Here is a 143,501-nt window from a genome sequence, read left to right as displayed (position 1 = left end):
CTCTAAAAAAAAAAAAAAAAAAACAAGATCCAGATAGTAAATATTTTAGGCTTTATTGGCCAGATAGTCTCTGCCCTTGTAGCATGGAGCCATAAGCCATAAACAATACATATACGCGTGTGGCTGTATTTAACACAACCTTACCAAAATAAAAGGACTAGATGATTCTGTGGGTCATATAACAGAGTCCAAAGAGTGTACCACTCACTGCATGACATCTAATAAGTCAAGAGACGAGGGGTTGAGGCAAGGAAAGTGACTTTTATTCAGAGAGCCAGCAAACCAAGAAAATGGAAGAGTAGTGTCCTGAAGAACCATTTTTAAGTCAATACAAATTTCAGGCTCATTTTATGTGAGAGGAAGGGGGGAAGAGGGAGGAAGTTGAGGTCAAGAAGTGGCCAGTGATCACATCTGGGTGGCAGCAAGGGTCCAAGGAGGTGGTGAAACTTTGTCCTTGGTCAGGTCACAATGCTCTTATAAATCTTTAACATAACATTATTACTTGCATACATCCTCCTTATCTCCTCAGGGGTTAGTTTTGGGGGAGGCACTATTACCATCCTTGCTCTAAACTATAAACTAAATTCCTTCTATAGTTAGCTTGGCCTATGTGCAGAGATAAGCAAAAGCAGTTAACCTAAAAGATACAGGTTATCGCTGCAGGGGGGTTAGGAGCAAAATGGAGTTAGTCACGCTAGGCCTCCTTGTCACTGTTATAGCCATAGCTTGTGGATCTCTGGTTTAGACTATTTATAATGTTTGGTACTATAAATAATGCAGCTAATGAACATCTTTGTGAAGAAGTCCTTGAATATGTCAGATTATCTCTTAGGAAACAATCCTACAAAATGAGTTACTACAACAAAAAAAAAGTATGGCTATTTTTAAGGTCCTTGATCCATAATATGGGATACAAGTTGAAGTAGCTCTCTGAACAGCCACCTAACCTTAACTCAGCATCATTCTTGGACCCTGCCCATGTCCCTGGGAATCCCTGGAACTAACATTTCTTTGGTTCTTTTTTTTTTTTTTTAAGAGTCGGGGTCTCACTCTGCTGCCCAGGCTGGAGAACAGTGGCACAATCATGGCTCACTGCAACCTTGAATTCCTGGCCTCAAATTATACTCCCTCTCACCCTCCCAAAGTGCTGGGATTATAGGTATGAGCATCTGTGCCCGGCCACTTTTCATTACTTCTAAGCACAACCACCAAGTTCAGTTTTCCTGAGTTGCCTCCATTTCTCCAGATCATTCAGCCCCTTTATAATGGAGAATTATGCTAATCTATTTCTGCTTAAATCATCTATCAATATCTATGTGCTACCTTTTCCTTCCCAACCCATTTGTTTAAAGATGACAGACTAGGCCAGGCACCACGGCTCATGCCTGTAATCCCAGCACTTTGGGAGGCAGAGGCAGGAGGCTCTCGAGCCCAGGAGTTTGAGACCAGCCTGGGCAATATAAGGAGACTCTGTCTTTACAAAAATAAAATTAGCCACACACGCTGGCACACACCTACAGTCCTAGCTACTTGGAGGCTGAGGTAGGAGGATTGCTTGAGCCCAGGAGGCAGAGGTTGCAATGAGTCATGATCAGGCCACTGCACTCCAGCCTGGCAACAGAGGGAGACCTGTTTCAAAACAAAAAAAAAAAAAGGAAGAAAAAAAGACAGACTAAGCATGTGTACCTAGTTAGGCTCCTTCTGGAAACCCCACAAAAATGACAGCAAAAGGATATTTTTATCACATAAACCCCACACAATTGATTAAATTTGGGAGAACATTAGAAACAAGGAAATTCTATCATTTGCAACAACATGGGTGAACCTGGAAGACATTATGCTAAGTGAAATAAGCCAGATTCAGAAAGACAAATATCACATGATTTCACTTATATGTGAAATTTTAAAAAGTTGAACCATAGAAGCAGAAAGTAGAATGGTGGTTACCAGAGGCTGGGGGAGGAGAGGAGTAGGGGAGATGTTGACCAAAGGGCACATATTTCAGTTAGCCAGGAAGAATACGTTTTTGAGATCTATTGTACATGGTGACCATAGTCAATAATAATGTATACTTTGAAGGAGCATCCGGAATTTTACCCCCAAATATGGCTCCCTGGTATAATGAGTATTTTGAATTAAATGTCCTTGGCGATCAACAGATGCTAGAAGAAACCTTTTCCCTATCTACATAAAGACCTAAGGGATCCACCAAGGAAAACAATTACTAAGTTTTTATTCCATTTCTCCCATTAATCTGCATTTGGTGAGTGATTTTTTTAGTTGTTCTTCAGAGGGCAAAGGGGAACTTTGTTACTGGCCCCTACAGTTTCAAAATTGTAAAAATAATAACAATAATACATTTTTTAAATTAAATATTTATTTTTACTTTTTTGTTTTTATTAGAGACAGGGTATTGCTATGTTGCCCAGGCTGGTGTCTGGAACCCCTGAATTCCTGGGCTCAAGCAATCTTCCTGCCTTGGCCTCTCAAAGTGTTAGAATTACAGGTGTGAGCCACCATGCTTGGCCAAGAATAGATTTTAAATGTTCTCAATACAAAGAAAAAGAAGTACGTGAGGAGTGGGATATGTTAATTAGTTTCATATAATCATTCCACAATGTATACATCTATTACTATCAAAACATCATATTTATCCCATATATATAATTATTATTTGTCAATTAAAAATACAAATTTTCATTTAAAATTTTGAAGGGCTAGAAAACAGGATAAATAGCAACTGACTTAGCAGGCTTGTGAAGCTGAGTCTTAAGCCAGCAGGGATGAAAGTCAAGAAGCAACTCAACCTGCACTGAGACTCCCATAGAGTTTTGTGACCAGGCTTTGGTAGTACCAGCTACGTCTAGTATAAGTGGGGGTGTGTATAAAACCAAATACAGGAGGATTGGTTGGAAGTCAGTAAGAAGCAGTTAGAACCCTAAATCTCTCCTGCAAGTCCACACAGCCAGACTGTACATCCCCCACCCCAGAATAAGACTGTAAGTTGAGAACAAAAGGTCTCTGGATAAAGGGATACCAGGCAAAATTGGGGTTGAGGTACTATACTGAAAACAATATCATACTGGAAGATTATTTTCTGTGGTTCATATAATACAAAAGCACAGCCAGATATCCTACAAAGAAGCCCAGGTTCCAGACTTTTGTTTGAGACCTGAAAAAGAAACAAAAAAGAGATAAAAGAAAACAAAATAAGTAAAAATAAATAAATAAAATGAAGCCCATGTTGACAACTCCACCTCATGTGCTCAGAGCTTCCAAGCAGCTTTTAAGCTCTGCATTAAAAAAAAAAATGAATGGAAAACCAAAGGTCACCACACATCTGAGAAAAGCTCCTAATAAAGATAGAGACCAAAACAGGAAATAAAGAAAAAAATAGAGGAAACGAGACTATGAAGAGAGAAATTAAATATTAATGGACAAGAAGTTGGGTGCAGTTGCTCACACCTGTAATTTCAGCACTTTGGGGGGCCGAGGCAGGAGGATCGCTTTAGGCCAGGAGTTCAGGACCAGCCTGGGCAACACAGCGAGACCATCTCTCTATAAGAAAAAAAAAATTAGCTGGGTGTGATGGCACACACCTGTAGTTTCAGCTACTTGGGAGACTGAGGTAGGAGGATCACTTGAGCCCAGGAGTTCCAGGCTGAGGTGAGCTGTGATCACGCCACCGCACTCCAGCCCAGGCAAAGACACTTCAACTCTAGAAAAATGAATATGATTTTGTTGGATAGGGTTGAGTTTTTGAAGGCCACAGATCACTGTTATATAAAACATTCTCTTGTCAATCCCAAAAGAACCAATTTTTGCCCCCTTGGGGGACAATTACTGCCCCTCTTAGAGACCCCTTCTCTACTGAAATGCATGCTTTAGAGAAATAACACATTGCATCTGTGAAATAATGGGTTACTATTTTTAAAATGAACACTGAAGTGAGAAAGAGAAGTAGCTCAGAGAAGTCTGAAAAATGTGTGGTATGCAAAATTTATCAGGTCCAGAGAGACAGAATCTTCAGAGAATGAATCTTCAGTCATGCCCACCTCTCCCCAGAGAGTCATGCCTAGGAACAATTGTTTAAAGGCATTTTGTTCTTTCTTTCCTTCCATGTAGTTTCCAGACTGGCTGATAAATTACCCAAAATGCTATCACAAGTTGCACAATATGACCCTCACCCATTATCTTCATGTTCCTGGAATTTGTGACACAAAGAACAATATATGCCAATTAGTAGCTTATGTTCAATTTAGGAACTGCCCCTTCTTTTTTCCTTTAAAAACCCACTTGTTGGCCGGGTGCAGTGGCTCACACCTGTAATCTCAGCACTTTGGGAGGCCGAGGTGGGCGGATCATCTGAGGTCAGGAGTTCGAGACCAGCCTGGCCAACATGGGGAAACCCTGTCTCTACTAAAAATATAAAACATAGCTGGGCGTGGTGGTGCACACCTGTAATTCCAGCTACTAGGGAGGCTGAGGCAGGAGAATTGCTTGAACTCGGGAGGCAGAGGTTGCAGTGAGCCAAGATTGTGCCACTGCACTCCATCCTGGGTGACAGAGCAAGATTCCATCTAAAACAAACAAACAAACAAAAACAAAAACAAAAAAACCCACTTGTTGATTGCTTGAAGCCAAGAGTTCAAGACCAGCCTGGTCAACATAACAAGACCCTGTCTCCAAAAAAACAAAAACAAAAAAATCCACTTGTAAGTGCTGCTAATCACAGCACATATTCAGGGCAACTTAACTTGAATCTGTGTCTCCTGGGCTGTAGCCCTCAAATTTGGCCCAAATAAACTCTCTGCTTATATTAATTTTGCCTCAGTTTATTCCTGTAGGTGAACCAATAAAAAAGAGCTCTTAGAATTGTAGTGTTACCAGAAAGGGATCCCAATCCAGACCCCAAGAGAGGGTTCTTGGACCTTGCACGAGAAAAGAATTTGAGGCAAGTCTGCAAAGTGAAAGCAAGTTTATTCGAGAAGAAAAGAAACAAAAGAATGGCTCCTCCATAGGCAAAGCAGAGGCATGGGCTGCTCTATGAGTACATTTATGGTTATTTCTTGCTTATATGCTACATATGGAGTCGATTATTTGTGAGTTTTCTGGGAAAGGTTGGGCAATTTCCAGAACTGAGGGTTCCTCCCCTTTTTAGAATATGTAGGGTAACTTCCAGGCACTCCCATGGCATTTGTAAGTTGTCATGGTGCTGGTGGGAGTGTCTTTTAGCATGCTAATGCATTATAACTAGCATATAATTGTTACCAGCAGCAAAGCCATATGGGGCTGCAGCAACTAGATGCTTGCTTCCTCGGAGGACAGAATTCAGCCAAGGGGCAGAAGTAGGTTTAAGGCAGAAGGAGAGATTAAGACAACTTTTAGAGCAGGAATGACAGTTTATTAAAAAGTTTTAGAGCAGGAATGAAAGGAAGCAAAGTCCATTTGGAAGAGGGCCAAGTGGGTGACTTGAGAGATCCAAGTGCCCTGTTCAGCCTTTGACCTGAGGTTTTATACATGGGCATGGTTCCAGGGTTTCCGCTTCTCTTCCCTTAATTGTCCGCTTGGGGTGGGCTGTCTGTATGTGCAGTATGTTTACTGAAGTTGTACACATGCTCAGTTGAGGTGTGTTTCCACTACCAGTCAAGTGTTCCCAAAGGAAGGTCATACACCCATTAAACTCTGCTGTTTTGCCTCTTAGTGAACATGCCTTAGTCCACTTGCCCAGCTCCAAAGATCTTACCAGAAAGCTGCTGATTACCAGTTTTCGGTGTTTCCTTTTTTTTTTTTTTGAGGCAAAGTTTCACTCTTTTCACCCAGGCTGGAGTGCAATGGTGCAATCTCAGCTCACTGAAACCTCTGCCTCCCAGGTTCAAGCGGTTCTCCAGCCTTGCCTCCTGAGTAGCTGGGATTACAGGCATGCACCACTACGCCCGGCTAATTTTGTATTTTTAGTAGAGATGGGGGTGGTTCTCACCATGTTGCCCAGGCTGGTCTTGAACTCCTGACCTCAGGTGATCCACCTGCCTCAGCCTCCCAAAGTGCTGGGATTACAGGCATGAGCCATGGTGCCCAGTTAGTTTCAGGTGTTTTCTATCTATTGGGAGATTGTCTTTCTCTGGCACTGGCTACAACCAATTATTATTTTAGAGAGACAGTTTAACAACTGCCTGACCATCATCTGATGATCACCTGACATTCCTGGAGAGGGGGCCCTCCCCTGCCCTGCTCATGTCTGCCTAACTACCGACTCTAACCTAATGAACAGTGAGGATGGCCAGAGGTCACTTTCATTACCATCTTGGATTTGGCAGGTTTTGGCCAGCTTCTTTACTGTATCCTGTTTTATCAGTAAGGTCTTTGTGACCTGTATCTTGTGCCAACCTCCTATCTCATCCTGTGACTAAGAATGCCTAACTGCCTAGGAATGCAGCCCAGTAGGTCTCAGCTTTATTTTACCCAGTTTCTATTCACTTTGGTTCAAATGCCTCTGACAGTAGGGGCCAAGGGAAAAACTTCCCCTTTGTCCTCTGAAGGTTTACTGAAAAATCAACTCACAAAATGCAGATTGGTAGGAAAAAGGCATCAAAACTTATTAATGTGTACACAGGAGAGAATCAGAGTGATCACTCAATATCCCAATGGGGCCCAAATACTTACATGGCCTTATTTGAGACGGGAGTGAGGAGATGGGGAATATAGATAATTCTGTTGAGGTACAATAAACGATTGCTAGGGAGAATGAATGGATCAGGGAACAGAGATTAGCTTGTAAATCGTTCTCTTTGAAAAAAAGATTTTTTTTTTTTTTTTTTTTTTTTTTTTTGAGACAGGATCTTGCTCTGTCCCAAAGGCTGGAGTGCAATGGTGTGGTCACAGCTCACTGCAGCCTTGACCTACTGGGCTCATCTGATCCTCTTGTAACCACCCATGGGTTCACCTTGCCTGCTGCCTAGACAGAGCCAATTTATCAAGACAGGGGAACTGCAGTAGGCGAAGAGTAATTCACACAGACCAGCTGTGCAGGAGACCAGAGTTTTATGATTACTCAAAAAAGTCTCCCTGAGTATTTGGAAATAAGAGTTTTGTTGTTGTTGTTGTTTTTGAGATGGAGTTTCACTCGTCACCCAGGCTGGAGTGCAATGGCGCAATCTCCACTCACTGCAACCTCCGCCTCCTGGGTTCACAAGTGATTCTCCTGCCTCAGCCTACCGAGTAGCTGGGATTACAGGCACACACCGCCATGACCAGCAAATTTTTCTATTTTTAGCAGAGACGGGATTTTGCCATGTTGTCCAGGCTGGTCTCAAATTCCTGGCCTCAAGTGATTCGCCCGCCTCAGCCTCCCAAAGTGCTAGGATTACAAGTGTGAGCCACTGCACCTGGCCAGGAAATGAGAGTTTTTAAGGACAACTTGGTGAGTAGGGGAAAGCCAGTGAACCAGGAGTGCTGATTGATCAGGTCAGAGATAAAATCATAAGAAGCTGAAGCTGTCTTCTTGCACTAAGTCAGTTCCTGGGTGGGAGCCACAAGATCAGATGAGCCAGTTTATCCATCTGGGTGGTGCCAGTTGATCCATCAAGTGCAGGGTCTGCAAAACATCCGAGCACTGATCTTAGGAGCAGTTTAAGGAGAGCCAAAATCTTGTAGCATCCAGCTGTATGACTCCTAAACCATAATTTCTAATCTTGTGGCTAGTTTCTTAGTCCTACAAAGGCTGTCTAGTCCCCAGGCAAGAAGGGCGTTTGTTTTGGGAAAGGGCTGTTGCCATCTTTGTTTTAAGCTATAAACTAAGTTTTAAATTATAAACTACTTTTCTCCCAAAGTTAGTTCAGCCTACGCCGAGGAATGAACAAATACAGCTCGGAGGTTAGAAGGAAGATAGAGTTGGTTCAGTCAGATCTCTTTCACTGTCTCAGTTATAATTTTGCAACGGTGGTTTCACTCCTGCCTCAGCCTCCTAAGTAGCTGTGACTATAGGCACATGCCACCATGCCCAGCTCTTTTTTTTTTTTTTTAATAGAGATGGAGTCTCACTGTGTTGCCCAGGCTTGTCTCAAACGCTTGGGCTCAAACAATCCTCCCTGCTCAGCCTCCCAAAGTGCTGGGATTACATGCATGAGGCACCACACCTGGCCTTTTTTTTTTTTTCTAAGTTTTTTGTTGTAGGTTGTGCTACGTTTCCCAGGCTGGTCTCGAACTCCTGTCCTCAAGCAATCCTCCCACTTTGGCTCCCCAAAGTGCTCTTTGGAAATTGAGCCTGAGAGAAGAATATTATCTTGTGAATAAGTCTGTTTAGGTGTGGTTAATTCCTTGCTCTTCTTTTCTGCAATAGATGAGAAAGCAGGAAGCAGAAGGAAAAACGATTGTTTTCCTTGGTGGGTCCTTCAGCTCTTTATGTAGATAGAGAAAAAGTCTCTTCTGGCAGCTATTGATCTTTAAGGACCTTTAATTCAAAATACTCATTATACCAGGGAGCCATATATTGGGGTGAGGTTGCCTTGCCTGTACTCCTCCAGAATTTATTTTTTAATTTTAATTTTTTTTTGAGACGGAATTTCACTCTTATTGCCCAGGCTGGAGTGCAATGGCGCAATCTCAGCTCACCACAACCTCCACCTCCTGGGTTCAAGAGATTCTCCTGCCTCAGCCTCCTGAGTAGCTGGGATTACAGGCATGTGCCACCACGCCCTGCTAATTTTGTATTTTTAGTAGAGATGGGGTTTCTCCATGTTGGTCAGGCTGGTCTCAAACTCCCGACCTCAGTGGTCCACCCACCTCAGCCTCCCAAAGTGCTGGGATTACAGGCATATGCCACCGCACCCGGCCAATTTTTTTTTTTTTTTTTTTTTTTAAAGAGAAAGAATCTTACTCTGTCACCCAGGCTAGAGAGTGGTAAAATTATAGCTCACTGCATCCTTGAACTCTTGGGCTCAAGGGATCCTCCCAGCTCAGCCTCCTGAGTAGCTGGGACTATAGGTATACATCACTATGCCTGGCTAATTTTATTTTTTTTGGTAGATATGGGGTCTCACTATGGCTGCTCTTGAACACTTGGCCTCAGGTCATCTTCCCGCCTTGACCTCCCAAAGTGCTGGGATTACTGATGTGAGCCACCGCGCCTGGCCTCCTTCAGAATTCAGAAATATGAAAGCAGAAGTTAGGAACTCAATGAAAAGATTGTAAGTTGGACTGAGTGCTGTGGCTCATACCTGTAATCCCAGAACTTTGGGAGGCCGAGGCAGGCAGATCACTTGAGGTCAGGAGTTTGAGACCAGCCTGGCCAACATGGTGAAATCCTGTCTCTACTAAAAATACAAAAATTTGGCAGGTATGGTGGCACGCACCTGTAATCCTAGCTACTCGGGAGGCTGAGGGAGGAAAATCGCTTGAACCCAGGAGGTAGAGGTTGCAGTGAGCAGAGATCGCACCACTACACTACAGCCTGGGTGACAGAGTAAGACTCCATCTCAAGGAAAAAGAAAAAGATTGTAAGTTAAATCTCCTAGAAAGCCAAACACTTGTCAGATAGTGAAAAAAGAAGAGAACAGATTGTAAATTTATAGCATCAGTTCAGTAGTTTCAACATTTTAATAAGGAGGCTGGGGGACACAGTGGGTCACACCTGTAATCCCAGCACTTCAGGAGGCCGAGGTGGGTGGATCACTTGAGGCCAGGAGTTTGAGACCAGCCTCGCCAACATGGTGAAACCCCATCTCTACTAAAAATAGAAAAGTTAGCTGGGCATGTTGGTACGCACCTGTAGTCCCAGCTACTTGAGAGGCTGAGGCAGGAGAATCGCTTGAACCTGGGAAGCAGAGGTTGCAGTGAGCCAAGATCGTGCCACTGCACTCCAGCCTGGGTGACAGAGCAAGACTCTGTCTCAAAAAAGAAGAATAATAATAATGAAACCACCTTTGCAAAAATTATAACAAAATTATGAGACAGGATAATTCCCTTGACCCCCTTGCAGTACTTGCAACTGGGGTGTGGCTTGTTTACTCGGCCACCTCGCGCTCAAACCCCTCGTGAGAGTGAGCGAGTGCAGGAACTGGAAAAAACGAATGCTGGAATTGGCCAGTTGCTCCTCTCTGGCAGGAGCAGGCTCAGTGCAGGCCCCATAACAGCGTCCAAGCATGTTACAACCAATGCTGTTTCAGCTCTGCAGTCTGAGGACAGCCAAGTGCCAACCAGCTCAGTAGAGGGTCAGGGTGGCAGCCCCTGCCGTCTCAACACCTAGGTTCTTGTCCAGCACCCAGAAGAATCAAGTCACATGAACAGATTGAAGGGTAGTGTGTGCAGAGGATTTTATTGGGCGATGAAAGTGGCTCTCAGCAGGATGGGGAGTTGAAAAGCGGATGATGTGGGAAGAAGGTGATCTTTCCTTGAAGCCAAGCAGTCTGAGGCCAGGCTCCTCTCCAAAGCCACATCATCTGAAGTTAGCTACATCTACCCATAGTCTCCAACATTCAGTTGCTTCTCTGCTTACTGCTCAGCCACTTGTATCCTTGACAATCAGCCGTTTGTATCCCCAGTGCTCAGCTGCTGTGTTGCTCTGCCAGCTGAAATCTTTTTATGAGCACAGGATGGGGAAATGGCAGGCCAAAAATGCCACATGTGGGTGGAAAAATGGGGCTCCTGTTTTCACTTAGAGCTGAGGTTCCAGGCTTAAGGGTGGGGTTTACCCAGGAGCCCAGCCCTTCGGTATCAATGGCAGTGGAAGAGATGTAATCTAGCCAATCTCCATCTTGCTTTTAGCCTTCTTTTTTTTTAATCCTCCATGCACCATTTTTGAGCTCCACTCTACTAAAATTTTACATTGCAGAACAATTCCAGATCCTGTAACTTAGGTCCTGTATGTTGACAGTATTTTTTTTAATTATACTTTAAGTTTTAGGGTACATGTGCACAACGTGCAGGTTTGTTACACATATATACATGCGCCACGTTGGTGTGTTGCACCCATTGACTCATCATTTAACATTAGGTATATCTCCTAATGCTATCCCTCCCCCCTCCCCCCACCCCACAATAGGCCCCGGTGTGTGATGTTCCCCTTCTTGTGTCCATGTGTTCTCATTGTTCAATTCCCACCTATGAGTGAGAACATGCAGTGTTTGGTTTTCTGTCCTTGCGATAGTTTGCTGAGAATGATGGTTTCCAGCTTCATCCATGTCCCTACAAAGGACATGAACTCATCATTTTTTATGGCTGCATAGTATTCCATGGTGTATATGTGCCACATTTTCTTAATCCAGTCTATCATTGTTGGACATTTGGGTTGGTTCCAAGTCTTTGCTATTGTGAATAGTGTCACAATAAACATACGTGTGCATGTGTCTTTATAGCAGCATGATTTATAATCCTTTGGGTACATACCCAGTAATGGGATGGCTGGGTCAAATGGTATTTCTAGTTCTAGATCCCTGAGGAATCGCCACACTGACTTCCACAATGGTTGAACTAGTTTACAGTCCCACCAACAGTGTAAAAGTATTCCTATTTCTCCACATCCTCTCCAGCATCTGTTGTTTCCTGACTTTTTAATGACTGCCATCCTAACTGGTGTGAGATGGTATCTCACTGTGGTTTTGATTTGCATTTCTCTGATAGCCAGTGACGGTGAGCATTTTTTCATGTGTCTTGGCTGCATAAATGTCTTCTTTTGAGAAGTGTCTGTTCATATCCTTTGCCCACTTGCTGATGGGGTTGTTTTTTTCTTGTAAATTTGTTTGAGTTCATTGTAGATTCTGGATATTAGCCCTTTGTCAGATGAGTAGATTACAAAAATTTTCTCCCATTCTATAGGTTGCCTGTTCACTCTCATGGTAGTTTCTTTTCCTGTGCAGAAGCTCTTTAGTTTAATTAGATCCCATTTGTCAATTTTGGCTTTTGTTGCCATTGCTTTTGGTGTTTTAGACATGAAGTCCTTGCCCATGCCTATGTCCTGAATGGTATTGCCTAGCTTTCCTTCTAGGGTTTTTATGGTTTTAGGTCTAACATTTAAATCTTTAATCCATCTTGAATTAATTTTAGTGTAAGGTGTAAGGAAGGGATCCAGTTTCAGCTTTCTACATATGGCTAGCCAGTTTTCCCAGCACCATTTATTAAATAGGGAATCCTTACCCCATTTCTTGTTTTTGTCAGGTTTGTCAAAGATCAGACAGTGGTAGATATGTGGCATTATTTCTGAGGGCTCTGTTCTGTTCCATTGGTCTATACCTCTGTTTTGGTACCAGTACCATGCTGTTTTGCTTACTATAGCCTTGTAGTATAGTTTGAAGTCAGATAGCGTGATGCCTCCAGCTTTGTTCTTTTGGCTTAGGATTGACTTGGCAATTCGGTCTCTTTTTTGGTTCCATATGAACTTTAAAGTAGTTTTTTCCAATTCTGTGAAGACAGTCATTGGTAGCTTGAGAGGGATGGCATTGAATCTATAAATTACCTTGGGCAGTATGGCCATTTTCACAATATTGATTCTTCCCACCCATGAGCATGGAATGTTCTTCCCTTTGTTTGTATCCTCTTCTATTACATTGAGCAGTGGTTGTAGTTCTCCTTGAAGAGGTCCTTCACATCCCTTGTAAGTTGGATTCCTAGGTATTTTATTCCCTTTGAAGCAATTGTGAATGGGAGTTCACTCATGATTTGGCTCTCTGTTTGTCTGTTATTGGTGTATAAGAATGCTTGTGATTTTTGTACATTGATTTTGTATCCTGAGACTTTGCTGAAGTTGCTTATCAGCTTAAGGAGATTTTGGGCTGAGATGATGGGGTTTTCTAGGTATACAATCATGTCATCTGCAAACAGGGACAATTTGACTTCCTCTTTTCATAATTGAATACCCTTTATTTCTTTCTCCTGCCTGATTTCCCTGGCCAGAACTTCCAACACTATGTTGAATAGGAGTGGTGAGAGGGTATCCCTGTCTTGTGCCAGTTTTCAAAGGAAATGCTTCCAGTTTTTGCCCATTCAGTATGATATTGGCCGTGGGTTTGTCATAAATAGCTCTTATTATTTTGAGATACGTCCCATCAGTACCTAATTTATTGAGAGTTTTTAGCATGAAGGACTGCTGAATTTTGTCAAAGGCCTTTTCTGCATCTATTGAGATAATCATGTGGTTTTTGTCATTGGTTCTGTTTATATGCTGGATTACATTTATTGATTTGCGTATGTTGAACCAGCCTTGCATTCCAGGGATGAAGCCCACTTGATCATGGTGGATAAGCTTTTTGATGTGCTGCTGGATTCAGTTTGCCAGTATTTTATTGAGGATTTTTGTATCAATGTTCATCAGGGATATTTGTCTAAAATTCTCTTTCTTTGTTGTGTCTCTGCCAGGCTTTGGTATCAGGATGATGCTGGCCTCATAAAATGAGTTAGGGAGGATTCCCTCTTTTTCTATGAGTTAGGGAGGATTCCCTCTTTTTCTATTGATTGGAATAGTTTCAGAAGTAATGGTACCAGCTACTCCTTGTACCTCTGGTACAATTCGGCTGTGAATCCATCTGGTCCTGGACTTTTTTTGGTTGGTAAGCTATTAATTATTGCCTCAATTTCAGAGCCTGTTATTGGTCTATTCAGAGATTCAACTTCTTCCTGGTTTAGTCTTGGGAGAGTGTATGTGTCAAGGAATTTATCCATTTCTTCCAGATTTTCTAGTTTATTTGCATAGAGGTGTTTATAGTATTCTCTGATGGTAGTTTGTATTTCTGTGGGATCGGTGGTGATATCCCCTTTATCATTTTTTATTGTGTCTATTTGATTATTCTCTCTTTTCTTCTTTATTGCCCTTGCTAGGAGTCTATCAATTTTGTTGATCTTTTCAAAAAACCAGCTCCTGGATTCACTGATTTTTTGAAGGGTTTTTTGTGTCTCTATTTCCTTCAGTTCTGCTCTGATCTTAGTTATTTCTTGTCTTCTGCTAGCTTTTGAATGTGTTTGCTATTGCTTCTCTAGTTCTTTTAATTGTGATGTTAGGGTGTCAATTTTAGATCTTTCCTGCTTTCTCTTGTGGGCATTTAGTGCTATAAATTTCCCTCTACACACTGCTTTGAATGTGTCCCAGAGATTCTGGTATGTTGTGTCTTTGTTCTCATTGGTTTCAAAGAACATCTTTATTTCTGCCTTCATTATGTACCCAGTAGTCATTCAGGAGCAGGTTGTTCAGTTTCCATGTAGTTGACTGGTTTTGAGTGAGCTTCTTAATCCTGAGTTCTAGTTTGATTGCACTGTGGTCTGACACACAGTTTGTTATAATTCCTGTTCTTTTACATTTGCTGAGGAGTGCTTTACTTCCAACTATGTGGTCAATTTTGGAATGGGTGTGGTGTGGTGCTGAAAAGAATGTATATTCTGTTGATTTGGGGTGGAGAGTTCTGTAGATGTCTATTAGTTCTGCTTGGTGCAGAGCTGAGTTCAATTCCTGGATATCCTTGTTAACTTTCTGTCTCGTTGATCTGTCTAATGTGACAGTGGGGTGTTAAAGTCTCACATTATTATTGTGTGGGAGTCTAAGTCTCTTTGTAGGTCATTCAGGACTTGCTTTATGCATCTGGGTGCTCCTGTATTGGGTGCATATATATTTAGGATAGTTAGCTCTTCTTGTTGAATTGATCCATTTACCATTATGTAATGGCCTTCTTTGTCTCTTTTGATCTTTGTTGGTTTAAAGTCTGTTTTATCAGAGACTAGGATTGCAACCCCTGCCTTTTTTTGTTTTCCATTTGCTTGGTAGATCTTCCTCCATCCCTTTACTTTGAGCCTATGTGCGTCTTTGCACATGAGATGGGTTTCCTGAATACAGCACACTGGTGGGTCTTGACTCTTTATCCAATTTGCCAGTCTGTGTCTTTTAATTGGAGCATTTAGTCCATTTACATTTAAGGTTAATATTGTTACGTGTGAATTTGATTCTGTCATTATGATGTTAGCTGGTTATTTTGCTCGTTAGTTGATGCAGTTTCTTCCTAGCCTCGATGGTCTTTACAATTTGGCATGTTTTTGCAGTGGCTGGTACTGGTTGTTCCTTTCCATGTTTAGTGCTTCCTTCAGGAGCTCTTTTAGGGCAGGCCTGGTGGTGACAAAATCTCTCAGCATTTGCTTGTCTGTAAAGTATTTTATTTCTCCTTCACTTATGAAGCTTAGTTTGGCTGGATATGAAATTCTGGGTTGAAAATTCTTTTCTTTAAGAATGTTGAATATTGGCCCCCACTCTCTTCCAGCTTGTAGAGTTTCTGCCGAGAGATCAGCCATTAGTCTGATGGGCTTCCCTTTGTGAGTAACCCGATCTTTCTCTCTGGCTGCCCTTAACACTTTTTCCTTCATTTCAACTTTGGTGAATCTGACAATTATGTGTCTTGGAGTTGCTCTTCTCGAGGAGTATCTCTGTGGTGTTCTCTGTATTTCCTGAATTTGAATGTTGGCCTGCCTTGCTAGATTGGGGAAGTTCTCCTGGATAATATCCTGCAGAGTGTTTTCCAACTCGGTTCCATTCTCCCCGTCACTTTCAGGTACACCAATCAGACGTAGATTTGGTCTTTTCACATAGTCCCATATTTCTTGAAGGCTTTGTTCATTTATTTTAATTCTTTTTTCTCTAAACTTCTCTTCTCGTTTCATTTCATTCATTTGATCTTCCATCACTGATACCCTTTCTTCCAGTTGATCGAATCGGCTACTGAGGCTTGTGCATTTGTCACATAGTTCTTGTGCCGTCGTTTTCAGCTCCATCAGGTCCTTTAAGGACTTCTCTGCGTTGGTTATTCTAGTTAGCCATTCGTCTAATCTTTTTTCAAGGTTTTTAATTTCTTTGCCATAGGTTCGAACTTCCTCCTTTAGCTCAGAGTAGTTTGATTGTCTGAAGCCTTCTTCTCTCAACTCGTCAAAGTCATTCTCCATCCAGCTTTGTTCCGTTGCTGGTGAGGAGCTGCGTTCCTTTGGAGGAAGAGAGGTGCTCTGATTTTTAGAATTTTCAGTTTTTCTGCTCTGTTTTTTCCCCGTCTTTGTGGTTTTATCTACCTTTGGTCTTTGATGATGGTGATGTACAGATGGGGTTTGGGTGTGGATGTCCTTTCTGTTTGTTAGTTTTCCTTCTAACAGTCAGGACCCTCAGCTACAGGTCTGTTGGAGTTTGCCAGACGTCCACTCCAGACCCTGTTTGCCTGGGTATTAGCAGCAAAGGCTGCAGAACAGCGGATATTGGTGAACAGCAAATGTTGCTACTTGATCATTCCTCTGGAAGTTTTGTCTCAGAGAAGTACCCGGCCGTGTGAGGTGTCAGTCTGCCCCTACTCGGGGGTGCCTCCCAGTTAGGCTACTCGGGGGTCAGGGATCCACTTGAGGAAGCAGTCTGTCCATTCTCAGATCTCCAGCTGCGTGCTGGGAGAACAACTACTCTCTTCAAAGCTGTCAGACAGGGACATTTAAGTCTGCAGCGGTTTCTGCTGCCTTTTGTTTGGCTATGCCCTGCCCCCAGAGGTGGAGTCTACAGAGGCAGGCAGGCCTTCTTGAGCTGCAGTAGGCTCCACCCAGTTTGCGCTTCCTGACTGCTTTGTTTACCTACTCAAGCCTCAGCAATGGCGGGCGCCCCTCCCCCAGCCTCCCTGCTGCCTTGCAGTTCGATCTCAGACTGCTGTGCTAGCAATGAGCGAGGCTCCGTGGGTGTAGGACCCTCCGAGCCAGGCGCGGGATATAATCTCCTGGTGTGCTAAGACTGTCGGAAAAGCGCAGTATTAAGGTGGGAGTGACCCAATTTTCCAGGTGCTGTCCATCACCCCTTTCCTTAGCTAGGAAAGGGAATTCCCCGACCCTTGTGCTTCCCGGGGGAGGCGATGCCTCACCCTGCTTCGGCTCAGGCTCGATGCACTGCACCCACTGTCCTGCACCCACTGTCTGACAATCCCCAGTGAGATGCACCTGGTACCTCAGTTGGAAATGCAGAAATCATTCGTCTTCTGTGTTGCTCATGCTGGGAGCTGTAGACTGGAGCTATTTGGCCATCTTCACTTTTAGCCTTCAAGCTGCCAAGCTAACTTTAGGAGACATTTAGTTTATAGTTTAAATTATAATAGCCCTTCCCCCAAACTCAATCACCTTTGTAAAGCTAATTAGAGACCACTAGGCTAGGGGGCAGAGAGGAGCCTGAATTCTGCTAAGGTGTAGACATAAACAATTGCCAGCCATAATTCTGGAGGTCATAAGATATGCAACTTCCCCAATTACTCCTTCAGATAACATCACTACTGTAGAACCTAAGATTGACCTTTTGGGATACTTTCTCAGGTTTCTTGCATGTCTGACACCCATGCTTTACCTGGACCTACTGATGAACAGCTCCTGTGGCCTCACCCAGGAGTGATTCAGCATGCAAGAAGATCATTTCCCATATCCCTATGATTGCACCTGAACCAATTGGCAGCAAGCACCCACTGTCTAGCCACCCCCACCCTTTCCCCCAAATTACCTTTGAAAAACTCCTAATCTATAAGCCTTTGATGAGACTGATTTGAGTGATAACTCCATCTCCCACATGGCGTGGCTGGCCTGGCATCAGTTGAACTCTCCACTGCAATGCTGAGATTTTTTTTTTTTTTTGAGACAGAGTCTTGCTCTGTTGCCCAGGCTGGAGTGCAGTGAAGTGATCTTGGCTCACTGCAATCTCTGCCTCCTGGGTTCAAGTGATTCTCCCACCTCAGCCTCCCAAGTAGCTGGGATTACAGGCGCACACCACCACACTGGGCTAATTTTTGTTTATTTAGTAGAGACACGGTTTCATCATGTTGGCCAGGCTGGCCTCGAGCTCGTGACCGCAAGTGATCTGCCTGCCTCAGCCTCCCAAAGTGCTGGGATTACAGGCATGAGCCACTGCAGCTGGCCCAATGCTGAGAATTGATTTTCTTCATGCAGTGGGCAGGAAGAACCCGTCAGGCAGTTACAATACGAGTTCCAGGCCAGGCACCATGGCTCACGCCTGTAATCCCAACACTTTGAAAGGCCAAGGTGGGCTGATCACTTGAGCCCAGGAGTCGCAGACCAGCCTAAGCAACATGGTGAAACCACATCTCTATTAAAAAGTACAAAAAATTAGCCAGGCATGGTCCCATGTATCTGTAGTCCTAGCTACTCAGGAGGCTGAGGTGGGAGGATCATCTGAGCCTGGGAAGTTGAGGCTGCAGGGATCCATGATCATGTCAGAGGTGTTTGAACCACAGCAACTCCATCTTGAGTAGGCGCTGGGTAAAATAAGGCCGAGACCTACTGGGCTGCATTCCCAGAAGGTTAGGTATTCTAAGTCACAGAATGAGATAGGTCAGCACAATGTACAGTCACAAAGACCTTGCTGATAAAAGGATGTGGTAAAGAAGCTGGCCAAAACCCACCAAAACCAAGATGGTGAGGAGAGTGACCTCTGGTGGTCCTACTGCGCATTATATGCTAATTAAATACATTAGCATGCAAAAAGACATGCCCACCAGTGCCACGACAGTTTACAAATGCCATAGCAATGTTAGGAAGTTACCCTATAAGGTCTAAAAGGGGGAGGAACCCTCAGTTCCAGGAATTGCCCATCCTTTCCTTCCCCCGCCCCCCCACCCCCTCGCCCCCAAAAAACTCATGAATAATCCACCCCTTGTTTAGCATATACTCAAGAAATAACCATAAAAATAGCCAACTAGCAGCCCTCAGGGCCACTATGCCTACAGAGTAGCCATTCTTTTATTCCTTTACTTTCTTAGCTTGCTTTCACTTTACTCAAATTCTTTCCTTACCCAAATTCTTTCTTACTCGAGGTCTAAGAACCCTCTTGGGGTCTGGATTGGGACCCCTTTCCGGTAACAATTGTGCCACTGCACTCCAGCCTGGGTGACGGGAGTGAGACGGTGTCTCACAGAAAGAAAAAGAGAGAGAGTTCCAGGAGAAATCGTGTGTGTGTGTGTGTGTGTGTGTGTGTGTGTGTGTGTGTGTGTGTGTTGGAGGTTGGGGTGGGGGGCGGTTGGGGGGTAGTCCTGGAAGTGTTAGGTGTTAGGGAATCATTAAATAAATAGTTCAAGTAAGTAAATTTCCCCAAACTAAAGAATAAACATTTCCAAAATCATAGCAGCCATGGAGAGTGCAGCCCAACAGGTGAAAATATCCCCATCCAAGGTACCTCACCATGACATTCAGGGACCAGGGGACTGGAATGTTGGGGCTCAGACCACCACCCCAAAATATGACTGTGGAAGATGAGAATTAATGCCACCTCAAAATATACTTTGGCATATTTTGAGATGGCTATTCCAAGAAACTAAAGACACAGGAATAGCTCTGAAAAGATCTCCTTTTGTGAAAGAAATTTATGAAAGAATTTTGTAAAAGGAAATCTACATAGCAAATAGCAGATGCAAGCAGAGGCTTTCTCTGAGCCCCCCTTATCTGCCTAGAGATGGAACTAGGAAAAATCATATCACAGGAAGAAGAGATTGTGGGCCGACACGTCCCAGATAGAGATGACCACAGGTGGCCACCCTTCTGAAGGGTGCTACCTGAGAGACTTTATCTGCATAAGGCAACCTTTGTGGGCTGTGCATTTCCTCCCCTTTCCCTTCTAGAATTTGTGCTGTGACCTCCTCTCTCCGCACCCCCACCAAGTGCAGCACCAGGTGTACCCTCTCCACACCCTCTCTGCACCCCCACCAAGCCCCAGGTCCCCTATTCCTTTCCATGGCCTCAAGATGGTATACACACTGGCTCTTCTGGGAGTTTCATATTTTGTGAGGCCTCCATGCATATGTGCACATAATAAATTTGTGTGTCTTTCCTCTTGTTAATCTGTCTACTGTCAAGTTTATTCCAGAGACAAATTATTGAACTTTCAGAGGGTGAACGAAAAGTTCCCCTTTCCCCTACAGAAAAAAGAAAATATCCTTAAAGAACCCATTCTCTTATTTCTGGAAGGTATCATTTAGCTCATGGTGGATAGGAATCTTACAGGTTGAAACAGCATTTCTAGTAGAATTGTCACAAGGATTTTGGTTCACTTAAGAAGTTCATAAAGAAGTTCTAAGGATGCTAGACTATCTTTTTTTGGTAATGTAAAAGTAATAAAGGGTCATTACAGAAAACATGAATTTCAGAAAAGTATAAAGAAGAAAAGCAACAGCTATAATTGAACAACCCTGAAATAAATACTGTAACTGTTTTGGATTGCTTCCTTCTTGTGCGTGAAGTTTTTTTCCCCCATATAGCACCTCCATATCCTTTAATAATATTTATCATTAAACATAGCTGAAACTATACTTGTGAACAGTTTTGGAGTGCTGTAGTGCAATGGCTGGATATCAGCTCACTGCAGCCTCAACTTACCCAGGCTCAGATGATCCTTCCACCTCAGCTTCCTGAATAGCTGGGACTACAGTCATGCACCACCACACCCAGATCAGTTTTGTATTTTCTTCTTTTTTTTTTTTTTTTGAGATGGAGTCTCACTCTGTGGCCCAGGCTGGAGTGCAGTGGCGCAATCTCGGCTCACTGCAAGCTCCACCTTCTGGGTTCACGCCATTCTCCTGCCTCAGCCTCCTCAGTAGCTGGGACTACAGGCGCCCGCCACCACGCCCGGCTAATTTTTTATATTTTTAGTAGAGACAGGGTTTTACCGTGTTAGCCAGGATGGTCTCAATCTCCTGACCTTGTGATCCGCCCGCCTCGGCCTCCCAAAGTGCTGGGATTACAGGCATGAGCCACCGTGCCCAGCCCAGTTTTGTATTTTCTGTAGAAATGGGGTTTCACCATATTATCCAGGCTGGTCTCGAATTCCTGGGCTCAGCTGATCCACCAATCTCAGCCTCCCAAAGTGCTGGGAATACAGGCATGAGCCATTGTATCTGGCCCAGTTTTACAATGTTATGTACAAAGCCTCAAAGGTGAAGGATGCAGTGAGCCATGTTCACGCCAAAAAAAAGAAAAAAAAGAAACAGGTCACAAAGTCCCTGCTAATAAGACTGGTTGCGGTAAAGAAGCCAGCCAAAACCCACCAAAACCAAGATGGCAATAAAAGTGATCTCTGGTCATCCTCACTGCTCAAAATACACTAATTATAATGTATTAGCATGGTAAAACACAGGCCCACCAGTGCCATGACAGTTTACAAATGTCTGGAAGTTACCCTATATGGTCTTAAGCGGGGAGAAACCCTTAGTTCTAGAGATTGCCTGCCCCTTTTCCAGAATGTTCATGAATAATCTACCCCTTATTTAGCATATGATCAAGAAATAACTATAAGTATACTCAGTGGGGCAGCCCATGCCACTACTGTGCCTATGGAGTAGCCAGCCATTCTTTTGTTTCTTTACTTCTCTAATAAACTTGCTTTCACTTTACTCTATGAACTCGCCCCGAATTCTTTCTTGCACAAGGTCCAAGAACCCTCTCTTGGGGTCTGGATTGGAACCCCTTTCCAGTAACACAATGGGTTCATTTTGCCTGCTGCCCAGATAGAGCCAGATCGGGACCTCTTTCCAGTAACACAATGGTTCATTTTGCTTGCTGCCCAGATAGAGCCAATCTGTCAAGACAGAGAAACTGCACTGGGGAGAGACTTTCATTCACGGCTGAATGAGAGACTGGAGTTTTATTACTCAAAACACTCTCTCCAAAAATTCAGACTAGGGTTTTTCAAGGATAGTTTGGTGGGCAGCAGGGCCAGGGAATGGGGAGTGCCCATTGGTTGGGTCAGAGATGAGATCTTATCTCTGTTGAAGCTATCCTCTTGGGCTGAAGTGATTCCTGGGTGGGGACCACAGGAACAGCTGGCAGGTCTGAGTGGCAGTCGTCAGAAATGCAAAAATCTGGCCGGGCATGGTGGCTTACACCAGTAATCCCAGCACTCTGGGAGGCTGAGGTGGACAGATCACCTGAGGTCAGGAGTTTGAGATTGGCCTGGCCAACATGGTGAAACCCCATCTCCACTAAAAATACAAAAATTAGCCAGGCGTGGTTGCGCACACCTGTAATCCCAGCTACTTGGGAGTCTGAGACAGGAGAATCGCTTGAACCAAGGAGGCGGAGGTTGCAGTGAGCCGAGATGGGGTGCCACTGCACTCAAGCCTGGGCAACAGAGTGAGATTCCACCTCAAAAAAAAAAAAAAGAAGAAGAAAAAAAAAAGAAATGCAAAAACCTGAAAAGACACCTCAAAAGGCCAATCTTAGGTTCTACAATAGTGATGTTATTGCAGAAGTAACTGGGGAATTGCCAATCTTGTGGCTAATTTATTCGTCCTAAAAAGACACTCTGGCACCAGGCAAGAAGAGGGTTTATTTCAGGAAAGAGCTGTTATCATCATTTCAAAGTTAAACTATAAACTAAATTCCTCCCAAAGTTAGTTCAGCCTAAAGTTAGTTCAGGAATGAACAAGGGTAGCTTGGAGGTTAGAAGCAAGATATAGTCCATTAGGTCAGATTTATTTCACTGTTGTAATTTTCTCACTGTTATATTTTGCAAAGGTGGTTTCAGGACTTCAGGAATATGCCACCATGACTGGCTTTTAAAATTTTTTTGTAGGGGTCTCATTATGTATCCCAGGTTGGTCTCCCAACTCCTGGTCTCAAGCGATCTTCTTGTCTTCAGCCTCCCAAAGTGCTGGGATTATAGGTATGAGCCACCGTGCTGGGCCTCATTTAATTTATAATTATTTCTAATTAGGATTGACCATTTGGCGCATTTTGTCAGCAGTTTATTTCTTTCAGGAGTTGTCTCATTTTGCCAGTCCTGATATTTTTCTTATAGATCTAGACATGTTTGGCAACATGCTCCAAGGAGCTACGTGTCATGTTCTCATCTCCATGGCCATGCCCCAGACCAGAGAATATAATGCCTCCACTGTGAAAATATTCTTTCTAAAGGACAGTGACAGTTATGGCACTCACGTTTTCCACAGCGTTTCTTCCTCTTTTTCCTTCTGCTGGTTTTCTGAGTGTTTGTATTTGTTTTCCTAGTTTATCTTACTCTGGCTGAGTGAACATATGACTGGAGCTGTTTCTCTACCTTCCAGCACATGCGCATGTTACTGGGAAGGGGTCCCAATCCAGACCCCAAGAGACGGTTCTTGGATCTAGCATAATAAATAATTCAGAGTCCATAAAGTGAAAGCAAATTTATAGGAAAGTAAATGAATAAAGAATGGTCACTCAACACAGCAGCCCCAAGGGCTGCTGGTTGCCCATTTTTGTGGTTATTTCTTGATTATATGCTAAACAAGGGGTAGATTATTCATGCCTCCCCTTTTTAGATCATAAAGGGCAACTTCCTGACATTGCCATGGCATTCGTAAACTGTGATGGGGCTGGTGGACTGTAGCACTGAGGATGACCAGCGGTCACTCTCGTCGCCATCTTGGTTTTGCTGGGATTTGGCTGGCTTCTTTATTACAACCTGCTTTATAAGCATGGTTTTTATGACCTATATCTTATGCTGACCTCCTGTCTCGTCCTATGACTAAGAATGCCTTAACCTCCTGGGAATGCAGCCCAGCAGGTCTCAGCCTCATTCTACTCAGCCCCTATTCAAAATGGAGTTGCTCTGGTTCAAATGCCTCTGATACCCACTATCCCTTCACCCCTACCCTGCACTCTAGCCATAGTGATCCCAGAGTGCCCTGCACACAGCTGGTACCCACTGAACAAAATTTAATGAAATACCACACATTTGAGGAGGACACGAAGAAAAAGTGAAAAACATCTAATTTATTTTACTTATTTATTTGAGACAGAGTTTTGCTCTTGTCACACAGGCTGGAGTACAGTGATGCGATCTAGGCTCACTGGAACCTCTGCCTCCCAGGTTCAAGCAATTCATCTGCCTCAGCCTCCCGAGTACCTGGGATTACAGATGCGCACCATCATGCCCAGCCAATTTTTTTTTTTTTTTTAAGTAGAGACAGGGCCTCACCATGTTGGCTAGGCTGGTCTCGAACTCCTGACTTCAGGTGATCCGCCTGCCTCGGCCTCCCAAAGTGCTGGGATTACAGGCGTAAGCCACCTTGCCCTGCCCTTATTTTTAAATTTTTATTTATTTATTTATTTTAAAGACAGGGTCCTGCTATGTTGCTCAGGCTGGAGTGCAGTGGCTGGTTTATTCACAGGTGAGATCATAGTGCACTGTAGCCTTGAACATCTGGCCTCAAGTGATTCTCCTGCCTCAGCTTCCCAAGTAACTGGGACTACAGGCATGTGCTACTGTGCCCTACTAATTTTCTTTTTAATAGAACATTTGGTTTCAGTAGCAGAACTTACTTAAATTTGTGAGAAATGTCTGTTCCCCAATAGAGAACATGGCCCTGCAAAACAGTCTTGGTTTACTCATTTCACAATTTTCCCTTCCTCAGTTGACAACTGTGAAATAGGGAACCAAATGCTATCAAAGATAGCTACAAATAATATCTGCGTGAGGCAGACAATTATCTGTGCTGCAGACCCTTCCCTGCTTTGGCCTTAATTCCAAACAACAGTAAAAGCAAATCCACAAAACCATTTGGGGATAGGAAAGTACAAAGGGGTATTTACTCATAGGAAAAAAAAATTAGGACCCTTCATCGGTGTCCAGCACGTATTTATGCTCCCTAGTGTCCTGGGGGCCTTGCCGACGCCTTTCGAGCCCATCACAGACATTACCTTAAAATGCTTCCCAAATTTAACTGAAAGTAAACACCTTCAGTAGCGAAAGTCGACTGAACATTAGGTAAAAGCACCCTTGCTTTCTAATCTCCAGTGAGGCCAAAATTGATCTTATGAGCTCATAAGTTGATCTAGAAAACACATTTGTAATAAATATTTTCTATGGTCTTCAATGACAATTAAAAAATGGACACTATATAACTAAGATGGGATTGATTTTATGAGCTTATAAGTTGATCTAGAAAACACATTTGTAATAAATATTTTCCATGCTCTTCAGTAACAATAAAAAAAGAACACTATGTAACTAATTAAGATGGGAGTAGAAGGCCAATAAAAACATCTAGTGTCTAGCACCACCTTGTGGTACAACATTCAAATCCTGAGCCCTTGCAAGGACCCCAAGATTAAACCTTCTTGAAAAACAGTTGGTTCATGAGCTGCTCTATCATTTTGACGTAACAATATACTTTCTGGAGAAATACAAAATAATAGAAATAACTAACACTTGACTGGTATTTTATAGTAAACCAAGCACTCCCATCTGAATGATCTCACTTAATCCTGGCAGCAGCCCTGCCAGGTACTAGGTACTAAGATCTGTCTTAGACATGTGAAGTCTGAAGTTCAAAGAAGTTGGTAGTTTGTACTGGGCAAGTCCTGCACTTGAACACATTTATTCATATTCCAAATCCTGTAATAAAATTGTATTAGCACTATTGTATGGAGTATGTGTGTGTGTGTGCGCGTATATATATATATATATGCGCACACACACACACATACACACACATCATCACTATACTATATGTATTAATATATGTGAAAAGTTCAAAAGAAACATATAGTACTATATAGGATATTTTAATATAATATAGTATTTATACTATTTTTTATAGTACTGTTAGTCAGTACCACTACGTTTCTGGGGGATGTTTTCTGGCTGTGAAGACAAGGCAATATTGGTTGACTCTTTGTAGTCTATATGATTCCACAGAGTTTGCTACTAAACCAACCATGGTCTTGCTTTCCTGGTCCCTAAGCACCCAAACATGGGAGAACCTGATCCTCTGTTGTATTAATTTAGGGTGCACTGATGGAAATGTGTCCAGGGAGAATGAACACAAGGACCTAGAGGCAATGAGACTGAAGCCATTTTTATGTTTGGGCTTTAAAATGCTTGTGAACCAATCTACTGGCTCATAGTTAAAATACTGATGGACTGGGTCACCTCATTAATTTAACAAGAAGTACATTTTACAATCAATATATCTTAAAGTTGGCAGCTGCCTGGGCCCACTTCCAACCCTGGCCCAGCCATGAAAAAAAAAAAAACAACTTAGTTTTAGATATATATATATACATATATAGAGAGAGAGAGAGAGACAGAGACAGAGACAGAGAGAGATGGAGTCTCACTCTGTTACCGAGGCTACAGTGCAATGGCGCGATCTTGGCTCACTGCAACCGCCACCTCCCAGGTTCCTGCCTCAGCTTCTTGAGTAGCTGAGACTAAAGGCACCATGCCCAGCTAATTTTTTGTATTTTTAGTAGAGACAAGATTTTGCCATGTTGGCCAAGCTAGTCTCGAACTCCTGACTTCAGATGATCCACCCGCCTCAGCCTCCCAAAATGCTGGGATTACAGGCATGAGCCACCACGACCAGCCAGTTAATCTTAATGTATCTTAAATATATGAGAGGCCACTTGCTCAGTGTCAGGGGTCGGCGTGTCATTAAACCAGCTTTAAATATTGTTTTTATTGTTTATTTTTTGAGACAGAATCTTACTCTGTCACCCAGGCTGGAGTGCAGTGGCACAATCTGGGCTCACTGCAACCTCCACCTCCTGGGTTTAAGTGAGCCTCAGACTCTCAATTAGCTGGGACTACAGTGGACTACAGACATGCACCACCACGCCCAGCTAATTTTTGTATTTTTAGCAGAGACAGGGTTTCAACATGTTGGCCAGGCTGGTTTCCAACTTTTGGCCTCATGTGATCTGCCCACCCCAGCCTCCCAAAGTGCTGGGATTACAGGCATGAGCCACCACGCCCAGCTTCACCTTTAAATATTCTAAATGAAAACTTTTGCAGCCTGGCTTTATGGGATTAGAATTTGGGGCATAATTACTCCTGTGGGTAGAGACAACTCCAAGTTGTGTTTGGAGGAAACTGTTGGCCCCATTCACAGGTATATGCCCAGCCAACCACTGGCAAAAGAGGACTTCATCAACCTGTTTTGCTTTCTCTGAAGTCATTCTTACTTGTCTCTTGGCCGGACAGTCTGCCCAATAGCTACCCTTCTAAGGGACAATAACCTAGACCTCCTGGTTCCTAGATTCACATCAAACCCTCCACTGAGAACACTATTGATGGAAAACTGACCGAAGGACCAACAGCCCGTTAGTCTTCTAGGGATTCTAAAACCCATCTAGACCATCCCCTTTCAGTCCTCTTCATCCACTTATTTGACTAGTCCTTTGGGGGTTATATCTATGTTAAGCTATATTATCAGAAACAATGCTTTGATACTTGTGTTTATTATTGGTAAAGCTGTTAAGTTTGCTATGTTATAGTGTTCTCTTTATGGGAACTAGAGGGAAAGGTTCCTTAGATCTCCAGATTAGGGGTAGCTGCCTCAGGTTTATCGCATGGAGTCTGAACTTGATCTTGTTTCCTTCTTTACGCTGACCACTAGGAAGCAAAATCTGTTATTTATCCTTAAGTGTATAAGACCTGCTGTAATGCAGTTTGTGTGGATAAGATTATTTTCCTGGCCTCAACTTTTATTTTCCTTTAGCCCAATTTCCCTACTTAAAATCATGTAATTTTTGTATTTTTGTAAGTTGTCCTTAAACTCTTTTGGGGAGAATTTTAAAAATAGAAAAAAAACTACTCTCTGGTGTTAGACTTCAGAATAGAGGATATCCTTGTGGGGACAGTGACTGGAACGAGACACAGGGGTGGGGTGGGTTCTGGGGTGCCAGTCATGCTGGACGCGTCATACAGGTATGTTCACTCTGTGATATCAGTGAGCTATACCTATGATTTGTGCACTTTTCTGTATGTACGTTAAGCTTCTATGTTCAAAAAATGAGGGGAAATGATACTCATGTGCTATATGTACTTCCCTTAATCCTCTGAACACTTTTACGTTAGTAGTTATCCCCATTATAAAAACGAGGAATGTGAGGTTCAAACAGGTTAAGGAATGAGGCCAAAATTCCAAATGACTTCTGATAACAAAAGCACAGGCTTATCCTACTACACTACACTGCTCCTTGCTCTTTTTTTTTTTTTAATTGGACACGGGGTCTCGCTCTGCACCCAGGCTGTAGTGCAGTGGTGTGATAATGGCTCACTCCATCGCTACAGCCTCCAACTCCTGGGCTCATGCGATCCTTCAACCTCAGTCTCCCAAGTAGCTGGGACTACAGGCATACACCACCACACCTGGCTAATTTTCTTATTTTTTTCATAGAGATGGGGTCTTGCTACATCACCCAGGATCCCACTTTCCTACTTTAAATGGCCTGTCTTTATTCAGCTTAGCCACTAAAATCCAAGAAACATCGGTCAGACCTAGTAGAGACATAGGTGAAAGGACTTCTACGGAGGGGGCAGCGGGCAGCATCTGAGGCTGAAGCTGGCTGTGGGATTCATTTGGCAGAGGGGGCTTTGGGAGAGAGCACTGGACTGAAAGTGCGGAGCTTGAGGCTGCTTCTGGACAGGGCTGGATTCTCACTGTGAGAAGGCCCATGAGGCCCCCTATAGGTCCACCTTCTTTACAAGTTCCATCAGCCCCTCCCAAGAAGTTGAGGACAGATGGCAGAATCACAACACCCAGGAAGCACAGTCTGAGCCCTGCTGCCTGCCCCTCTTCTCTTCAGGAGCCAGGATTTATTCTGATTGTACAGAACCACTATGACTATTATCCAACCCCTTCACACTGGGACCCCTCCTCCAGATGTGGTTGGAGTTGAGGGGCCCAGGCCTGCTGCATGTGCAGTCCAGTCATGTACTCAAGACAGGGTTCTCACAGCTTTCCGCAGAAAGGCAAACAGAAAGGCTTACAGGCTTAACTCGTGAGCAGAACAAAATAACCTGGATTTTACTTCATAAAGGAAAAGTCATTAAAAGGCAATGATTGGGAAACAGGTCAGCAGACCAATTTAGGGATTTCCCCATATTCCACAACACTAGCTATGTGATTTTGGACTCATCATTTACCCCTTGCTACTGCTTCCTCATTTCCCAATAGGGAGTTGGAATGTCCATTCTAAAGCCCCTCTCAACTCTGAAATTCTAACTCTAAACTAGACACCAGTCATCTTCTCCGAGAAACAGCACTGGACAAATGGGGCAGAGGGGAGGACAGGTGATGGCCATTCCCTCTCTCTCCCCCAGGGCAAACAGTGTGGCAAGGAACTGGCCCAGTGATAAGGGGTCTCAGCAATCAGATAGGGAGCCATGGAGGGTTCTTGAGCACAGACAGAGCAAAAGTGGTATTTGTGGAACACTGGTTTTGAAGAAATACATAACTGAACTAAAGGGGAGACCAATGGGCAAATATAACTGGAAAAAGAAGAAAACAGAACAATCCTTTAGACTAGAAATATATATGAGTGTCTTATTTTAGTCTACTTGGCCTCATTTTTCCCCATGTTTGTCTGACACGTTTCCTGGAGGAACACTCACAGTCACATGAGTAATGACAAGAATCTCTTTACGTGCTACAGGGTCCTTAGGCTTTTCTTTGTGAAATTTTACAGCGAACAATATGGCTAAATTATGTTATTCTAGAAAACTTTCACTACTTTTCAGGCCTTGAAGTTTTATTTACCTGTCTCTAACACACACACATACACTTCCTATTTTTTAATACAAAAAGTACATAGTAGCCCCCCTTATCTGCGGGTGGTATGTTTCAAGACCCCCAGTGGTTGCCTGAAACCAAGATGGTACCAAACTCTAAAAAAAAGAACAACTTTAACAATATACTGTAATAAAAGTTATACGAATGTGATCTTCCAAATTTTTTTTTTTTTGAGACAGACTTTTGCTCTGTCACCCAGGCTGGAGTGCAGTAGCGTGATCTCGACTTACTGCAACCTCCACCTTCCAGGCTCAAGCTAACCTCCCACCCCAGCTGGGACTACAGGCACATGCCACCACATCTGGCTAATTTTTGTATTTTAGTAGAGATGAAGTTTCACCATGTTGCCCACACTGGTCTTGAACTCCTGGGCTCAAGGGATCTGCTGGCCTTGGCCTCCCAAAGTGCTGGGGTTATAGGCGTGAGCCTATAACCCTCAAAATATCTTAAGAAAAGTAACTGACTGCAGTTGAAAACAGGTAATTGAAATTGTGGTAAGTGAAACCATGGATAAAGCGGGACTACTGTACATGCTCATTAAAAAAAATTAAGGGCCAGGCATGGTGGCTCACACCTGTAGTCCTAGCTACTCAGGAGGCTGAGGCAGGAAGACTGCTTGAGCCCAGGGGGGGTTGAGGCTACAATGAGCTGTGATCACACGCCACTGCACTCCAGCCTGCGTACCACAAGATCCTGTCTCAAAAAATATATAAAGTAAAAAGAGTGATTTTATTTATTTATGAAACAGGGTCTCACTCTGTCGCCCAGGCTGGAGTGCAATGGCATGATCTCGGCTCACTGCAACCTCCGCCTCTTGGGTTCAAGCGACTCTCTTGCCTCAGCCTCCTAAGTAGCTGGGATTACAGGCACTCGCCACCATGCCCAGCTAACTTTTTTGTATTTTTAGTAGAGATGGGGTCTCACCATGTTGGCCAGGCTGGTCTCAAACTCCTGACCTCAGATGATCCCCCAACCTCGGCCTCCCGAAGTGCTGGGATTACAGGCATGAGCCACCGCACCCAGACGAAAGAGTGATTTTAAATTTTCCTCTTCAAGGGGAGATATGAATGCCAACCTCATGAAAGGTCAGGACTTAGGATCCAGGCCCAGGGACCACAGGAGATGGGTTCTTAGGAGGCTTTAGAAATTTGCTCTGAAGGAAAATTCTTGGCACACACAGGCCTTCTTTTTTATTCACCGTCTCTCGAAACACATACTCGTTTACCACTTCTTCATAACCTGTGTCCATAAAGAGCTGAGCCAGGAATTCTGTAAGACAAGCATCAACAATGCTCAAAAGTCTTCATAACATTACATTTGCTTTGCAGTCCTTGAGGAGGGATAGAAGGCTGAGGCTATTTTAATATTTTTTTAAATGAAAACCTCAATGCTAAAATTTAAAGGTTTTGATTTGGGAACTAATACACTCCTTCTCCTCTTCTACCCAAACAGAAACCTCCAATTAAACAATTAAATCAGAACAAGGTGAAGGACAACCTGGTGTGCGCATCTTGCCTTATTATGAATTCTCAAATACAAAAGCCCAAGTAAAAAGAAACATTTCCAAATAGGTTATATTCCTTTTTTTTTTTAATTAAAAAAAAATTTTTTTTTTGAGACACAGTGTCGCTGTGTCACCCAGGCTAGAGCAGTGGCACGATCTCGGCTCACTGCAACCTCCGCTTCCTGGGCTTAAGTGATTCTCCTGCCTCAGCCTCTTAAGTAGCTGGGACTACAGGCACACACTACCATGCCTGGTTAATTTTTTTGTATTTTTAGTAGAGACAGGGTTTCGCCATGTTGGCCAGGCTGGTCTCAAACCCCTGACCTCAAATGATCCCCCAGTCTTGGCCTCCCAAAGTGCTGAGATAACATGCATGAGCCACTGGGCCCGGCCGATTAGATTTATTTTTAAAAATCATCTTATTGTTTCCCATCTCTGAACAAAAACATAAAAATTGGCTATACTCCTACAAGGTCTACATGTGCTCAATTTGTTTACATCAAACATCTTATTCATCCTAACACGAAGAAGGAAAATTTGTGATCAGAGTGGAGAAAAACACCCAGTGGTGACCTAGCTCCAGGAAAATCTAACCCAAATAATACATCACTACACATTAAATGAAACAAATAGAATAAATGGTGAGGCAGCAAAAATAAAGACACTTACTAAGAGCATTGCTCCAGAGAACATGCTCTGAAGCACTCGGCAGATATCACTGAATCTTCTCAATATTTACAATTAGTTTAAATTTTACGAATTAAAACATCTTTTGAATTTTAATCTATTTTGATAATTTTGCATTTTTTTTGTTTTGATTTGTTTTTTTGAGATAGGCTTCTCGCTCTGTCGCCCAGGCTGGAGGGCAGTGGTATGATCATAGCTCACTGCAGCCTCTATCTTCTGGGCCAAATGATCCTCTTGCCTCAGCCTCCTAAGCAGCTGGGACCACAAGTGCATGCCACCACTCCTGGCTATTTTTTTTTTTTTTAATTTTTAGTAGAGAGAAAGTTTCACTGTTGCCCAGGCTGGTCTCGAACTCCTGAGCTCAAGTGATCCTTCTATCTCAGTCTCCCAAATAATTTTGCAGCTTTAATAGTAATCACTCAATTTTAATTCATTTTGGTATCTAAAAGAATATTTCATTTCAAGAAGAAAAATGTTAAAATAGAGGTTAAGGTAATTATCTTCCTGTCTAGATGATTAGGTAGACTATGTTCAAGACACCTAAAAGACCGAAATAATGTTCCACATTTTCTTATCAAAAATGACTTTTTAAATACCTCTTTAGGCTGGGCATGGTGGCTCACGCCTGCAGTCCCAGAATTTTGGGAGGCTGAAGTGGGCAGATCACTTGAGACCAGGAGATCGAGACCAGCCTGGTCAACATGGCAAAACCGCATCTCTACTAAAAATACAAAAATTAGTTGGGTGTGGTGGCACACACTTGTAATCCTTGCTACTTGGGAGGCTGAGGCATGAGAATCACTTGAGCCTGGGTGGTGGAGGTTGCAGTGAGCCAAGATCACACCACTGCACTCCACCCTGTAAGACTGTCTCAAAAACAAATAAACGCCTCTTTACAGCCAATTTGCATATTTATTTTAAAACAGATCTAGGACAGGCATGGTGACTAACACCTGTAATCCCACCACTTTTGGAGGCTGAGACAGATGGATCACTTGAGCTCAGGAGTTCAAGACCAGCATGGGCAACATGGTGAAACCCCGACTCTACCAAAAATACAAGAAATTAGCCAGCCATGGTAGCATGTGTCTGTGGTCCCAGCTACTCGGGAGGCTTCGGTGGATCACTTGAGTCTGGAAGGTGGAGGCTGCAGTGAGCCGAGATCACACCACTGCACTCCAGCCTGGGTGACAGAATTAGACTCTGTCTCAAAAACAACAAAAAAACCAAACCCCAAAACAGATCCAATCAATTCTACAGAAAAAGGTTTCCTGACTTCGTGCCATGGGAAAGTAATCTCAAGGCATTATACTGTCAAATTTGCTTTATTTTTAACTGGACAAGAAGTTTCTGACTTGCCCTCCCTCTTATTCCAGCACAATTCCTAGTAGGGAATCCACATGGCATGTCAGAGGCTGTTCATTAACCCAAGCTCATTAGGGGAGTCACTGACACCAGAGAAGGCTTGTGAGCTCTTCAAGGGCAGGGGCCAGGTCTGTGCCTTACAGGTGCTGGGTAAATATTGTGCAGTAGAGGGCTTGTTTCAGGGTCTCGTGCACATGTCGCAAGCCTTCTCCAAGCAGCCTTGCAGTGATAATGCAATCAAATAAACAGAAACAAAGAATAAAACATTTAAAGACTGGATTCCATTCATCTTACCATCAGTAAAAAAATATGATCTGGTCCCATCTTGTCTAACATAAAAGTTTTCTCCAAGTTTGCTGCCGGCTTTAAACCTAAGCATGGCATGATCATACAGCCCGTAGTCACGAAACAAGACACTTTTGCCTGGTTTTAATACCTATGAAACAAAAGCAGGCTGAACATGACTTTGGAGAACCCTGTCAAAATAAAACCTGATTAAGTTAGGACTTAAAATAAATTTGTGATAATTACTAAGGGGACAGACTGAAATGCCCATAATACGGAACCAAAATGGCCTACTACTTAAAAAGATAGTAAGACTGGGCAGGGCTCCATAACACTAAGACGCTTCTTTTTTTTTTTTTTTTTTTGAGATGGAGTCTTGCTCTGTCGCCCAGGCTGGAGTGCAGTGGCATAATCTCAACTCACTGCAACCTCCGTCTCCCATGTTCAAGTGATTCTCGTGTCTCAGCCTCCTGAGTAGCTGGGATTACAGGCGCCCGCCACTATGCCTGGCTAATTTTTGTATTTTAGTAGAGATGAGGTTTCACCATGTTGGCCAGGCTAGTCTCGAACTCCTGACCTCAAGTGATTTGCCCACCTCAGGCTCCCAAAGTGTTGGGATTACAGGCGTGAGCCACCTCGCTCGTCCCTGAAGACAATTCTTGAGTACCTCCAAGAGCACCCTGGAATGTCCAGTGTCACAGGATTAAAATGTTAGAGACCAACCTCGGCAATACAGTGAGACCTCATCTCTACACAAAAATTAAAAATTAGCTGGATGTGGTAGTGTGTCCTGTAGTCCCAACTACTTCAGTGGCTGAGGTGGGAGAATTGCTTGAGCCCAGGAAGTTGAGGCTGCAGTGAGCCACCTCCATGCCACTGCACTCCAGCCTGAGTGACACAGCAAGACCCTGTCTCAAAAATAAATAAATAAATAAAAGTGTTAGAGACAATAAATGAAAGTGTTATCCTCATCGAAGCACTTTCTTCAACATTTTATTCACCATCTCCTAGTACTCAAACTGTATTCAACTGTCACTTAAAAAAAAAAAAAACAGAATGTCCTTTTGGCTCTTTACTGATTCAGGCTGGTTTTCCTCATTCTGAGTCTCAGCTCTCGTTTCATTGTGCCACAATGTATAGCTCAATCACGGTGCTAATGACTGATATATGCCTAGCATTTGACAGCTTAACCATACATTTTCTCATTGTATCTTCACCCAACTGTGGGACAAAGGAATGTGATTATTATTCTCACATGAGATAAGGAAACCAATACTCAACAGGGTTAAGTGATCTGCCAATGATCATACATTAGCTTTTTTTAGAGACAAGGTCTTGCTATGTTGGCCAGGCTGGTTTCAAACTCCTGACCTCAAGTGATTCACCTGCCTTGGCATCCCAAAGTGTTGGGATTACAGGCATGAGCCACCACACCTGGCCAAACTGTGTACTCTTGACCACTAAACCATAACTGCTCTCACCTTATAGCAGGACTCCATGGATCCCAGGTAACTGCAAAATCATCCTTGTCCCGGGGCTGGCGAAGCTCTGAAGAGCAGCCATGGCACTGCACAAATCAGAATTTAGGGTGGATGTTTTATGCCAGAGGACCCCTTTCTATACACTGACTACACAGCCTACCTAGTGAGAATGGAGAGACTATGTGAATCTAGACAGTACATGAGCCTCATGAGGGAAGGTAAGTAAAAGAATCCAACCCTCAAGTGCAGGCCCCAAATCACTAACCTTGTAAATGTTTTGTAAGACAAGGTGCATCTTATCAGGATGAACAGCTGACAGCACAAATATCAACATAACAACATCCACAGACTCTGGAGGTACATGATCCAGAAGATCATCTTTGGTCAGATCACACTGGAATACCTTGCATCTTTCTGTGTCATATAAAGGATTTTGCTAGAGGGGGAAAAAATACAAATGAATTTTAATGCAACCACTATGCTGATACATATAGAAAAATACAACATCAAAAGGCAATCTGATTTCCACTTGTATACATAGAAATTTTTACTTTGTTACCAGATAAAACTGATTAATAAATCACTCACTATAAAGCATGTAATATTCACTACTGCTACAGGGGCAAGACTTCATTTTAATAAATCATTTTTAACTGAGGAGAGAATAAGCGTATCACGTATTCAAAACTGAGCATTTTAGAAGCGTATTATTTCCAGAGGGATGATGATGCAAAACTGGCCTCTGCTTCTTTCTTTTTGTTTTTTAAAGAGACAGGGTCTCACTCTGTCTGCTGGGCTAGAGTGCAGTGGCATGATCATGGCTCACTGCAGCCTTCACCTCCTGAGCCCAAGTCATCCTCCCACTTCAGCCTCCTGAGTAGCTGGAACTACAGGTGTGCACCACTGCATCTGGCTAAATTTTTATTTTTATTTTTGTAAAGATGGGATCTTGCTATGTTGTCCAGGCTAGTCTTGAACTCCTGGCCTCAAGTGATCCTCCCACTTCAGCCTTCCAAAGTGCTGGGATTACAGTCATGAGCCACTATGTCCTGCTGGCCTCTGGCTTCCTTAATCCTCCTTTGAATCATCTGCTTAAAGCCTAAACCCTATGAGAAGCCCTTCTAATTCCCCTTGTTGAGATGCTCCCACAGTTCTTCTGGGGTATATTTTCTCTTTATGCAGCAAGCTAAATAAACTTAACCTTTTTTTGACTACAAATGTGTTCCTGGTACATTTTGGTTGGTAGGCTTCAACACATGTATAGGAGTATTATGAAGAAAAACATTAAACTTCTATTTCATGTAAATGAGGACCTGAATAAATAGATATACAAAGTTACTGGATGGGAAAATTAAATGCAAAATTAAAAAGATGTCAATTCTATTCATAATTCCATTTGTAAATCCAATGCAATCTCAACTGATTCCCAATAGATTTCTAGAAACTTGACAGGGTGAATCTAATTCATCATAAAGTAAAAATCTTTAAGAATAGCCAAGTCAATTTTTAAAATGATGAACAATGAGGTAGGTATGGTGGCTCATGCCTGTAATCCCAGCAACCTGGGAGACTGAAGTGAAAGGATGGCTTGAGTTCAAAGCTGCAGTGAGCTATGATCCGTGCCACTGCAAGCTAGCCTGGACAACAGAGCAAGATCTCACCTTTAAAAAAAATAGGCCAGGTGCGGTGGCTCACACCTGTAATCCCAGCACTTTGGGAGGCCAAGGTGGGTGGATCATGAGGTCAGGAGTTTGAGACCAGCCTGGCCAATATGGTGAAACCCCATCTCTACGAAAAATACAAAAATTAGCTGGGTGTGGTGACCCGCACCTGTAGTCCCAGTTACTTGGGAGACTGAGGCAAAAGAATCACTTGAACCTGGGAGGCAGAGGTTGCAGTGAGCCGAGATCATGCCACTGCACTCCAGCCTGCGCAATAGAGACTCTGTCTCAAAAATAAATAAATAAATAAAATAGAATGAAGAATAATAAAGTAGAAGATACACTACTGGACATCAAAATATATTACAAAACATAGTAATAAAACAACACAGTTTGAGAATGGAGACAAATCTATCACTGAGACAAAACAGAGTCCCTAAACAGACCTGTATATACTGTATATATAAACAGGAATTTTGTATGTTATATGATAAAAGATAGACAAAAGTGACAATTAGATAAAAAGGTAGATAATAAAGATGACAATTATGAGTGAGGAAAAAATTTCTCATTCAATTTACTGTGTTTAGAAGAACTGGCTACCCTCGAGACAAATGACTACCCTTGAGACACAGGCCCACGGTACCAGTTCAAATTTGGAGAAGCAGAACATTAGAGAACAACCCCCTCTCCCACACCCCACCACCGAATCTCCAAGAATACCAGGAAATTGCAGCTGGGAGAGCCACAACAGACAGACTCTTTGGGAAACAGTACAAAGGGAAGACCCAAATCCAAGAGAGGAGACAAAAACAAGTTGCTAGAGGAGTTTGAAGTCTCTGGTGCCCACAGCAACAACAAACCTCACAGGCAGCAACAAAAGACTTCAAACAACAGCCCAATTCCTGACTAGATTGTTACAAATCCCTATCCCTCAGTATCTACTGGCCCTTATAATATATCTAGCTTTAACCAAAAAGTAGAAAACATCCCAGAAGGCAAAAAACATAGTGTGAAGAGAATAAGCCATCACCAGAGCCAGACTCAAATATGACAGATGCTGGATCCAAAAGCTTGGGCATTTAAAATAATTATGATTAAAATGTTAAAGACTCTAATGGAAAAGACAGACAACATGCAAAATCAGATACATAATTTCAGGGATGGAAACTATAAAAAGACTCTAAGAGAAATGCTAAAAACCAAAAATATGGTAACAGAAATGAACACTTTCAATAGGTTCCTCAACAAAACATGTACTGCCTAGGAAACAGTCAGTGAACTTGATGATAGGATAATAGAAATTACACAAACTGAAAATGCAAAAAGGAAAAAAGTGGGGGAATAAACCCTACAACAACAGCATCTAAGGGCTGTGGGGCAATAGAAAATGTTACACACATAACTGGAACCCCAGAGGGAGAAGAGAGAACAAGAGCTAAAGAAAGAATTCGAAGAAATAATGACCCTAATTTTTCCAGATTAAAAAACTAACCAAAATTATAAAATAACTATACAACCAAAAATTATTAAGAGCAATATATAGGTGATTATGTCTAAATCCTAGGAATAGCTGGGCGCAGTGGCTCACACCTGTAATCCCAGCACTTTGGGAGGCTGAGGCAGGAGGATCGCTTGAGCCCAAGAGTTCCAGAGCAGCCTGGGATAGTGAGACCTCATCTCTAAGAAAAATAAAGTAAATCCTAGGAGTAAAGGACTCCTAAACAAGACATAAAATAGAACTTCAAAAGGAAAAGATTAATACTTTGCCATGATAATTTAAATCCTGTGTAGCCTGGGCAACACAGCAGGACCTCATCTCTACAAAAAATTTTTAAAATTAGCCAGGCATGGTGGTGCATGCCCATGGTTCCAGCTCAGGATGCTGAGGATCACCTGAGTCCACAAGGTCGAGGCTGCAGTGAGCTGCAATTTGCACCACTATACTCCAGCCTAGGTGACACAGTGAGACCTTGTCCAAAAATTAAAAAAAAAAAATCCTTGTGTAAAAAAAAAGAGACACCATAAAGTGATGCTGAATAAACTGGAAGAAATGTTTGCAACATACATACCAAAATATCTAGAATCTATCCTAAAAATAAGAAAGAAAATGACAAACCAATAGAAAAATGGGCAGAGGTTATGAATGGACAACTCCTAGTACAAACTCCATGTGGGTGGGAATTTTTGCCTGTCTGTTCACTGTTTAACTCCAGTGCTTAGAACAGTGACTGGCACACATTAAGCTCTCAATAAACAAATGTGGACTAAAGAAACTCACAGCTAACTAATGCTATCAACCTTCCACAAGGCCTTCAACCTCTCTGGTAATAAGGAAAAAACAAATTAAAATATGGAGGCAGTATTTTTTGCCCAAAAGATTGGTAAATATAAAAAAGGCTGATATCAAGTGTTGAGGCAATACAGAAAAAGGTACCTTTACATTATTGGTGAAATTATAAATTAGTATGATCTTTTTGGAAGGAAACTTGGCATTGTCTATTAAAATATACATGAGCATGCTCTTCTTCCAAGGAATTCTGCTTCTTCCATTATTCATCATAGACAAATGTGTACAGACATTTTGGGAACATATATATGATGCTGATCACATTAACCCTATTTGTAAGAGCAAAAAAATAGAAACAATTCAAATAAATATAAATAGGGTAACTGTTTTTCTTTTTTCTTTTCTTTTTTTTTTTTTTGAGACAGTCTCGCTCTATCACCCAGGCTGGAGTGCAGTGGCATGATCTCAGCTTACTGCAAGCTCCGCCTCCCGGGTTCACGGCATTCTCCTGCCTCAGCCTCCCGAGTAGCTGGGACTACAGGCGCCCGCCACCATGCCCGGCTAATTTTTATATTTTTAGTAGAGATGGGGTTTCACCATATTAACCAGGATGGTCTCGATCTCCTGACCTCGTGATCTGTCCACCTCGGCCTCTCAAAGTGCTCAGATTACAGGTGTGAGCCATTGCCCCAGCCGGGTAACTGTTAAAGTATGGTATATCCATTCCACGGAATATTATAACAGGTAAATAAAATCTACATGTACTAACATGAAAAACTCTGCAAAATATAATAATGCAGAATGAGGAAAGCACGTTATGGTAAATATGATACCACCACTATTTTAAAAAATCTACTGTGTATAAAGTGGACAGACTTAAGTCCTTATTTAAAACATCGAGACTTTCTAGATGTTTAGAAGTGCACAAAGTATGTTAAAAGTAAGGTAGTAAATAACACATTTTGTAGATATCCTTTTGTTAAAATTCACTGAAATATTACCTTTTGGAAATGTAATGATCAAACCACTTCTCTAAGCAGTACATATCATTACATCTGTACTGGGTCAGGAGAAAAGGAGGAGAATAAAGTGCAAAGCGCTTTATACCAATGTGCTTACAGTGAGGCAAGATTGACCACTGTACCTTATGTCCATGCATTTTATTTTACTTTGCTATGTATATAGTGTATATGAAGGACAAATGAGTCCTAATTTACAACATCTAGTTCTAGATGTTAAAGAGGTTGACAGCGTATGACCAACGTAGTCAGTAACCTAATACACTGAGTACACTTTGTGTTCAAACTCATAGGAAAGACTGTTCTTAAAAACACTTAGGGAAGTGAAATTGTTAAAGTCCCCTCTAAGCACTACAAATGCTTACACCTATCCACTGAGTTGACAGAGGTGGGAAGGGTTCTATGCCAGAATGTTCGTTCCTATTTAGATGGCACTTTCAAATGGCAGCTTATTACGTATGTGTAACAGTTATTCACATTTTTAGTTCTTAAGAAGGACTATCCTCTGGGAGTGACCTTTGTTAATTGACCTCTTAGAACTAGACATAGTCCTGTACTTAGTCACTGGAATGACAGAAGAGGATGAAGAAGAACAGGTGGAAGGAAGGGCTCTTTGTCAGAATCTCCATATCTAGAAGATGGTTTTAGATGATAACCACAGGTCTATAGGTTCATTTTTAGTAAAGCACCTGTGTTTATTGTGGACAGGGTTTACTATTTTGCAACACCTAAGCTTCATAGATGTCTTGATGTGACAACATATAATAAAAAGCAGAGCTACCCCATAACTATATACATCTACTATGTACCCACAAAATTATTTTTAAAATAGGGCTAGTGAATTTGCCAATTTGCAAATATCTTTTTGTTATAATTGATAGAGAAGATGCATGTTGGACATGGAATTGTTAAACCACCTCTGAGTAATCCATATATGGGGACTTGTTCATTAGTTTGGCAGCAGAGGAGTAGAAGAAAGTATAAAGAGAGAGATGTATGCAGATGTATTCATATTTACATTTTGACAATAGCCACTAATGTATGTGTGTCCCTCTTGGCCGTACTATGGGAATACATTAAGTAATTCAATGGAAACATACATTCTTGGTAATATTTTAGTGGCAAAGATCCCATAATAAATTCTCTTAGAAGCATTATACTTAGTGTTGCTTTATTATAGAAACATTATAGACTACGGAAACATTATACTTAGTGTTGCATTATACTCTGTTGCTTTATGTTTCATTTTAAATTGAGCATTAAGGCAATACAGTCTTCTAAACTCTGCCAATACTTCTACCTAGAGGTCTGTTGCCATTTTTGTCTTCTGTGAAATTTTTGTCCCAAGATAGGTGGAATTATATTTTCTTCTAACAGACTGAGTTGGTGTAGGGTGTTCTTGGTTATTGAAATACTCATATAGCTTTGGGATTTTCAATTAGTAAATATCCATAATGTGTGATAAAACACGATACATACTGCATGATCTTAATCCCATAAAATTGGATACTGTTTCTATGTACACACAGGACCCAGAAGGACAAGTCAAACTGTAAACTGCTTGTGATTGTGGATGACTGTTCTTTGCTTCTTGTGTTTCTCAGTTTCCTACAGTAAACATATTAACTTTTTAAAAATAAAGGGTTGAGTTTTGTTATTTTGAGATAGGGTCCTGCTTTGTCACCCAGGCTGGAGTACAGTGGCATGATCATAGCTCATGCAGCCTCAAACTCCGGGCTCAAGTGATTTTCCCACCTCAGTCTCCCAAACAGCTGCACACGCCACCACACCTGGCTAATTAAAAAAAATTTTTTTGGCCAGGTGCGGTGGCTTATGCCTGTAATCCCAACACTTTGGGAGGCCAGTGGATCACCTGAGGTCAGGAGTTCAAGACCAGCCTGTCCAACATAGTGAAACCCTGTCTGTACTAAAAATACAAAAAAATTAGCCAGGCGTGGTGGCAAGTGCCTGTAATCCCAGCTACTTGGGAGGCTGAGGCAGGAGAACTGCTTGACCCCGGGAGGTGGAGGTTGCAGTGAGCCGAGATCGTGCCACTGCACTCCAGCCTGGGCAATAAGAGTGAAACTCCATCTCAAATTAAAAAATAAAATAAAATTTTTTTTTTGGTAGAGACAGAGTCATACTTTGTTGCCTAGGCTGGTAAGGTTACTTTTTTCAAAAGTCTAATGTGGCTGAGTGTGGTGGCTGACGCTTTTAATCCCAGCACTTTGGAAGGCAGAGGTGGGAGTTAATCCCAGCACTCTGGGAGGCAGAGATGGGAGGATCTCTTGAGCCCAGGAGTTTGAGAACAGCCTAGGCAATGTAGTGAGACCCGTCTCTACAAAAAAATAAAACAATTAGTTGGGTGTGGTGGTGTGCATCTGTAACCCCAGCTACTCAGGAGGCTGAGGTGGGAGGATCACTTGAGCCTGGGAAGTCAAGGCTGCAGTGAGTCATGACTGTGCAACTGCACTCCAGCCTGGGTGACAGAGTGAGACCCTATCTCAAAAAATAAAAAATAAAAATAGGCTGGATGCGGTGGCTGATGCCTGTAATCCCAGAACTTTGGGAGGCCAAGGCAGGCAGATCACTTGAGTTCAGAGAGACCAGGCTGGGCAACATGGAGAAACCCTGTCTCCACAAAAAAATACAAAAATTAGCCAGGGGTGGTAGTATGTGTTTGTAGACCCAGCTGCTTGAGAGGCGGAGGCAGGAGGATCACTTCAGCTCAGGAGTTTGAGGCTGCAGTGAGCTCTAATACACACCACTGCACTCCAGCCTGGGTGACAAAGCAAGACCATGTCAATTAAAAAAATAATAATAAGATTAATTTAAAAAAAAAAAAGCTTAAATTTTAAAAAGTCTAACGAATGCTAAAACTGTGAAAGGTTGATGGGGAACGAGATACTTGCAATGTCACCAAAGTGTCCCCCACATATTGGTTAATGGCAAAGGGAATTTTACAATAGAGGAATTAGGTAGTTACTATCTTAACCCTGTGATCAAAACCAGTAAGATCTCCAGATATTATTGCCTCATGACAGGATGTAATATGCAAGACACAACATTACCTATTAAAGCATTTTTGCCAAAAATATTTTACCTGATTTAAATTTAACTTCTAGTTCACAGATAATATAGAACATAGAGGAATAAATTAAACATAATGCAAATAAACAATGAGACCAATTTGGAAACTTACTATAGAAAATTGGCTTCATCTATCATCAATGTGGAAAGAGGTATGGGGTAGGGCAAGGGTATTTTAGGTCAAGGAGATTTAAAGGACATAAGTGAGCCAGGCGTGGTTGTTCACGCCTGTAATCCCAGCACTTTGGGAGGCCAAGGCGGGTGGATCACCTGAGGCCAGGAGTTTGAGACCAGCCTGGCTAACATGGCGAAATCCCATCTCTACTAAAAATACAAAAATTAGTCAGGAGTGGTGGTGGGCACTTGTAATCCCAGCTACTTGGGAGGCTGAGGCAGGAGAATCACTTGAACCCAGGAGGTGGAGGTTGCAATAAGCTGAGATTGCACCACTGCACTCCAGTCTAGGCGACAGAGCAAGACTCCATCTCAAAAAATAAAATAAAATAAAAAATAAAGGACATAAGTGTAAGAGGTAGTGCTCGACTGGATTATAAACAGCTATAGGCAGGGTGTAATCCCACACTCTGGGAGTCCGAGGAGGGAGGATTGCTTGAGCTCAGGAGTTTGAGACCAGCCTAGGCAACATAGAGAAACCTCATCTCTACAAAAATTTAAAAACCAGCCAGGGTCAGCTGCCATGGCTCGCGCCTGTAATCTCAGCACTTTGGGAGGCTGAGGTGGGAGGATTGCTTGAGCCCAGGAGTTCGAGACCAGCCTGGGCAACACAGTGAGACCTTATCTCTAAAATAAATAAATAAATAAATAAACACTAGCTGGGCACGGTGGCACATGCCTGTAGTCCCAGCTACTTGGGAGACTGAGGTGGGAGGATCTGCTTGAGCCAGGGAGGTCAAGGCTGCGGTGAGTTGTGATTGGGCCACTGCACTCCAGCCTGGGTGAGAGTGAAACCATGTCTCAAACAAAAACCAGCTATAAAAGACACCTGGAAGCCAGGTGCAGTGGCTCATACCTGTAATCCCAGCACTTTGGGAGGCCAGGGCAGGTTGATCACTTGAGCCCAGGAGTTCGAGACCATCCTGGGCAACATAGTGAGACCCCATCTCTACAAAAAATTAAAAAATTGTCTCTGCTACTTGAGAGGCTGAGGTGAAAGAATCGCTTAAGCCCAGGAGGTTGAGGCTGTGGTGAGCCATGTTCATGCCACTGCACTTCAGACTGGGTGACAAAGACCCCATCTCTAAAAAAAGTAAAAAATAAAACTAAAAGACACCAGACACTATTTGGGGAAATCTGAATTTGGAATGGATGTTAATAACATTGGGGGATTATGTTATTTTATTTATTTATTTAAAGACAGTCTTGCTCTGTCACCTAGGCTGGAGTGCAGTGCTGCAATCTTGGCTCACTGCAACCTCCACTTCCCTGACTCAAGTGATCTTCCCACCTTAGCCTCCCAATTAGCTGGGATTACAGGTAAGCACCATCATGCCCAGCTAATTTTTGTATTTTTGGTAGAGACAAGGTTTCACCATGTTGCCCAGGCTGGTCTTGAACTACTGGGTGCAAGCTATCCACCAGCCTCAGGCTCCCAAACTGTTGGGATTACAAGTGTGAACCAACATGGCAGGCCAGATTATAGTTATTTTTGTGAAACATGATAAACTTATTGTGGTTGTGTAGAAAAAGGCCTTTTTTTAGGGGATATGTATGCAAACATTTAGGGGTGAAATGTCTTGACATTTGTAATATACTTTAAAATAGTTCAGCAAAGAAAAATTGTAAAGCAAAGATGTTAATTATATGGATATTATTATGGTATTTTTTCCTGCTTTTCTTGAATAAAGCTGTGTTTCTACATGCACTGTATATGTACGTAAGCAGGAAAACTACGTGTATGGTGACTATAGCTGGTTAGCTCCAGGAAGACTAGAATTGGGCAAATGGGTAAAAAAGGCAGATCAAACAAGATCGGCAAGAAAACAGAAACACAGCAGAATACATAGACGGTGCACCAACCTTAACATATTCAACTGCTCTTGGAGAAAAATCACAGGCATAGGCAAAGATATTCGGATCTTCTTCTAAAAGTGGGAATAAACAGTTTCCAACCCCACAGCCAGCTTCAAGCATTGTTAACTTTTGATCTTCAAACTGGGGAAAGACAGCACAAAGTTATAGTATATCACTTTGCATAATGAAGAAATAAACCAAACTAAAAGGTCCATAATATGAGAGGTGGTCTCTGACCCCATGGAGCAGACGATCAACAAGTGAACTAATAAGCAAAAGCTAATACTGGTACTTCATTTGTCATCCAACATTAACAATTTGGTGTGGAGGAAAAAAACAGCACAATGGCTAACTCGGCTCTGGAGTTAAACTGCCAGCACCCAAATCTCAACTCCTCCCCTGCATTCTATCCTTGGGCAAATCACTTAAACAGCTCTGTGCCTCAATTTTACCTTAGGGACAAATGAGTACAATACTAATACTTACACTTCACAGAACTGGTATAAGGGTCAAATGATAGGCCATGTAGAAAAGAGCCATGGTAAATAGTTACTAACATTAACTATTATTACTATTATTTTGAATCTGTCACTGAAGTCACTTAGTATGAATTTATATTTTTATTTTTTAAATTTTTAATGTTTAAATTTTTTAAAATTCAGAACATAGGGTCTCACTATGCTGCCTAGGCTTGGCTAATTCATGTTGACTATTCACAGGCACAAGCCGCCTGCCTCAGCCTCTGGAGTAGCTGGCAATAGCCACCAGACCTGGCTCTTGAATTTAATATATAATGTTTACAACTATCAGATCAGCTTAAAGAAATAGAAAACGCCCACTAAAGTTCTCTCTCCTATATGTTAACCAAACCAGAAACTGCTAAAACTTTGGTGTTAAGACCAAACAGTATATTTCTCTCCTAAAACGCAAAGTATTTTGATAGGCTTCTTAAATTCTCTACTTCGCACTCTCCCTAGGAATGCAATACAGCACACCTCTTCACATTTTTTTTTTCTTTTGAGACAGAGTCTCGCTCTGTCGCCAGGCTGGAGTGCAGTGGCACGATCTCGGCTCACTGCTATCTCCGCCTCCCAGGTTCAAGCGATTCTCCTGCCTCAGCCTTCCAAGTAGCTGGGACTACAGGCGTGCACCACCACACCCAGCTAATTTTTGTATTTTTAGTAAAGACGGGCGTTTCATCACTTTGGCCAGGATGGTCTCGATCTCTTGACTTTGTGATCCGCCTGCCTCGGCCTCCCCAAGTACTGGGATTACAGGCATGAGCCACGGCACCCTCTTCACATTTTAAATGAAGAACAGCTCAGATAAGGCCTAATATTAGCTTACCTCTCTACATGATCTTAGCTCCTCAAACTCTCTGGTGGTCCAGTGTCTGTCTTTGAAGAAATTAGTGCTATTTCTTTTGTAAAAAAGATCCCAATTTTTCTGAGCCTCTTGTTCCAATTTCTGCTGTTTAAAATCAGACACCAAAGTTTGGTCTCTTTTCAGTTTCTCCTCTTCTTCAGAGGTGAGAATCCTTGCCTGCAGCCCTTTCCTTTGCAAAGAAGCCATCTCTGAAACTGACGGTAACACTTAACACAGCTGAAGATTCTCCATCACCAAATAATATGAATCCACGCTAATGGATCAGATGCATTTCCTGAGGTGAGTTTCACGCCTCAAACAGCATAAAGGGCTTCGCAGAGAAAAGAATGAGATTCTGGTTAGTGGTTACAGTTCAAGACGCCAGGTTCAATTCACCAAATGTTTATGAGATGCAGACTGTACAAAAAAAAATCCTCCCCGCTATATGAGAGGTCACAAAGAAGACAAAGACACAGTCCCTACCTTCAGAGGGCTTACATTCATTCAGTGGCCAGGACTATCTCATGCACCATACTTTTATTCAAACCAGATGAGTCAACAATTACAATAAATCGATTTAGTTTAGGAAAAAGGACGCTCTCAAGAAGTGACTGGGAAACCTTGCGAAGAAAATATTCCTCAATTTTCGGTGCCCGCGAAAGGGGTGACTTAAAAACCACAATGGCCTTAGCTGGAAGCGGGTGGGGTGGTCAATTGTCAGATACAAGTGAGGTCACCGTTTCCCAAGGGTCGGAGCTCCGTTTTTTCGGGGGAAATGAAGCTAAGCCTGGGTGGGCTCATTTCCTGATCGCACTCACAAGAGGCTGTTGTAGGAACCAGAGAGGGCGTCACTTTGCAGGGACTGAGACCCTCGCACCGCCATCACCGGGCAAAGTGGAGAAAGAGACCCAGTGACGCGTGGCTGAGGTCCCGAGGATCCATCTCAGGACCCTCAGGATAGACTAGGCCGCATGGGCCCCTAGACCCTGAGGAGGACGTCCATGATAGCTAGCCGACCCGCGTTAATCTAGTCAGCCACGCTCAGGGCTCACCGTCATCAGTTCCTAAATTCACGGGTACGGCTAGGGCCAGGCGCACTCACCCCACAGCCGGCCCCACTGGGCCTCGGAGGCAGAATATGGGAGGAACCGCGAAACAACCCTAAACCAATTCTGAGGACCACGAATTGGGATTCTCCGGGAGGAGTTATTTTGCCATGGCAGCGCCGCCGCCACTTCCGCTGGGAACCCGGAAGTTCCTCCCCGACGCCGGAAGTCCCACGGCCTTGCCTCCTCAGATTCTTCTCCCACCCCCACGCAGAGGAGAGAACTTGCTTCTGGACCCGGGTGGGTGCCGGCTCGGCTCTCCTTGCCTTCGAGAGCGGTGGCCCGGAAGCACAGTCCTCCCAGACGCCAGCGCCAGAAGCTCGGATCGCGGCTGCACCAGGAGAGCGCCGATCTGGGTGCGAGGCAGGTGCGGGGCCATGAATGGGACCGCGAACCCGCTGCTGGACCGTGAGGAGCATTGCCTCAGGCTCGGGGAGAGCTTCGAGAAGCGGCCGCGGGCCTCCTTCCACACTATTCGTTGTAAGTCAGCGCTCCCCACGGTTCCCTTCGGCCGCTCCAGCCGCCACATGTCAACCTTGACTCCTTCCTTTCTTCCCTTGGCCCTTCAGATTCCAGGGAATCCCCTGCCAGCGTCAGTTACTTTCTCTCGAACCCCAAATCCTTTGGGACCTCGATTTGTCCCTTCTTTTACCCAGATTATTTCTCCCAAATCTTCGTCACTCCCTACTATTCTTCTACCTCACAGTCTCAAACACTAGTTCCAAAGGTCTTTGGCCTCTTTCCATTTCCATCCCTCCCCGCCCCCCACCTCGTCCCTAAGGCAAACCTCCGTCCCCCAAGGCAAACCTCCCTCCTCTTATCCGGGTCCACTTCTCCCTCGAAACCCCTCCCCTCCTTTCCGATGCTCCCATCAGGGTTCTCCACATTTAAAAGACGCTTCTTGTTTGTTATGAGCCTCATCCACTGCCTTAGAACCCATTCACTTCCCTGTTTTCCTCCTCCGACTTGGTCCTGGACTCCCAAATACTGCGCTTTGTTCCCTCTACAGCCAAAGAATTGGCATCCTCTCTGCGCCTCATCAGAGTCTTCTTCCATCTCCTTTCTGTGCTTCATTTGACTTGGATGTCTTTTGAGGTCACCTATACCACCGGGGCTTTTCCTCTAGACCAAGTTCCTTGTGGGTAAAGAGTCAAATCAGAGTTCGTGAGCCTGGGATAGGTTAAAGATTGGTCTATGTTTGGAAGCAGAAGAGAGCAGGCGTAAGGAATGTCGAAATACTCATTATGCCGGACGTTTTTCTACATGATTATAGACGCTGTTGAGAGAGTGCACTTCCACCCTATGTCCTGGGTGAAGGTTTGGCAGTTAGGAATTGGCTGACAGAGCATCCCTCCGTGATTCATGAACTTCTGGTTTCCGTGGCGCTAACGCTGTTGTTAAGACTTGTTTTTGTCAGAGGACCTAATAGATGTGACTCAACACATGTGAAGAGGGCGTTTTAGATAATGAAATCCCATCTTTGTGTAGTCACTTGCCATGCCATTGCTATGCTTCCTACTGACAGCAGATCCAGCTCTTTCAGAGAGAAGAGATGGGAATAAGATAAGAACATCATTTCCTGAAGAGTTTACTAAGTTGATGTTTTCTTTTGGTGAAGGGCAATGTGGAATTTAAATCATATAGTTCATGTGTGCACCTGTCCTGCAGTTTGAGGCAGGTGTGAATGGGAATTAAGATGGCTATTATGTTGTATTCTAACTGCAGTTTAGAAACACGAGCAGGATAACTTCTGGAGATACAGTTCAGTTGTCTGCTATGAACATCTACGAAGTGTCTTGGTTAAAGCTGTGGAACTGGCTGAGAGTGGTGGTTGACACTATAATCCCAGTACTTTGGGAGGCCGAGGTCAGCAGATGGCTTGAGCCCAGGAGTTTGAGACCAGCCTGGGCAGCATAGTGAGACCCCATCACTATTTAAAAAAAAAAAAAAAAAAAGCTATGGAACTTGAGTATGGCAAATCCTAATTTTGACAGTTTCTATGCAGAATGAAATCAGCTTTTGATGATGCTGTGGCCTTTCATATTTCATATAGAGTTTACAGTCACAGAATCTGTTTCATATGCTGTTACTTTTTATCCTTACAACCCTAAAAAAGCAACTTATTATGGATGATGAGATAATTTTCATCTCTCCCTTGGGAGAAGGGAATATCTTTGTTTAATAAAATGGCCTATAAATTCTTTTTTCCCCCTAGAATAATCAAAAAGGGGGTCAGAGGAAAAGTATGTGGAGGTGTAGATGAAACAAGATTGTCCCTGAGTTGGTAATAATTGAAACTGGATAATGGTACACCAGGTCTCATTGTATGATTCTCTCTACTTTTGTGTATCTGAAGTTTTCCATAATGAAACAGTTTTTTAAGAATTCTAAATTATTTTTATTTTCCATTCATCTGAGTAATAATTTTAATTCTTAAATGGAGATGCCCAGGAAGCCCTTATTATAAGTAACCTGGTGGGTAAGTGCTTTTTTTCCTTTCCCTTTAGATGATTTTAAACCAGCATCTATAGACACTTCCTGTGAAGGAGAGCTTCAAGTTGGCAAAGGAGATGAAGTCACAATTACACTGCCACATATCCCTGTGAGTTTATTTCATTGTTTTTTTTTTAATGTAAGATCACAATGAATCTTTGTCTTTTATGTTATTGCAATTTAAACTTCCTACTTTTAAAAATGTTTAGATTTCTGAAGTGGCAACATAAGGAAAAAAGGAATTTTGGGGAGTGGGGTGGGGTGGACTTCATGCTAGGCAGGTGCTTGATTAAAAATAATTCTTGTAATCCTAGCATTTTGGGAGGTGGAAGTGGGTGGATAGCTTGAGTTCAGGAGTTAAAGACCAGCCTGGGCAACATGGTGAAACCCCGTCTGTACCAAAAATACAAAAAAATTAGCTGGGGGTGATGGCGCATGTCTGTGGTTGCAGCTGCTTGGGAGGCGGAGCTGGGAGGATCGCTTGAGCCTGGGAGGTAGAGGTTGCAATAAACCAAGATCACGCCACTGCACTCCAGCCTAGGCGACAGAGTGAGACTCCCTCTCAAAAAAAAAAAAAAAAAAAAAAAAGATTATTCGTCGTTTTCCCCAATCTTCCTTTTCCCCCATCTGCTACTGAGTAGACAAGGTTCCTGTCTGGACACCTAGATATAGCTTTTCTCCCAAGCAACTCCAGACAGAAAAGCCCTAGGTGCCCTGCTGATTATATGGCCACAAGAGCTCAGGAGTGTGAGACAACCAAGCCAGGAGTTAAGGCAGGCAGGAGCCAGAGATGTGGCACATTCAGCTGATTTAGGGATGAAGAACTAAATTGAAAGCGGGATTAAGAACCCTTACAGAGAAAGATTTTTGTGAAGCCCTGCCCAAGGCAGCACTAATGACAAAGCACCAAAGGGTCACATGATGCTCTTAGTGAACATGTGTTATTGCATGTCACACCCCTGTCCTGGAACATAAGTTCTCGGTAGCTGGTGACAGAATGAAAAGTCTCTGGACAGGGAGATCTGGAAAGCTCTGTGCTGAGGAAAAATTGCCCATTCAAACTGCTGTTTGATTACTTGTTACCTTTGGCAAGTTACGTCATCTCCCTTTGGACCTTAGTTTCCCATATGTAAAATGAAAGGTTTAGATAAATGGTCCCTAAAGTTCTTTCTAGCTCTATATTTTTACTATATAAATAAGGAGTCAAAGAGCCAAGTGGTTTTTTATTCTAAGCAAGGCATTAAATACGATATTCAACAAATATTAATCAAATGCCTCCCACATATTGGCCCATTACTAGGCATGAAGAATACAACCTTGAACAAAACAAGCACATTTCTTGCCCTTGTGGAGCTTATGGTCTGGAGTTTAAATAAATACAAGAAAATATAGCAGTTATTCTACAAAATCAGGGAAGGCTTCCTTAAGGAAGTAACCTGTGAGCAGATCTGGAGGTTGGGTCATTTAAAGAGAGGGGGCAGGATATAGCCGGCAGAAGCCTTGTTAAAGCCCGGAGGCAGGAGAGAGCTTGAGGATCTGAGGGAAGCCAGTTGCCTTCTGCTCTGAAGCACATGCGCAGGGGAGTATGCTGCAGGGTGAGGTGGAGAGCCAGGGAAGGGCCCGGTAGTGCAAGGCCAAGTGGCTAGTTTAAAGATTTTATCCTTTGGCCTGAGAGCAACTGAGGAGTGATTGAAAGGCTTAGGCAGATGAGTGACATGATTGATTTATTCTGAGCCAACCAGGATAATGACCTTCTCTTGGAAAATGCTCTGTTGGTTGCTTGACATGAGAAGGGGAAACCCTGGTCTCTCTAATGACAAAGAAATAGAGATCACTCACAGTTTTACTATACAGAGTGATAACTCTGCTTAGTATAATGAAAGTAACGGTTAATTTTTCTCTCTTGGAACGTATATAGTAATTAAAATTTTTATACTACCTTTTTGATTACTTAGAATGCATTGCACATTCACAAATTCTTGCTATATTATTTCTCCTTTATTTTTGCCTCGGAAACCAGGAGATAAAATAGAAATCAGTTCAACCTGTTCTTTTTGAATAGCTCTGATAAAAGATTTCATCAGGTAGAGTCATCTATAAATTCAGTTGATATTCATAACTGGTATGTTTAGTTTGATCATCTTATACTTTTGTGGCAAATAGGGATCCACACCACCCATGACTGTGTTCAAGGGGAACAAACGGCCTTACCAGAAAGACTGTGTGCTTATTATTAATCATGACACTGGTGAATATGTGCTGGAAAAACTCAGTAGCAGCATTCAGGTGAAGAAAACAAGGTATGTGAATAGCCAGATGCAGGTTTATATCATGTTTCCAAACCTCTGTTATCTATTCAGTTTTTATAAGGTTGTGAACATCTGCTTGCTCATAGTGTTCTATCAATAATCTTAACTCTACCTGTGTCTTCTCAGACAAAATGAGTAAAATGTCTTCCTCAAATGCAATAAAAGAAATAATGTTTTTAAGACCTAAAACATGGGAACCATTAGGGAAAGGGATATACTTTATAATTAAGCCTATTTTGTTAATCTGATGATTGCTACAGTACCACCTAAGGGATAAGATAACTTATAGACTTATAATTATGAAGGAGTAATATATACTATACTTGAGTGAAAACATTAATTTTTTTATAAGATACATTTGAGATTACTATAATACCAAAATAAAACTTTGCCTATTTTTTAATATAGTGAACTGTTTAATTCAACAGTTGCTACATGTTTAAAATGAAGCCAGTTAGAGTTTATTTGAAAATAAAAATTCATTCTATAAATAGAAATAACCTAGTGGTTCTATTTGTTACCATATAATACAGTATTTTTTTTTTTTTAAAGAGTCGAGGTCTCTTGCTCTTTCACCCAGGCTGGAGTGCAGTGGCATGATCATAGCTCACTTATAATACAGTAATTATTATAATACAGTAATTGTAAAGATTGTCACAACCTGATGTTTTTTGTGCTTCGTTAAGCCATTTTTTTTCATTCATTCATTCCACAGAAAATAAAAATAGGTACCACTTATTGAGGGGGTATCATGTCCCAGGCACTCTGCTAGATGCTTTATATGCATTGTTTTATCTAACAAGTAATTTTTAGAAAGGTGTTATTATTATTTTTTACTTCTTTTGTTAAAAATATGGAATCGTTCATGAATTTGTGTGTCATCCTTGCACAGGGGCCATGCTAATCTTCTGTGTATCGTTCCAATTTTAGTATATGTGCTGCCAAAGTGAGTACAAAAGGTGCTATTATTATCTTCAAAAAAAAAAAAAAAAAAGATACGGAGACTGAGGGTTAGAGAGCTTGACCTACCCCAGAGAGTGTGCTGCAGAGTCCTTGTTCCTGTCCTGCCACTCTTATTTATTTGTATTCATTACCTATGTGAACCAGGTGCTACTGATATTCCTCCAATATCTGATGGTTGTGGTAGATTCCCTTACTACTCAGTGTGACATGGGAACTAACAGTATCATATCACCTAGATGATATGCAGAATCTCAACACCTATTAGATCTGAATCTGCAGAGATCACCAGGTGATTTGTGCATAAGCAACAGTTTTAGAAGCACTAGGCTAGTCCATTTACAAAAGAAATTGTTAACTGATAGAATATTCTCAGGCTTGGGATGGAATTCTGCTTGTCTGAAAGCAAGAGCTGGCATGTGATGAAATGAACAAGCAATATATAGATAATGGAAAAAATTTTCAAGCTGGGCAATATTTTAAGAGCTACTTTATTTAGGAACTCATGCACTCATGATTATAACTACATAATGATGTTTTGGTCAATAGTGACCTACATATATGACAGTGGTCCCTTAAGATTCTAATGGAGAATGTGTGGAAACCTGATATACGGCACTTGATATTGGCATTGCAGATCAAGTAGGGGGAATGATTGATATTCAGTAATGGTGGTGGGACATTTGGGTTTTCATGTGAAAAAATTATATGCTATCTTGGTTTGTGTAAGTACATTCTGCTGTTTGCATGATGAAATCACCTCATGATGCAGTTCTCAGGACTTACCCTCATTGTTAAGAGATGCATGAATGTATTTTCTACTAGTAAAATGGATTTTCATAGTTGCATTGTATCCTACATTTGTTTGCTATACATTTGAGCTCATCGAGGGCAGTAAATGTTCTATTCATCTCTGTATCCCTGATACATAATATAGTACTGGATTACAGTAGACACTCAAATGTTGAATGAATAGCTCACATGTTAAAATTACAAGTATCAGTATTTTGAAGTGGTCTGGAAAGAACATGGGGTTCTACAGAGACTTCTGAGTTTTCAGTCACCTGGACAAATTTGAGAACCACTGTTTTTGCCCTGCTAATTTAATCTCCTTTCAGAGCTGAGGGCAGCAGTAAAATCCAGGCCCGAATGGAACAGCAGCCCACTCGTCCTCCACAGACGTCACAGCCACCACCACCTCCACCACCTATGCCATTCAGAGCTCCAACGAAGCCTCCAGTTGGACCCAAAACTTCTCCCTTGAAAGATAACCCCTCACCTGAACCTCAGTTGGATGACATCAAAAGAGGTAGAGAACATTTTCTGGATCCATGATAGCAACTTGGAGGAGAGTGCTGAATTTTCTTGTGGAGATCACATGGCTGCTGTATTGATACAGTGGCTGGGGCATTCAATGCCATCAAAAAAATGTCTGCAGAGCTCACTGTTCAGAGATGGGGAGGGTGGGGGCTTCTGCCACTTATCTCATTTGATGAGGGTGAGTCCTGGAATAGTGACTTGAGTTTGTGGCTATCTTTGTAGCATTCTGCTTAGAGGCCTAGGATTTAAACAAGCATGACTTCCATCTAAAGTTCCATATGGCACACCTCTAAGGCTTCGGAGAAAGGATTCTAGGTGTTGGAGGTGAAAACTGAGCGTACGTGGCAACCTTTCTGAGCTCTACATTAGTATAGAGGCTGGAGGAGCTGACCATGGTGCTGCACACTTGTAGTTTCAGCTACTATGAGGCAGGAGGATCGCTTGAAATTGGGAGTTCGAGGCTACAGTGTGCTGTGATCATGCCTGTTGGTAGCTACTGAACTTCAGCCTGGGCAATAACATCTCTTTTTTGGGGGAAAAAAAGGATTAAAGTGCCTTTTAAAATACCATAAGCAAATGTTCTGTGCTAACACAAAGTGTGTAAATATGAAAGAGGCCATGAGGACCAATAGAAACAGATACTGGCCTAGAAAGAGTTAAAGGTCCAGTTTGGTTCTCTCCACTGCAAACCTGAGACAAAGGAGCTTACCTTGGCTTTCTCCTTCACACGATGAATGGTTTTAGTCCTCCAGACTCTTTAGAAGTTGTGAGGCCAAGTGTCATATTTCATATTTATAAGTTTTATAAAATAACTAAATCCATAATAATAGTAGGGAAACGTAAAGAGTTGTTCCTGGGAAATTTGCCTTTTCCACCCTGTAGAACGGCTGCAGACATCACTCTGCACTGTGTACAGTTGTTTTGTCCCTTGTTTTTTTTTTTCCTCATGGATACTGGAATGCTGTTATGGAAGTTTTCACTTAGGTTGAATAGGAATCAGAGCATGAGTGGTTAGTTGTTGCCAATTATGCTTAGAGGAGCCACAGCCATTTAAGGCCACATGGTATGCCTAGACAGGAAAATCTGGCACCTTTCTTGAAATGGTTAGTTAACATCGATATTTTATATCTGTAAAAAATGCAGTACCTGATAGGCATGGCTGTCAGTCAAATAAGTAAAGAGTGAAGGGAAGAATATTGTTTTACCATTTTTATTTAGTCACCATGGTTCTTCCTGCAAACCTCCATTTATTTATGGGACATGAGAGCTGGAAAGGACCTTAGAGGCTATCTTGCTTTCATTTTTCCAGAGTGGCTTGGAAAATTCATTGACTTCTACCTGGGTGTCACTGCTGGTTAGAGGTAAATCCAAAACAAGCACTCAGACCTTCCAACTCCTAGTCAAATATTTTTCAACTACTTTACATAATATTTGTCTTCTCTTATGTGGGAATTATGGTTTTATCCCATAGTTCATAATATTCATAATTTTTCTTTTAGTAGATAAAGGCAAATGGACTTAATTCATTTCTTACACAGAACAGCCATTATTCTGAAACAGTCTTGCTTTTTATTTATTTTGAGTGAATTTAATGTTTCCATTGTGTCTCTGGAAACAGGTTGTGTTTTTGTTTTGGTAATTTTGTTTGTACATTTTTTAAGGTATTGAGAAGCAGGACTTTGTTTTAAATTATTTCTTATTGCTGTTGGTTTTGCTGATTTACTATTTATAGAAGCTCCAATACACTGCCTTGAAAAGGGCTGCTGTGCTGATCCATGTCATATCCTTTATTCCAGAGCTGAGGGCTGAAGTTGACATTATTGAACAGATGAGCAGCAGCAGTGGGAGCAGCTCTTCAGACTCTGAGAGCTCTTCGGGAAGTGATGACGACAGCTCCAGCAGTGGAGGCGAGGACAATGGCCCAGCCTCTCCTCCGCAGCCTTCACACCAGCAGCCCTACAACAGTAGGCCTACCGTTGCCAATGGAACCAGCCGGCCACAAGGAAGCAACCAGCTCATGAACACCCTCAGTAAGTGTGTGCTCCCTTTTCTGGCTGAGAGAGGGCCATAGGTGCAGCTTCTATTTATCCTGTGCCAGAACTTACAAACCTAAAGATGTTTAAGGCATAGGAGAGGATCTTGTTAAAAATAGTTTGGAGCAGAAAGGTATGAGTTACTAAACAGTAAAAAAGGGAAATGAGATGAAAAATCTGTTCTTTCTATTTCTATTCCCCACTGGCGCATACCGATGTTTGTGAATTCTAGAAAACACTAAAACATGAACAGATAGGCTGTTTTTGCTTTTATACCAGACTTTCGGGGAGCTACCTGCCACCATATTGCTCTCTGCCCATTGGTCTATTTTCTGGAGACGGAGTCTCACTCTGTCGCCCAGGCTGGAGTGCAGTGGTGCAATCTCGGTGTACTGCAACCTCCACCTCTCGGGTTCAAGCGATTCTCCTGCTTCAGCCTCCCAAGTACCTGGAATTACAAGCATGTCCCACCACACCTGGCTAATTTTTGTATTTTTAGTAGAGATGGGGTTTTGCCATGTTGACCAGGCTGGTCTCCACCTCCTGGCCTCAAATGATCTGCCTGCCTCAGCCTCCCAAAATGCTGGGATTATGGGTGTGAACCACCACGCCTGGCCTATCTTGAACTTTTATAAAAAAGAATCCGCTGTCCCCAGTGTGGTGGCTTTTTTTTTTTTTTTTTCCTTCAGACAGAGTCTTGATCTGTTGTCCAGGCTAGAGTACAGTGGCACTTCCCAAAGTGCCGAGATTATAGGCATGAGCCACCATGCCCAGCCATTTTTAAAATTTTCAGTAGAGACAAGGTCTCACTGTTTTGCCCAGGCTGGTCTTGAACTCCTCCTGGGTACAAGTAATTTTCCCAACTGCCGAAGTGCTGGGATTAAAAGCATGAACCACCGTGCCCGGCCTCGGTGGGTTTTAATGCAGTTGATACTACAGTAAAACAGGAAAACAAGAACAAAAATTTATTTGTTTTGAAGGTGAGCAGAGAGCTAATTTTCTATGCTTTTTTCTCTTTGGAACCCTGATGAATGTTCTCTCTTGGTACACCTTCCGTTGAGGAAGTTGGAAGGTCTAGAGGCAACAGTGGGGAAGTTAATCTAGTTAATCCAACTATTGTGGACCAGGCAGAGATAATCTCAACCTCAGCACTATGGGCAGTTTGAGCAAGATAAGTCTTCTTTGTGGGAGGTTGTCCTGCACATTGTAGGATGTTTAAGAGCATCCCTGACCTCTACCCACTAGATGCCAGCACCAGTCTCCTCCCACCTCCCCAGCCCCATGACAACCAAAAACATCTCAAGACATTGCCATTATATGCCCCACCTTTAACATAGAGACTGAAGTATATGAAGAAAATCTGGCATTGTAGGTAAAGAAAAGGGGTGACCTCAGGATCAGACCCCCCTGAAAGGGTTTCATGGACCCCAGAGTCCTCAGAATAGACTTTGAGGAGAACTGGCCTAGAGATTAGCAATTTGGAAATAAAGAAAACACTTTTGCTACAAGTGGTATCAACTGGGGTTCTGTTATATGTATTCCTATTGTATTAGATTGAAATGTTAAGTAATTATATTCTTCTAAATTCTGCATAGTAAACAAGAATCTGGGGTTTTATAAAGCACGTTAGTTCAGATTTGAAATTTAAGATAACATGACTATCCTGGACAGAGGTGTGCTAGAGCAGATACTGCATTAGCATATTACTGGTGTTAACAGTATTCACCTTTCTTAATGGGAAGCCTACTGGATATTTTCTTAAGTTGCCTTTATAAAGCAACTTAAGGTGATCAGTTCTTCTGAATGGTGATCAGTTATTTTAAATATTTTTTTTTTTCTTTTTTCTTATTTTCTTTGAGACGGAGTCTCACTCTATCACCCAGGCTGGAGTGCAGTGGTGCAATCTCGGCTTACTGCAAACTCCACCTCTCGGGTTCAAGCGATTCTCCGCTTCAGCCTCCCAAGTACCTGGGATTACAAGCTTGTCCCACTACACCTGGCTAATTTTTGTATTTTTAGTAGAGATGGGGTTTTGCCATGTTGGCCAGGCTGGTCTCCAACTCCTGGCCTCAAATGATCTCCCTGCCTTGGCCTCCCAAAGTGCTGGGATTACAGGTGTGAGCCACTGCGCCCAGACATATTTTAAATATTTTCTTGCTATTTATTAAACCATTTAAAAGTTATCTAGCTTACTTCTCCTTTGCTCTACCCTAATATGCAGTATTGTTGTGCTTTGTAGATAACCAAAAGCACCATTTTGTTTCAGTGAGCCAATTTGATTTTCTTCCCTAAGTTGAATTAACAAGGTTTTACTGTAGTGTGATAGCCAAGGCAATTAACAAAAAATTGTGAGGAAGTCATTTTTATATTCTGTACTTTTGTTTGATTCTACGATTTTACTTTTTTTTTTTTTTTTTTAAATAGGAAATGACTTGCAGTTGAGTGAGTCTGGCAGTGACAGTGATGACTAGTGCTGGATCTTTCGAAATCTACTTTTTGGTGCACAAACATGCCGCAAGACTGTGCTACTTTGGCGTGGAGTCTATTGCAAGAGGAAAATGTTATGGATCAGTGACTGTAGTAGGAGTTTGAGGCTCTGGAGCTCTCACATATTCAAGTCTTTAACCTAGTGGTGATGGGTGATTTTCTCATGTCATTTTTGAACAATCTCATCTTTCAAAGTTTAAGTAGACCTGTAGAAGAGCTAACAGAATTATATTTCTATTTAGTTAACATTGTTAATGAAAAACAGATAAATGTGCCCTGGTCTAGGTTACTCAAAGGCCATATCTTCACCAGGCCAGAGATTCAGTTTTAAACCTCAGCAGCCATCAGTTTGGCCAAGTGGTTGGTACCAGTGAAATGAAGTCTTTGATGGGTAGGAGAGAGAGGGAAAACCTCAAACTACATCATAGAAATATGTTAAAACCACTTTAAATTGTTGACACAAAGTGGTAAGGAAGTTTTGTCTGACTCAGCCTGACAAGCCTGGATAGAAATGGACCTCAGAATACAGAATGGAGTCCTTGAGTGTCAGCTGGTGAGGACCATGGAGTCCTGCGAGCTCAACCTGTCATTTACAGACTAAGAAAGGGAAGTACACACCTGGCTTGTGGCCAGTCTCCTGCCCGCTCTCTGGGCTTTCCTCACTGTTCTCTCCCTTGAATCTCATTTGTAGGAATCAAGAGATTCCTATACATGGGACTTTTAGATGTACATTGGCACTTTGATTAGATTCCAAAAGACAAAAGTGTTGGGTGCTTCTAGCTTGAATTTAGTCCCTAAATACATGAGGCTGGGTGAGCAGATGAAACCGGTAGCCACTGTGCTGATGCATGTGACTCCATTCACTTGGGGCTTTTGGTTCCATGTGGATCCATACTAAGTGTTCTTCAGTCAGTGGATTTTAGCAGGGGGAGGTAGGAGTGGAAGAGAGGTGTGAAGAGACCTCTCTGAACAAATGAACCAGCAGTAAGTTTCTAAAAATCAGAATCTAGATAGAAGTTCTGCAATATGAAATGAGCACATTCTTTGATAAGGCGTATCTATTCATGCTTTTGTTCCACCGTTTGTACCTGACTCCCTGACCGATTTGTATTTTTTATATACAACTAGAAGAAGGTCACAAGATTGCCTTCTACAGTGTGCCATTTCCAAATGGATCTGTTGTTGGAGGAAACTGGTCGCTAGTCAATGTTCTATATTTAATGAATGTGTGATAAATCATCCTGTAATCAGTATGGAGTAACCTGTTTTTGTAGTTTGGATGAATATGTCCTGAGAAATTTCCATCCACTTTGGTTCAGTGGACATCAAGATAGTAATAATAATTTTTCCTCCACAGGTCCCTCCACTCATATGGCCTCTCCCTCCCCAGCTAGTGGAGGGGAAGCAGTCTGGACTTAGAAAGGAAATAGGTGGTCTGTGGTAGGGGCTTTCGTTAGAGTTAAACTTCATAGAGTCAACTGTTTCATCATCATAGTGAGCCCAGAGAGCCACTGCCCAGCAGCATGCTCACACCATCTACCCTAGTGTAGGTAATAGGTCTACGCTAGGACCCTGTGCTGGGCTCTCAGCCCATCATGAGATTTTGGTGGATTTAATGGCAGGTAGGAAGTTATTTATAGTGGATTGATAATTGCTTTATAATTCCTTGGTAATGACAGCTCAGGGAAGGTTTCACAAGGTCATGATCAGGAGACTTGAATTGTTACTGGATGTAGGAATTGTTTCACTGCTCTTAACTTGCTCAAACTGGGGCAGGTTCCAGGAACTTGAACTAAAAATATCTATTTAAGCCTCTCTCTCTTTCTCTCCTCCCCAACTTTTTTCTGAAAGCCTTGATTCCTGTAGACAGAACTATGGTTTTTGGCATGTTGGGTCAAGACGTGTTTCTATAGGAAATGCTTGCATGTGGCACTGGCTTGGTGAGTCAAGCTTACTGAGCTTCAGACCCTCTGTCCTGTCATCTGTCCTGCCCAACACTGTATGGTTTTTCTCTAGCACGGCTTCAGTTTTGTTCTCTGCACAAAGCCTTTGGTGGTTCTGCCCTCTGCCCTCCAGCTTAACCCACCAGAGTAAGGAATCTTTTCTTTTTAGAAATCAAGAATTTGGCTTCACAGATGCTTCTCACAGACGCCCTCCTGCCAGCCAAACCGGACTTGTTCTTCCTGCCTCTGTGCCTTCTCTCATTCTCCTTCTCTCCCTCCAAACCCCACTTTTGAGGCTCTGTGGGTACCATCTTTGTGGACTCTTGTCTTTTTTTTCAACCCACATGGAGTGCCCTGTGTGTACATACTGACCTTTTTTTTTTTTTGCTTGAACTCTGGTTGGTATGAGCTCCTTAAAAGCAGGTACTGGGCTGGGTGTGGTGACTCATGCCTGTAATCCCACCACTTTGGGAGGCTGAGGTGGGAGGATTGCTTGAGTCCAGGAGTTTGAGACCAGCCTGGGCAACATGGCGAGACCCTGTTTCTACAAAAAGAAAAAGGAAAAAAAAAGCAGGGACTGTCATTCTCATCTCTTCCCTGGGGTATCCACAGGAATGGACATTCAAATGGTTGTAGCCTGGTGGGGTAGAAGGCAGAGAAGACTACCCAGCCAGTGAAGTGCAGAGGATAAACATAGGAAAACATTCCAGGCATTTGGAGACAGCTGAAAGTATCCATGCTGACTTTCATGATTTAGAAGTCATGAATTATTAAAATTATTAAAATTGCCTTTTCTTTGTGCTGTACAATGTCTACTGTACTGTGGGTCATTTAGATGAGATGAAAAACTTAATTAAATCTGAAGTGTCTGAGGCGCTTAGTAAGCTTTAGTAAAGTTGTGATTGAAGAAACTTAATACAAATGAACTAGAGGTTTGTAATCATGCCACTCATTAATGATTTTATTTCTGCAGCAGAATCATTTTTCCTATGTAAGGTGTTAATGTGTGTGTATGTGCTTTGGTTGTAGGAAAACTTGAAAATTCCAAAATCCTTATTTTCCTATTTGAGAGGCTGGTTCAGCAGGGTGTGTGTGTGTGTGTGTGTGTGTGTGTGTGTGTGTGAATGGTATATTTATTACATTATTTTGAAAGAGAATTAGTGTGTTATGTGGATAATGTTATATACAGCCAAAGTGGATGTTTCTATTTGGCAAGGAAGGTGGGATTTCTGAAACTCAGGCCTTAACCAATAGGTTGGAAGACAAGACCAATTGAAGAGTTAGGAAATGTGAGTTTTTTTTACTTCTGTTATTTCAGTCTTGGTTTCATTGTCTCATTCTTTATTTTTAAAATCTTGTGCCTAAAAGTTTTTTTGCTTAATTATGAAGTAGACATGCATGTTTACATTTATGTAAAATATTTGCTGTGTAAAGTATTTTTTGTTTATTCTCTTAAAAGATCACTATATTTAAATAAAAGTGAAGGTCAGCAATACATTTCCTGTCTTGGTGGGTTTCATTTTCTTTTAGAAATCAATGAGCAATATAGGGTTCTTTTAAGAACCTTCTGTGCTTAAGCCTAAATAGCTAACTAAATGGATTCCTTTTTAATTTGGTGTTTATAATCGTTAGGAAGTATACCTCAGCTTTTAAAAGGTGTGACATTCAAAACTGAAGGATGAACTTCAGTTTTTAAAAGGTATGAAGTTCAAAACTGAATCACATCTGAGGCCATTTTACTTGGTCTGGAAAGGAAGGCTTAGTTTGGGTCTGAGAACCATGCAACAGTTAAACTGAATCCCTAGACATATCCTATTGTCATTTTAGTTTACCAGATTCCTTCTGCCTGGAATGCTATGCCACACACACCTCTGACTCCCAGTTGACATTTGGCTAGAAGTGATCCTGACCTCCTGCTTCCATTCTCCACTTCTGCTTCAGCAGTGCTCATATTTACCTGTGGTCTTGGCTCCTCTGCTAGACAGCATAAACTTCTAGGTAGGCAGTGGCCATATTCCTTTTTAATTCGCTGTAGTGTCTCTAATAGGTGCTCAATACATTTGGATTTAATTAAATTACATGTTAAGTCTAGAAAACCTCTGCTACTTAATTCTGCAATGTGCTTGTTCCCTCAGATGGCAACAGGAGTTAGACGTGAACCATCTCAGTGGGGAAGTGGTGGTGTCCATCACTGAAGGGAGTTTTATCTTCAGTTAACTATTGCCACTGTAATGTTCTGTAAGAAACCATCCCAAAACTCAATGACTAATGAGCATTTATTTTGCTCACAAGTCTGAGTTGGCTTTAGACTGGCCTTAGCTGGACAGTTCTGGTCCTGATTGGCTCCCTCATAGGCCTGGCAATTGACTGAGGTTCAGCTGATCTAGGATGGCTTTGGCCAGCAGAGTGGGGGCAACAGCTCTGCTCCATGTCATCTCCACCAGCCTAGCCTGGGCATGTTGTCATGGCAAAGGCAGAGAGGTGTAAGAGTAAGAGAGAAACCAAAATACTTCTGTCACAATTGCTAAGACATCATTGGCCAAAGCAAGTTAGAGAGCTAAGTTCAGAATGAAGGGGTGGGGAAATCCATTCCCCAAAATTGATGGGAGGAGTTGAAAAAGAGATTGGAAAGGGTGTAGATACAGGGAGGTGGGAAGAATTGCTGCTATTAATGCCATCTATTACATTCACATGCCCTGTGACTGCCATGTTTGAGATCACTGGGCCACATGATCTCTAAGTCCCCTCCCAATTCTGGCATTGTTCCTGGCCAGATAAACGAAAGTTCCAGTAAGAGTTAAGATACTTCTATTCATGATTCATGCAGAGGGCACCAAAAGCCACCCAATGGCTTCTCTTGGCTCAGCCCTCCCTCCTTCATTCACTGTGTATAGTTTGCTCCCCTCCTGCCATTTCTTACCAAGAGCACTATTCCAGTTACCTGTTGCTAAGTAACAAGCTACTCCCCAGAACTTGGTGGTTTAAAACAATCACTATTTTATGTCATGGAATTTGTTGGTTACAAATTGGGACAGAGCTTGGCTAGGCAGGTCAGCATCTTGTGGCTTTAACTGTGGTACTTAGCTGGCAGATGGGCTGGACTGCAGGGTCCAAGCTAGCTTCACTCACATGCCTGGCATCCTGGTGGAGGTGGCTGGAAGCAGGCTCCTGGAACCTCTGGGCCCATGGATTGTAATGGTGAATTGCTCAAATGTAACAATCTCCTTGGTGAATTGCCAAGGTCCTTGACCTGTAAGCTGATTATTATCGCACAAGTGCTGAAGAACTGCTTCACTGAAAATTTAAATTGGCTCACTGTACTATGGGGGAAGGATGGGGCCGAACAATTCCAGTAAAGCAGGCATTGGGGAATAGGTCGGCCCATTAATTGTAATGAGCTTTGGAGATTATTTAGCAATTTGACCCACACATACCCTCCATGCCCCTAGCGGAGCGATGGCCTATGTGTCTGTCCCAGGAGACACTCAGAAATTGTCCCACCCGCTTCCCCAGCACTGGTTCCTAAGTGAAGTGCTGGTGACCAAGCTGCCATCAAAAACCTTACTTTGCTTCCAAATCTGTTACTAAAACGGCTTTGCAGGTCGACAGATAAGAGGTCTAGGGCCAAACCCCAACCCTACACTTCCCTGGTCATGGTAGGAGTTCTGGGACGGCCTAGAGAATCCCAGAGACAGGCCGGATCCTTGGGGGTCAGTTGAGCACAGCTTGAGCTTCTGTTACTGGTGAAAGCATCAAAACCAGTCCAGTACTGAAAGAGTAAAAAAATCAGTCTGGATAGAGAGAGTAAGTCAGCTCTGTGCCCCTACCATGCCTCAGACTGTCATAGCCGACACCAGAAAGCCAGTTACAACGTTAACAGGAGGAATATTTCTCCCACACTGCTGCAATTGAAAAGTGTCATAACCATTCCTTTTTTTTTTTTTCCTTGAGAGGGAGTCTTGCTCTGTTGCCCAGGCTGGAGTGCAATGCATGATGCTCACTACAATCTCCGCCTCGCAGGTTCAAAAGATTCTCCTGCCTCAGCCTCCCAAGTAGCTGGGATTACAAGTGCCTGCCACCATGCCCAGCTAAGTTTTTTGTATTTTTAGTAGAGATGAGGTTTCACCATGTTGGCCAGGCTAGTCTCGAACTCCTAACCTCAGGTGATCCACCCACCTTGGCCTCCCAAAGTGCTGGGATTACAGGCAAGAGCCACTGCGTCCGGCCAACCATTCCTTATTTTGAGTGACTACTGCTTTCTTTCCAATGACACCTCTAGCCTTGCTTTGTTACTCCCGCCACCTGAAAAAAATCACTGTGAAACTTTGTGAATACCCCTAGATCCCCAAAGAGGTGATTGATTTGGCCTGAGCCACTAAATAATGACAATAACAAATAAAATCCAACACTTCCTAAACAGTTTTTTTTTTTTTTTTTTTGAGACAGTCTCACTCTGTCACCCAGGCTGGAGTGCAGTGGCACGATCTCAGCTCACTGCAACTTCTGACTCCCAGGTTCAAACGATTCTCATGCTTCAGCCTCCCCAGTAGCTGGGATTACAGGTGTGCACCACTACACCTGGCTAATTTTTGTAGTTTTAGTGGAGTTGGGTGTTTCACCATATTGGCCAGGCTGATCTTGAACTCCTGACCTCAGATGATCTGCCCACCGTGGCCTCTCAAAGTGCTGGGATTACAGGCGTGAGCCACCACACCTGGCCTTAAACCATGTTATCACTAAAATTCACCACAACCTTGAAATAAGGTACTATTATTCCCCATTTAGAGGTAAGAAAACAGAGACTCAGAGAAGTGAAGTAAATTAAGCGGGTTAATTAAACAGCGAGTTTGTGGCAGAGCCAGGCTTCAAATCCAGATGTGTGAATCCAATCTTCTGCTTTTTTCACAAACTACACCGCATCTTTCTTGACCTATGGCACTCTGTGAGAAGTCAGTCTCTGTGAGTGGACCTATCAAAATCAACCAGGCCTGCAATCCCAGTACTTCGGGAGGTGGAGGTGGGAAGATCGCTTGAGGCCAAGAGTTTGAGACCACCCTGGACAACATAGTGAGACTCAATCTCTACCAAAAAAAAAAATGAAAAAAATTAAAAGACTCGATCAGCAGGCCAGGCACGGTGGCTCACGTCTGTCTGTAATCCCAGCACTTTGGGAGGCCAAGGCAGGCGGATCACTTGAGGTCAGGAGTTCGAGACCAGCCTGGCCAACATGATGAAACCCCATCTCTACTAAAAGTACAGGCCGGGCGCAGTGGCTCACGCCTGTAATCCCAGCACTTTGGGAGGCCGAGGCGGGCGGATCACGAGGTCAGGAGATTGAGACCATCCTGGCTAACATGGTGAAACCCCGTCTCTACTAAAAATACAAAAAATTAGCCGGGTGTGGTGGCGGGCACCTGTAGTCCCAGCTACTCAGGAGGCTGAGGCAGGAGAATGGCGTGAACCTGGGAGTTGGAGCTTGCAGTGAGCCGAGATCACGCCACTGCACTCCAGCCTGGGCGACAGAGCGAGACTCTGTCTCAAAAAAAAAAAAAAAAAAACAAAAATTAGCCAGACATGGTGGCTTGTGCCTACTATAATCCCACCTACTCAGGAGGCTGAGGCAGGAGAATCACTTGAACCTGGGAGGCAGAGGTTGCAGTGAGCTAAGATTGTGCCACTGCACTCCAGCCTGGGCAACAGAGCGAGACTCCATCTCAAAAAAAACAAAAAAAAGAATCAACCAGTAGCCTTCTGGGTATGGTGTGAGCAGTCTTCCCAAAGGTTTGCCTCAAGCAACTCAGCACCTATTCCTGCCAAAAGGAGAAGCAAAACCAGACAACCAGTGGAATGGACATTATGTGTGCCCTGTACCCATTCCCCCAATTCATGCTCCCCAATATTTGGTCCAGAAGTCATCCCCATGTAGCCTCTGTGCTTCTGGAGAATCTCCAGGGGATAGGCTAAGAGTAATGTGTCTAACAGTGCTAAGCCAAGCCCATGGCCTGGGTCAGCAACATTCTAGAAGAGGAAGAGCATTGTAGCCGATTGTTTGGCTGGATGGTAGTGATGGGGAACAGTTCCCAGGTTGGGCATGTGGAAGGTTTTCTGGTACTTTGGATTAAGACAGGATGCAGTGGTCCTAAATTCTTATAACCTTTGTCTCCATGGGTTCAGGAACCCAGCCTTCGTTCGTCAGCAAGTGCCATTCTCCCGACCAATAGAAATTGGTTCAGAAATAGGCGTGTGACCCAAAGCAGACCAAGGAGGCTCACTGCCTCCTTGGTTTGCTGGGGACTTCTAGAAAATAAATTTTCTTTCTTTTTTTTCTTTTTTTTGAGAAAGGGTCTCACCCTGTCACCCAGGCTGGAGTCCCGTGGTGTGATTATGGCTCACTGCTGCCTCAACCTGCTGGGCCCAAGCGATCCTCCTGCCTCAGCCTCCCAAATAGCTGGGACTGAAGGTGCACGCCACTCCACCTGGATGATTTTTGTATTTTTTATAGAGATGGGGTTTCGCCATGTTATCCAGGCTGATCTCGAACTCCTCAGCTCAAGCAATTCACCCACCTTAGCCTACCAAAGTGCTGGGATTACAGGCATGAGCCACCATGCCTGGCTGGAAAAGAATTTCTTGAGAGCCACTGGAACAGGCATTGTCTCTTCCTCTGGATTTTGCAGGGTGCAGATGTAAGCTTGAAACTGCAGCAGTCAACACCCTAAGGATCCATCCTAAGGATCAAATTAATGGAAAGGTTCAAATAGTTGAGAGGATAGTAGAGGTATAGAGTGGGGACCTTGATTGAATCATGCCTGATCACCCCACCCCAGTGGACTTTTAAAGTTATATGAACCAATAAATATGTGGTATTCAGATTGGATTTTCTGTTCTTGCCAACAAAAGCATATGGACTGGCATAGCCTTCTTTGGTGACCAACTGCATCTCTGAGACCCTCTCTTATTCTAAGCCACCCCATGTGACAGCCTCAGGAGCAGCTAAGGGAATCCATTCCTGCTCCTAGGGTATGTTCTGTCAGAGCTGAAGGGCAGGCGCCACACCCACAATCTGTTAGAGTTGGAAGAAAAATCAGCCCTTATTGAAAGTCTTTTTCAGGTGAGGAAATTGAGACCATGAGAAGTGATGAACCCAGTCTGAATCCAGGTACCTGTACCCCCTGTTCAGTGTTCTTCCCTCCACATTCATGGTAGCACCCCAACTTCCTCCAGGACCAGCAGATTATCTCAGGAAACATTTACTTGGCATAGATGAGCTCTTGGATGCCAATTCTGTGGCTCCCTGGGCAGCACACCCACTTTTGTTCATGGGGAACCAGCTCCCTACATCATAGTTAGGATTTCAGGGAAGGGCTGGGAGCTGCCCACCTTCCCCGATCTCTCATCTTTCAATTTCAAAATGCCAAAGGGCCAGAATTACTACTATTACACATATTCTTAAAACATGTGACTTTGAATCCTTTCATGTCCTCAGCCTTTCAGAACCGTCCCTTGAAATAGCTTGAGACAGGCCCATCCCTAATATTTCAGGGTCCAGGAAAGAGCATATATGGACACTTACATGCCAAATGTTTAGGTATTTACATTATAATCAAAGAACAGACTATTTTTGTTGTTTTGCTTTTTGTTTTTTAGAGGTGGCGGAGTGGGGGACGGTCTTACTGTGTTGCCCAGGCTGGCCTTGAGTTCCTGGACTCAAGTGATCCTCTCTCCACAGCCTCCCAAGTAGCTGGGACTACAGGCACATGCCACCTGATCTGGTTTGGCTGTGTCCCCACCCAAATCTCATTTTGAATTCCCACATGTTGTGGGAGGGACCCGGTGGGAGGTAACTGAATCATGGGAGCAAGTCTTTCCCGTGCTGTTCTCGTGTTAGTGAATAAGTCTCATGAGATCTGACGGTTTTAAAAGGAGGAGTTCCCCTGCACAAGCTCTTTCTCATTCTCTCTCTTTCCCTGCTGCCATCCACGTAAGATGTGACTTCTGCCATGATTGTGAGGCTTCCCCAGCCACGTGGAACTGTAAGTCCAATTAAACCTCTTTCTTTTGTAAATTGCCCAGTCTCAAGTACGTCTTTGTCAGCAACATGAAAATGGACGAATACAAATTCCTGGACTTAAGTGATCTCTTGCCACAGCTTCCCAAATAGCTGGGACTATAGGCACATGCCACCACTCCCAACTAAACGATTCAATATGTTCTATCTGCTTCCCTCAAAAAGGATACTTTCATTAAGAATGGAAAGACAGGTTTGAATTTGGAATTTTAGAATCCACAAAGTCCTGTGGCAGCAAGAGGAGAGGAGGGTCCAGCCCCCTGCCAGATCCCCTTCTGTTTTTACCCCTGGCCCATCCCACACTAAGAAGGGCCTCATGTATGTCCATGAGGAAATCCCAGCCCACATTCCAAGCCCCATCTATAATTCCTACAAACAACTTTTTGCTGGCCACCCCCAGGCCTGCATGTGTGCAGGTCACACTCAGGAGGACAGACATGGGCAAGAGGCCTGCAGGTCCAGGAAGCAGGCTCAAGACCACTTGGGTGGGGAACTGTGGTTTCCCAGGTACCTGGAGCATGGTCTAGGAGTGAGGCGTGCAAGCTCCAGCGGGTATGTCACTTTGGCCACATGGATACCTCGCCCTGTTGGGGGGGGTAATGGCCAGAGGAGGGCCAGGGTACGGCCCTCCAGCCTTGGGACCCAGGACAGAGCCTCTCTTTGCCAGGTCCAGGAGTAGTACTAGACCTCCATTCCATCCTAAACAAGGTCCTAAAACTAGGGCTGAGGACAGGGCTGGCCTAGCAAGACTGGGTTTTTTGACCTTGGGCAAGTTCATGACATCTCTGGATCTGTTTCCTCCCTTGTGCCTGAGGGAAGTGGAATGCTTCCACATTCCAGAACCCTCCACAGAGTTTGGGAAGCAGATTTGAATTTAGACTCCTCCCTCCATCTGGCAATGCTGAGACACTGGCCCCACCCCCACCACCAACGGAAGAGAGAGCCACAGCGGGGAAATGGACTGCCTTTATTTTTTTATTTCCCATCCAGAAACCCCAGTGTGATGGTGGAAGCAGCATGAAAACATCTCCCCAGGCCTCGCAGTAGAGGTGAAGGGAACAGGGCTGCCCATGTGCCTGCCTCTAAAGACACCACCCTCAGGTTGATGTCACCTGTGGGAGACCGGGTCCACCTACAGACACCAGGTGATGGTCCGCCAGGCCCCAAGCTCCAGCCTGCTGAGTCCCCAAGACACGGGCTCATTAAATAGCTTTGTACAAAAACCCAAGGGTGTCCCTCCAGCTGGTAAAAATTGGGCAATTTCTACTTGAGGTCTGCTGTAGGGGTGGACCTCACCTTGGAGATGTCTTTCCAAAATAAAACTAAGCCCTACTCAGGAAAAATGGTGATGAAAGGCAGCTCACAGACATGCAGGACTAATAATCTTATCGAAAAGGGAGGAGCTCAGGCACACAGGAGGACGAGGCTATGCAATATGCAGACATGAAAGAAATGCCACGGGATGCTGTCAGGGGTCAGCAGGAGGCAAAGAGGTAGAGCTCCGGCCAGGAACGCTCTGCCTAGAGAGAGCCCTCTGCAGCTGGCCCTAGATCGGGGACCCAGGGGAGTATCTGCCTAAGGACCAAGGAGACACCAACAGCCTGCCCAGGTGTGGGCTTGTGCAGGTCACAGTCCTCATGAGTCTCCTGGACAGGAAATGGACATGAGGGACATTTTTGAGACAGGGGGCAAAGTGCAGAGGGAGCCAAGAGGTCAAGATGGTGCCAGAGATTTTGAAACCACAAGAGCCACCCCTTTGGGAAACACTGAGAAGAGGAGCCTCTTCTCTAGCCTCTGCTTGGGGCAAGCCTGGGTCAGGTGGGTTCTCAGTATTTTTTCACAGTTAAAGTCTTCTCCTGGGCAGCCACATCCACGTCAGGCTGGGCTGGGCTGTGGCCAGTCGAGGGGTCCTTTGGCAGGTTCAAAGCTGTGAGCCACCCCAAGAGAACGTGCCCACTTCCCTGCTTTGTTGTTCATAGGCCTAGAGAGACCCGACAGCGGGCTGCCCAGTGTGAGTGAGAATGCCTGCACGTTTTGGTGGTCAGGGGCGGAGAGGCCTGTACTCCAGATTCCCCAAAGAGATCAAAACATACTAAAACAGCCTGCAGGTCTATGTGTGTCTAACAGTGCTCAGCCAAGTCCACGGCCTGGGTCAGCAACATTCCAGAAGAGGAAGAGCATTGTAGCCGGTTGTTTGGCCGGATGGTAGTGATGGGGAACAGGTCTCAGGTTGGGCATGTGGAAGGTTTTCCAGTACCTTGGATTAAGACAGGATGCAGTGGTCCTAAATTCTTCCAGTCAGACTGAGTTAGCATGTCTTAGTAGCAGGAATTTGTCCTTGTTTTAGTCACACAAAGGTTGGTGGAGACGGGGCCAGGACATGGCCAGTTTGATGACGGCGGAGAAGCTGCTGCCAGTTCTGTGGGGCGCAGCCCACCTTCTCCTCACAGCCCTCAGGTGAAGTAGCGACAGGGCGTGGAGTCGATGTAGCAGTACTGGGTGCATCGCAGGTCTCCATATGACCTGAGGGAGGCAAAGACACGTTCTAAAAGGCCACCTCTTATATGCTGGTGACTTCTGGTCAAACCTCATCAAACAGCGGCCAAGGGCCAATGGTTCTATAAAAACTCTTCCCATTCTCATTTGGAGTGAGAGGCCTGGGGGAGTTGAATCACGTCTCTGGGATTTTTGCCTTGAGCTCTAGCTAGGGGCCTGGGTGGAAGGAGGTGGTCGCCCTGCTCTTAGCACAGCATCTATGAGGGAATCCCCCTTGCTACAATGCACCCTACCAACAAAAATGTCCTGTGTCTGTGAAGCCACTGGCCAGATGTGGCTATTGAGCTCTTGAAATATAGTTACTGTGACTGAATAACTGCATTTTTTTTTTTTTTTTTTGAGACAGAGTTTTGCTCTGTCCCCCAGGCTGGAGTGCAGTGGTGTGATCTCGGCTCACTGCAGCCTCCGCCTCCCAGGTTCAAGCGATTGTCCCGCCTCAGCTTCCCGAGTACCTGGGATTGCAGGCACGTGCCACCAAGCCCAGCTAATTTTTGTATTTTTAGTAGAGGCGGGATTTCACCATGTTGGCCAGGGTGGTGCCGAATTCCCAACCTCAGGTGACCTGCCTGCCTTGGCCTCCCAAAGTGCTGGAATTACAGGCATGAGTCACAGTGCCTGGCCTGAGTAACTGCATTTTAAGTTTACTTACAATGACTTTACATTTGAACAGCAGCCTGTGAATGGGGGCTACCATATTGGACAGTGCAGTTTATACCTCTGTAGGCCCGGATGATCATCCGAGACAGGGTGTTAAACCTCACTGGCACAGTCACAAGCGTCCCTCTGAGGCTTCTGGGGAATAGCTGCATAACCACGGTGAGCGTGGGGGAGCCCTGGGCTCTACTCGATCCTGTACTCCATACCTGATCGTGTACATTCATTTGTCTCTGTGGAGCCATGAAGAGCCAACTCTCTGGCAGAGGCCTGTCAGGGGCCTTCCTTCCTTCAGGGAGAGGGGCACTGCACACAGACACATACATGGAGTGGGGTCCTGGCCAAGCCTAAACGGGCTTAGAGTCTGGGGGAGACTGGGGGAGACTACAGGTCTGTAGTTCTCCCAGCCTGGTTGAACATGCTAATATGTGAGTGTTAGGGAGACCCCCTTGGAAGAGAGAGCAGAGAGCAGGCAATGGAGAGACAGGCATGGCTCCCCAGCCCTGCCAAGGGCCCAGGTCCGAGTCTACAAGAGAAAATGGGATGGGAGCAAAAGCTGAAGGGACTGGACTCAAGGACAGAAGAGATCGGAGGCACCGGTAGATGCACTTTGGAACCCAGCAAAGAGCAGGGCATGGCCTAGGTGAAAAGGAACGGCCTCCCCATTTTCCTGAGAACATTGCACAACTCTGGTTCTGTAAGGACTGGGGAGACATGTATCTTCTGCACCTTGGAAGGAGCCCAGTGGTTACAATCTGGGCATGGAATCAGCACCTCATGGGGCAGTGGCCCTCAGTTGACTTGGCAGGTGCCAGTGTGGAGCCAGGACACTAGAATACTTGTCCTGAGCGACATAAATAGCCACTGAGTATTCTCAGAAATAACTAGAGGGGTCCTTGGAGGGAGTACTTTCTTGGAGGGGCCACGAGCTTGCGAAATTAGATATTAAGGCTGATTTGATCTCACTTGCAGTCACAGGCATGCCTGAGGGATGGGCAGGGTGTTCCAGGGAAGTCAGGTTAGGTAGACATGTTGATTCTTGGAAATGCCCTGAGACCTTTACTCTCCCACTGGGCTTCCCACCTAGGCCCACAGCCCAGGAGACTAAGTAGTCATGGTGACCACTGGGTTTGGGGACTGCTCATACAGGGCAGCAGCTGAGCTCAGAGACCGCAGCTCCGCTCTGGGCCTCGAATGGAGCAGGTGGCTGTGGGTGCCGTGGCTCAGTCTCAGTGGCATGCAGGCAGTGCTGACCAAGAGGGCACGTGGTAGGCAGGGAGCACGTGTTGTGTCATTCATCACCATACCTCAGTGTCTAGAAGGCACCACAAAGTGGAGAGGCACTCAAAATATTTGTGAAGGAAGGAAGGAAAGCAAAGAGGAGGGAGGGAGAAAGAGTGGGGAGAGGGGGGGAGGGGAGTGAGTCATCCCTACCCAGGGAGATAGGTCTCGCACGTCAGGTAGCCAAAGTCGGAGCCGTCACAGTCCTCCACACCTTCATGCCGGTGACCATCTCCACAGTAGGCACGGTGACAGCCTGAGGGGACATAAGGAGGTACAGTCCTGAGAAGAAGCAGAGGCGACAGGCTTGCCTCAGCTTGTAAGGACCATGCGGCCCAAGGGATCCACCCTAAGTGCTGCACCCCTTAAAGAACTGACCTCCATTAAGCTTCACACTCCTCCAGGGACTGCCCTCAGGCTCTGGTCCCACAGCGATGTGCCATGGGACAAGAAGAAGGAGACCCTGGCTCCGGCCCTGCCTCACCACTTACTAGCTGAGGGGTGGGGAGACTCCAGGTTGTTATCTCCAAAACTGGGACACTGACATGACCTCCACCTCATAAAGCCAGCATGGGGGTCCCAGGAGTTAGAGTTGGGAGACTGCTGAGACCCAGTGAGGGTGCATGGTGACTCTCATCTGTCAACAGAGAGCTTCTGCAGGACACTGGTGAGCCCAGCCTTGTGTCCCTGGGGAGCCACATGATCTTCAGCAAAGACCTCTGCTCTCACGCGATGGGAGGGTGTTGGAGTATGGACCCCAGCACCCTTTTCACAGGGCAGGGACAGTCCATTAGTTCTTTCCTACTGTGAGAGCTCCTATTTGACACTGTGCACCAGAGGGAGAAGGGACTCTGGGCAGGGCCAGCCTTCTAGGGGATGCCATCCCTGGAGCTGTCGGGAGACAGTTCGGCCACACTGAGAGACAGTCAGCAGCATCTCCCGCCACCCACTCTGCCCTGTCATCCTTCCCCTGAATTTTTTTTTTCTTTTGAGACAGGGTCTCGCTCTGTTTCCAAGCCTGGAGTGCAGTGGCGCAATCGCAGTTCACTGCAGCCTTGAACCCCTGGGCTCAAATCCTCCCACCTCACCCTCCTAAGCAGCTGGGACTACAAGTGGGCACCACCAGGCCTGGCTAATTTTTTTAATTTTTAATTTTTTTTTTTTTTTTTTTGGTAGAGATTGGGTCTTGCTCTGTTGCCCAGGCTGGTCTTGAACTCCTGGGCTCAAGTGATCCTCCAACCTCAGCTTCCCAAAGTGTTGAGATTACAAGCATGAGCCACTGCACCCAGCCTCCCCTGAGCTTCTTGAGAGCAAGGACCATGACTGCATCCACACACACCCAGCCCTGAGCCCTAGCCTGGCTCTTTAGAGCAGGGGCTTAAACCACAAGCCCCAAATGAATTCAGTGAATGGTGGTTGAACCCTTACTATAGCCAGATAATCTCTGCACATGTTAGCTCACAGGATCTCTAGGGACTTGAGCAGCCAGCACATCATACCCATTTTACAGGCAAGGAAAGTGAGGCTCAGAGCTGTAAATTGCCCCCTGTTACCCCACCCACCATGTGGCCTCTGCCTTGAGCCTGAGGGTGGTTGGTGTTTCTCAGGGCCTGCATTCAACCTCTGTTGACTCTAAAGCTCCTGCTTTCCACCACACCTCTTGGTTTTGTTATTTGATTAAAAAAAAACAAAAACAAAAGCAAGCCCTCCAGAGCCTGCTGCCTATCAGTTAAGGCAGCAGCCCACGAGGCTGACAGCAGCTCTGGCTGGCCCAGCTTCCCCTATGGAGGGCTTTGCTACTAGAGCTCTACCTGGTAAATGAGCCCTCATTCAGATTCTTGGCCTCTCCCTTTTGCCTTTCACTCCTCCATGCAAAGTGAGAGCCCATCACCTTTATCTTCTGCACCTGTAACATGGGTTTTGCTAAGACGTAGGACTGGGAGGACCTGGTGGCTATATTTTGAGATAAAGAAGGCCTAAATGGGGGCAGGATCCTTGACATCCACCCCTGGTGAGGTGCTTGGGTGGTGGAAGAGTTAATATTTGGGCTGAAATTGGGGCAGCAGGGACTGGGGTGGGTGGAACAAGGTGGCCTGGGTATACCCTTCTCTGGCTCTAGAAAGGTCCCAAAGCACCACAGCTGGTGTCCAGGGCTGGCCCCGAGTCCCACCCCCCTGCTGTTCAGGCCCCAGGTCCTCCTGGGCTGGGCCTCACTCACGGATGCAGTCGTCACCCACATCGCTGTTACCGTCGTCACACTCCTCCCCGGGCTGCAGGAGCCCATCCCCACAGGTGCCACGCTGGTCTGCAGTGTAATCCACAGGGTAGAAAGGGGTCAGCTGGCCAAAGAAGCACACAGCATTAACTGGAGCATGGCATACCCAGACAGCCGCAGACAGGGAGGTCATTGGTTTTGGTCCGAAGGCACTGCTGGGGGGCATGCCTTGACTTCCTCCCAGGGGTGGCAAAGGTACTCCTTTCCTGTTGCCCAGAGTTCTGTAGCTGGTTAAATGTTGGGTCAGATCAAGAGAGAAACCTGGCATGCAGGGATGTGGAGACCATCTGGAACCCTGGCTCAGAGAGGGGCTTCTATTTGGGGGTCAGGGTGGGGGAATGGAGGGCTGCTCAGAGACAGTTTGAGGGAGGATGCTCAGCCCTCCCATGCAGACAGACTGTAGAAAGCCCTACCCAGGCCCAGAAAGGAAGGTGGCCTTCCCTTCCTTTAATGAATGCATCTCTCTCCTGGCCAGGGAGTATGTCCTGGGGTGATGGCCTGGGGGTACCTGGATGGGGAGCCAGCCAAGGCTGTCCTTGAAGTACAGAGATCTCTGGTCTCTGCGGAAGGCAATGGCGTTTTGGGTGTTCAGCCTCTCAAGCTCCTCCTGGTTGTTGACCACAAAAATCTGCCAGAGAACACACTGGTGAGGATTCCAGAAAACACTTCTGCAGGGGGCAGGGAAAAAGCTGGAGGAGGAAACAGAATCTCTATCCTTGGGCTTGCTCAACAGTGGGAAGAGGGGTTTGCACACTACACTCTAGCATTCCTTCTGAAGTGAGAGGAGTGTCTTGATTCCCTCACCTTCTCAATCCAGTTCCTAATGTCTGAGTTTGAAACTAAAATATTCACTCGGATTTAACTTTTTTTTTTTTTTTTTTTTTTGAGACGGAGTCTCACGCTGTTGCCCAGGCTGGAGTGAAGTAGCGCGATCTCGGCTCACTGCAACCTCTGCCTCCCGGGTTCAAGCAATTCTCCTGCCTCAGCCTCTCGAATAGGTGGGATTACAGGTGTGCACCACAACGCCTGGCTAACTTTTGTACTTTTAGTAGAGATAGGGTTTCGCCACGTTGGCCAGGTTGGTCGCGAGCTCCTGACCTCAAGGTGATCCACCCACCTCGGCCTCCCAAAGTTCTGGGATTACAGGCATGAGCCACGGCGCCCAGTCTCGGATTTGACATTTTTAAATATTTAAAATGTTCCCAAGACTTAAATTAAAAGGCAATGTCATATAGTCAAGTAATTTGACATCTGGAAGTTATTCTTAAAATTATCCTACTCAAAGATGTTCTTTACAGTATTATTTACATTAGTAAAAAGCTTGGGGGTGGCCAATAAGCAACAGGTTGGTCAAACACCAACACTGGTTAAGTGAATTGTAGCACAGCCACACTAGATGGATGATTATGATGAACTGATGTCCAAGATTTACTTCAAAATAATACAACAGAGAATGGGCAGGAGTGAGTAGGCATAAAGAGAAAACAAGGACACAGGCTCGCCATGAGTTGATCATTATTAAAGTTGGGTGAAGGGTACATAGGGGTTCATTACACTATTTGTTCTGCTTTTATATGTATTTGAAATTTTCCCTAATAAAAAGTTTAAAATGTTATTTATAGAGTGTGGAAACATGGCAGGATTTCAACAAAGATAACAAAGTATAACTTTTTTTTTTTTTTGAGACGGAGTCTCGCTCTGTTGCCCAGGCTGGAGTGCAGTGGCGCTATCTCAGCTCACTGCAATCTCCACCTCCTGGGTTCAAGCGATTCTCCTGCCTCAGCCTCCTAAGTAGCTGAGACAACAGGCATGCACCACCGTGCCCAGCTAATTTTTTAAATATATTTTTTAGTAGAGATGGGGTTTCACCATATTGGCCAGGCTGATCTCAAACTCCTGACCTTATAATCCACCCACCTTGGCCTCCCAAAGTGCTGGGATTACAGGCATGAGCCACCGTGCCCGGCCAAAAGTACATTTTTATACAATATAATCTCAACCATATAAAAGTTAGATTTTAATAAGACAAAGAAAATACCCCAAAATGGACTCACAATCAAATGGACAATTTGGTTTTCCTCTTTTGATTTTCTCATATTTTCCAATTTCCTATAATGAGGGTGTACTCAGAGTCATGAAAAAAAGTGAGTTTTACTGAAAGGATTTTACAAAGCCCCATAAGGATCAGGTGAGAGGTCCTCACAGATAACCACCCCAGACTTCTCCCAGAAAGCCTTACCACAGGAACTCGCGGGGAACTGGGCCCATACACAGATTCCCCGTAGGAAGGGTTATTCACATTCATAGTGGGTCCACAAAGACATCTTCCTGGAGGCCCGGGAAATCCTCTTTCCCCTTTGGGTCCCATTATAAGTTGTCCTAGGAAGCAACAGACTGCTGTGTTACTAGAGCCAAGGAAGACAAGACCAAACAACCAGGGAGATGTGAGCGACCTTTGCAACAGAAAAAAGGTTAAAGTCCACAGCATTTCAGGGTATGCCTGAGGGAGAGGTTCAAAGAGATGCTTTTGATCCAAGACATGGAGGAGATAAGGTAAGAAAAATAGCTAGTAGGCGATAGTTTCCCCCTCCTTCCTGCCTTGAAGGCAGGCAAGATGTCTGGTATTGCAGCAGCCATGTTGCAACCAGGAAGTCACAAGCATGAGAAGATAAGCCAACATGCAGGAAAGACGAAAGGCTCATGGGGCCTGGGGCCCTGACAGTGACAGTCAGAGGCTGAATCAAAGCCAGCTACTGTCTGTCTCTGGATTTCTTTATTGGAGAAAAACAATGCCCTATTTGTTTAGACCATTATTAACAGAGGGCTTCTTGCCGACAAACACATTATTGACTGTTAACTTTTATTGTTTTAAAAAACTTTTGTATTTCTTATATATAGAATTTTTTTTTTTTTTTGAGATGGAGTCTTGCTCTGTTGCCCAGGCTGGAGTGCAGTGGCACGATCTTGGCTCACTATAACCTTTGCCTCCCAGGTTCAAGCGAGTCTCCCGCCTCAGCCTCCTGTGTAGCTGGGATTACAGGTGTGTGCCACCACACCAGGCTAATTTTTGTATTTTTAGTAGAGACGGGGTTTTGCCATGTTGGCCAGGCTGGTCTCGATCTCCTGACCTCAAGTAATCCGCCCACCTCAGCCTCCCAAAGTGCTGGGATTACAGGCGTGAGCCACCACACCCAGCCAATGTAGGCTCTTTACAGAGGAACTTCTGGGTGTGGGTTTCTTTCATTTCTTCTGGAAGAAAATAGAAGGTTAGTATATGCTCCGCCCATTTACCCTACCCTGGTCCTGAAGAAGTGAGGACATGTCTTGAAAAGATATGATCAGAAAGTGTACTCCCTAGCAATGTGGAAGAACTGTGAGGGCAGTACCTTGGTTTTTAAAGGCTCTGATACCCAGGATACACCTCAGACCAATTCCATCAAGACTTCTGAAAACTGAACTGAACCTAGGCAGCATCCACACTTTTATTTATTTATTTAAAAAAATTTTTTTACCACTTTAGCATAAGGCATCCTTTTTTTTTTTTTTTTTTTTTGGAGACGGATTCTCACTCTGTCGCCCAGGGTGGAGTGCAGTGGTGTAATCTCGGCTCACTGCAACCTCCGCCTCTCAGGTTCAAGTGATTCTCCTGCCTCAACCTCCCGAGTAGCTGGGACTACAGGCACGTGCCATCATGTTTGGCTAATTTTTGTGTTTTTAGTAGAGACAGGGTTTCACTCTGTTGGCCAGGCTGGTCTCAAACTCCTGACCTCAAGTGATCCACCTGCCTTGGCCTCCCAAAGTGCTGGGATTACAGGTGTGAGCCGCCGTGCCTGGTCAGGCATCCATATTTTTAAAAGCTCTCAAGATGATTCCAATTTGCCCTAAGGTTGAGAACTGGGCCATTCCCCTGCCAGATCATCCTCCCTTCATCCTCCATCCCTCCCCAGCTGCCTGTCAACTCCCTTCTGATCTGGGTTCAAACATCACTTCTCGAAGGAAGACTTTTTGAATCCTCAGACTCTGTCATGTATACCTGGGATACAATTTCATGGTTTCCTATGCCTTTCTTCACAGCACTTCTCTTTGTGATTCCATATATTGTGAGATTATTCCATCAAGGTTGATCTCCAGCAGAATGTCGCTCCACAGGGACAGGGCTAGTGCCTGTTTTCATCCACCAGGGCTTACACAAAGTAGGGGCATGGAAAGTGTTTGATGATCGAATGAATGAATGCAGACTAATTGGAGAGAAAAAGTCTTCGGAAGAGGGTAAAAGTCACATTCTGGCTGGCAGAAAAGCACCAGAACAAGAGCCATCTAACAGGAAGTGAGGAAAGAGAAGAAAAGATGGGGACTGAGAAGAGAAATAGGTAAGGATCCCTTCTTCTGGGAAAATAGCGGGGGGTGGGTTTGGAGGCCAGCCAGTCATTGGTGTCAGGCAGTATGACATCTGGGGCAGCCAGGGGCTGGGAACACAGTTCACAGATCCAGAAGGGCAGGAAATAAAATGACCCCAGGAAATAAAATGATCCCTGGCCAGGACCCCAGGGAAACCACTGCAGCCAGAGGAGACTGAACCTTCCTGAGCGGGTTGACAGGTATGCATACAATCAGAATGCTGACAGCATGAGGGGAAGGGCACTGTGCCAACATCTTATCCTAAGCTATGGTTGTTTGTTCTAACAAGAAATACAAATATAATTCTGTAGGAAGAGCTCAGTCTGTGTTCTGATATTTTCAGAAGAGCCCAGAGAGATAGGGAATCCACCAGCCTAGGAATATTCTGGGTAATTAAGCACTTGGGGAAATTGAAGTGGAAAAGCTCTGTGACCAAGAATATGAGGGTGGCATTGGAACAGCCTTCCAGAAGGCTCTGTGACCCCAACAACTCCTCCAGAACCGTGGCCTGAGAGACAGTCAGGAGTTTGTCCCATTAGCTGCTGATGAATGGTGAGGCTGAGATTTGAATTCATGTTTTACTTAACATTACGCTGTTCAAAAGACAAATGTCCAAGAATACTGATGCTCTCAGGAAGCTGGCAATTCCCAGGTACCACGCTGATTCACTTATACTCTGTCTGGGTACAGGAAGGACTCAGCCAAATTTGTAATTTGATTATTGCAAATTACATCCTAAAGGCATTTTGCCTTTATTCCCTCCCCACCTCTTAGCCCCTCTTTCCCTCTAACTCGGATAAGTACAAAGCTCTCACCCTTTCCACCTCACCCTTTCCACCTCCCCCCAGCACCATCTGTTCCCACAGAGCTGGGCACCAGAAACCGAGGTCACCTCCCAACAGGATGTGGCAGGGAGCCTGCTGCCACCACTGCAGTTTCCCTACAGCTTCCTCCCAGTTGCTGGAGGGCATCCATTACCCCTGCCTGTTTTCTGCCAGGCTATACTGAAGGACTCAGCAACCTGAACTTCCCCACCCTGACCTCTGGGAGATCATGTCTCAGCTGGGTTTCATCCCCACCCACTGCAGCCAGAGGACCTGGCTCTCCATCTTTGCCCAGGCAGGCTCCCACTTCCATTGGCTGCCTCAGTGGGAAAGGATCAGGAGAGGGGAATCTAGGAGAAGGCAGAGGAACCAGCACAACAACCTCTAGGGCCACCTAGCTGACACTCACTGGAGTCACGGACCGATTCTGGACCAGGGTGGCCCCCAGTCAGTGCTGTGACCTTGCAGGCATCACTTCTCTTTGAGGTTCAAGATTCTTATTTCTAAGGGGAGTGTAGGACTAGACCAGGGGAGTTTTAACCTGTGGTCTACAGAGGCCAAGGCTATCTCACGATGGCGCTGGGACAGGGGTTCTGGAACCCTGGGAAACAGGGTGCAAAACCTTGGATGTAGGTATAGGCAATTTTTTCCTCCCCTGAGAATGGGTTTGGGATTTTCATCAGACTGTCAAAGGTAGTGTCAGGAACCAATTTGGGGGGCCTAGTCCAACTCTGGATGATTATCCAACTGGTCCCAGGCACAGGGATATCTTATTTATTTATTTATTTGTTTGTTTATTTATTTATTTATTTATTTTTGAGATGGAGTCTCACTCTGTCACCCAGGCAGGAGTGCAGTAGCAAGATCTCGGCTCACTGTAACCTCTGCCTCGCGGGTTCAAGTGATTCTCCTGTCTCAGCCTCCTGAGTAGCTGGGATTACAGGTGCCCGCCACCATGCCCAGCTAATTTTTGTATTTTTAGTAGAGATGGGGGGTTTCACCATGTTGGCCCGGCTGGTCTCGAACTTCTGACTTCAAGTGATCCATCCACCTCGGCCTTCCCAAGTGCTAGGATTACAGGCGTAAGCCACCGCGCCCGGCTGCATATCTCTTTTTTACTCTTTCCTTGCCCTCTCTCCCCACCCCTCCAACATTTTCCAAACAGCAGGATTATTTACTGCCCCATGTTCTCTTTTCCCTCTTCAGCCCCTCACTCAGGAAGTCTCCTCAGAAAGGAAGTGGCTCAAAGGACGGAATGGGGGGCAGGGGCATCAGTCCAAAGAGATGGCCCCACCATGCTTGGCTCCTAAGGAGATGAACTGTGAACCCACAGAACCCCTGCCTGGGAGCCCCTGAAGGAAGCAGCCCTGTCCACCCACATACCAGGTGCCACTGGGGACGTGAAGCTGGCTCAGCCGCCTACTTCGTCCTCAAGGATCTAGCGGGAAGATGAAACACATCTGCAGAAACATTACCAATGGAGACGCCATAACAGAGAGGCAATGACCAGGGCTCAGGGGAGGTGATCCATCCTGTTAGGGGCCAAGGAAGGCCTTACTGAAAAGAGAGCTTCAAAGGAACAGAGAATTTCGTTGGATGGGCAGAAGGTGAGAGGAGTGCCATGTAAGGTCATGTGGACCCAGAGAGACCAAAGGAATAGCTCCAGCTCCATAGATGGCAAGGCGTCCTCTGAAGGGTAGAGGGCAGGGCGTGATTGGGCAGAGGCTGGGGTAGTCAAGGGAGAGGGAGGTGGCATACTGGGTGGAAGAGAGGGAGCTGGAAGGCCAGGGAGAAAAAGTATGACTCTGCGGGGCCTGCTAAGAGGACAGGATTGCAATACACCAAAGACTGACAAGACAAGAGAAACAGCGGGCACCAAGGAGCTGCTGACAGCTCCGGCCTAGCCCTTCTCATCCATCCCCTAGCCCCAGGAGGGAACCAGACAAGTCAGGTGAGGGCTGGCCTTTACAAAGAGATAAACACAGTGAGACCATTAAGATCCCAGTCCGCTAAGGACCTCCTACGCATCCACCCATCCCATGCCCCTGGACTACTCCTCAGTTTTTTTTGTTTTTGGTTTTTTTTTTTTGAGACGGAGTCTTGCTCTGTCACCCAGGCTGGAGTGCAGTGACTTGATCTAGGCTCACTGCAAGCTCCGCCTCCTGGGTTCATGCCATTCTCCTGCCTCAGCCTCCCATGTAGCTGGGACTACAGGCGCCCGCCACCACACCCAGCTAATTTTTTGTATTTTTAGTAGAGATGGGGTTTCACTGTGTTAGCCAGGATGGTCTCGATCTCCTGACCTCGTGATCTGCCCACCTCAGCCTCCCAAAGTGCTGGGATTACCGGCGTGAGCCACCGCGCCTGGCCTAATCCTCAGTTTTGTGAGCCCCTAGGTACCCCAGGGGCCAAGAGAGTCCCTTCTGAAGGCACAACTCAGGCCAAGCTCTCAGTCTCTGCGGTTGGTAGCTCATAGTTATGGGACTCCAGGGGGACATCATGCCTTCCAGAACCAAGGAGGAAGAGGACTAGTTGAAAGGACCCCCATTCAGATCATCCAGCCAATTCCAGAAATGAATTATGGAGTGTGGGCACGTGGCCTGGGCTGCATTTCAAATCTGATTCCCCTAACAACATGGAAACAGGTGCGGCAAACTTAAGTTATTACCCATACTAATCAGTGTTTGTTCTCCCAGTATTTCCTTCCTCCTCTCCCTATTTCAAGGAGGTAGCAAGAGTTTGTGCTTTCTTGCCCTTGCTAAAAGCAGGTACTACTGGAAACAAACTTTTCTTTCTGCCTTCTGTTCTTTGAAGGACAAAGCTCCTAATTGGGGTGCTGGTATATGAGGAGTATGAGGAAGGGGGGGGGGTCAGGGATGGAAAAGGAGAGATCTCCCTAGACATGGACAGGAGAGGGACCCCTTGTATCCTGAGGAAGAGACAGGTCTCAGAAAGAATAGTTGTCGGGTGCTCCTTGGAAAGTTGAACTGGGGGGACCAGGACTCCCAGCCTTGAAAATGTTCTGATACCCACGTATGGCATGAGAACAGCAGCCAGCAGGTATCTGTGGACCACAGGGACTTGGACAACAAGTCTATTTCTATTTCTACTCTATTTCAGAGGTGAATGGAGTAGACCAAAGGTTGGAGGGACCTTCCCTGACATTTTTCTGCCATAATTCACCAGGATCTTTGCCCAACCTATTCGTGGTTGTTGGAGGAGAAGTGAAAATCCTAATAATGCCTGAATTAATTTATTTGGCATCCTAGCAGGTTGGGCTCTCAGAGCCAGATTTAACTTAGTTTAAAGGACCTAACAAAATATGACATTTCTTGCCCATCCCATGATGTGGCTGCAAATGTATTTCCATAAACACAGGAGGAGGGGGAATACACTATGGAATTGTAAATGTCTTCATTTTCTTAAGAAAAAAGTTGGCATAAAAATTGTTTGGATTCCTTTTGTATAACTGAAGACAAAAAATGTTGCAGTCAACAAATGATCTTCTTGATACTGTCTTTATACAGTTGATGTGCTGTGAAAGCCCCTACCATGAGCTGACAAGGGAACGAAATAAAGGGCTTAGCTAATAAAATTGAATGAGGTAAAAGAAGGAAGCAGCAGCTGGGTGCGGTGGCTCACGCCTGTATTCCCAGCACTTTGGGAGGCCGAGGTGGGTGGATCACGAAGTCAGGGGTAAGAGACCAGCCTGACCAACATGGTGAAACCCCATCTCTACTAAAAATACAAGAATTAGCCAGGCGTTGTGGCGGGCACCTGTAATCCCATCTATTCAGGAGGCTAAGGCAGGGGAATCACTTGAACCTGGGAGGCGGAGGTTGCAGTGAGCCAAGATCGCACCACTGCACTCCAGCCTGGGTGACAGAGCAAGGCTCTGTCTCAAAAACAAACATACAGGGAAGCAGTGTATCTATGCCCTTCTCAATAATGGACTTTTAATTTTTATTATTTATTTATTTATTTATTTTGAGACGGAGTCTCACTCTGTCGCGCTCACTCTGGCTGGAGTGCAGTTGCGCGATCTCGACTCACTGAAAGCTCTGCCTCCCAGGTTCATGCCGTTCTCCTGCCTTAGCCTCCCGAGTAGCTGGGACTACAGGCGCCCGCCACCACGCCCGGCTAATTTTTTGTATTTTTAGTAGAGATGGGGTTTCACCGTGTTAGCCAGGAAGGTCTCAATCTCCTGACCTCGTGATCTGCCCACCTCGGCCTCCCAAAGTGCTGGGATTACAGGCGTGAGCCACCGCGCCTGGCCAACTTTTTATTTTTTTATTTCATTTTAGTAATTTCTTTCTATATCTTTTTTTTTTTTTTTTTTGAGACAGAGTTTCGAGATGGCACAATTTCAGCTCACTGCAACCTCCACCTCCCAGGTTCAAGTGATTCTTCTGCCTCAGCCTCAGAGTAGCTGGGATTACAGCCGTGTGCCACCACACCAGGCTAATTTTTGTATTTTTAGTAGAGAAAGGTTTTTGCCATGGTTGACCAGGCTGGTCTCAAACTCCTGACCTCAAGTGATCTGCCCATCTCGGCCTCCCAAAGTGCTGAAATAACAGGCGTGAGCCACCCATGCCCAGCCTCTTTCTCTATCTATTGCAAACAAATAAGGACTCTTTTATAACACTGTAAATTGGAAAAACCTGCAATGTCACCTTTACTTCTAGGTTTAAGAGAATTGCTTGGAGCCATGACACTTTTATCTAGAAAAAGGTATTAGTTGATGAAATATGTTCCTGTTATTTTTCACTTAAGGTATAAATGACATCATTAATATGCTTTTTTTCTTTATTTATTCTCCAGAATGCTAAAACAAATTCAGAATGGCATTTATCTCTCTTGCATAAAAGTTGAATGAGCTAAATCGTGGAGAAATTACAAAGATATTGGAGTGTCTCTGGTAGTTTCTAACTTGAAACACAAGGCATCTCTGCTGGCATCTCCTTGTGCCCTCTCTGGGAGGCTGGCCAGTACTGCAACAGTGGATCAAGTGAAGCAGTGTAGCTCTTACCTGCAGATGGAGGGCCTGGGGGCCCTGGATGGCCAGGTTGACCAGAAGGCCCAGGCTTGCCGGGTGGGCCCATAACTCCACTATCCCCTTTCTGTCCCTGACAGAGAGAAAGGCAGAACCTGTTATGAAAGCATGACATAGCAAGCTTCCCGCCCCATTTATCACCAAATCAGAGATCACCTTGCACTTAAGGAGCAAGAGCCCAGTGGGGGATGCAGCTCCAGAGGTCTTGACATCGACCTCTTAATAAGTTTAGGGCAAGTGACATTTGAGATAGTGATGGCTGCAAGTTTGCAGAGCTTAGTTCTTGCTCTGTCCTACAAACGTGGCACATGGCAGCTGAAAGGAACCTGTCAAATCTACTCTAGGCCCTGGGCAGATGAGGAAATGGAGGCCTAGAAATGAGCTATTTTCACTCATTGGCTTCCCGTTGCACTCAGGATAAAGACTTAGCTCTTTACTGCAGCCTGCGAAGCCTTGCATGGCCAGGCTTTCCAGCTTCATTCCAGCCTTTTGGCCTTTTTGGTCTTCAAGAGCACCATGTCTATTATCCCCCTTCTCAAGACCCTTCTCTCTGCCCCAAAATCTCTTCCTTCCCCCAGCCTAGTTAACTGTCACTCACCCTTTGGCTCTCAGCTCAAATGCCCTATGGCAAAGCCTTCCCTGACCTTCCTGGATGGAGTCAGTTCACCCCACCATAAGCTCTCATAACTCAGCCTGTTTCCTTCATGGCATTTATCCCAGATCATAGCATATGGGTTATTTGTGTGGTCATTTCATTGATGTCTCCCCATGAGACATACACTCCCTACGGGCTGGAATCTGTCTAGCTCACCTCCTTTCCCCAGATGAAATGAGGGAGGACAAAGATGCTAGAAACACAAAGGTAGGCAGCTTTGCTGATCCGTAAATCCAGAGGTTTCACCTTGACCTTGAGACTCCGGGTAACTCATGTCATTGCTTTGTACCTCAGTTTTGTCATCTTTAAAACGAGGCCAGTAAATTTACACCCACATAGGTCTGTGAGACTAACAAAGATCTCAGAGGTGAAAATGTGGTTTGCACAGAACGAAGAGCTATGTGGGGCAAGCCAATTATCACAGCAACTGGCTTGGTTCCATCTGTTTCATGTAGTTAAACAAGTCTTGGTTTATTAAAAAGGGCACACCTGTGGCTACAGCCGTTCCACATGGAGTGTCCTCTTTTCTGCCTATTCTGGGAGCATCAAGAGCAAAGACTGGGCTCTTCGTTCTCCCTCAGGGTTGCTCTTAGGAGTCACCCCGAAACCAAGGCTGATGCATGCTATTGACTCTTCCCCTGAGTAATTTGCTAATTGTCTGCTCTTGCCTCAGGCCTAATCAGAGCAGTGATTGACACCTGACATTTTTGACCTGGTTCTTCTTACTACACTTGCGCCTTGGCAGGCTTGCCCACCTGATGAAATGTAATCTTCCTTAAATCTGGGGAGCAGGCAGGCTTGGGACTCCTTTCCAGCCACAACGGTGACAGGTGACCTGCCGCCTTGTCCACATGGCACTGGGGGCCGTCTTGGTAATGTCCAAGGAGTTCTTGAATTCTGAATATGGGATCTGTGAGGTCAGAGTTTATTTCTGATTCCATGTTTATGGAGGGAGTTCTTAAGCCTCAGCCCAGCTGAAGCATTCCCTGCAGTAACCAAGCTGGGTCCCAGGATGGCAAAGGAAGTCACACATCTTAATATAGCCACAGTTCAGTCTTGTTTTTCTAATGGCCATGTCAGCTGGCTCTGAGCATAGGAAGTGCCAAAGCTTGAAGGAGCTGGAAATGCTCCTTCATTCTGACACTAGCAGTAATGGAATATTCCGCTTATCGGCCATCGCTCAGAATGAGCCACGTCTCTATCAGCAGGACTCACGGAGTAGAGCTTTCCAGGAAAGACATTCTTTATTCCTTATTTGCCACAAAGTTGGGTGATCTCTCTCAAGGAAATTGTTTCTCAGTTACTGAAGGTTTTTTTTTTTTTTTTTTTGAGAGACGGAGTCTTGCTCTGTCCCCCAGGCTGGAGTGCAGTGGCGTGATCTTAGCTCACTGCAACATCTGCCGCCTGCGTTCAAGCGACTCCTGCTTCAGCTTCCCAAGTAGCTGGGACTAGAGGTGTGCACCACCATGCCCAGCTAATTTTTGTATTTTTTAGTAGAGGCGGGGTTTCACTATATGTTGGCCAGGCTGGTCTCAAACTCCTGACCTCAGGTGATCTGCCTGCCTCGGCCTCCCAAAGTGCTGGGATTACAGGCATGAGTCACCACGCCCGGCCAAGAAGATTTTTATAATAAAGTCAACAGCTGCTTTCCTGGGCTTGCCTGAAGGCAAGTCCTGAAGCATGAAGGTAGCTGAGAGAAGAAGTCATGTGGGGAAAGTTGGTCTCAACTCTACTCTCTGGATTCTAATCCTGGCTTTGAAGCTGACTTCATGGAGGGGTCTTGGGCAAGCAACTCCACCTCCCTGACCCTCAGCTTCCTTGAGAATAACCTGAGGAGACTGGATTAAGTGGTCTCTGTAATCCTTCTGGCACAGAAATTACTATCTGAAATTCCTTCTGAATTTCTGATTTTTGGCTTTGGATTGACTTAACAATAACTTTCAGAGACTCTCAGCACTGCTGGCCAACAAACAAACAGTATGTAAGACTCTATGCTAGGAGATTAATTCATGATAAAAATAAATACCACAGCAGGCTTCTAAGGCTAACAATTCGTTATCTCCCAACTGGAACGACCCCAACACCAAGGGTTTGCAGCACCTTCGGGTTGTTCACAATGTCTTGTCGAAAGCTTGGGCTCATTTCTCTAACTTCTCTGAGCTCCCAGATGTGGTTTTGGTGTAGCTTTTATGATTCCAACGGAATCAGTCTCAGCAGGCTCAAGAAATGGCCTTCCTGGCTTTGGTTATCACCAGGAACTAGGAAAAGACAAGCACTGGCCAAGACAGAAGGAAGCCAGGAAGCTTCTGGAACCCCAAGCTTAAAATATTATGAATGGAAATCATTAGGAGGGGATAAAGTGATACAAGAAAAGATTTCTCCCGCATTTTTTTCCTTTTTTATCTGAGCCTACTTTTAAGAAATTGGTATCTGTGGCATCATTGTGAAACCATGACCATGCTACCCATGATCAAAGTTTGAAAACTGGACTGGATGATTGTAACTTCGAAAGTTACTGTGCAGTCTAAATTTTCCAGGTTGGAGCCTGTGTTCTTTCTAAACTGATTGGGAAAAGACCAGAATTGGTTTCATAGTGTTATTATGGTTCTGAAACCTGGCTGCGCATTAAAATCACATGGAGCTTAAAAAAAATAACCAAACCCATGCTGAAAGCTTATTCCAGGTCAATTATATTATGGTCTTTGGAAAATAAGGCCTAGGCACTGGGGAGGAGGAGTGGCAAGCTTGGAACTACAACCATTGCACCTGATGTGGGGGATCTGTACATCTGTATTTAATGACCAGCCCCATCCCCAGGTGATCTTGATGTAAAATTAAGTTTGTGGGCCACACATATAGCCTAAGGAAATAAGTAAAAGAATGGAAAAAGCTTCCATCCAAAGATGTTTACCTCTCAGGATTATATATGAGACAGCTAAGGCTGTCTCTAGAGCAGTCATGTCACATCACATGGCTTAACACAAGAGCCTGCTGACCAGGGGGAGTTCAGAATGAACAATTGCCTTAAGCATGTTAATAAACCCAAGAAAAAAGGTCACTTACAAATTGGAGGCCTGAGTAGGGAAAAACCACCCTATTGTTGAGACCCGGAAGATCTCTCAACAGCTGGAAAATATCTAGGCTCGTTTTTAAAACTTCATTTGTGTCTGGGACATTGAAGCATAAAATAGGTTTTCTGGGTAAATGACCACATCTGCCTTCCATTCCTAGCTGCTTTGGTTAAGACAGACTTATTTTTATGAACCAAATATCCACTCTTGCTTCTGGCCTTGGCACAGTTTGCATGGAGCATCCTATCCCATCCACTTCAAACTATGGCTAGCCTAGAGATGCCAGCAGCTTCTGGAAGTGGTGCTGCTCCCGTCTGCTAGCCCAGAGGACGTTGGAGTCAAGGTCTACAGAATATCTCTGATTAACGCCACCTGCCTGCCGCTCCACACACTGCCAGGTCAGGAAGTTCTGACCTCAGGCAGGTGGTAAGCCCTGGGATCTTTACCTGCTTGCCTCGTTTTCCTGGTCTTCCCGTGGGTCCTCGGTGTCCTGCTATCCCAGGTTCACCTTTTGGACCCATTTCACCCTGGAAAGAAGGAAAGAGAAGCAAGAGAGGACTTAGGGCATGTGGAGTGGGCACATCTACATAGGTCTAGCCAGTCATTGGCTACGAGGGCAGTCTACTTGATCATTCCGAATCTATGCCAATCTATGCCCTGGAAGGTTGGGAGAGTGATGAAGTCATGAGAAAGGCAGACATGTCTTTCAAGGAAGAGGAGGGAAGGAAGAAGGTAATTCTGAGTGGGTTATCTGTTACCTGAGAGCGACAGGTGTGGAGCAGCACACATTTTGATGGCCAAATAGGAGAGACAAATCATCACCCAGAACAGGCAGTGAGAGGCTGGGGCATCCAGCACAGCGTGCCTGTGCTACTTACTACAAGCTGTCTGGGAAAACACTTTCCTTCTAGTTGGAATTTTATGTTGTATTTTCTTACGTGTTGTTTTTAGCACAAATTCAAATCTGGAGGTTTTTAAATGATTGGACACTTTTGCCAACTGTCATCTTTGGGAAGTTTCTACTCATTTAATGACTCTTACTTAGGATTATGTGCTTGCCCACTCTTAGTAAGCATTGGTTTGAGTTCCAGCTCACTTCCATTTGATTTAGATGAAAGCTCTTTTGTGGGGAGAGATGTTCCAAACATATGTTCACATCTTCAATATAATTATTGAAAAAGGCATGGAGAACAATGGAAACAATATTCCTATTTGTAAAGCTCTATGTTGAACTATCAAAACCCAATGTACCCATTGCAGAATTTCATAGCTTAAGGCCAATATTTCACAAAACTCATTTCTCCATCTTAGTTTCTCTCCTTCTTCCCCATTTTCTTCTACATGGATTCCGGCCCCACTTACTGTTTATTTGGGTCATGAACCCATAGGATGCTTCATTCCTATCTCCAGTAATCCCCCAACACCCCAGAATGCACTGCCAACAAGAAAAATTTAGCAATAGCAACCATGAGTGTTAGTCAGCAGCCAGTGCCCATGAAGAGCTGCCCAGCCACTCAGAGAGAACAAAAAACACCCAGGCACTTTTTCACATGGCGGTCAGAGGAGGTATAACACAATGGAAAATTCCAGGGAACAACTGTATATGGAAAGGATCAAACGTAAAGCTCTGAGATTATCTGTCAGCTCAGCCAACGTGTCCCTACCTAAGCCACCAATGTCTTGTTTCACCAAGAATTGTCCTTAAATCTGTTATTTCTTTCCAACCCACACATCCTTCAACATTCTCTAGGGAATGGGAGAGTGTGAGAGGATAGGATGGATGCTACATGCCATGGAGATGTTTGCAGTTTTTCCATGGCTGTTTAGAGAGGCTTGGGGATGTCTTTATGGCTGGGAGAAAACAGCAGCACAAGCAGCATTTTTTTTTTTTTTTTCAGGGATTGTCAGAAGGAAGTGTGGCCCTTCTCTACATCAGCTTGAAGCAGTCAGGAATTTCTTGATCTAATTTCTCTCCCAAGACCTAATTATGGTCATCATATCAGCTCTGTCTTAAAACAGCCTGTCATAAAAGGGGAAGACAACTCCTCAGATGAGAAGTCTAGTAAATGGTGCAGAGGACAGAGAAGCTGCCATACTTAATTTTACAGTAATTTATTATTCTTTGACGTTCACTGTTGCCCTGAATGAAAAGCTAATCTAAATATTTTTAAGGAAAATTGTTTTTTCTCTTTTAATATTTCCTTTAATTTGCTTATATAATTAATCTATTTTTTTAGCCCAACACCCTACCTAGGGTAGCAGAGTGTAGTTTCTGACAGCTTAAGGTAGTGATATAATAAATTAATGCATGTTGATTGAAAATATTTAAACATGTTCCATTGACTAGAAAAGATAAGATAAAAATTGTTTTAGTTTGGTAAATAAAACTTTAAGGTGAACTTTTAAAAATTAAAAATACTAACAAAGCATCCCCTTTGCATGTTTGAAGAACATGATGGTTTGAGACCTAGGTTAAAATAACAATTTCCAATGTCAGTGTCTTATGGCATGAGGAGCCAACATGATGTTAGCTTAGGAGCTGTTCCAAATGGCCGTGTATGCCCTTTTCTCTCTTTATTCTCTGACATTCCCCCTCAACTACCCTCGTTCTTCTTCCCCAACCCTAACCCTCAGTAAAAGTTTTAAAAAATATGTTGGTCAACGGTCACCTTCACAATTTTTGTCATCTCTATATACCACTGTTTTGCTATTTACCGAATATTTTTCTTTCTCTCTCTTTCTTCACTTCTTTCTTTTCTTTTCTTTTCTTTTTCAGAGACATGGTCTTTCTCTGTTGCCCAGGCTGGAGAGCAGTGGCGTAATCTCGGCTCACTGCAGCCTCAATCACCTGGGCTCAAGCAATTCTCCCATCTCAGCCTCCTGAGTCGCTGGGACTATAGGCATGTGCCACCATGACCTGCTAATTTTTTTTTTTTTTAGAGATGAGATAGTACTATATTGCCCAGGCTGAATATTTTTTTCTTTAAGTTACCTGAAATGGACCCTTTTTTATTAAGCCTTGTCCCAAGCAAGATATCCATTAAATATTTAACTATTTATTTATTTATTGAGACAGGGTCTGCCTCTGTGGCCCAGGCTGGAGTGCAGTGGTGCAATCATGGCTTACTGCAGCTTTGACTCCTGGGCTCACGCCACCCTCCCACCTCAGTTTCCTAAGTATCTGGCACTACAGGTGCGTACTACCATGCCCAGCTAATGTTTTGTATATTTTTCTTGGTAGAAATGGGATTTCACCATGTTGCCCAGGCTAGTCTCGAACTCCTGGGCTCAAGCCATCTTCCCACCTCGGCCTCCCAAAGTGCTGGGATTACAGGCATGAGGCACCATGCCTGGCCAATATTTAACTATTTAAATACAAAATTTAACTCTTAAAAAAATGTTAGCAGTCTTCAGTTCAAATACTTTTGTGTCCTTCTGGCAGTATGTGCACCGCCCTTGAAGAAGGACTGCAATAAGGCACAGTGACCTTAAGCTAAAGACACCTGTGCCTTACACTGGGGCCTGTGTGCTGACAGGGGCTTTGACCGTTGTGGCTCAGATCTGAGTCCCTTGTGAGAAAGGTTTCTGCATTTGAATAGGACCACAGCCCTTTAAGAGGTAGGAAAAGCAAAAAAGCAAACAAACAAACAAACAAACAAAAACCCAAAACCCAGATGGGTTGTCCTTTCCTTCCCATTGAGCTAGAGGGAGGCTCCAGACCATCCCGCCACCCTCTCCCCAGGGTGAAAAGCAACTTGCTTCCCATCCCAAACCAGAAGTTTCCATGGTTAAACCCACCATCCCTGCCTGATAGACAAGGAGGCAGAGCTCTTTCTGTTGTGCTTGGAGGACTTGATATTTTTATTGAGGCCTATTTTCACTACCTCAAGGTTACTTACTTTCTGCCCCAACATTCCAGGAAATCCTGGGAAACCCTGTGAAAAGAGCAACAAATATTGTGACCGCCTCTGAAATAACACCTGAAATGGCTGTGGACAGGCTTGGTTGGTCATTTTCAAGACGGAGGCCTGTCCATCAGTCCATCATCCGCCCACAGATGGGGGTGGGTGGGGGCTGCTACTTGCATTGACATTTATCATTTCTACGAAAAGGTTTTCTCCATTACCTTTTCTCCTTTGGGACCCAGGTCACCCTTTTCACCTCTGGATCCCTAGGAAGAAACCACAGGAGAAAGTCAATGAGTTAATATCCTGGGAGGGAAATTCAAGCATTTCAAACTGAAAAGCTCCCTAAACCAAAACCCTCATTTTACAAGTGAAGAAATAGGCTCAGAGATGTCAGGTGACTTGTCCAGGGAAGGAATGCTTTGTGATCTACTTCTTGTTGAACCCCGAAGACCTCTTGCATTCATAAAGGACAACTCACAGAAAATTCTGGGCCCCAAATCCTCTCTCATCCTGTAGGAAATTTGTCCACAGGTTGATGCTGGTTTTGATTTGGTTTTTGGCCAGGTCAGAAGGCTGTGTGGTGGAAGCTTGGCCTAAAGACATGCATCACCAATTTCCTCCAGCACTCTGTGCAAACTGTGCTTATTCTCTACTTGGCACGGCCTTCATTTGCTTACGTGCTCCACAGAAGGGGCCTCTGCCTCTACGGGGAGCCCTTCTCTTACCACCTTGCCCTGCTTCAGGAGGTCCCTCACTTCTCTCTCAGTCCACTGACAAAGGGCGGGGAATAGCTAGGGATGGTGGCTTCATTTGCAAACTAAAGGGAGACCTGGACCCATCCTCTGCACATCTCTGATTCCAGAGCCAGTAGCCCAGACCAGGCTTCTGGGACACCATCCAAGAAAAGCACTAACCTTTTCCCCTCTGGATCCAGGGTAGCCCTAAAAGAAAGCAGAAGGTACATTTACAATCAGCCCTGTAGGACTTTTGAGTTTGGTAGAAGAATAGAAGGAATCCCTGAATGTGGTGGTAAGGTGTGTCTCCACATTGCACTGTGAGTTTTAGTGGGGTTGCAGCACCAAACACAAAGATGTCCCAGAGGGTTGTGGTTATACCAGGCCTGAAAGGAACACTGCTTTTATCACCCTGCAAAGTCCTGATCAAAGGTTTCCATCTGCTCTGATGTCCAGAAGCTTGGTTCTTCCTGCCCAAGAGAACAGCAGGAATGGCATCCCTATGCCCCTGCATCCCAGGGCATGATGTTCTCCAAAGGGCTGGTAAAGGCAGGCTCTCCAATATCCGTGACATTCCCTAGTCCAGGACTGCAGCCCCACCCAGTCCCTATGCTTGTAGACAGCAGCTGCTCCAGAGCCTTACAGAGAAGATCTGGGAACGTCCATTTAGACCCCACACTGACCTTGGAGCCCATTGGTCCTCTTGACCCTGGCAAGCCCATCATACCTAGGTCACCTTTTTCACCCTGTGGGAATTAGAAGAAGAAGAAAAGACCCACAGTGATATATTTTAGAGAAACTGAACCAGGAGAGTCACAGGCAAGATTGGGAAGGAACTGGGGATATCAGGGCTGGCTTGTAAATCTGAGGACCCCAGATGCGCCCACTTTCTCCCTCCCGAGGTCCCAAAACTCCATACTCCACATTTCATTCTTGTGTTTAAGATTAAATATAAAATGAAAATGCCCAAAGCGAAGCAGATCCCCACACCAACTGCTCACTAAGATGTTGTATATGGTAATACTTGGTATTTTCCTAGCGAGGATAGTGAGAGAGTAGTGGAGGAGGCATGAGGGAACTGGGGCCTCAGAAAACAAGGTGTCAACACACGCAAAAAACATTGCCTGCTTTGCTCTTTGCATAGAAAGGGTCCTCAGAATGATCTGTGGTTGGGACTTCCAGCACCCCCCCTCTGTACTAAAAATACTCTATGCCAGTACTAACCAATAGAAATATAAGGTGAGCCACATACTTAATTTTAAACTTTGAAAAGAAGTCACCTTAAAGTAAAACTAAACGAATGAAGTTAATTTTAATAGATCTCCTTTAATCTAATTAATCTAGTCATCCCAACTTGTAATCTATATAAAAATTATTGAGATATTTTACATTGTGCTTTTCATAATAAGTACTTGAAATCTGCTGTGTAATTTACATTTACACATCTCCATTCAGGTGCTAAATTTTCATCCAAAATATTTGATCTGTATTTAGAGATCATAAAATGTATAGTTGAAAAAGCAGATTCATGCATTCAAGTTGCTCCAAACATACTTTAACATTTTCAAATAACTGAATTTAGTAAAGGTTAATTCAAACAGTTAAAATTTAAAAATTCAGTTCCTCAGCAGCACTAGCAACATTCCACGGGCTTGAGGGTCACATGTGGCTACTGGCTGCTGTGCAGGACAGCTCAGCCCTATGCAGAGGATTTTTTAAATATCCTTTTGGGACTTTTCCTAAGAGGACTGGACACACAGTTTTCCACTGCTATAATATAGCCAGTAAACGAATCAGAGCAGGTGGTGAGATCCACCTGCCCAGCTCTGACTTCTGCAGATAAAACTCTGAGTCACGCCTCTGAACCCTCTAGTCTATGACTACCAGCGGGAAAAACAGAGGCACAGATGGGGATGTGCTTGCTTTCCATAGCCTGACTGAGGAAGGAGATTTCATCAGCACTCGGCAATCCCTCTCTGAATGTAGGATTTCCATCCTTCAGCCAGCCAACACCACCCCCTCAACTCTCCATTCCCTGCCAGGTCAGCATGACAGGCAAGAGCTTCCCAGACACAAGCCCCTCTTAGGTCATCTCAGGGAAACCAGAGTGGGGTGCTAGTTCCTAGGACAAAGGAGAACCAGGGCCCCTCTAGAAGAGGGTACCAGCCCCCTATTTCTCCTCCTACAGGAGCAGAGCTGTTGCACTGACCAAGGTCTTGCAGGCCAAGTGAAGGAGGAAGTATCTGGGGCCCTGTGGCCAGTCCTTAAGCTCTCTTCTTCTTCCCCCTCTTGAAGAAGGGATTCCCTGACTATGTGCCAGGAGCCAGAAAAGCTGCCATCTTACCCCCTCTTGTTTTGACACCACATGAGCCCTGAGAGCATGCCACACTTACCCTGGGTCCTTCAGGGCCTGGCCAACCGACGGGCCCAGGCATGCCAGGAACACCTGGGGGGCCAGGTCTACCCTTCAAAGACCAAGAACAAAAGTCAGGGCAACTGGGTTTGTTTCTTTACTTCTAATAAATATGTTTTGTCTCTGGGGCCCAGAGGAGAGAGTGGGGTCTCTAAGCATGGCTACTATGACCCTCATCCCCACTCTCCAAAGATTGATGGCCTGACAAGCCCTTGGTGTCACACTGTATCATCAAACAAGACCTTATTCTTCTCAAGAAATGGAAGGTGGTGAGAAAGGGATTCTAAACTTCTTGGTTTTTAAATTTTTATCACTTCTACCCACCCCCACCAAAAAATCCCCTGCGTTCCAATGGGTTCTTCCCAAGGATGTGCTATGGAATGAGACAGGATTACATTTGGGGAGCAGTAGCAGATGCTGTCAGCACTCTTTCAAGGTCTTTTTGACCTGCTCAGAGTGCCCATCACCCAGAGGCTACCTTCCTTGCTGCTAACAGCTCATTTCTGCAACCTGTAACTGCAGTTTGCCCTTGAGCAATTGGAGCTGCCCAGTAATTTATGTAACTCTGCTTCCTGCAGCCAATAGCCCAGCTCCCTTACATTTGGGCAGTTGACACTCTGAAGCTCCCCCTAGGGATCAGACTGCTAAAGCTCGACTTCACCTGATACCACACCTTTGCCTGGCTTCTCCCATTCCCCCTACAGGCTCCTCCCAAGGGTGGTCCCGTAATAATGTATTCACTTGCACATGGTACATGTCACCTCTGTCTCTGCCTAAGCCAGGGCTATGGAAGAGCAAGCCCTGCAAGAGAGAGTGGGTGCAGGTGCTAAGGGCCTATCTTGATCTTGTGCTCATTAGCTAATTTCACAATTAGCTAGAGATGTCAAGGGCTCAGCCCCTAAACCAGACATACCAAATCCTGGCATGTGTACTGGTTTCTACTATTGCCTCCCACATCCATGGCAGACATCACTAATCAATCATGGTCCTTGTTAGGCCTGAGCATGGACACCACAGCAGAATATCCTTTGACAATTGCTATGGAGACCACCCCAGCACTTCAGACAGCCACTGTGCCTTGGCTATAGTTTTCATCTGTGCCCTAAAGAGTTGTAACTTTGTCTTGCAAAAGTCTGTTTAAGGATCTTGTGGACCATGAAACCATTTAATAAACCATTTAACAATAAATATAGTAATTTATATTTCGAGCCATGGACATCTTTCTTGGCCAAAGTTTTGCACCCCTGTCTATAACCAAGACCTAGAAATTCAGTGCCAGTATCCACTGACCTCAGCAAATATAATAGGCAGCTGATTTACTCCCTCCTGACACTAATGAGAGCCTTGATAACATGTGTTTGGTTCACTCAGAGTCACTGTGACCTTAAGTAACCTCCATTTATTTCAGCTGAGCCAAAAAGCAAAAGCCATTTGTTTCTGTCTACTCTGGTACTTTATTCAAATTTAATCAGACAGTGACAGTCATTCTGTGTCACTGGTTGGAGCTATGAAGGATTTCTCTGATGGGTAGCAGAGTGAGATGGTCTGGGGTTGGGGCGGGAAGTGAGAGGGGTGGAATTTGGCCAGGCTTGGCAGGCCCTGGAAGAAGTCTGAATGCTGGCAGTAGCAGGCTCCTGCTCCTGAACAAAGAAGTTGACAGAAAGGGCAAGGTTACTACTGTCACCATCGAGACAGCAGCACCATTACTGTCCACCTGGGTATCAGTGGCCACTGAAGTGCATTGCTGGTCCCCCCTCCCTAGGAGTGCATGCACACACATGCACGTGGAGCACAGATGCTCATGTGACACTCACAGAACAGCGCAGACCATACCTTCCTTCCTGGTCGGCCAAGCTCCCCCTATGGATGGAGAAGACAGGTAAGGAGAGGCTGCTTTGGAAGAGATGTTCTGGAAGCAGAAGGCTTAGTAGAGCTGATGACTGGGCATGGCCATGTGGCTTAGTTGCTTGGCTGCTGCTCACGGCCCCTCTGCCGTGTCAGTAGGCCACGTCAAAATACACCAGTGGTATCCCATACGTGCTGCAGCAGCTCAGCCATCATGGAGCCCAGCCTCTCACACCAAGGCAGAGTTAGCACATGTTTGGAAATCTCAACTAGGAAATTCTCAGTGGGACGCCCAGAAAACAGGCGGGAATTACCAAGGAAAGAAGGGTTGAAGAAAGTAGTGGTTCATACCTTTTCTCCCTTTGGTCCTGTCTTGCCAGGAAGCCCCGGTGGACCCTAATCAATCAAGATAAAAAGTGAAGAAAGTATATATCAGTCCGAAGCTGGATGGGTGGGAAGCTCTTGGTGCACTGGGCTTCTACAGCAGCAATGTCATTCTCTGGGCAGATGTAGGGCTCCAGGGACCCATGGAGGCTTTTCTTGTGCCCTCCAGCCCAGTCCCCTCCTCTGTTCCTCCTCCTCTTTAGCTTTCTCTGAGCTGGTTTTCCAGTGGCTCCATGGTTGCAATGCTTACATATCTACTCTCTGTGGTTTTAATTTTCTCCCTGTAATTCTTTGTTTGCCTAAAACATCCCAAGTGCTTGTTGAGAGCAACCAAAGAGTCTTGAATAAATCCCATTTGCTGAAAACAAGAGGCTTCATCACCTCTCATATCTTTTCAGTTACTCTTGCCAAACTTTCCTGGGGGCCTGACAAGAGACAAGTTAAGTTTTGCACATAGCAGCAGCTGCCACCTTGGAAATTCCCATGGTCAATTTGTGGGTACTAGGTGCCAAGTAATTTCTGCCTTTCTTCAGCAGAAAAAAAGTCTTCTTTTTTAAGACACTAAGAATGTTGGCAAGTAAAGAGCGCATTTTTGTCCATTGGAGAGGAGCTGACTCTAGCTCAGGGACCCTACAACTCACTGCATCAAAGCTTTGCACATCCACAGCCAGAATGTGTCTGCAAAATGCTCAGTCAGCTATTTTCCAAATTCTCCAAAACAGCAGAGAGGAAATTCATCAAAATTTCCCAGGCCCCCACTGCACCCCCAGGATCTGCAGGTGAACATGCATAATGCAAAGCCTGTTTGAAATATGATTTCTTTTTTTTTCTTTTTTTAAATTATACTTTAAGTTCTAGGGTACATGTGCACAATGTGCAGGTTTGTTACATATGTATACATGTGCCATCTTGGTGTGCTGCACCCACTAACTTGTCATTCACATTAGGTATATCTCCTAATGCTATCCCTCCCCACTCCCCCAACCCCACGACAGGCCCTGGTGTGTGATGTTCCCCACCCTGTGTCCAAGTGTTCTCATTGTTCAATTCCCATCTATGAGTGAGAACATGTGGTGTTTGGTTTTCTGTCCTTGCGATAGTTTGCTCAGAATGATGGTTTCCAGCTTCATCCATGTCCCTGCAAAGGACATAAATGCATCCTTTTTTATGGCTGCATAGTATTCCATGGAGTATATGTGACACATTTTCTTAATCCAGTCTATCATTGATGGACATTTGGGTTGGTTCCAAGTCTTTGCTATTGTGAATAGTGCCACAATAAACATACGTGTGCATGTGTCTTCATAGCAGCATGATTTATAATCCTTTGGGTATACACCCAGTAATAGGATGGCTGGGTCAAACGGTATTTCTAGTTCTAGATCCTTTAGGAATCACCACACTGTCTTCCACAATGGTTGAACTAGTTTACAGTCCCACCAACAGTGTAAAAGTGTTCCTACTTCTCCTCATCCTCTCCAGCACCTGTTTCCTGACTTTTTCATGATCGCCATTCTAACTGGTGTGAGATGGTATCTCATTGTGGTTTTGATTTGCATGTCTGTGATGGCCAGTGATGATGACCATTTTTTCATGTGTCTCTTGGCTGCATAAATGTCTTCTTTTGAGAAGTGTCTGTTCATATCCTTCACCCGCTTTTTGATGGGGTTGTTTGATTTTTTCTTGTAAATTTGCTTAATTTCTTTGTAGATTCTGGATATTAGCCCTTTGTCAGATGGGTAGATTGTAAAAATTTTCTCCCATTCTGTAGGTTGCCTGTTCACTTTGATGGTAGTTTCTTTTGCTGTGCAGAAGTTCTTTAGTTTAATTAGATCCTATTTGTCTATTTTGGCTTTTGCTGACATTGCTTTTGGTGTTTTAGTCATAAAGTCCTTGCCCATGCCTATGTCCTGAATGGTATTGCCTAGGTTTTCTTCTCAGGTTTTTATGGTTTTAGGTCTAACATTTAAGTCTTTAACCCATCTTGAATTAATTTTTGTATAAGGTGTAAGGAAGGGATCCAGTTTCAGCTTTCTACATATGGCTAGCCAGTTTTCCCACCACCATTTATTAAACAGGGAATCCTTTCCCGATTTCTTGTTTTTGTCAGGTTTGTCAAAGATCAGATGGTTGTAGATTTGTGGTATTATTTCTGAGGGCTCTGTTCTATTCCATTGGTCTATATCTCTGTTTTGGTGCCAGTACCATGCTGTCTTGGTTACTGTAGCCTTGTAGTACAGTTTGAAGTCAGGTAGCGTGATGCCTCCAGCTTTGTTCTTTTGGCTTAGGATTGTCTTGGCAATGTGGGCTCTTTTTTGGTTCCATATGAAGTTTAAAGTAGTTTTTTCCAATTCTGTGAAGAAAGTCATTGGTAGCTTGATGGGGATGGCATTGAATCTATAAATTACCTTGGGCAGTATGGCCATTTTCACGATATTGATTCTTCCTATCCATGAGCATGAAATGTTCTTCCATTTGTTTCTGTTCTCTTTTATTTCATTGAGCAGTGGTTTGTAGTTCTCCTTGAAGAGGTCCTTCACATCCCTTGTAAGTTGGATTCCTAGGTATTTTATTCCCTTTGAAGCAATTGTGAATGGGAGCTCACTCATGATTTGGCTCTCTGTTTGTCTGTTATTGGTGTATAATAATGCTTGTGATTTTTGCACATTGATTTTGTATCCTGAGATTTGCTGAAGTTGCTTATCAGCTTAAGGAGATTTTGGGCTGAGACAATGGGGTTTTCTAAATATACAGTCATGTCATCTGCAAACAGGGACAACTTGACTTCCTCTTTTCCTAATTGAATACCCTTTATTTCTTTCTCCTGCCTAATTGCCCTGGCCAGAACTTCCAACACTATGTTGAATAGGAGTGGTGAGAGAGGGCACCCCTGTCTTGTGCCAGTTTTCAAAGGGAATGCTTCCAGTTTTTGCCCATTCAGTATGATATTGAACATGGGTTTGTCATAAGTAGCTCTTATTATTTTGAGATATGTCCCATCAATACCTAGTTTATTGAGAGTTCTTAGCATGAAGGGCTGTTGAATTTTGTCAAAGGCCTTTTCTGCATCTATTGAGATAATCATGTGGTTTTTGTCTTTGGTTCTGTTTATACTATGGATTACCTTTATTGATTTGCGTATGTTGAACCAGTCTTGCATCCCAGGGATGAAGCCCACTTGATCATGGTGGTTAAGCTTTTTGATGTGCTGCTGGATTCGGTTTGCCAGTATTTTATTGAGGATTTTTGCATCGATGTTCATCAGGGATATTGGTCTAAAATTCTCTTTTTTTGTTGTGTTTCTGCCAGGCTTTGGTATCAGGATGATGCTGGTCTCATAAAATGAGTTAGGGAGGATTCCCTCTTTTTCTATTGATTGGAATAGTTTCAGAAGGAATGGTACCAGCTCCTCCTTGTACCTCTGGTAGAATTCGGCTGTGAATCTGTCTGGTCCTGGACTTTTTTTGGTTGGTAGGCTATTAATTATTGTCTCAATTTCAGAGCCTGTTATTGGTCAATTCAGGGATGCAACTTCTTCCTGGTTTAGTCTTGGGAGGGTGTATGTGTCCAGGAATTTATCCATTTCTTCTAGATTTTCTAGTTTATTTGCGTAGAGATGTTTATAGTGTTTTTTTATGGTAGTTTGTATTTCTGTGGGATCGGTAGTTATATCCCCTTTATCATTTTTTATTGCGTCTACTTGATTATTCTCTCTTTTCTTCTTTATTGCCCTTGCTAGGAGTCTATCAATTTTGTTGATCTTTTAAAAAAACCAGCTCCTGGATTCATTGATTTTTTGAAGGGTTTTTTTGTGTCTCTATCTCCATCAGTTCTGCTCTGATCTTAGTTATTTCTTGTCTTCTGCTAGCTTTTGAATGTGTTTGCTATTGCTTCTCTAGTTCTTTTAATTGTGATGTTAGGGTGTCAATTTTAGATCTTTCCTGCTTTCTCTTGCGGACATTTAGTGCTATAAATTTCCCTCTACACACTGCTTTGAATGTGTCCCAGAGATTCTGGTATGTTGTGTCTTTGTTCTCGTTGGTTTCAAAGAACATCTTTATTTCTGCCTTCATTTCATTATGTACCCAGTAGTCATTCAGGAGCAGGTTGTTCAGTTTCCATGTAGTTGAGTGGTTTTGAGTGAGCTCCTTAATCCTGTGTTCTAGTTTGATTGCACTGTGGTCTGAGAGACAGTTTGTTATAATTCCTGTTTTTTACATTTGCTGAAGAGTGCTTTACTTCCAACTATGTGGTCAATTTTGGAATAGGTGTGGTGTGGTGCTGAAAAGAATGTATATTCTGTTGATTTGGGGTGTAGAGTTCTGTAGATGTCTATTAGGTCTGCTTGGTGCAGAGCTGAGTTCAATTCCCGGATATCCTTGTTAACTTTCTGTCTCGTTGATCTGTCTAATGTTGACAGTGGGGTGTTAAAGTCTCCCATTATTATTCTGTGGGAGTCTAAGTCCCTTTGTAGGTCTCTAAGGACTTGCTTTATGAATCTGGGTGCTCCTGTATTGGGTGCGTATACATTTAGGATAGTTAGCTATTATTGTTGAATTGATCCATTTACCATTATGTAATGGCCTTCTTTGTCTCTTTTGATCTTTGTTGATTTAAAGTCTGTTTTATGAGAGACTAGGATTGCAAGCCCTACTGTTTTTTGTTTTCCATTTGCTTGGTAGATCTTCCTCCATCCCTTTATCTTGAGCCTATGTGTGTCTCTGCACGTGAGATGGGTCTCCTGAATACAGCACACTGATGGGTCTTAACTCTTTAACCAATTTGCCAGTCTGTGTTTTTTAATTGGAGCATTTAGCCCATTGACATTTAAGGTTAATATTGTTATGTGTGAATCTGATCCTGTCATTATGATGTTAGCTTGTTATTTTGCTCATTAGTTGATGCAGTTTCTTCATGGTGTTGATGGTCTTTACAGTTTGGTATGATTTTGTGGTGGCTGGTACTGGTTGTTCCTTTCCATGTTTAGTGCTTCCTTCAGGAGCTCTTGTAAGGCAGGTTCTTCTTGAGGAGTATCTTTGTGGTGTTCTCTGTATTTCCTGAATTTGAATGTTGGCCTGCCTTGCTAGGTTGGGGAAGTTCTCCTGGATAATACCCTGAAGAGTGTTTTCCAACTTGATTCCATCCTCCCCATCACTTTCAGGTACACCAATCAGACGTAGATTTGGTCTCTTCACATAGTCCCATATTTCTTGGAGGCTTTGTTCATTTCTTTTTACTCTTTTTTCTCTAAACTTCTCTTCTTGCTTCATTTCATTCATTTGATCTTCAATCACTGATACCCTTTCTTCCACTTGATTGAATTGGCTACTGAAGCTTGTGCATGCTTTCTGTAGTTCTCATGCCATGGTTTTCAGCTCCATCAGGTCATTTAAGGTCTTCTCTACACTGTTTATTCTAGTTAGCCATTTGTCTAATCTTTTTTCAAGGTTTTTAGCTTCTTTGCGATGGGTTCGAACATCCTCCTTTAGCTTGGAGAAGTTTGTTATTACCGATCGTCTGAAGCCTTCTTCTCTCAACTCATCAAAGTCATTCTCTGTCCAGCTTTGTTCCATTGCTGGCGAGGAGCTGCACTCCTTTGGAGGAGAAGAGGCACTCTGATTTTTAGAATGTTCAGCTTTTCTGCTCTGGTTTCTCCCCATCTTTGTGGTTTTATCTACCTTTGGTCTTTGATGATGGTGACGTACAGATGGGATTTTGGTGTAGATGTCCTTTCTGTTTGTTAATTTTCCTTCTAACAGTCAGGACCCTCTGCTGCAGGTCTGTTGGAGTTTGCTGGAGGTCCACTCCAGACCCTGTTTGCCTGGGTATCACCAGTGGAGGCTGCAGAACAGCAAATATTGCAGAACAGCAAATGCTGCTGCCTGAGCCTTCCTCTGGAAGCTTCGTCTCAGAGGGGCACCCGGCTGTATGAAGTGTCAGTCGGCCCCTACTGGGAGATGTCTCCCAGTTAGGCTACTTGGGGGTCAGGGACCCACTTGAGGAGGCAGTCTGTCCATTCTCAGATCTCAAACTCTGTGCTGGGAGAACCACTACTCTCTTCAAAGCTCAGGTAGAAATGCAGAAATCACCCGTCTTCTGAGTCGCTCACGCTGAGGGCTGTAGACTGGAGCACTTCCTATTCGGCCATCTTGGAACCTCCCTCCCTGAAATATGATTTCTACAAAACTTGTCCAAATAACAACAGCTCCCCTCAGCCAGTGGTTCCCAAGTCTATCAGCACATTACAATTCTCTGGAGATGTTTGAAAAATCCCAAAGCCCAGGCCCCAACCCAGCCGAATTAAATAACCACCTCAGGCTGGGTGGGGTGGCTTATGCCTATAATCTCAGCACTTTGGGAGGCCAATGTGGGAGGATTGCTTGAGCCCAGGAGTTTGAGACCAACCTGGTCAATGTGGTGAGACCCTGTCTCTACAAAGTATTAAAAAATTAGCCAGGCATGATGGCATGTGCACCTGTGGTCCCACCCTCCTGTGGGAGGCTGATGTAGGAGGCTCACTTAAGCCTGGGAAGTGAAGGCTGCAGTTAGCTGCGATCAAGCCACTGCACTCTAACCTAGGTGGCACAGTGAGACTCTCTCTCCAATAATAATAATGATAATAATAATAAATAGCAATCTCGGGGGAGGAAGAACAAGCATCAGTAATTTTTGATTACAGGGAATTGTAATGTGTAGATAAGTTTGAGAACCACCATCTCTGGTTTATTCACCTTCTATTTTTGGATAGGGAAGAGGGGGGTTTTCATTCCATTCTCTTGATTCTTCCAAGCCTTAGTTCCTTCTGTTTCTTGAAGTGGACTAGAACTATTTCACAAGGTCATTGTGCTCTAGCTCAGTGCCTCTCCAACTTTAATGTGCAGATGACTCACTCTGTTCACTTGGTGGAGGGGTGGTATCTTGTTAGAATGCAGATTCTGATAGAATGAATTTGTCAGGGGGATGAGATTCTGCATTTCTAACCAGCTCCCATATGATACCAATGTTGCTGGTTCACAGACCTCACTTCGAGTAGGGACAGCATCCACACTGTGTTCTAAGGACATGAAGGTGGCTACACAGGACCTTGCAGTTGGGCAACACAGCCTCCACGTGCTTCAAAGGGGATTGCACGAGGTTAGAGATGTGTGTGCCTTTTCTATATTTCATGGGTTCCAGCATGCCTGAGACCTGTTAGTGTAGACTGCTGAAGGTGGGAAGATAGAAATGCACCTCTGAGGATTCTCATCTTGCTTTTCTGCAGGCTTCCAAGCTTCTCTGTGGCAGCCTCTAGCCAACTCTGGGTTCAAAGTCCTGTTTTCTTTCTTGTATCCAGCAAGTAATTATGGAGAACCTATCCCAATCCCATGCACTGTTGTAGACAGGGAATATAATAGTGAGTGAGATGGACAATGTCTCTGTTCCCACAGACCAAGGTTTGATACAGGTTTTCTTTAGAAGGCTACATTGTCAATATTTTAGGCTTTGTGGGCCACATTTGGTCTCTGTCACAACGACTCAACTCTGCCTTTGTCGTGAAAAAGCAGCCACAGACAATAAAACTTCGACGTTTTATTGAAACTTTGCCGCAGGATTTGATGCACAGATAGAGTTTGCCAACCCTACCATTGAGCTTACATTTTACAGACGGGAGACCGGGAACAGAACAAATAAGAAAACTGTAACAGGATGAGAAAATCATGCACAGAATAAAGTAGGTCATTGTGGCAGAGAGTGATTGTGGTGGTCATGTGGGCAGGACACTACTTTAAGTGGTTCAGTGGGTGGCAGAAGAAGGCATTTCTAAGGAGGTGGCATAGAAGCTGAGTCCTGAGTGGCCAACAGGAGCTGGCCATGATACAAACCAGAAAGAACATTCCAAACAGCAGGAACCACAAGTGCAAAGGCCCTGTGGCTAAAGCAAGCTTGGAGTGTTTGAGAACCCGAGAGATGGTCACTGTGGCTGAGTCAAGGAGACAATGGAGGTGGTATGAGGTGATGTAGGAGATACAGGCCGGAGTCCCCTCTTTGTGGGGCCTTGTAATCCAGGTGAGCCTTCAAGTGTCTGGAAGCCACAGGAGTGTTTACCCAGGTGGGTGATGTCATTTTTACGCCCCCTGCATGGGAAGGCACTTGGGGAACTAACTGCTCCTTACACCCTCTTTCTCCTCCCCATGGAAGGCTCAGGTCCAGCTGTCCCTCACCGATGGAGCACCCTCTTGGAGGCAGGCCAGAGGGGTCAGGACTCTGTGGGGTGGGGTCTCTGGAGGGTACTCTTGTTTGCCTAGAAATCCTTTCTGCAGTATTTTGCCTGTTTCTCACTCTCCCCTTTAGCTTTGGTGGGGAGGGGTGGGCTGCTTGGTAGCAATACCTGGGGGCCCAGTGAGGCAGGAAACAATCTCCTCTGCACCTCCACTTTCCTGTGCTGAACGCAGGCACCTCTGGGTCCACAGGAGGGGTCAATGGTTACATAAGGGGCATTGTCATCAAGTGTTTGTCTGATTGTAACTATAATAAAAACCATATCCATAGAGGTGGCATCCTCATTTGATTCCCCCAAAATTCAGTACTGTAGGGACAATTATTATCCCCATTGCATAGATGAGGAAATCAAGGCTGGGAGGCCAGAATTTACCCAGCAAAGAGCCAGTGTTCTATTCAAGTGGCTTTGGAGCAGGAAGTAAGTGAGAGAAAGAAAAACAGCTTTGTATCACGTGAGAAAGAGCAGACACTAAGAGGCTCTGTGCAGTGGGCTTTCCTGCTCTAAACAGAAGACAGCGAGAGGGGTCCGGTAAAGTGCACCAACCTGGGGGCCGGGAGGCCCAGGGGAGCCTAGCGAGCCTTGCATGCACGGGGACTGTGAGGTCTCCAGTTCCAGGATGAGATTCTTCATGTCTGGGGAGAGAAGCTTCAGTACAAAGCAACACAGAGTTAGAGGTCAGGCGTAGGGGACAGAGGAAGGGTCACCATCCTGGACACAGACCTGCTCCGGGTTCAGGTCTCTAAGCCTGGCAGTTCCCTGACACTCCAATGACTGCCCCAAGAAGATGACATCTTGGGCTACCAGTTTCTGTTCTCTCATCTGCTCTTGAGACGAACCTGGCTTGTATGGATTACAGATACCTCGTAGCCACTTTGGACAGAGTTAGGAAGCTCATTTCAGGGGCCTCTATCCAATGTCTAGGTTAGCACTGTCCAGTGGAAACATAACTAATGTGAGGCACCGATAAGAGCAACATTGTAATTTTAAATTGTCTAGTAGTCACTTTTTTACCTTTCAAGAAGGTAAAAAGAAAAAAGTGAAATTAATTTTAATAATATGCTTTCTTTAACCCAATAAAACCCAAATATTATCATTTTAACATATATTCAATATTAGAAAGTTAACTAATGAGATAGTTTACATTCTTTTTTCATACTACTTCTTTCGAAATCCAGTATGTATTTTACACTTACAGCACATCTCAACTTGAACTAGCCACATTGCAGGTGCCAGATAGCTACATATGGCTAGTGGCTCCTGAATGGGACAGCTCAGGAGACAGAGCGTTGGGAAAGAGCGGAGAATCCCAAGTCCCCAGAATGCCCTGGCTGTTGTCTTCTAGGCCAGTTTCCCAAATCTTGCTCTTTTCCTCACCTGGTCCTTTCTTTCCAAATTCTGCTCCCTCTCACACCTCAGTGTGGCTACAGGAGAATTATTTCCTGAGTCACCTCATGGAAATGGTCTGTGTTAGACATGGACTGCAGAAGGGAATTTCATAAACACTTGGGGAGAAAAAAACAGAAGGGGAAATTCCATATTTGAGCAGCTGATGGGAACCCAGGAAGTTATAAATTCGCCTCGTGGTTTTTGAGAAGATGAGAAACTTTGCCAAATACAATTCCTGCAGAGAAGAATCTCCCTCCATCATTTATTTAAGATATTTGGAGAATGGACACACCCCAGGAACTGCAAAATGTCCATTCCGGAGCTCAACTTCTGGGTGACAGTGGAGGGTTGAGGCTCTCAGAAAAGATTCCGGAGGCAGCTCAGGTCGAGTGGGGCAGGCAGGCGGGGCTGTGTGGTGTGCACTGAGTAGCCTGCACTTTTTTTCCTCTCATAAATCCCAAAGTACTCACCGGACTTCGGCCACCTCTGAAGAATGGTGGTGGGAACAGTGGTGGTGGAGGGGGCGTCAGCAGGCAGCATGCTTTGTGGCCACCACGCTTCTTCTGATCCAGGCCGGGAAGGGCTGTTCAGAGAAAACTGCTGCTCGTTAGCATGTGGTCAGTGCTGGGCCTCTGTCACACCCACTTTGCCCAGGGAAGACCCATCCTGCCACCCCAGACTTCCAAGTCTAATTTCTAGCCTGTTAGATGTAGATGGGCCTCCTGTTGGCTACTTGACATAGCAATTATTCCCTTGCCCTTGCTGGATTAAGATGGTTCATAAAGAAGCAGATGACTTGTCTGGACACTGACCATTATAAGGTTCATTTCTCCTTCCTCAGATACTGACTTGTCACTTTGTAGATGTAGCAGGAAACGCAAAGTTCAAACAGACTTCATCATATGCCCCCAGTAGTTGAGGAGAAGAAAGTGCTTGCTAATAACTTTAATATTGTACTCAGAAGGAAATTGTTTAGACAGGGAGGCAGCCAGGGCCGGTGGCAGCATTACTTACAGGACACCCAGACCCATGATTCAAAACACATACATTGACTCTAGACTTTACAAACACATTCACATGTCACTCATTTCACCGGAGAGTTACAGTTTAATGTCTCAATATATGGGTAGCCTAATCTGCAGTGTCAGGAAATAAAAGGAGGGCCCTGAACTTTTGTAGCTTTATTTTTACAAAAAGTCTTGCCCATGTTCAATGTTAGTAAATGTTCAATGTTGAAGTATGCCTTACAAAAAGTACACAGATCAGTAAGTTACAGCTCAACAGATCTCCATAAGGTGGACATATCCTAGAAACCAGTACCCAGGTCAAGAAACAGCATTTCCCAGCACCCAGAAGCTCCTTCAAGCTCCAATCTGTGCACCCCTTCCCATCCTGAATTCTAACACCAGAGATTCATTTTGATTAATTTTGCACTTTATGTAAATGGAATCATACAATATGAACTCTTGTCTTTGGCTTCTCTCTCTTAACATAGTGTCTATGGGAATCATCTAGGTTGCTGTTTATCATTGTTACTGCTGAATAGCGTCCCACTGAGTGACTGTATCACAACCTACTCATCCATTCTGCTGAACATCACTGATGTTCATTGGGTTGATACCACTACACATCCACCAGAATGGCTAAAACAAAAAGGACAGAATATAAGAAATGTGGCAAGGATGTGGAACAACTATCACATATTAGCTGGCCAGAATGTAAATTGATCCAACCTCTTTGGAAAATTTCTTGTTATCTTCTATTAAAGCTGAACATAGACATATACTCTAGCCCAGCAATTTCACTCCTAGGTTTTTACCAATAGAAAAGTGGGTGCATTCAGAATCATGATTGCAAGTGATCTTTAAAGTTTCAGGTTCTGACTCCAAGCTTGAATCTCCTCCCCGGCATCTCTGAATGATGGGCATTGGCCAGGACCATATATATATGTTCTCTGGTGTTTGCACTGAGAAAGCCCTGATTTGTGTCCCTACCTCATGAATCCAGTGGGGGTTATTGCAAATTTTTCAAGATAAACTTTTTAGTTAAGAGCCAGCTTGAATGGTTACAGTTTTATTTTTATACCAAAAAGTAAAAATTTCTCTTGAAATGGCCCTAAAAAAAAGAAGAAAAAAAAGAAAAGTGGGTGTGTTTTCACCAAAATGCATGTATTAAAATGTTCATAGCAGCAATATCCATAATTACCCAAAGCTACAGTTTTTCAGTTCTCAGTTTTGATGTCACAATATACCTTCACTTCCACCCCTTCACGAAACCTCTGACCTCACAGAACATGCACGCCACGTTGACCACCACATGCTCTCAGCCCTGAACCCAGTTTTCTGTCTTATCTCCCAGGAGCCAGTATCTGCCAGCCGTCTCCACCTTGTGCTCCAGGACCTGCCTCAGACACTAGACAAGTGCTAAGTGCTCCCCAGAAGTCGCCAGGTCGTGCAGTGTCCACAGGAATGGTAGCTCCGTGCACATACACTCCCTTGCACCCTTGATGATGGAGCATTCCACTGGCCTGTGCCAAAGGCCCTCAGCCCTCTCAGGCCTAATGCGACCTTTTATGGGAAATATTTTGTAAAGACACCTTTATTATCCAGAAATGAGATTCATAAATAATACAGCACGCTGACAGACGATTTAAAAAATCAATACAGTGCTCTTAATTCTACATAAAAGAGAAATATAAGAAAGTGATTTATGGGCCAGGCACGGTGGCTTATGCCTGTAATCCCAGCACTTTGGGAGGCCAAGGCGGGCAGATCACGAGATCAAGAGATCGAGACCATCCTGGCCAACATGGTGAAACCCCAACTCTACTAAAAATACAAAAATTAGCTGGGTGCGGTGGCGCGCACCTGTAGTCCTAGCTACTCAGGAGGCTGAGGCAGAAGAATTGCTTGAACCTGGGAGATGGAGGGTGCAGTGAGCTGAGATTGTGCCACTGCACTCCAACCTGGCAACAGAGTGAGACTCCATTTCAAAAAAAAAAAAAAGAAAGAAAAAAAGTGATTTATGATATAAAAGATTTTGATTATAAGTGGTCAGACACAACCATATTAGAATACATAATGCTGTAGTTTGATACTCACACTTACACGAAATCACAGTGAACACAACAGCTCAAATAAAGATTATGGTATTGGCAAGTCTCATGCTACAAGGAATGTGTCCACCATGTGATGTGATTTTCTGAAATAATAAACAACACTGGGTAAAATTCCCGACTAGATAAAGCACAACCATTACTCTGTAATTGTAGTCTTAGAAAACTCAATTTATATTATAACAGTGCTTTAAAAATGCTGCATAAGGCTGGGCACGGTGGCTCATGCCTGTAATCCCAGCACTTTGGGAGGCCGAGGTGGGTGGATCATGAGGTCAGGAGATCGAGACCATCCTGGCTAACACAGTGAAACCCTGTCTCTACTAAAAATACAAAAAAATAACCCGGGCGTAGTGGTGGGCGCCTGTAGTCCTAGCTACTCGGGAGGCTGAGGCAGGAGAATGGCATGAACCTGGGAGGCGGAGCTTGCAGTGAGCCGAGATCAGGCCGCTGCACTCCAGCTTGGGCGACAGAGCGAGACTCCATCTCAAAAAAAAAAACAAAATGCTGTGTAAAAGAGAATTCAGTTCTAGAATGAGATCATTATATATAGGTATGAATGTTCCTCGGGACATTTCAAAGTCATGTAGGATGTGGGACAATTCTGTCCCACCCTTTGCAAGACAGCTCTCACTCCTGACCCAGCTCAACAAAGACAGTGGTGCTACCCATCCCAGCCTTTGAAACAACCAAAAATACCTTGAAAATTTCCAAACTGGCCCCAATGAAAACTGTTGGCCTATCCAATGCTTGGTGCTTAGCTTGGTCACAAAAAGTTCCAAAGAACACAGCACTCAACGCCAAAGCAGCATCCACTCCAGGTCATACAAGTTAATGAGGGACTGAAGGAATTCAGAAAAACAGGAACAACAGGTGGCCACCAGCTGGGATAGACCTGACCATCTTTTGGGAAAGATGGCATTCATGCTAATTCTGGAAGAGCAAGGAGAATTTAGATAGGAAGACTTCCAGACCACGAAAATATCTGGGGAAGTCACGGGTACTTGAGCTAGGCCTTGAAGGGCTAGCTGGGGAGGTGGCTGATGGAAGGAGGGGAGGCTCCCCAGGGAGCGGAAGGAATGGCAGGAGAGAGACCGTGTTCCATTCAGGGCTACTTGGATTGTGAGAAGCAGAGCTTCACTCACATGGGCTCTGGGGAAAAAGGAGATTTATTGTAAAGTAACAAATGTCAAAAAGAGCTGGAGCCAATGAGTCAATGGGACATGACACTGTCCTGGTATTTCTCTCACCTTCCTCCATCCCCTGTCCCCCATCTCCCCTTTTATGCTTCTTTCCGTGCATCTGATCCATTCCATCTTCTTTGGTGTCTTCACACCCATCTCTCCATGACGGCTGACCCAGTCTTGCCTCACCTCTTTTACCTCCCCCAACTGCTTTGTCTGGAACATCCCCTTGTGGGTCTTAGTTCAAACATCCACCACAGGGAATCTGTTTGGCCAGCCAGGTGACAGGTCATGGGGGCAGCTTAGCAGAGCTTGACCTGGACCAGGCTCAGACCCAGTCTTTAGCAGGATCTCAGGGTCTGTCACCAGCTCAACAGAGGCTGTAGGAGGAGTTTCTCCTGAGGAAGGCAAGGTAGACAGGCACTCCAAAATATGTCAAACAGGCCAGGCATGGTGGCTCACGCCTGTAATCCCAACACTTTGGGAGGCCGAGGTGGGCAGATCACTTGAGGTCAGGAGTTCAAGACCAGCCTGACCAAATGGCAAAACCCCGTCTCTACTAAAAATACAAAAATTTGCTGGCCGTGGTGGCACATGCTTGTAATCCCAGCTACTCGGGAGGCTGAGGCAGGAGAATCACTTGAACTTGGGAGGCAGAGGTTGCAGTGAGCCAAGACTGTGCCATTGCACTGAAGAGGAGGCTCTTATCTTAAAGGAATAGTGAGTGTTGGGGTCAGGATGCAGGGAAAGCTGGAAAGTTAATTTGGGGCTAGATCGTGCCGTTTTGGACACCCCACAAAAGGGTTTAGGCTTTAATCAGAAAGTCGTAGGAAACCACGGCAGGTACAGGGTAAAGGAGTGACAGGATCAAAATGGTGCTGGAGAACACTGTGTGCAGGGAAGGTGCAGGTGTGGGGAGGACAGGCTTGGAGAATGGGAGCATGCAGCAGGGCACAGGACAGGAAGGGAGGGACTGATCCAGAGAAACTGGGGGCCAACGTGTTGCAGGAGGGAAAGAGCAGGGAGAATGAAGGGTGGTTTTGAAGTTGCAGGGGACCCGGGGCAACAGTGGTCAGAGTTTGAGAAAGAAAAGTCACAGCAGGAACTAGTTTATGGGTGTTAGACATGTATTCATTTGAGCACACTCTTTGCCAGGCACTGGGCCAGGCCTTGTGGGAAGCAGAAAGTACCTAAATGGCAACTGTAGTTGGAAAGGCTTGCAGAGCTCAGAGGCCTTCTGCTTATACCCCACTCCTTGCCCTCCCACAAGCTGCCCATCAAGAAGTGTTCAGGTGCCACCTCCACCAGGAAGCTTTCCTTGACTTCCCAGGCAAGATTGAGTGGCCCTGCTGTTTTTTCTCTGGGTTTACCCCTATGTTAGGTTTTCTCCATGGGGAAAAACTATTTCCTTGTATCTCTCTGACCAAACTGTGGTTTCTGGGAGAGCAGGAGCCAGTTTTTATCCCCAGGGTCTAGCACTGTATCTGGCATACACTAGACACTCCACAAACGTTTGCTGAATTAATAATGACAAACACCACATGCAAGGCACCATTTAAGTGATTCACACATAGAAATTCACCTAATCCTCACAGGAACCCTGAGAGCTAAGTACTACTCTTGTTATCATCATCTCCATTTTACAGATCCATTAACTGAGGCAAAGAGGTTAAGCAATTTGTCCAAAGTCATATAGCTAGTAAGTGACAGAGCCAGGCAGTCAGGTTCTGGAGCCCTTCCTCTTGAGCTCTACACCATGACTGCATGTGGTAGAAATGAAGGTCTGGAGCTACAAGTGCCATAACAACAACTTGGGGCTATAGCATCAGTGCCCTCCAAGCAAAGGCTTCAGGTAACCAAGCTGGGTTTATTGACTCACTGCAAAGAGGGAGAACACACACCAGAAGGAACTGTGGGGCATCTCAGTTAGAGGGTGCTCGGAAGGACTGATCCTAGGGTTGAGGCTTTTGCTAGGTGATTGAGGGGAGACTGTGAGGAAACGAAGTCTGGCTTCACTCTGAATTGGATGCCATCAGGAAGAAAGGGCCATTCTATAATTGAGTATCTTAATTCATATCTAGAAGAAGAGAGTGGAGCAAGACTAAAGCTGTGATTGGTTTTTTAAACAGCAGCAATCACTCATATTAGCAAGGATAGGAGAATGTTTAGTCACTTTTGTGGTTGGATGATAGTCCTGTTTTCGTCTGTGTTCAGTTGTGATTATCGAGTGATTCTTACTTTCGTCTCGATCCATCAAGGTCACAGGGTGACCCTGTCTGATGTTGGTGTTCTGTGACATCGCTTCTGTGCTGCAGAACACCATGTCGAGCTCTGAGTGTCAGGGCAGCTCCAGCTGTCACCGGCTACTTTTCTCAGTGGTAAAATAATATGGATACATTGTTCCCAAACTTGACATTAATGCCAATGTATTCCTCCTCAAGCTTCTCCAAGTTTTCTAGAGTGTTGAATCGCTAGGAGTGGGCAGCTTCAGTTGTAGGGTGGAGGAGGCTGGCAGGCTCACACCAATCCCGGAACGTTTTTAAGGTCCCCTGGCTACAGTTTCTCCTTTGCTTCTCTTTTGCCTCAGCACACAGCTAAGGGCTGAGGTTGCAGTGTTCCAAAAGCACCTGGGAGGCTGGCAGGCCCACACTGCTAATATGCACTCATCACCATTATTTTTCCAGACCATATATGGCCTCCAGTTTCTTCCTTCACCCAGCACCCTGTGTGGCCTTCCACTGATGAAGGACCTTGTATCATTTAAAGCAATCACTTCTCTCCTTTCTTCCTGGAAATTGGAGACCTCTTCAGTGACCACAAATTATCAGCTGCATTTCTGGCTGAGGCCTCTGCATTGTTCGGCTCCCCCACCCCATCCCCCTCACCCTTTCCCTCTTGACCCACTTTCTTCCCAGCAGGGGAAGGCCATCTATGTCTGCCCTCCCCTGACTCCCTGGAGCTGTTTGTTTTTAGGAGCCTAGTTTATTTACAGCTCATTCCTGTTCAGAATATTTCCATCAGGTGGACATGTTTGGGAGCAGCTTCCCCCCACTCCCAGTCAACTAAGCCAGGACTTCACATGTCTATTTTGGTGTCATCCGAGTGGCCTGTGGGTCTTTCTCATGGACCGTCTCTGTAGAATTGTGTCTGAGCTCAGGCTCCAGTCTGGAAAAGCCCCGGAAGGCTCTGTTGTATTGAAAGCAATCCTGTGCGTATCTCCATGGAGCCTGCAGAAACCTGGGAGCAGCACGTGGCTCAGCACCAGGCAGCTGCCTTGGAAATTCCAACCATCACGGAACTTCAGGACCGCATGTCCCAACTTAAAGACATCAAGGTCACGTTGTATGTGGCCAGTGCATTGCCAAATTATGGGTAATTGTTTAATGCAGGCTTTGGGCAAGTGTTTGGAGCTTTTGTTGTTGATGATGCTGGTTTTGCCCTTTGGACTCAATACCCATTCTTGAAAAGGAGACTTTCTCTTGTTTCATTTCAAGAAACTGAGGCACATCTTTGGAAAGCGATTCTCTCCAATTTACTCTTGGAAAGACATGGATTTGATTAAAGAGTGTTAAGTCTAGGTGCAAGTGGCCATGTGAGCCAGTACAACTCACTTACTCAATCTGAAACTTAGTTTCCTCATCTGTACCACAAAGAGTTTTGCCCAAATCATCTCCAAAGTCCTTTTTTTTTTTTTTTTTTTTTTTGAGACGAAGTCTCACTCTGTTGCCCAGGCTGGAGTGCAGTGGTGGGTTCTCAGCCCACTGCAACCTCCGCCTCCTGGGTTCAAGCCACTCTCATGCCTCAGTCTCCTGAGTAGCTGGGATTACAGGCGAGCGCCACCATGCCTGGCTAATTTTTGTATTTTTACTAGAGATAGGGTTTTGTCATGTTGGCCAGGCTGGTCTTGAACTCCTGACCTCAGATGATCCGCCCACCTCAGCCTCTCAAGGTGTTTAGGATTACAGGCATGAGCCACTGCACCTGGCCTCCTTTAGTCCCTTTTTAAAATAAGTATGACACCAGAACCACCACTGTATCCATCTTCATCTACCCTCTTGCAAGGCCAGCCCCACAATAGGTTACTGGAAACAGCCGTTTCCATTTCTGCCTTCTGTTTTTCCATCAAGTAGCCTTCCCTCCCACCCTCTCAATCCAACAAGTGTGTCATTAGAAACTGCCAAAGGAAAGAAGTGACATAAGCATCCTGCCTCAGCAGGTTGGGAGAATTACAAGTGCAGCCATATAACTGTCCTGCACCTGCCTGTCCAGTTGGTGGACTAGTCAGCTTTTTACTTCCTTCTCCTCTTTTGGGGCTTTCCCTGCCTGTGGGAACTTGCATGAGAGAGAGAGACCCAAGAGAAGAGAGAAGGCCAAGGGCACACGCTGTATGACACCTTGGAGTGCTTTGACTTTATTGTAGTGAGTTGGGTCTCAGCTACAGTGAAGTTCTTACATTAACTGAATGCAATTTGCCCAAAATTCCCCCCAGTTCACATATTCCAGAGAAGGCTGCACCCTACAATTTTCCTTCAATCCCCCCAACAAACCTTGAAAAACAAATTCTGATCCTAAAACTTGCACGTAATTTGAACTTCTCTGAAAGAACATGGTAGAGTTTGCCTTCTGCTGTATGCCCCCGAGCAGGCAAGGACACAGCCTACAAAGAACAATTTGTGGTTTGGTGGCTGTGCCTCTGAGCCAAATTACCCAGGGCAGTCCACTCAAGAGTGATGGAGACTGTCTCAGCCACCCAACGCCAGCGGGGGCCCAGACCACAGAACACGATTTTACTTCAAAGCCAGGGTACCAGCAGCCAGCCAGCCAGCCTGAAGTCAAGGTCACAAGAGGGACACAGACAAGTGCACACACCTGTGGGCATGTACGCCAGGTCCCCACCAACTCTACTGTGAAACCCCTTTGCATTGCAATTTCAACACTGGCTGAGCAGTTTAAAATTTAAAGGCTTTCACAACGAGAAACAGCCCTGTGAAAGAAAAACTTAAAAAGAAAAAAAATTTAAAGGCTGCTAAAACCTCCTAGTACAGTCTGCTTTCCAAGAGTCTTTTTTCCAAAACAATGCATGTGCGTCCATGCACACACACACACACACACACACCGTGCACACATGCACACACAACTCACCCAAGCAGCCTGCCGAGTAACAGAGCAGTCCTGAAATGATGAGCAGATGAGCAAGGCTGAATGATGAGCCCGTCATTGTGAGGCAGGGCCCAAAGCGGACTGGCCAGGGAACACTAACCGGAGACAGGCTGAGATTCGTCACGCCTCTGAGTGCTCCCAGTGCTTGGCCTGTTTGGCATTAGGGGTGGGAGTTGGCCAATCCCTGCTTTGATGTTGCTTCTGCTCCAGATGCCAGGGGTCTGGGGCCAGTCCTGAGCTCCTGGGAGCAGCAATGGGTAGGCAGCCCTGCTCCAGCTGCCCATGAACACTGCTGTAGGGGAGGCTTGGAGGACAAGAGTGCCTTCAGCCCACGGGAGGATATGAGGTTGGGAGCCCAGGGATACTTATCCCCCTGCAAGCCAAGAGGAAATTAAGAGCAATCAGTCAAACAGGCTGCTTTTCATTTGGCTCAAAAACTGCCTTGTCAATACTGCTCTGGTAAGCCTCAAAGTCAACCTCCCACTGAGACTGTCCAAGGGGAGCCTGCCCTCCTCTGCTTCAGGGAAGACCTTCATGGCCAGGGGTCTCAGCTCTCATCCTGTCTGGGCCAAAGTGTTGCTGACAAAGCTAAACGTAACTAAAACAACAACAACAACAACGAAACCACAAACAAACAAAATATATAGATTTCCAAAGGACATGTAGGCAAGTCTTTTTGGATGAAGCGGCATATACCAGTTACATGCTTAAATCTATCTGGTACTTCATAGGCACACCCAGTGCACAAGCATGGACACACACAATATTTTAGATTATAAAAGACAAGATTATTATTATACTACTTAGCAATAAGCACTGTTGTTTTAATCAGCTTAGTAAAGACCATAAGCTATAGCAGAGTCAGCAACTTTTGCTATAAAGGGCAACACAGTAAATATTTAGGCTTTGTGGGTCACACGGTCTCTGTTATGACCTCACTTTGCCATTGTACAGGAAAGCAGCCATAGACAACACATAAAGGAATGAGTGTGGCCATGTTTTGTAAAAGTTTATACAAACATAGGAGGCAGGCTGGATTTGGCCCACAGGCTGTAGTTTGCCAAACCCTGCACTGTAACCTTAGAAAGAAAGGACACTTATGTTCATTCATTCATTTACTGTTTTATTCATTCAGAAACACAGTAAGTACCAAATTGTGCAAGATACAATGACTAGACACAGTTCCTGCCCTTGGAATGTGTTGTTCAGTGTCACAGGAAGAATGCTGGCCCTGGAGTCATCCAAGTTGGGCTTCAGTCCTGGTTTTGCCACTTAGTAGCTGTGTGACCTTGAGGAAGTTATTCATTCTTTCAGAGTCTAAGCTTTCTTACTTATAAAGTGGGCGTGCAAAGCCGACTTTGATAGTTTGCTGTGAGGATTAGAGCTGCAGCTTTTGGAATTCCTGACACCGAATAAGGGCTCTCTTATTGACATATTCTTGGATAACTGTTGTATAAGGTAAAAAAGAAGAGTGGCTAACATAGGGCAGGGATGCCTGAAGGGATTTATAGAAGGAAGAAATGGGTAACAGTTGAGAGGGAGAGGGTCCAAGTGAGATATCAAGGAAGGATTCCTGGAAGAGGTGGGATTTGAGCTGATACTTGAAAGCAGTGACTTGCTGTATCAAGATGGGAGGAGTGGGAGGTGAGGCTTAGGCTGTATTCCTTCTCTGGGAAATTCCCCTTTGTCCTTCTCAGAAACTGGGTCTAAGACCTCAGAGAAAGTAGCAATAAGGTCAGGAAGTCCTCAGTCCTGAGTCCTAGAGAGTTGCAGAAGTATCTGCATCACATTTTCCTGACTTTCTCTATTCTGAGTCATATTCTTGCAGCTCTTCATTTTTCAAATTTCATTTCACAAACCTTCAGCGATGGAAGTTTTGCCACTTTTCACGCCAAAAGCCCTTACTTTTTTTTTTTTAACCACATGGCATCAAACTTTTTCTAAAAAGGTTGACATATGTAAACCACTCAGCTATACTTTGTTTCATTATTGTAAAAACAAAAGTAGCTGGACTAGATAATCGCTGGGGTCCTGTCCAACTCGGCAGGTGTCTGAATCTCTATTTGAACCTAATGGTTCAGACTCACGAATATCTTCTGCCTCTTCTCTGTGTTTCTCTCCTTCTGCTACTCTCTTTTCTGTCTCTGTCTTACTCTCTCTGTCTCTGTGTCTCTCTGTCTATAACTTTGTCTCCTTCTCTGGCATTGTCTCTGTCTTTCCAAGCATGCACCATTGAATTTAAGTCAAATTTCTGGATGTATGCTCAACCACTTTTAATTGCTCTCCAGCCAAGTGTGCCAGCCTGGGATTAAGAGCCCTGGTCTTTAGCCCTGGCACTAACTCACTGTGTGACCTAGGACAACCCATTTCCCCTGTGGGTCTGGATTTTTCTAGATGTACAATGAAAGCCTTGGACCAGATGAGCTCTAAGCCCTTTCCAACTTTGGCATCTATCAGGGTCTGTGATTCCTGAGACATCAATGGTTCCTAGACAGGGGTGAAGGATATCCCCTTTTCCCCCTTGGTGAGCAATCTTTGCCCTCAAGTTCCCTCAGGTGCCTTAGCCTGGCACCAGTTCACCACGGCAGAGCTGCCTGCAAAATCTAATTCACAATACAAGTTTCTGGGGCCTTCCTGCAGCTGTCAGCAGGTGTCACATTCACAGTATTTTGTCTTAATTACAGCTCTGGGATTTATCAGCCAAGCTAGAGACCTCTTCTGAAATACGACATCCCCGGGAGCTGTTCCAGGTGCTCCTGTCCCTGCTGCTGCCACACACAGGCCTGTTCCCTGCCGATGGGGCCGAAGTAGATTCTGCTTTGCATGCTGCTCCTGCTGTGTCTCCCACCACTACCTCACAGAGAGCCCATGCTACATAGATAACTCCCACACCCCTCCCAGGGACCCAGAGGCAAAGACATCTACCTGTTTGGGGCAGTGCCAAGGCTCACACCAGCCCTGGAGCACTTCACGTCCGCTGTCCCATCCCAAAACCTTGGTGGGCAGAGAAATAGGTAGGAGGACCCGAGTTCTACCTTCCCACTGACAACCATTCTTTCCTCGGCCAAGCTTTGGTCAGGTTCCCCTGAGCCCTCTTCTTGACTAGGCCTTGAACGTGGACTTCCGTGTCCATCCTTGCAGAGTCCAGTTGTAGCCAGAATCTTGATAAGTCAGTTTAGAGAGAATCCCCCACCCTTGAGAACTGATCAACCTGGTCTGCCTTCAGCAAGAATCCTGTTAAGTTGGTTCAGCCAAAATCCCCCATCATGATGTCTCCTCTTACTAGTTTTTAATCCACTGACCCCCCCAACCTGCTTCTTGGCTACAATTCCCCACTTGTCCTTGTTGTAGTGGAGCTAAGGTTGATCTCTGTGTCCTATTACAATAGTCTTTAAACCTATTGCAATACTCTTGGATAAAGTCTTCCTTACCATTTTAACCAGTGTCAGAATAATTTTTTCTTTAATCTCACCTCTAGATGCAATGGTTTTGTTTACTCAGGAGAGTCTAGTAAAAGACTAACCTCTTGGGAACAAAGAGTTTTCATCTCATCTGCTAACTTGCACTGATTTTTTTTTTTTTTTGAGACGGAGTTTTGCTCTTGTTGCCTAGGCTGGAGTGCAATGACATGATCTCGGTTCACTGCAACCTCTGCCTCTCGGATTCAAGAGATTCTCCTGCCTCAGCCTCCCGAGTAGCTGGGAGTACAGGCACCTGCCACCAAGCCTGGCTAATTTTTTGTATTTTTAGTAGAGATGGGGTTTCACTGTGTTGGCCAGGCCGGTCTTGAACTCCTGACCTCAGGTGATCCACCCGCCTCAGCCTCCCAAAGTGCTGGGATTACAGACATGAGCCACCGTGCCCAGCCTTTTATACATTTTTTTTTTTTTTTTTTTTTTTTAAGACAAAGTCTCCCTCTGTCACCTAGGCTGGAGTGCAGCAGCACAATCTTGGCTCACTGCAACCTCCACCTCCTGGGTTCAAGAGATTCTAGTGCCTCAGCCTCTGGAGTACCTGGAATTACAGGAAAAACACCATGCCTGGCTGTTTTTTGTATTTTTAGTAGAGATGGGGTCTCACCATATTGCCCAAGCTGGTCTTGAACTCCTGGCCTCCTGTGAATGTTCCCCATTCAATCCTTTGATCCCCACAACAGCCCCACAAGGTATATATTAGTACTGTCATCCTCATTGGCCACCTTGGCCTCTCAAACTGCCAAGATTACAGGTGTGAGCCACCACGCCTGGCCTAACTTGCACTGATGAATACAGGTTTCCTAGAATGCTGTGTTAAGAAGGACTCTGAGAAAGAGGGCCATGACTTGTTAGTATCATCCTCCCTGAGATGAGGGGAAGGAGCATTGCCTGCGCTACATACTTGCAGACTCTTGTTTGGCAAAACCCACATCATGAAATGACGATGACCCAGGCTCAGCATTTCCCAGGCATTATTGCATTGAACCCTCACAGCTGATTATCCCCATTTTACAGAGGAGAAAAATGACTCTTGGAGAAGTTAAGTCACTTGATCTGGACCACATAGCTAGTACAGAATTGGGGTCAGAGTTCCAAAGGCACCTTGCACACAGCCCTAGGAGGAGGTGCCCTCCTGTGGTCATCTGACCCTGACCGTTGGTGATGGCTCACTGGTTCCCAACCACTTCCAACCTTCCTGCTGTCCTCACTGCTCTAGTCTGGAGGGGCAGTTTCCCGGGTTAGCTGGCTGCCTCCTCTACTAACTCCCAGCCACTGACTTCCAATCAGAGGACCTTCTCTGAGTTGGGGCTGTGTGGAAAAGGCTAACATTCCCTCCAAAATGTGTGCTCCCTCTTCCATAGGCCAGAGTGAGCCCTGTGAAGCAGCTGCATTTCCCAGCCCCCTACAGTTTAGAGAGATGGGGGCATGTCATTATTCTTGCCAATGATTCTGCCTGGGTGCACAGACTCAATTCCTGGGGGACAGTGGAGCCACGGGATGTAAAGGGCCTGCACCCCTGAATGCCAGAATGGAGGTGCACTGCCCCCAACCAGGAACACTGGACTGTTAGGTGAGCAAAAAATAAATTTTGATTAGGATCAGCCACTAAAATGATTACCTGTTACAGCAGATAGCATTGTCCTAACCCAGTAGTGAGGTGCCAACAATGGGATGCATTCCATGATGTTCCCCATTCAATCCTTTGATCCCCGCAACAGCCCCACAAGGTATATATTAGTACTGTCATCCTCATTTTCAGGTAAGGCTCAGGGAGATTAAGGGATGCACCCAAGGTCAAACACAACCAGTAGGCAGTAGGCCAGGATTGAATCTGGATGTCTGACTCCAGAGACTTCTGGAGGTTCAGTTACCAGCACACGGTGGAGATCTTCCTCCACCACCACCACCTAGAGAGAATGAGCAGGAAACCTCAGAAGAAATGGCACCTAAAGGAGCCAGAAGTGTCACCTCAGCCAGCTAAGGTTGGAACCACTTACCAACGCCCAGAATCATGTCTTTCCAATCAAACCCAATGACTGCTCATCTCTGGGTTTCAGTTTCCTGGTTTGTAAACTCCCATGAGTAAACAATCTCTGATTATCCCAACCACAGAGAGGGTTCAATCAGGTGTGCTGGTGGTCTTCAATCAAACATGGGTTTACCTCCCCTATTCTATTCTTCAAAGAGGGTGACAAATCTGCAACTCACTTGAAATCCATCAATAAAAAAGATTAATAAACAGATACATGATAGAGTAATTACAGCAAAATGATAGCCAGTGCAGAATTGATGTGGTGCGTGTATTGGTTTTCTAGGGCTGGGGTAACAAAGTACCACAGACTGAATGGCTTAAACAACCGAGACTTGTTTCTCATAAAGCTTGAGGCTGGAAGGCCAAAACCAAGGTGTGGCTGGTTTGTTTTCTCCTGAGGCCTCTCTCCTTGGCTTGGGCATGGCCACCTGCTTGCCATGTCGTCACATGGCCTCTCTTCGGAACGCATCCTTCGTGTCTCTTTGTGTGTTCAGATTTCCTCTCTTATAAGAACACCAGTCAAGTTGGATTAATGCCCACTCTAATGGCCTTATCTTAACTTAATCACTTTTATAAAGACCTCATCTCCAAATATAGTCATATTCTGGCTGGGCATGGTGGCTCACGCCTATAATCCCAGCGCTTTGGGAGGCCCAGGCAGGTCGATCACTTGAGGTCAGGAGTTGGAGATCAGCCTGGCCAACATGGTGAAACCCCTTCTCTACTAAAAAATACAAAAATTAGCCAGGTGTGGTGATGGGTGCCTGTAATCCCAGCTACTTGGGAGGCTGAGGCAAGAGAATCGTTTGAACCCGGAAAATGAAGGTTGTGGTGAGCCGAGATTGCGCCACTGTACTCCAGCCTCGGCAACAGAGCGAGACTCTGTCTCAAAAAACAAAACCAAAACCAAAAGAAATACAGTCATTCTAAGGTACTGGGTATTATTGGGGCTTCAACATGAATTTGGGGGAGACACAATTCAGCCCCAAACAGTGGACATATTGGTGTTCCCTGAACAATTATCCTTACTTTCTCTGAATGTTTGAAATTGTTCCTAATTTTAAAAAGAATACCATTAAAAAATTTTAGGTAGGCAACAGAGAACCAGAAGATATGTTCACAAGGATTAGGGTTGGGAGTAGGTCAGCCCAACTCCCTTGTTGGCAAATGTCTAGGGGCCCCCGGAGCTGCACAGAGCTAAGGCACCAGCGCCGCCTGGAGGAACCTGAAGCCGCTCATTGAGAGGCCTTGAGCAGGTCGTTCAATCACTGCAAACAATATAAGAAGGTTATTCTCTTCTGTTTCCCACCCCTAACTCACAGAGATGTCTTGAGGAGGAAAAGTCTACCCTCACTACAAGGATGAAAGAAAATCAGTCATCTCATATCGGTCATTATTTTATGTAAGTCATATATCAAAAATACCTCCTTTGCACACATAGAGTCAAGGAAATAAATCATCCCCCTTTCCCCTGACAAGAGAATTATTTTGGACCTTATCTAAAGAAAGGCATCTGCTTTTTGAGTTCAAGTTCTAATTTGACCAAATGGCATGTGGTAAGTAGAGAGGAAGGCGGAGACAATGCTATTAGGAGCCAAGGGAACATAAAGAAACCTCTCCATGGCTGGCTGTGCCTTGACTCTGAATTTGATTACAGTAGCCAACATAAATCAGCCGGTGCTATTAAATCTTCTGCCAGTGCCTGACAGGGGAGGACAAGTTTGTAGAATTATTCGGGAGATCTGGCCATAGGTCAGAGACAACATCTTCCAGCTGCATCAGGCCCAAAGGGTGGGTTATTTCCAACACCTGCTGACAACTGTGACTGCGTGGAAAGACCCTGTGCTTCCAGCCGCTATGTTTCCATGCCTTCATTTTTCCATGGTGACAGTTTAGCTCTGTAGGCACTTGTAATTCAAAACCACCTGGCTCACTTATTCCTTTCCCTAGATCCATCCCTGCACCCCCCACCCCACCTCCAGGATCTATTGTCCAAGGGTCCACAACAGGTGGGGAGGAGGGAGGGTGGGTTCCTGGGAGTCCCATGGCTGCCCACTGGCACAGACTGGCATCTCTATCCATTGGTCTCAAAGTCACTAAAACCCTTGGATTCCAGAAATTGGGGAACCTAGGCTGATCCCTTTGGACTCAGTTGAGCACTAGCACTTATCAACTGAGCAAGTTGGCAAGATAAACCTTAGGCTTTTTGTAGCACTATAATCCTGTGATTCTACCAATCTGGAAACTCTCTGAGATCTCAATTCTCCTTGCTGCTTTGGCTCTAAGGACTTTTAAAGACAAAAAATTCCATCTTGTGCTCCAGATGAAAGGTAGTACTTTATATGTACAGATGGTGTTTTGTTTAATTGTTTAGAATAGGTAATACATGCATGTGATTCAAAATTCAAAACATATAAACAAGTATACATTAAAATTCTTTCTCCTACCCCTCTCCCTCAGCTACCCAATTCCAATTATTTATTATCAATCATTACTTAGTTTTCTGTGCATACTTCTGGGAATATTTTATGCATATACAAGCAAATAGGTAGGTATAATATTTTCCCCCTTTTACTCAAAGGGTTACTTGTAATATTCTATTACACATATGGTAATCCCTCTTGGTTTCTTCACAGTATTTTTGTTTAAGAGACAGCATCTCATTATGCTGCCCAGGCTGGAGTGCAGGCATAATCCCACTAATGATCAGCACAGGAGTTTTGACCTGCTCTGTTTCTAACCTGAGCGGGTTCACTCCTCCCGGAGCAATGGGACACCCCGCTCCTGGAAGGACACTGTGGTGATGCCAAACTTGGTGTGGATAATCCCATCATCATAGTGCACTATAGCCCAGAACTTCTAGATTCAAGCGATCCTCCTGTCTGGGTCTCCTGAGTAGCTGGGACTACAGGCACACATCAGTGCACCAGGCTCTTCACAGTATTTCTAAGAAATTATTCTGTAACTACATAAAATGCATGCACATTGTTTTCTTTTCTTTTTTTCTCTTAGAGACGAGGTCTTGCTATGTTGCCCAGGCTGGTCTCATATTCCTGGCCTCAAGTGATCCTCCCACCTCACCCTCCCAAAGTGCTACGATTACAGGTGTGAGCCACCGTGCCCACCCCACTTTCTTTTCTATGGCTGCATAATATCCCTTTTTTTGGAAGAATCATAATTTGTTCATTCTGCCCCCTATTGATGTGCATTTGGATGACTTGCAAACATTTGCTGATGCAAACAATGCAACTAAATAACTTTCCACATGCCATCTTTGTGTATGTTGGTAAGACTATCCATTACATAAATTCCTAGAAATAAAAATACTGGGTCAAAAAGTATGGGCACTTGTAATTTTTACACATACTGCCTAATTCATCTCCAGAAAGGCCCCATCAATTCACGTCTCCTCCTAGGAGCAATGGATGAGAGCATCTGTTTCCATATACCTTCGCCAACGGTCTGATGTTTGACCTCTTGAATTTTACTGCTTGATAGGTGAAAAGTGGGTCTCACTCTTTGCCCAGGCTGGAGTACAGTGGTGCAATCACAGTTCGCTGCAGCCTTGACCTCCCAAAGTCAAGCAATCCTCCCATCTCAGCCTCCCAAGAAGCTGGGACTACAGGTGTGTGCCACCACACCCAACTAATTTTTTGTATTTTTTAGTAAGATGGGGTTTTGCCATGTAGGCCAGCTGGTCTCAAACACTGGGGCTCAAGTGATCTGCTAGCCTCAGCCTCCCAAAGTGCTGGGATTACAGGCGTGAGCCACTGCACCTAGCCTTCAGCATGGTTTTAATTTTCATTTCTCATATAGTAAATGAGACTGAGAATATTTTCAAACACTTTGAAGCCATTTATACTTTTTCCATTTTTTTCATTGGGTTGTCAATTTTTCTCTTACATTATTTTTCTTATATATAGGAAAGAAACACTTTATTATATGGCTTGCAAATATTTTCCCTAGTTTGCTTTGGCCTTTTGAGTTTGTTTTTGCTACACATTATTTTTTTATGTAGCAGAATTTAATGTATAATTATTTTCTTTTATGGTTTCTGGGTTTTTCCACACACCCAAGTTACCCAAAAAAACTCCCAAGGTTTTTTCTAACAATTTTATAGTTTCATATTTTATATTTAAATCTTAATTCATTTGTAACTTATTCTGGTGTTTTCCTGTGGCCTAAAACAGAACACAAAAACAGTCTTTAAACTACCTTAGGTAGCCTGCCAACACCAGCTGTCACAACTCTCAACAACACGTATTGAGCACTCACTATATGCTAAGCATCGGCCTACAACTGGAATGCTGCCTTCATTTGAAACATTACTTATCTGAGATAAGTAAACTGAAGCACAAATAAGTGCCCAGGTAAATGGTAGAGTCTGACTTGAACACAGATGGGTTGTCTCCTTGTCTGGATTGCTTTGCTCTCACACAAACTCCAACCATTTGTATAACAAGTAGCCAAGGATATTGTAGGCGGTACAATAAACACTGGTCATTTGATTGAGGGGAAGTATCTCAAATGCTATGTATATTAAGTAATGATCATAATGAATCTAGAGACGGAAAGCCAGGTTTGACGAGTGAATAATTCATCAAATAATTCATCAAATAATTCCACGAAGCCCCCATCAATTCACATGCCCTCCTAGGAGCAGTGGATGAGAGTGTCTGTTTCCACACACCTTCACCAACAGTCTGTTACACCTTTTGAATTTTGCCCATCCGATAGATGAAAAATGGGCAAATTTTCAGTCTCATTCATTACATAAGAATTAAATTATATATTATAAATTGTATATAATTTTCATTATATGAAAATTAAAACCACACTGCAGGCCAGCTGTAGTGGTTCATGCCTGTAATCCCAACACTTTGGGAGGCTGAGGCAGGCAGATCGCTTGAGCTCAGGAGTTCAAGATCAGCCTGGGCAACATAGCTAGACCCAGTCTTTACTAAAAATAAAAAAATTACATACATAATAACTATAAGAAGAAGGAGGATCTTAATCAATTCAAATGGATTTTATTGCTTCAATTAGAAAAAAACATTGAGCAAAATGCAAAGTGGCAGCAGATGGGTATATGGCCAGAAAATTGGGCATCTATGTCAAATCAGCCACTATTCGCTGGCATTCCACTTGAAAATCTCATATTTAATCATTTTCCTCTGATTGCCCAGGAGGACCTGCACTAGGCAGGCCTGGTGACTTGATGGCCATTGTCACCTCAAAGGAAGCATGCGAGACAGATGCCATGTGGACAGAGGGCCTGTTCTGATGCGGATGAACTGGATACAGTTAAGTGGCTTGTCTTCTTGCTAGGTTTTGCATATAGTTACACAATTTCCAAAAAGTGGACACTCTCAGAATTGCAGTGCCTTGTGGGGTTTCCTCTTAAGATCACCCCTGTCTTAGAAGGGGAGAAGCTTTCTCCTTCACAGCCAAAGGAAGAGCTCCTGCCTGTGAACTTTGCTGGTTAGCAGGCCTTTCTACTGAGAACTCAGAATGGCTAAGGTGTTGTCCTCAGGTGTGAGCATCCCATGTCCTGAAAGTCAAATGTTGCCCCTCAAAGTACAACAGTAATTCCTGAGTACATTCTCTGACCCAGGCCCAGAGCTGGGCCCTTCCCAGGCTTTCTCCTTGGATCCTCACAATGACGTCATGGATTGTATATTCCCCTTTTCCAGGTGAGGAAAATTGATTCTATGATATCCAAGGTCCTGTTGAGTTGGGATTCTGAACCCAGACCTCCGGTTCCATAGCCTGTGCACTGGGATGTCCCCAACTCAGCCTCAGGCTTTAGATGGAGACTCTTAATTCTAAAACTGGAATCTTCAGCACCGAATAAGAGCAGATGGGGCCGGGCGCGGTGGCTCACGCCTGTAATCCCAGCACTTTGGGAGGCTGAGGTGGGTGGGTCATGAGGTCAGGAGATCGAGACCATCCTGGCTTAACACAGTGAAACCCCGTCTCTACTAAAAATACAAAAAAAAATTAGCCAGGTGTGGTGGCGGGAGCCTGTAGTCCCAGCTACTCAGGAGGTTGAGGCAGGAGAATGGCGTGAGCCCGGGAGGCGGAGTTTGCAGTGAGCCGAGATCGCGCTGCGCCACTGCAGTCTAGCCTGGGCGACAGAGCGAGACTCTGTCTAAAAAAAAAAAAAAAGAAGCAGATGGGATGATAGTGGAATGAAGCATTCCAGGAGGAGGCAAGTGGCTGAATTCCAGTTTCTCTCCACCATTTGGAATAATGGTTGCAACCAGTAATTGAGAGCAAACTGTATGTCAGGTGCAGTGCAAAGCTCTGTATGTATTAGCTCATTTTATCCCCATCACCATCTAAAATGGAGACTCTTATTATCTCCATTTTACAGATGTGGAAACTGAAATATTAAGAAATTAAACCGTGGCTGGGCATAGTGGCTCATGCCTATAATCCCAGCACTTTGGGAAGCCAAGGCAGGTGGATCACTTGAGCCCGGGAGTTCAAGACGAGCCTGGGCAACATGGCAAAACCCTGTCTCTACAAAAAATACAAAATTTGGCTGGGTATGGTGGCATGTGCCTGTAATCCCAGCTACTGGAAGGAGCGCTGAGGTGGGAGGATCCCTTGAGCCCAGCAGGTGGAGACTTGCAGTGAGCCGTGATTGCCACAGCACTCTAGCCTGACGACAGAGTGAGACAAGGAGGGAAGGGGACAGGATGGGAGGGGACAGGAGGGGAGGGGAGGGGAGGGGAACGGAGGGGAGGGGAGGGGAAGGGTGGGGAATGGAGGGGAGGGGAGGGGAGGGGAGAAAGAGAGCAAGAGAGAGGAAGGGAGGAAGGGAGGGAGGAAGGGAGGGAGGGAGGAAGGGAGGAAGGAAGGAAGGAAGGAAGGAAGGAAGGAAGGAAGGAAGGAAGAAAACCAAAACAAAGATCACATGGCCAAGATCTCTCAGCTAATGGGTTACAGAGACTTACTCAAGTCCAGAGCTGTGTGAATGGGAACTCCATGCCTTTTACTCTCACATAATGGGTTCTCAGTGCCAATGCTCAGAAGAGAAACACACACCAAGACCCCTTCTTTGTGTGGGTGCTAATTCTGTAAATTTGCAAACAGCATGTTAGCCACAAAGTCAGGGAAAGTCTAAGTCTAAAAGGATATTTAAAGTCTGGTCCACCCCTTAATTTTACAGATGAGGAAACTGGGTCCTATAAGAGAGCAAATGACTTGTCCAACACTATAGATGTGTCCTAATTTTACCCGAACTCCTAAGGACTGAGCTGCAAGTCTGCCTAAAAACACAAGTAAACAGGCAAATGGCCAACCCCCTGCCTACATGTCTCCATATGACTTTCTACTGGACGTGAACAAAATAATCTTGGCAGTCATGCCCAGGGCAGCCAGCTCCTAAGCCTGTCCAGCCAATGCACTCTTATTCTCAGGACTCCACAGCAGAGGGAAGTAAGGGCCAGCGCAGCGGACTCAGATAAAGGAAGAAAAGAAAAGAAAGGCAAATAAACCATTTCCCTCAGATACTCTGGGGAAAGCATTTCTGGGGCCCAGATTGTTCCTAAAGTCACCTCGGCCCTTCAATCCTCACTTTCTACTGGCAGACAGGAAGAGTGAGGGGACAAACCACCCAACCAACACTGCTCCTGCAGGGCCCTGCTGCTCTCTAGAGACAGGGGACTCTTGTGTTTTCCACCAAGATGGTTCCCTACCATGACCTTGCTCCACGCAGCTCTCGAGATCGACAGAAGGAAAACAGATTGTTTCCTCACCTGGAGCCTCCCTAAGTCCTGGACACTGTGCTCAGTGGTTGAGAATTTCATTTCTAGATGACCACAGAGAATCTGGAAACCTTTTGGGGGCCACTCCATGAGGTCCATCCCAGTAAGGATGGTCTCAGAAGCCAAGCTGGCCCTGTTGGACACAAAGGGCAGTCCAATTTCAACTCCTCATGATCATAACCCACCCGACAGTCCCCTCATACGGGGGACAAGTCCAAACACTGGAACAAACCCAGAATCCTAGTGAAGTAAGAAGAGCAGGTGGGCAGGAAAGTCTCTCCAAGTAGGATGGCCAATGTCGCCCCATTCCCTGTCTTCCTGGGTCCCCAAGAAGCCCCATGCCAGGCCCAAAACCCCTGGAAAGTCCTCTGTGGAGCATGGTCCCAGGAGAGAACTCCCAGCAGCAGCAGGAAAGCTCCTGGTGCCTTCTCCAAACTTCTCAAAGACACCCATAGGAAGAGGAGAGTGGTACAGAAGGAAGAGTGAGGAAAGTGTGGGATGCCTGGGAGGGAGGAACCTGCCTGACTCACACTGATGCTTCCTTCTTTTCTTTCCTCTCTTTTTTCATTTGCAGCCCCCAGCTGGTTGATGGTGCAAAGCCTGTAGCAGCCACGAGGCCTCTCCTTCAGCTGTCGCCAGCTCCCAAACACGCGCCCCATGCCTGTGTTTATGCTGGTTGCCATGAGAGATAAGTGCGGGCTTGAATGGAGCTAAATGCTCCTAGGCTGGGAGATGGAAGAGGGCCAGGTGTATTTTTAAAGCATCTGGGAAAGCCGGTCACCACGAGAAGCCTCCTTCTCTGGGCAACGTGTTCCTTCTTTAGGGGCTGGTTTATAAATGCAAGGTGGGTGGAAGCTGAGTCTCTTCTTTTTTGCCGTAACCCACTGGATATTTTAAGCAAAAAGTTCTTTGGGTTGTATTTGGGATTTTTGCCTTTTGACACAATTAATTATGGAAAAAGATCGTGACCTCTTGCCATGTGTAGAGACACCATGAGGTTCTGGAAAGAATGACAGAAAATATGTATATATCACACATTGTATGCCAAGCACTATTGAAAGTACTTTATGCTCATAATTAGACCACTTAATCCTTATGACTTCTCTGGGAGTGAAATCCTGTTTTTACAGCCATTTCATAGATGAGGAGGCTGAGGCACCAACAGGATAATTTGCCAAGGTTACAAAGCTAAAGGAACACAGGATTTGAACTCCAGCAGTGCGGCACCAGAGGCCCTACTCCTAACCACTCTGATTCTGCCTTTGTCATGGTTTGGGGTCAGAAGTCCTGATGTAGAATGTTGACCCAGGCACTGTGTGACTGCACCTCTATGAATGTTCCTTTCTTCTTTGGTAAAATAGGGGTACTAATGGCTACTTTGTGACATTGTTGTGAAGATTAAATATAATATGTGTCAAGAGTCTGGCGACTAGAAAGTACTCAATGAAAGGTAACTTTAGTGTTTTTAGTGGTGGTTCCATGGCCCACTGGATCCCAACTTCTGCATCCCAGCAGGGAAGGTCTGCTGAGCTATAACTGTTACTGTCCAGAGGGACGATGGAGGCAAGGAACTGTGTAAGGGCCAGCAGGACACAGCTGGTCTCTCATACTATCTACAGCAGAGGACACTTTCCTGCCCATATTCATCAATCCTGCCCATTCGTCGATCCTGCTCATGCTTTCAGCTTCCCACCTCAGGGTCTTGTGTCTATGCCAGAGTGCTTCTCCAACCATGGGAAGTTGTTTGGGGTAAGCAGGAAGAAAAGAGTGGTGAAAATCCCCAGGAGTTGATGGATAAATATCCCAGTCTCCTGCCTGTCTCCCAGTAGACAGGCCCCCAGTAGAATTGAGCCCCAGTTGCTCATAGCAGTAACCTGCTCCTGAACACACTCCATACTGACTGCCTTCTCTTCCCTGTCTCACTTCCCCACTGCCCTTCTGAGATCACCTCCCAAATAAACTACTTGCACTCAAATCCTTGTCTCAGGCTCCGCTTCTGAGAAGGAACCCAAATGAAGACAGTACACATCCCTGTGCCTTTGATTCTGATGTCACTTTAACAAAACACTTGTGGGTCTGTTTACCTAGTGGAAAAACTAGGTAACCTGTGGCGGCCCCCACAGATATCCAGATCCTGATCCCTGGAACCTGTAAATGTTACCTTATATGGAAAATGGGACATTGTAGATGTGATTAAATTAAGAAGTTTAAAATGAGGGGATTATCCTGAATTACTTGGGTGGACCCTAAATACAACCACAAGGGTCATTATAAGAGACAGGCAGAGTACATTTGACACAGAATGAGGTAATATGACCACTGAAGCAAGATGCTATGCTGCTGGCTTTGAAGGTGGAGAAAGGGGCCAGGAACCGAAGAATGAAAGAAATGCAGCTCTAGAGCTGGACACGGCAGGAAATGGATGCTTCTCGAGAGCCTTCTGAGGGAGCTCAGCTTTGCCAACACCTTGATTTCAGACTTCTGACCTCCAGAACCATAAGATAATAGATGTGTGCTGTTTTAAGCCATTATGTTTGTGATGATTTATTACAGTAGCCATAGGAAACTAATATAGGAACTCAGAGGTGAGCTAGAGCAGAGGCTCTTACAGCATGGTCCACGGACCAACAGCATCACACTCTTGGGCCTCACACTAGAACTACTAAATTAGAAATTCCCAGGGTGTGTCTCAGTGGTCTGCAGTTTAACAAGCCCTCCAGGTGATTTCCATGCTGCCCGTAGTTCAGTGATTAGCCCTGGCCAGACATTAGAATCACCTGGAGGACTTTAAGCATTCCCAATGCCTGATCCAATACCCCAGAGATTCTGATTTAATTCATCTGCTCAGCTTGGACTCTGGATTTTCATAATGCAACCCGGGTGCATATTCTTTTGTCTAACCAGGGCTGGGAACCAGTGCTGTAGTTTGAGACTCTCTGATCTAGAATGTTGACTTTCAAACCGAGCTGTGCAGAACTTTGGGACTCTAGACAGATGCTGAAGAAGGGGAAGGCAGAGGCCAAGCCAGCAGGGCTCCTGGTCCCAGAGACCAGAGTCACATGCCCAGAGGGGGCTAGAGAGGTAGATGTAGTAAGGGAGGTGGACGGGGGTTAAGAGCAGACTTGGTGAGCTGGAGAAGCTCCATTCCAGTGATGGCCAGAATGTGTGTCCAGCAGCTTGTCCTGCTTTTCAAGATGTTTGCTTCTGTATCTTATTTTATTTTTTGCTAAATAGATATCTGAAATACTTTTTTTTAATGTTAAAGCATTCGATTTTTAAATGTTAGCCACTAAGGCAATTTTTAGAAATCACCATCCCCTGCCTTTAGTACTCTAAGGGTTAAGCATAAAGGCTGGATTTGGTCTTTGGGCAGCTGGTTCATGAACTCCGTCTCTGTCCCACGTGTCTTTCATTCATCTCTTAGGACTGGATAAGTTCCTCTCAGAGAGATGACAGAAACTCCATGTGGGTGGGATATTTTTGTCTGCTTGCTCACTGCTGCATATCCCCAGGCATATAGTTGGCACTCATGAAATGTTTGTTGAATTAATAAATCCTCATAACAATTCTGTGAGACAGAGACTATTATATCCATTCTTCAGATGAGAAACTTGGGGCTCATTGTCTGAAATGAGCTCTCCACCATCACACAGTTCATAACCAAGGGAGGCACAATTTGCACCCAGGACCCCTCACAGTAGGGGCTACTGTGAAGAGCAAGACAACTGCAGTTTTGAAAGTGCTTTGTAAAACAAGAGGCTTGTGGGATCATTGGTGCCAGTCCATAGGAGAAACACAAGTGGTACTTATGACTGAATTGCATTTAAAGAAGATGGGGGCCAGGGGCGGTGGCTCATGCCTGTAATCCCAGCACTTTGGTAGGCTGAGGCAGGCAGATCACGAGGTCAGGAGTTTGAGACCAGCCTGGCCAACAAGGTGAAACCCCGTCTCTACTAAAAATACAAATTAACTGGGTGTGGTGGTGGGCGCCTGTAATCCCAGCTACTCAGGAGACTGAGGCAGGAGAATTGTTTGAACCCAGGAGGTGGAGGTTGCAGTGAGCTGAGATTGTGCCATTGTACTCCAGCCTGGGTGACAGGGCGAGACTCTGTCTCAAAAAAAATCAAAATAAAAAATAAAATAAAGAAAATGGGACACAAGGTTATTTGGTATCTCATCGAAGCCAGAGCGGCTCTCTGTTCACTCTGGAGCTGTATTGTTTTTGTATGGATGTGGCAGTGGTGGCTGTGGATCTGAAAAAGGAGGTGTGAGTGTGGCAAACAGTAAGGTGGGGGGTTGGCCCAGCTTATCAGAAGGGAAAGTCTCCCATCTCTCACACCCACCCCTCTCTGTGTCTGAACAGGACATGAGCCCACTGCTGCACGCAGAGGCTTGGGATGGGGTTGGCAGGAAGCCTGGGACCCCTTAGAGAGTTCTTTAATTTAAGAATCCTCTCTGATTTTATTATCCATAGGAAATATGGGGCGGTAAATCGGAGGAGATGGCTGGCAAGTGCATTACGGAGCATTAAACAATAGCTGATCAGCATCAGACACAAATAAATGGTCCATAATCTAGTGCCAAGAACATGGATAGTTCCCAAGTGGTGGCCTGGCTGGCTTCCAGGCAGGGGAGCACGGGGCTGGACATCAGGCCCTACAGGCCACAAAATGCCTGCCCTGGGTTACATCCCAGCAGGCAACAGGAGAAGATTCCAGTACCCAGACAGAAATCACATCCTTCCATCTGATCTCACTCTACAGGACTGGATTTAGGTGTTCTCACCATCTGGTTTCTGAGAACCGGACCCAAACATCACCTGGAGAGTTCTGCCTTCCTGGAAAATCCTGTATTCAATGAAGGAAGCCACATGTGTCTGCAGGGGCATCGATGGGGGTTGGCTCACAATGCCTAAAGGGAAGGCTTGTGAAGTGGATTCCCCTGGCTCCCCACCCCCAAACACCCTGGTTGACACCATTTCACTAGAGTATTGTTTAGCTTAGAGCCTTAACCTCCATTAAAATGCAAGAACTGGTCTACGGCCATACCACCCTGAACATGCCCGATCTTGTCTAAAATTCAAGAACCATCAAAGGAGAGATAAATCAGTACCCTGGCAAGTCATGCACACTTTAATATAAAGCAATATTCAATGTTTTGCTAGAGCTTTGGGCATTGATATCCTGAGGAAAAAGTAGGAGGGAATGGAAAATAAAGAATCCAGGCCAGGCATGGTGGCTGTAATCCCAGCACTTTGGGAGGCCAAGGCCAGCGGATCACTTGAGGTCAGGAGTTCGAGACCAGCCTGGCCAACATGGCAAAACCCCGTCTCTACTAAAAATACAAAAATTTGTCAGGCTTGGTGGCACGTGTCTGTACTCCTAGCTACTCAGGAGGCAGAGGTATGACAATCGCTTGAACCTGGAAGGCGGAGGATTGCAGTGAGCCAAGATCGCGCCACTGCACTCCAGCCTGGGCGACAGAGCGAGACCCTGTCTCAAAAAAACAAACAAACAAAAAAGAATCCAGAGGAAAGTTTCCAGAGGATAGGAGGGTAGCCTACAGGACTTTAAAAGCCAATATCACTATTTATCCAAAACCATAAGCAGATTTGGTCTATATTGGTGAAAGCCCTGGACTTAGTCTCCAGCTCTCCCACATAACAGCTGCATGACCTTGGGCAAGTCACTTAACCTTTCTGAGCTGCCATTTCCTCATCTGAAAGGGGAAGTGGTGCTGCCCGCATTCAGGAGTGCTGCGAGAATTACACAAATTAAACTGTGTGGAAGGCCTGCTCTCCAGTAAATATTATTGTCTTTGTGTCTGTGCCTCCACATTTTGGAAACTGTACTACTACTGAGCTACAACTGTGGGTGGATACTGGAGCAAAGTCAATCCACAGACCCATAAGTGAGTCCAGCCAGGGCCAGCCAAACCCAGGCTAGATTAGCTGACCCTCAGTTTACCCACAAACACATGAACTTCAACAATAAATGGTTGTTGTTTCAATCTACCAAGTGTCACGGTGGTTTATTACCCACCAATGGTTAAGGCAATACACCAAAGGTGGGAATCTTGGCATTCTTAATAATTGCCATGTTCAGTAGAAATCATTCTAATATATAAATGGCATTTATCTACCTTCTTAAGCAAGATAAAGTAGGCACAATCCAGTCATCACTGGACCATTCATGCTGATCATAATGAAAACCAGTTAATGTGCTGTAGTCAGTGATGCCTTCAGGGGTTACAGACAGAGCAGAGGCTCTAGAGGTAGCTCTAGTCTACTATTTTTTGTTTGTTTGTTTAAACGAAGTTTCGCTCTTGTTGCCCAGGTTGGAGTGCAATGGCGCGATCTCAGCTCAATGCTACCTCCGCCTCCCAGGTTCAAGCAATTCTCCTGCCTCCACCTCCTGAGTAGCTGGGATTACAGGCATGCGCCACCACACCCAGATAAATTTGTATTTTTAGTAGAGACGGGGGTTTCTCCATGTTGGTCAGGCTGGTCTCGAACTCCTGACCTCAGGTGATCCACCCAACTCAGCCTCCCAAAGTGCTGGGATTACAGGCATGAGCCACCGCGCCTGGCCTACTATTCTTTTTGAAATCTCAGACCCATTTCCTAATTCTTTATTGCTTTTCTTGTAATCATTCTTATCATCTGTCATTGTGTCTAGCTTAAGCAGCAACTCCTCCCTCCCCAATTTAATATGCTATGTGTAATCACCAGCTTTCAAGTCACGTACTATCTATGTCTATTAGAGTGGTGCCCAAAATAAGAGTTAATAGGCTTAGAGTAAAGGCCTGAAATAGTTTTGTGTGTATCAAATATTATGTGCTTTAGCAATGGCATTTCTATCATCAGTTCTGGCCTCTGATGTTTTTTGCTCCATTCCTGGTTCTCCTCTGGGACCAGCAGAGGAGGTTGCCAGGTAATGAACCTCTGATCCAGATAGCTGGTGCTGTGTATGGCACTGCTGGAATAGTCTTTCCTGAAGACAGTGAAGGAGTGGATTATCTATGAAGGTAAGTACTGGCCTACAGGCCCATGAGAGCTCTTCCTCCATCACAATCCCTTTCCGGGGCATTTACCACATGCCACCTGTGTTTCAAAAGCAGGTGATCATGGAATCCTTCAGAGCAGAGGCCACATCCTACTTGTCTCCGTGTCCCCTGAAGTACACATTAGAGTGCCAGGCACACAGTAGGCACGCATTAAGTTATAATGCATAGAATGAAAAGACTTTCCTGGTTGCCCTTATTTTCTATGTATACACAGCCTATCTTCAGAAGAATAAGAGTCTGTAAGCTTCTGAATATACAATATTTTACATTGTTTTCAAACTGTTGGAAAATATTTCCAAAGGATTACAAGGAACAGTTTCCATTTTTTTAAAGCTTAAGTTTATTTCTGAACTGTGCTATCATAAAGCCATGGTGACTAAATTAGGGGGACAAAGCCAAGTGACCACTGGAGAAAACATATCTTTGTGATACTGAGCTGGTTACCTTAGTGATTCCCCCTAGGTCTATTCCATTGTTTTCCCAAATGTCTAATGACCACATTCCCAGCCAGAAGTGCCTGTGGATGTGCGCACTGGTTGTTCTCCATCCCAACCCTCCCCTTGGCTCTCTGCCCTCAGTGTTCCAGTCCCTGACCTCCATGCTCTGCCCTCTGGCTTCAAGTTGGGTTGGCCAATGAGAGGCACTGCCAATAGGTGCTTGGATGGGAGGAGAGAGAAGATGGTGTATTTCTCCTTCACTTTCTCCCTGCTTTAGGTCCCTCTATGACCAATGCTCTTGCTTGATGGCCCCTCCTCCAAGGCTCCAAATCTCCCTGGGATCCATTTTCCTATTTGCCCCTCTTGCCTTTTCAAGCACAGGGTGGTAAAGGTGTACTGCAGTTGCTAATCTCTAGGTGCCTCAGCATTCCTTGTTGGTTCCCTTAACCCCACCCACACCTCTCAAAGTGATCCCTTCATTCAGATCTTTTCATCTGAACCACCTGAGTTGCTTCTTTATCCTGCTGTTGCCCTGATTGGTACAGTCTGCAAAAACCTTACCTAAGAGATATCTATGCTGTGCCAGGGTGCTCTCCAAGGCAAAGAGTTCAAAAGAAAACCAGAGGTTCTTTTCTCTCTAGTTTTCTGAACTCCTTAACCACTTTGGTGCTATTTAAATTAAGTAATACAAAATGATGGTAAACCCCAGTTTGTAGATGAGAAGCTTTTATTCATTCATTCATCAAATATTTATTGATTACTATGTGCCAGGCACTGTTCTGACCCTGGGAAAACAGTAAGGTACAAGAGAGACACAGGCCCTGCCCACATGGTGCTTATAATGTAAGGCCACTGTCTCTCAGAAGTCAGGGAGCTCATCAGAGGAAGGGCTAGAATCAGAAAACCGAGTTTCCTTAAGTCCTAACCTTCAGCAGATTCTCAAAGGAATCCGTGACTGAAACATGATTAAGAACCACCAAATTAGGCCAAATTAACTCTCAAGCTTCTCCCTTGAACTGGGGATTGAACAATGACTACTCACTCCTAGAAGAAGCTTGATGCTCTTAACTTGAATCTGCAGGGGCATGTGGGCACACACGCACGGTGACACCACCACTCACCTCTCCTGCCCACCCTCCCGAATTCTCCGCAAATCTGCCCCCACCTCCTTCTGTTTCTCACACGTTTATAATTAGCCCCACACCAGTCTCTGAGTCACTCCCTCACGGCCCACAAACATTGGCTACACAACTTGCTGATGAGCTGTTTTTATCAATGGGCAGCAGTTGGGAGCTGGATTCAGAGATGTGCCCTCTCCGAGAGCCTGGCATTTCTGGCCCTCTCTGTGTTTCCAGCAAAGGCAGTGATAGTGAAATTTCTGTCTCAGTTGAAGTATTTATGAGACTCATGTTGGAGGCATAACTAAAACTTTGCTGGGGAGAGTCAGGGGTCAATGAGGTGAATTGAGGGGAGCTGTGAGGGTCTGCCTGCCTCCTTCAAGCCCTCTGGAAACATTTGAGTTTCCTCAGAAAGGTTTAAATAGGTCATACTAGTAACCGAATACTTCCCCTGCTCTGGGCCAGACAGGACAAGGGCAACAGCCTGGTGACCTCAGAAAAGGTTACAGGCTGGCAGATACAGCCCCTTCCCCAAATCTCCCAGCCTCATACCCGGCAGACACACTCAGCTCCAGACCTGGCTGTCACTGTGGAACCCCCTCCACTTCTCCCTGGAAAGCTCGCTTCTCTTAGGACCTCCAGCTGCCTTGTCTGAGGCTGAAGAGAAGTCGCACCCAGGAAGACAGGGCTGGAGAAAGGGAAAACCTAGTCCTGAGGCTGCAACTGCCCCCACCCCCCACCCCACCGGCCCCTGCCACCTGCATTTTCCCTTCGAGGGACTATTGTGGCCATGGATGCTATCTGGGTCTGGAAAGAGGTATGTTTACTCCACAATAGCCCCTGTGAGGCAAGCCCCCTTCGAAGAGGTCAGAGATGTATTTATAGAAACATCTGAGACTCACTTCTCTATTACTTGCATGCCTCTGTCTCTTTTAAGCTCTCCCAAATTCCTGACCAAGATGAAATCATGCAGCAAATGGGGAGAAGTAGGGGAGGCAGAAACCATTTTTCAAAGCATCTCTGCTTTGAGCAGCCAGGTAGGAGCCGGTTGGAACAAGGACAGAAGGGGCTTCCGAGACAAGCTTGGGTGACAGGAAGCTCCTGGGGCGGCCGTCTCCCTTCCAACCTCCCTCCACCAAGAGTTGAATGGCAAAAACATCAGGAGACATTGCAAAACAATCTTCCCTCCTCCCCCGTCCCCTGACAGATGGAAGAGAGGAAAGTTGTGGCCATCGTTTACCTGCTGAGATTGGGAGGACGCTGTTGATGAAAGTCGGCTGAGACACGATAGAGAGGAAGAAAAGCTGAAGATAAATTCCCAAAGTCATTGGATTCAGGACAACCATGCTGGCCAGGGTCTGGCGAGGGTCAAGTTAGAAAGGAGGCTGCTGTGGAGCCTTGCTTATCTCTGCTTTTCTCTTCCTCACTGCTGTTTGCGCGCGTGTGTGTGCGTGCGTGTGTGTGTGTGTGTGTGTGTGTGTGTGTGTGTCTTTCCCTCTTTCTCTTTCCCTCTCCCTCCTCCTCACCCCCTCTCTCTCTCCCTCCCCCACCTCTCCTGTCCCCCATGCCTTTACCAAGAAAGAATGCCAACCATTTCCCATTAAACTGTCTCCATACTACATAGAGTTATATTTATCTCAAGCACCATATCAAATGCCCACATTAAAATTAAGATGTCAAAATTTTCTTTTTTGGAGACTGAAGTAAGTGGTTAGTGAAGAGGTGATGAGAAGGCAGCCAAGTCTCAGATGTTCACTGGAGGCAGTCCTCAAGAGCAGAGAGATTCCTAATTGGTTATGCGCCACCATCTACCTGCTTGGAACTGGGCAGAAACAACTCTCCTGATTCAAACCAAATTTCATGGAGAAAAACCCCTCCACTGTCAGCCTGTGACATTTTTACCCATTGTGTAACAAATGTAAAGTTAACTTTTAATTTTTTTCTTTAATCATCCAATAAAAAGGAGGAAGGAAGTAGTTTATATTTCCAAACAGCTTTCTCTGTGAAAAAGTGTTTCTCTCTCCAAAAGCTGCAACCTTTTGATTCAATGCAAGGCAAAATAAATGAAAGCAGTAAAAGGATAGAAAAGTGAATGATTTTTATCAAACTATATTCAGAAAAATAACATCATTAACTTAATCTTTGGCTAGACAAAATTCTTCAAATAAAAATTATCACACTCTTAATACCTTTTATGAGTTTATAAAAGCCTGTTATAGAGATGATTAGATGACTAAAACAAAATAATAATTCACAGAGTTGTTCATTTTGCTTTAATTTACATATTACATGCCTCATAGGCGTTAACTCAGAAACAGTCTGGTAGTTACTGGACGCTGGGGTGGGCATCCTGCCCCCGTGCTCATTATGGGGAAGGTGGAGTTGGGTCAGGGCATGGTATAAAGCAATATTTTACAGCTGTAGCACCACACTTGGGCTTGACTCTCAGCTCTGAGTGGCAGTGGACAAGCTCACCTCTCTAAGCCTCAGTTTTCTCATCCATACAATGGAGACAATGTTCCCTTTAAAGGTTTGTTGGAAAGTTAAGTGAGGTAATGGGGATGAATCCTACACGGATTAGAACTTGCACATAGGAATAGCACAAAGGAGACCCAAGGGAGCCATGGTAGCCTGGGTGCAAAGATGGCCTCCAAAAATCCTCCCATCCCAGTGTGTGCATGCCACTCTTCCCAGCAAAAAGCAGGGCTAGTTCCCCTCCCTTAAATCTGAGGTGGCTCTGTGACTTACTTTGACCAATAGAATGTGGCTAAAGGGACACTGTGCCATCTCCCGGCCTAGGCCTTAAAAGGCCTGGCAGCTCCTGCTTTTGCCTTTTCTTGAAAATCAGCTGCCACTTTAATAATTCTGGACTATTGAAGAGGCCACATGGAGGGGGAAGCAGCCAGCCTCCAGCTGTTCTGACTATCCCAGATGCAGCATCAACAGGCGAGTAAGGCCATTTTGGAACATCTAGCCCTGTCCTGGTCTCAGATGATGCCAGCCACAGGAGTGACCCCAAGTGAGACCCTCTAAAGAACTGCCCAGCCCAGATTACGGAGTCATGAGCAAATAAAATGGCTATTGTTTCAAACCAGTAAGTTTTAGGATGACTTGTTCGGCAGCAATAGCTAACTGATACAGAGTTGATGAGGAAAGCTTTTGAAAGCATGAAAAATATACTTGAACTACATTCAAAATTTACAGGACAGATTAAAGAGAGGGTACCCCCATTTAGCTGCTCCCAAAATTTTTACAAGAAGGAGCTGTGATTGTTGGCCAAACCCAATCAGGACATTCTCAGGCTCACTCTTGTTAACTTTTGGAGCCCCAGCAGCCAGCTTCTGGTGGCTTGGAGAAGGTACAGTCTACCTGGGAGGAAGGTATCTTTTGAGTAACTTGGTGCCAGAATAT

The 143,501-nt window shown here is 44.8% G+C and overlaps 3 protein-coding genes and 1 non-coding gene across 14 annotated transcripts in view; 1 reads left to right on the top strand and 3 right to left on the bottom strand.

The window, feature by feature from the left end:
• The window catches only part of METTL6 (methyltransferase 6, tRNA N3-cytidine), a 50,019-nt gene extending 2,443 nt beyond the window's left edge, over positions 1 to 47,576 (bottom strand). Inside the window, exons 1-7 of one of the 10 annotated variants that reach the window (XM_054483214.2) lie at positions 47,415 to 47,561; positions 46,295 to 46,643; positions 44,954 to 45,088; positions 35,122 to 35,292; positions 33,385 to 33,526; positions 30,610 to 30,803; positions 6,574 to 7,594 (exon numbers count right to left, since the gene is read on the bottom strand). In XM_054483214.2, the coding sequence (XP_054339189.1) occupies positions 30,628 to 30,803; positions 33,385 to 33,526; positions 35,122 to 35,292; positions 44,954 to 45,088; positions 46,295 to 46,519 (849 nt within the window). In that variant the 5' untranslated portion in view covers positions 46,520 to 46,643; positions 47,415 to 47,561 and the 3' untranslated portion in view covers positions 6,574 to 7,594; positions 30,610 to 30,627. The other 9 variants (XM_063661293.1, XM_063661292.1, XM_054483213.2 and 6 more) reach the window with 9 other exon arrangements.
• Positions 47,407 to 62,458, top strand: EAF1 (ELL associated factor 1). The gene is made up of 6 exons (XM_054483212.2): positions 47,407 to 47,898; positions 49,926 to 50,020; positions 52,075 to 52,211; positions 54,299 to 54,489; positions 56,297 to 56,530; positions 58,958 to 62,458. The coding sequence occupies exons 1-6, from the start codon at positions 47,529 to 47,531 to the stop codon at positions 59,002 to 59,004; spliced, it is 1,074 nt and encodes a 357-aa protein (XP_054339187.1). The 5' UTR covers positions 47,407 to 47,528; the 3' UTR covers positions 59,005 to 62,458.
• On the bottom strand, positions 53,068 to 53,174 carry LOC129034294 (U6 spliceosomal RNA). Its single transcript, XR_008501800.1, has one exon. It is a non-coding gene; the product is annotated as a U6 spliceosomal RNA (small nuclear RNA).
• Positions 62,459 to 69,981: 7,523 nt separating the features above from the next.
• COLQ (collagen like tail subunit of asymmetric acetylcholinesterase) lies at positions 69,982 to 141,554 on the bottom strand. 2 transcript variants are annotated; one of them, XM_054483209.2, is made up of 17 exons: positions 141,331 to 141,554; positions 109,199 to 109,311; positions 107,886 to 107,987; positions 99,050 to 99,094; positions 98,687 to 98,713; positions 96,834 to 96,905; positions 95,124 to 95,186; positions 94,621 to 94,647; positions 93,925 to 93,969; positions 93,698 to 93,733; positions 90,245 to 90,325; positions 86,049 to 86,145; positions 78,037 to 78,176; positions 76,306 to 76,425; positions 75,741 to 75,861; positions 73,676 to 73,778; positions 69,982 to 71,554 (listed from the first exon to the last, which is right to left on the bottom strand). In XM_054483209.2, the coding sequence occupies exons 1-17, from the start codon at positions 141,434 to 141,436 to the stop codon at positions 71,485 to 71,487; spliced, it is 1,368 nt and encodes a 455-aa protein (XP_054339184.1). In that variant the 5' UTR covers positions 141,437 to 141,554; the 3' UTR covers positions 69,982 to 71,484. The 2 variants fall into 2 exon arrangements, with proteins under 2 accessions (XP_054339184.1, XP_054339185.1); XM_054483210.2 differs by lacking the exon at positions 141,331 to 141,554 and adding an exon at positions 118,170 to 118,282.
• Positions 141,555 to 143,501: the final 1,947 nt, after the last annotated feature.

Source organism: Pongo pygmaeus, chromosome 2, assembly GCF_028885625.2.
Source record: "Pongo pygmaeus isolate AG05252 chromosome 2, NHGRI_mPonPyg2-v2.0_pri, whole genome shotgun sequence".
Classification (NCBI taxonomy): Eukaryota; Metazoa; Chordata; class Mammalia; order Primates; family Hominidae; genus Pongo; species Pongo pygmaeus.
This window is presented reverse-complemented; position numbering and strand designations above follow the sequence as displayed.

Bases quoted from the DNA above. Each gene is read 5' to 3' on its own strand.
- EAF1 (XM_054483212.2), top strand. From the start codon at position 47,529: ATGGCAGCGCCGCCGCCACTTCCGCTGGGAACCCGGAAGTTCCTCCCC. The intron at 50,021-52,074 runs GTGAGTTTATTT...TGTGGCAAATAG, and splicing joins TTACACTGCCACATATCCCT to GGATCCACACCACCCATGAC. The intron at 56,531-58,957 runs GTAAGTGTGTGC...TTTTTTAAATAG, and splicing joins CCAGCTCATGAACACCCTCA to GAAATGACTTGCAGTTGAGT.
- COLQ (XM_054483209.2), bottom strand. From the start codon at position 141,436: ATGGTTGTCCTGAATCCAATGACTTTGGGAATTTATCTTCAGCTTTTC. The intron at 107,988-109,198 runs GTGAGTACTTTG...TTTGTACTGAAG, and splicing joins TCAGAGGTGGCCGAAGTCCG to CTTCTCTCCCCAGACATGAA. The intron at 90,326-93,697 runs GTAAGTAACCTT...CCTTCTTTCCAG, and splicing joins CTGGAATGTTGGGGCAGAAA to GGTGAAATGGGTCCAAAAGG.